The 144,179-nt window shown below is 45.4% G+C and overlaps 1 protein-coding gene across 1 annotated transcript; it reads right to left on the bottom strand.

Moving 5' to 3' along the window:
• Positions 1-25,247: 25,247 nt before the first annotated feature.
• LOC136573435 (vomeronasal type-2 receptor 26-like) lies at positions 25,248-127,869 on the bottom strand. Its single transcript, XM_066574725.1, has 4 exons — positions 127,333-127,869; positions 123,376-124,392; positions 123,122-123,245; positions 25,248-26,152 (listed from the first exon to the last, which is right to left on the bottom strand). Exons 1-4 carry the CDS (start codon positions 127,867-127,869, stop codon positions 25,248-25,250), a joined length of 2,583 nt encoding a protein of 860 aa, XP_066430822.1.
• Positions 127,870-144,179: the final 16,310 nt, after the last annotated feature.

The following is a 144,179-nucleotide window of genomic DNA, read 5'->3' as shown; positions in this document are numbered from 1 at the left end:
TACACTTATGGTACACCAATTTGTCAGGGGGTGGCCTATACTCTTGCTACAGAAATTTACTGGGGTCTGCCTATACTTCTGCAACAGAAATGTTACTTCGGTCTGCCTATACTTCTGCTACATAAATGTTACAGGGGTCTGCCGATAGTTCCGCCACATAAATGTTACAGGGGTCTGTCTATACTTCTGCAATAGAAATGTTACTTTGGTCTGCCTATACTTCTGCTACTGAAATGTTACAGGGGTCTGCCTATACTTCTGCCACGTAAATGTTGCAGGGGTCTGCGTATGCTTCTGCCACATGAATGTTACAGGGGTCTGCCTATACTGCTGCTACAGAAATTTTACAGGGGTCTGCGTATACTGCTGCTATAGAAATGTTACTGGGGTCTGCCTATACTTCTACTACAGAAATGGTACTGGGGTCTGCCAATACTTCTACTACAGAAATAGTACTGGGGTCTGCCTATACTGCAGCTACAAAAATGTTAAAGGGGTCTGCCTATACTGTTGCTACATAAATGTTACCGGGGTCTGCCGCTACCACTGCTACAGAAATGTTACAGGGGTCTGTCTATATTATGGGTGCACTAAGTCTTCCCATCGCGGTGTTTTACCTATGTGGCACAAACAATACAGTGACTGACTAGGCCAGAATTGCTGGCCGAGGGCAAGCTGCTCTGTTGGGCGAAACTCTCCCATGGTTGGGCACTCTGATTTCTACCAGTGTAATACCATCTTGGTGCACTTACAGCATAGGCTAGGCCAAGGAACTCAAAGACTGCCCCTTCCAGTGTTGAGCTATCTGTGTTGGGACACATGGATTTCCTATTGCTATGTAACTCAGGGCACCTTGGGTCACACAAGGTGAAAACTCGGAACCGAGCCTGACCCTGGGCCCGCTAACGTGCTTCCCACACAGACTATAGCGGGTCCTGGTCATGGTGTCTTGGGCTTGTAATGCCACCTCCTCTTCCTGCTTGGGGTCAGGGTATCAGCACTGGGCATCATGTATTTTCTCCCGTGTTACCACAGTTATCTGAGACAGTGGTTTGGGCCAAAGAAGAGGAGCGTTACTGCATTGATGAGACCACAGCTGTACGAGCATTGGAGTCCGCTCTATGCCCACGATTGCTGAGGGGGTGTGCAGAGGCCTATGTCCTCCGCACAGTAAAAGTCTGCCATGTTTGGGCACTATTTCTTCATGTTTATTACTGTCTATGGGTTCCTTCGACTCGCCTATGCTGTGGGTGCACACAGACTTCCCATAGCGGTGATTTGCCTGTCCGGCACAAAGTCACTGACTGACTTGGGTAGGGTGCATAGTGCAGATGCCTTTCCCCTTGCGGTGTCGCTAGAGCTATCCAACTTCTAGACGGAATGAATAGTGTGTGGGCACATGGACTTTCCATTGCTATGTCAGTCGTGGCACCTTGGGTCTCACACGGTGTTTGCTAGGACCGAGCCTGGCCAAGGGCCTGCTCACATCCTTCCCACGCAGGCTACAGCGGGTCCTGGTCATGGTTTCTTGGCCTTGTAGGGCACCTCCTCCTCCTGCTTGGGGCCAGGGGATCAGCAATGCGCATCATGTATTTTCTCTCATGTTACCACAGTTATCTGAGAAACTCGTTTGGGCCAAAGGAGAGGAGTGTTACTGCATTAATGAGACGCTCACTGCTGTACTAGCATCGAAGTCCGCTTCATGCCTACGATTGCTGAAGCTGTTGGCCAAGGCCTATGTCCTGGGGGAACCACAACTGCGCCAGGTTGGGCCTGTGGAACTGTTTCCTGGCTAATCCAGTCTTTGAAGCTGTGAAAGAAAACGTAACTGATTTAATGAGACCTTCACAGGTGTACTAGCATCAAAGTCCACTTCATGCCTACGATTGCTGAAGCTGTTGGCCGAGGCCTATGTCCTCGGCGCAATGTAAGCCTGCCATGTTTGGCCACTCCGATTTCTTTATTGTTCATGTCTTGGGTTGCCTAGGACCCACGTATGCTGTGGGTGCACACAGACTTCCCATCGTAGTGTTTGACCTGTCTGGCACAAAGACACTGACTGACTTGGGTAGGGGGCAAAGTGCAGATGGCTTTCCCCTTGCGGTGTCGATTGAGCTATCCGACACCTAGACAGAATGAATACTGTGTGGGCACATAGATTCCCCATAGCTATGTAACTCATGCCCACGTTTGCAGCTCCTGACAGAGGTTGGCACTTTATTGGAATGAAGATCGAACGTCAATTTCTCATTGATTCTCAACTGCATTGTGGGCTATCGTTGCCCCTTTTAAAGAGGGTCGCTGACTGGCCCTGCCAACCCTCTGCAGTGTGTGCCTCCGGTTCCTCCTCATGGCAGACGGACTTATAAATAGACATGAAGGTGGTGTGGCTATGAAGCGAGCTTGTGGCATGATGGCAGCTGAAGGCTGCGCAGGGACACTTTTGTGTGCGCTGTAGACGCGGGGTCGTGCGGGGGGTTGGGCAGCATGTAACCCAGGAGAAGAGGCAGTGGTGTGACCCGCAGGCAGTGATTGTGCTTGGTTGGAGGTAGTGTGGTGCTTAGCTAAGGTGTGCCTTGCTAATGAGGGTTTGTCCGAAGTAAAAATTGTTAGGGGGGGCACACTCTTGCCGCTATTGTGGCTTAATAGTGGGACCTGGGAGCCTGAGATGCAGCCCTGCATGCTGCCCTGCCTATCCGTTTCTGTGGCGTTTCCTTTACTTTAGTATGTTTTCCAGATTTTCACAAGTGAAAACCTAAGCAGAGCATCGGTCATATACAAAAATGTTCGACTCGCCGATTGATTTCAATGGGGTTCGTTACTCGAAACGAGCTCTCGAGCATCGCGGGAAGTTCGACTCGAGCAACAAGCACCCGAGTATTTTGGTGCTCACTCATCTCTATTCGCCACCCAAAAAAACAAGCCCTTATACGACCGCGTCCTCAACGTCTATTATAGCAATCATTACTCCGGCATATTTCTTTAATCTTGGGAGGTGAGGAAACCACAAAGTGGGTTCTTGTAGACACATTATATCAGCTCCGGATCTTAACTCGTGTTTCCATGCGGCCCTTATTCTAAAAGGGTCAGTTACATTATTTACGTTAAAAGATAATCTATAGTCCAACATTTAAAGTTAGAAGTGGTAGGTTATGATTAGGGAGCGAAAGAATAAAAATTTAAGTCGGCTTCTCATGAAAAAATAACATGCTTTTATTACTGTTTAGTGCTAACAGACATCAGAGCAAAAGGACCCAGTTCAACAAAGTGTGGGTCTTGGTCACCTTTGAAAAAACATATCACACACATAGACATTTAATGACACTTGGTTGCAAGCTTTCCCACAGTTCCAATATGTATGTAGTCTCATTCCACTGAGTGTTCCTGGAATTTTTTGTTTTTCAAATCTGTTTGTTTGTGCAATGACATTTCTTTGCTCTATATAATAGTATATGCAGTCTGTATTTGGGATACCCAGCTTTCCTTGAACCCCGAATGGTAAATGACAAAGCCTCTGCTGTAGAAATAGATATAACCACCAGTTACAAGTCTTAGCTTGCTATAGGAATAAACATCCCAATTTAGAGGCATATGGATTCCACATCATAAATATACCATGCAAACAGGCTTATTTTTCATATAGAACACCAGCGTTCCCATAGCCCTCAATGTCTAAATTGTCTGGTTGTACATAGACAATCAGAAGAACTTTTGGGAGATCTAGTGTCTCTAGAGCCCTCAATAGCAAAATCATTATCGGGGCATGGATTGATTTTTCACTGCATAGCCAGACAAAGTAGCCAGCCAATAACTATTTTTTTATATCTTGCTTGTAACGGACTACTGTAATTGGTTGGACTACTAAATAAAAATATCTGGACATGAATACTAACGTCCCTAGAAATAAATATACTGATATTCCAGCTAAGTTCTGTGACCACCCTGATAACATATTTTACATCTAGGGGGAGTTTCCCAAAAACTCTGAACATCAGGTATTTTTATTGAACCTATCACCGAAAGGACCACAAATTATAAAACTTAACTTTTATTAAACTTCAATATGTTAAAAGGCGAACCAGACAATTTCTATTGTGACTACAGTCACACTAAACTAAAAAACACACAGGCGTCCATCTAGTGCAAACGTGGTCCACAGTGGTCTATCACGATACTTGATATGACAGTATCCACTGCTGATACCACTGATAATTTAGATCAGCGATAATTCGCTATACCCCAAGATGAACAATGGTTATATCAATGACTTTAAATCTCAAGTCAAATACTACAAGTCTGATGTTCAGTTGTTTGCCTCCGCTGTTCTGCGCAGGCAGACTTTGATAATTCGGCTATTTGATAGTATTTAATAGGATCATGCATGTCACTCTGAGGACGGAGTCTATATAGTGTATCCCTATTTCTCAATCGTCACATTACTGCACACTTAAATGTCAGATGGAATGCCTTATGAGGGTATGTATCACTTTTAGGGACACAACTTCCTTTATTTCTGGTGTGCACCCTTGTCTCGGTACCACGCTATCCTCTTGATTATCCTAAGTGTCTACCCACACTGATGAGGATCAGTCCACATATTGATAGAGTAGGGACAGTGTGTCTAATCTCTCCCCATTCAGCCAAACGTCACACTCATACGAGCTTAAATATAAGATGGGATGCAATATAATGATATATCTCCCTTTTTTTTTATATTATCAAGCAAAATTCATCTATCTATAGTGTGTATTAAGTTTTTAGGTAACACAATGTCCTTTCTGTTGTTATAAGTGTCTACATGCACCCGTGGGGGTTAACCCACATATTGATATGATAGTCCTGTATGTGAACTCTCCTCCATGCAGTATTAGCGTGAGATGATCACCTTTATTTAAAGTGTCACAGTATACTGCCTGCTAAAGTCTTATTGCATCATTAGTCTCATGCTAATGCAATATCAGTTCACACACGACTTGTAGCCCACAGCTATCAGAATTATTTCTGCACGCTCATTATCTCCTATAAAGATCTTGAACGGGAGATAAGAGTTGTGTCGTTCTATCCCTAGTCTTATAACCATATGTCATCCACTAGGCTATCTTTTGTACTGATGCTCATTTAGATAATCTCTGTCACTAATAGCCCGAGTTGATACTGCTTGAACTCTATCGGCTACATAATCAATTTCATGAGAGGAATAAGGTCCATGGTACCCGTCCCCCCATCTCCATCAACGCGTTTCTACAATCTGATAGTATGATTGTTTCATCAGGATGGAGCACACCACACACAACCAACCACCTGGGCTGTCTTAGTAAACTGAACAGAGATGGTAAGTAACTCACGTTGTTAGGTTCTTATACCCAACGCTCCGCCTCTCTCCATCCCGAGCCTATACTGCTTGGACCAATCAAGCTGCAGCATACCGCCGCGCCTCTCTTCTCACGTGACCCTAGGGTTGAAGCATACATCAGATCCACTACCTGGGATGCCGAGTCACATGACCTTATGACGTATCACAGGGTAAGTATCGCGAGATTACGTCCCAGTTCACCAGTCACATGATCTTTCTTGCACCGGACTACTGATTCCATAGCAACTGTACGACGCGCCGTGGAGTAAGTATCGCGAGATTTTATCCCAGTACACCAGTCTATCTAGCTCCGGACCTGCGTTTCCATGACAGCTGTATCAACAAGCCCGCAACTGACTTTCTCGCGCGGCCCGGACCGGACCACGCAGACTCCACTAATAGCTTCTTGACTCATTGGGCTAATATCCTCGTCACAGTACAATGTTATCTACTGGAAGATACCAAGTCCCTGGCCGTCCGGTCACATGACCTCTGTCTTACCGGGCTGATGTTGTCATAACAACCCCTGTCATCAATTAGGGAACTCGGCAATTATGCAGCAGATTATAACAAGGCTCCATATGCAGTATTCAATACGCCCTCAGGACGGTTTGATATAAGAAGGACAAACATTAAATGTATTTTTCTGAATGTATCGCATTTCTTATCATACATATAAAAGGATCTTCAAAAGATTTCATTTTTATCTTTAATAATGGATGTTATGGCAGTATTCATAGAAGAAAAGGTTCCTGAATATATTTAAATTCTCAGTGGTGACCTATTAGGTGGAAAAATGCGGTCAAATCGAGTTCTCAGGCATTGTAGTATACAGTAATAGTCAAGTACCGACTTGCATCATAAATATTTATTGTATATCTCATAAACTACAATCAAAGATACAAGTTGTACTTAGTTCTAAATAAATGAAGCAAAAGAGAGGCATTCATTCATGCCTTTGGGGTGAATGGATTTAAGTCTATATATCCATCCGCTTTCTTTTTGAAGAAGCTTGCGATCTAGATTGCCTCTCCTTCCGTTAGGTCTGATTGTCTCAATGCCACAAAACGTAAGAGCGTCCGGATTGTTATCGTGCTTTTCCCTGATGTGGTTTGCCACACTTGTCTTGTCCCCTCGATTTATGTTCCCTATATGCAACCAAGTGTTTTTAAATGTCTATGTGCTTAATATGTTTTAAAGGTGACCAAGACCCATACTGGGTTTAAACGTTTCCTTTTGGTCTGATGTCTGTTAGCACTAAGCAGTAATAAAATCATGTTATTTTTTTCACGAGAAGCCAACTTCAATTTTTATCCTTTCTTGCCTGTAATACCGTTGGGACTAAGCAGTGAAGCCAGAGCTCTGTGAATGCATGCCTCTATAAAACGGACAGCATTTGGATGCAGTGAAGTTGAGCAATTCCTTTTTTGCTGCCTTATGATTAAGCGGCAACTGAGCTGTAGTTAATAAAGCAAATAATTACAAACTATAACTAAAGAATAGAGATGAGCGAACGTACTCGTCCGAGCTTGATACTCGTTCGAGTATTAGCGTGTTCAAGATGCTCGTTACTCGTAACGAGCACCACGCGATGTTCGGGTTACTTTCACTTTCATCTCTGAGACGTTAGCGCGCTTTTCTGGCCAATTGAAAGACAGGGAAGGCATTACAACTTCCCCCTGCGACGTTCAAGCCCTATACCACCCCCCTGCAGTGAGTGGCTGGCGAGATCAGGTGTCACCCGAGTATAAAAATCGGCCCCTCCCGTGGCTCGCCACAGATGCGTTGTTGTGACATAGCTGAGGGAAAGTGCTATCGTGTTGAAGCTGCTGTAGGGAGAGTGTTAGGAGTTATTGTAGGCTTCAAGAACCCCAACGGTCCTTCTTAGGGCCACATCTAACCGTGTGCAGTACTGTGGAGACTGCTTTTTGCAGTGTTGCACTTTTTGTTTTTTGGTATATCGGCCGTGCAGAGCATTGCTCCCTGCAGTAATACTCCAGGGACAGAAGTGCTTAGGCAGGGAGAGCGTTAGGAGTTATTGTAGGCTTCAAGAACCCCAACGGTCCTTCTTAGGGCCACATCTAACCGTGTGCAGTAGTGTGGAGGCTGCTTTTTGCAGTGTTGCCCATTTTTTTTTTGGGTATATCGGCCGTGCAGAGCATTGCGCCCTGCAGTAATACTCCAGGGACAGAAGTGTGGAGGCAGGGACAGAAGACATATATTATTGATTGAATATACGCAGTGGGCCTTTTCTAAAAAATATTGGGCAAAAAATCTATTTGGCCTGCCTGTCACTGTGCTCAGTGTTCTGGGTCCGTGTGTGCTGGGTGTAGTAGTTCTACAAAATCATACGCAGCCAGCTAAGTGTTACAGCAGGCTTGCGCCAAATTATTTCCTGGCTCTGTCTGGGCTCTGAAATCACCGCTGTGTTGCAGTTAATAACAGTGCAACACTCTGCAGTTCTGTGACACACTCCAGGGACAGAAGTGTGGAGGCAGGGACAGAAGACATATATTATTGATTGAATATACGCAGTGGGCCTTTTCTAAAAAATATTGGGCAAAAAAGCTATTTGGCCTGCCTGTCACTGTGTTCAGTGTTCTGGGTCCGTGTGTGCTGGGTGTAGTAGTTCTACAAAATCATACGCAGCCAGCTAAGTGTTACAGCAGGCTTGCGCCAAATTATTTCCTGGCGTTCCGTAAACGAAGTCAGCCTCCAACCACAGGCCAATAAGCGGCACATTTAATTACAGCGTTCTGTTTCTGCACTACTGGTAATACACCATGCTGAGGGGTAGGGGTAGGCCTATAGGACGTGGACGCGGGCGAGGACGCGGAGGCCCAAGTCAGGGTGTGGGCACAGGCCGAGCCAGTGCGGTGGCCAGGGGTAGAGGCAGGGCCAAACCGAATAATCCACCAACTGGTTCCCAAAGCGCCCCCTCGCGCCATGCCACCCTGCAGAGGTCAAGGTGCTCTACGGTGTGGCAGTTTTTCACAGACGCCTGACGACCGACGAACAGTGGTGTGCAACCTTTGTCGCACCAAGTTCAGCTGGGGAGGCACCACCACCAGCATGCGCAGGCATATGATGGCCAAGCACCCCACAAGGTAGGACGATGCCCGTTCACCGCCTCCGGTTTGCACCACTGCCTCTCCCCCTGTGCCCCAACCTGCCACTGAGATCCAACCCCCCTCTGAGGACACAGGCAGTACCGTCTCCTGGCCTGCACCCACACCCTCACCTCCGCTGTCCTCGGCCCCATCCAGCAATGTCTCTCAGCGTAGCGTCCAGACGTCGCTAGCGCCACTGTTTGAGCGCAAGCGCAAGTACGACGCCACGCACCCGCACGCTCAAGCGTTAAACGTGCACATTGCAAAATTGATCAGCCTAGAGATGCTGCCGTATAGGCTTGTGGAAACGGAGGCTTTCAAAAGCATGATGGCGGCGGTGGACCCGGTTCCCAGTCGCCACTACTTTTCCCGATGTGCCGTCCCAGGCCTGCACGACCACGTCTCCCGCAACATTGTACGCGCCCTCACCAACGTGGTTACTGCCAAGGTCCACTTAACAACAGACACGTGGACAAGCACAGGCGGGCAGGGCCACTATATCTCCCTGACGGCACATTGGGTGAATTTAGTGGAGGCTGGGACAGAGTCAGAGCCTGGGACCGCTCACGTCCTACCCACCCCCAGAATTGCGTGCCCCAGCTCGGTGGTGGTATCTGCGTCGGTGTATGCTTCCTCCACTAAACCACCCTCCTCCTCCTCCTACGCAACCTCTGTCTCGCAATCAAGATGTGTCAGCAGCAGCACGTCGCCAGCAGTCGGTGTCACGCGGCGTGGCAGCACAGCGGTGGGCAAGCGTCAGCAGGCCGTGCTGAAACTACTCAGCTTAGGAGAGAAGAGGCACACAGCCCACGAACTGCTGCAGGGTCTGACAGAGCAGACCGACCGCTGGCTTGCGCCGCTGAGCCTCCAACCGGGCATGGTCGTGTGTGACAACGGCCGTAACCTGGTGGCGGCTCTGCAGCCCGGCAGCCTCACGCCAGTGCCATGCCTGGCCCATGTCTTTAATTTGGTGGTTCAGCGCTTTCTGAAAAGCTACCCCCACTTGTCATACCTGCCCGGAAAGGTGCGCCAGCTCTGCGCACATTTCCGCAAATCCCACACGCACGCTGCCACCCTGCGGACACTGCAACATCGGTTTAATCTGCCAGTGCACCGACTGCTTTGCGACGTGCCCACATGGTGGAACTCTACGCTCCACATGTTGGCCAGACTCTATGAGCAGCGTAGAGCTATAGTGGAATACCAACTCCAACATGGGCGGCGCAGTGGGAGTCAGCCTTCTCAATTCTTTACAGAAGAGTGGGCCTGGTTGGCAGCCATCTGCCAGGTCCTTGGAAACTTTGAGGAGTCTACCGAGATGGTGAGCGGGGATGCTGCAATCATTAGCGTCACCATTCCTCTGCTATGCCTCTTGAGACGTTCCCTGCAGAGCATAAAGGCAGACACTTTGGAATCAGAAACGGAGGCAGGGGAAGACAGTATGTCGCTGGATAGTCAGAGCAACCTCATGTCTATATCTCAGCGCGTTGAGGAGGGGGGGGGGAGGAGCATGAGCAGGAGGGGGAAGAGACAGCTTGGCCCACTGCTGAGGGGACAGATGCTGCTTGCCTGTCATCCTTTCAGCGTGTATGGCCAGAGGAGGAGGAGGAGGAGGAGGGGGAGGAGCATGAGGAGGAGGGGGAAGAGACAGCTTGGCCCACTGCTGAGGGTACAGATGCAGCTTGCCTGTCATCCTTTCAGCGTGTATGGCCAGAGGAGGAGGAGGAGGAGGATCCTGAAAGTGATCTTTCTAGTGAGGACAGCCATGTGTTGCATACAGGTACCCTGGCACACATGGCTGACTTCATGGTAGGATGCCTTTCTCGTGACCCTCGCGTTACACGCATTCTGGCCACTACGGATTACTGGGTGTACACACTGCTCGACCCACGGTATAAGGAGAGCCTTTCCACTCTCATTCCCGAAGAGGAAAGGGGTTCAAAAATGATGCTATACCACAGGGCGCTGGTGGACAAACTGATGGTAAACTTCCCATCCGACAGCGCTAGTGGCCGAAGGCGCATTTCCGCGGCCCAGGTAGCAGGGGAGGCGCAGAGATCAGGCAGCATGTACAGCGCAGGCAGGGGAACACTCTCTAAGGCCTTTGACAGCTTTATGGCTCCCCAGCAAGACTGTGTCACCGGTCCCCAGTCAAGGCTGAGTTGGCGGGAGCACTGTAAAAGGATGGTGAGGGAGTACGTAGCCAATCGCACGACCGTCCTCGGTGACGCCTCTGCCCCCTACAACTACTGGGTGTTGAAGCTGGACACGTGGTCTGAACTCGCGCTGTATGCCCTGGAGGTGCTTGCTTGTCCTGCGGCTAGCATCTTGTCAGAGAATGTGTTTAGTGTGGCTGGGGGAATCATCACGGATAAGCGTACCCACCTGTCAACCGACAGTGCCGACAGGCTTACACTCATCAAGATGAACAAAGCCTGGATTTCCCCAGACTTCTCTTCTCCACCAGCGGACAGCAGCGATACATAAACAATACATAGGCTGCACCCGTGGATCGAAGCATCGTTCTCTATCACCATCCAAAACGGGGACCTTTTTGCTTCATCAATCTGTGTATAATATTCATCCTCCTCCTGAAACCTGACGTAATCACGCCGAACGGGCAATTTTTCTTAGGCCCACAAGGCTCAGTCATATAATTTTTCTAAACAATTTTTATACGTTTCAATGCTCATTAAAGCGTTGAAACTTTCACCTCAACCAATTTTTATTTTAACTGGGCTGCCTCCAGGCCTAGTTACCAATTAAGCCACATTAACCAAAGCGATTAATGGGTTTCACCTGCCCTCTCGGTTGGGCATGGGCAATTTTTCTGAGGTACATTAGTACTGTTGGTACAACAATTTTTGTGGGCCCTCGCCTACAGTGTAATTCTATTAATTTTTTGCCCACCTGCATTACAGCTGACGTAACATCAACTGTGATGGGCAATGCAATGGGATATTTTTATGTACCGCCGGTGGGTTCCAGGGAGCCACCCATGCTGTGGGTCCACAGGGAGTTGTAAATGCATCTGTGTCCACTTCTAAAGAACCCCAGTCTGACTGGGGCATGCAGTGTGGGCCGAAGCCCACCAGCATTAAACGTGACATTATTACCTCAGCTGTGATGGGCAATGCAATGGGATATATTTATGTACCGCCGGTGGCTTCCTGGCACCCACCCATGCTGTGGGTCCACAGGGAGTTGTAAATGCATCTGTGTCCACTTCTAAAGAACCCCAGTCTGACTGGGGCATGCAGTGTGGGCCGAAGCCCACCTGCATTAAACATGACATTACCTTAGCTGTGATGGGCAATGCAATGGGATATTTTTAGGTACCGCCGGTGGGTTCCAGGAAGCCAACCATGCTGTGGGTCCACAGGGAGTTGTAAATGCATCTGTGTCCACTTCTAAAGAACCCCAGTCTGACTGGGGCATGCAGTGTGGGCCGAAGCCCACCTGCATTAAACATGACATTACCTCAGCTGTGATGGGCAATGCAATGGGATATTTTTATGTGCCGCCGGTGGGTTCCAGGGAGCCACCCATGCTGTGGGTCCACAGGGAGTTGTAAATGCATCTGTTTCCACTTCTAAAGAACCCCAGTCTGACTGGGGCATGCAGTGTGGGCCGAAGCCCACCTGCATTTCATCTGACGTTAGCTCTGCTGTCCAGGGCACTGCAATGGGATACATTTATGTACAGCCGGTGGGTTCCAGGGAGCCACCCATGCTGTGGGTGCACACAGAATTCCCATTGCGGAGTTGTACCTGCCTGTGACTATTTATAAAAAAACGCGGTCTGACTGGGGCATGCAGACACCTTGACAGAATGAATAGTGTGTGGCACATAGGTTCCCCATTGCTATGCCCACGTGTCCAGCTCCAGATGGAGGTGGCACAGGATTGGATTTCTCATTGCTTCTGTACAGCATTGTGGACTATCGCCCCGCCCCTTTTAAAGAGGGTCACTGCCTAGCCGTGCCAACCCTCTGCAGTGTGTGCCTGCTTTTCCTCTGGCAGACGCACTTATAAATAGACATGAGGGTGGTGTGGCATGAGGGCAGCTGAAGGCTGCGCAGGGACAGTTTTGTGTGCGCTGTGGACACTGGGTCGTGCGGGGGGGGGGGGGGGGGGTGTTGGGCAGCATGTAACTAAGGAGAAGTGGCAGCGAAGTGTCATGCAGGCAGTGATTGTGCTTTGTTGGAGGTAGGGTGGTGCTTAGCTAAGGTATCTATTGCTAATGAGGGCTTTTCAGAAGTAAAGGTTGTTGGGAGGGGGGGGCACTCTTGCCGCTATTGTGGCTTAATAGTGGGACCTGTGAACTTGAGATGCAGCCCAACATGTAGCCCCTCGCCTGCCCTATCCGTTGCTGTGTCGTTCCCATCACTTTCTTGAATTGCCCAGATTTTCACAAATGAAAATCTTAGCGAGCATCGGCGATATACAAAAATGCTCGGGTCGCCCATTGACTTCAATGGGGTTCGTTATTCGAAACGAACCCTCGAGCATCGCGAAAAGTTCGTCTCGAGTAACGAGCACCCGAGCATTTTGGTGCTCGCTCATTTCTACTAAAGAATAATAATAAAAAGTTTCAATTAACAGTAAAACATTTAGTCTGAGATCCAGCCCATCTACCAGCAAGAGAACCCCTGAAAAGGCCCAGGCCTCTGGGTGGCAGGTGCGAGGGACCACATGCCCTTATGAATTTGGTATAATCTTGACAGGTATGACCTGTGGTAAAGTGGGGGTGGAATGTCAAGCAATGATGGCAATCACCAATTACATGTACCGAAAGACTTGAAATCAGCAAGTGTCCTTCTTGCTCTCTCTTGCCTTTGCTTTGTAGGATTAGTAGAGACTGGGTTTCTAGGTAGAGTGGATAAAGGTATTCCCCAAGATGTCTGAGTGAGGTGGTGATTGAAAAAAAAGGAGTGTCTCACTTGGATAGTAGCTTTATAGCAAGTTGCTGGCAGCACAAATAAATAAGCCCACACCTGTGGTTGGATCCTGGTAGGATATGCAACAGCCGTCCACGGATAAGACCAATTCTGTATCAAATGTCAATAATGAATAAAGGATGGCAGCATCAAGGTGTAGTAGAAAAATAGAGAACTGTTTATTCTCCCATGATGAACAGGCAACGTTCCAGCTTGACAAAGGCCCTATATTGGACCGAAACGTCGCCTGTTCATCATGGGAGTTCTCTATTTTTCTACTACACCTTGATGCTGCCATCCTTTATTCATTATTGGATAGTAGCTTGTGACAAGTCTGTGAATAATTTTATATCATAGAATGGTAGATTTGGAAGTAATCTCCATGGTCATCGGGTCCAACACTCTGCTCAAAGCAGGATTCATTAAATCTTCCCAGACAGGTATTTGTCCAACCTTTGTTTGAAGACTTCCATTGAAGGAGAACTAACCACCTCCCGTGGTAACCTGTTCCACTCATTGATCACCCTCACTGTCAGAAAGTTTTTCCTAATATCTAATCTGTGTGTCCTCTCTTTCAGTTCCATACTATTGTTTCTAGTCTTTCCTTGTGCAAATGAGAATAGGGCGGATCCCTCTGCACAGTGACAGCCCTTGAAATATTTGTAGACAGCTGTTAACCCTTTCGAATCTACTGTCTGACGTCTAAAGACACTACAATTTAAGACTGTACAGCTCTGATGTTGGAAGACGTCCATCTGGGTTCTCTTACTCTGTATTGCCAGCCTCTCTGCTGTCGGAGCCTATCGAACGTGTCACCTCATGTAGTACTGGCTTTAGCCAGCAGATAGTGCTGTTGTATAACAGCAGAAAAAGAGTAAGCCTTCTGGGAAAACCAGGATGCAAATTGGATTGGAAAGGGTTGTCTCCTCTCAGCCTTCTTTTTTGCAAGCTAAACATTCCCAGATCCTTTAACAGTTCCTCATAGGACATGATTTGCAGACCGCTCACTATCTTGGTAATTCTTCTCTGAGCTTGCAGTTTGTCTATGTCTTTTTTAAATTTGGGTGCCCAAAACTGGACACAGTATTCCAGATGAGGTCTGACTAAGGAAGAGTAGAGGGAGATAATTACCTCACACAATCTAGACTCTATCCTTCTCTTAATACATCCCAGAATTGTGTTTGCCTTTTTGGCTGCTGCATCACATTGTTGACTCATGTTCAGTCTATGATCTATTAGTATACCCAAATCTTTTTCAAATGTACTGCAACGTAGCCCAATTTCTCTGTTTCAGTATGTGCTTTTTCATTTTTCTTGCCCAGATGTAGGACTTTGCATTTCTCTTTGTTAATACCATTATGTTAGTAGCTGCCCTCTGTTCAAGCTTTTCTAGATCTTTTTGAATACTCTCTTTCTCTCTTCCCTAGTTTTAGCTATGCCTCCTAGCTTTGCGTCGTCTTTATATTTGATCAGTTTCCCACCAATTCCCTCCTCCAGATCATTTATAATAATGTTGAACAACACTGGGCCTAGGACAGAGCCTTGTGGTACCCCACTTGACACATTCTTCCAATTGAATGTGCAGCCATTTTTGGCCACTCTTTGGGTACAACCACTCAGCTAGATGTGAATTCACCTAACAGTTGCCTTGTCAATATCCATATAGGGGTTTGGAAGAAAGTCAAGCTTTCTTACTGCCAGCATAAGAGCATCTTTTAAGTGAAAAAAATGAATGTGTGCAATTATATCGCAAGGTATTCTGTCTGATAGGTAGTTTAGTCTAGGCAGTCTATGCTCTCTTTCGATAATTACTAGAGATGAGCGAACGTACTCGTCCGAGCTTGATATTCGTGCGAATATTAGGGTGTTCGGGATGCTCGTTACTCGTAACGAGTACCACGCGGTGTTCCGGTTACTTTGTTTCCTCTCTGAGATGTTAGCGCGCTTTTCTGGCCAATTGAAAGACAGGGAAGGCATTACAACTTCCCCCTGTGATGTTCAAGCCCTATACCACCCCCCTGCTGTGAGTGGCTGGGGCGATCAGATGTCACCCGAGTATAAAAGTCGGCCCCTCCCGCGGCTCGCCACACATGCCTTGTGAGTTAGCTGAGGGACAGTGCTGTTCTATTGGAGTTGCTGTAGGGAGAGTGTTTGTAGTGAGTGTAGGCTTCAAGAACCCCAACGGTCCTTCTTAGGGCCACATCTACGTGTGTGCAGGCTGCTGTTAGCAGTGGAGAAATTTTTTTTTTTCTCAAAATCGGCAGTGCAGAGCATTGCACCCGGCATTAGGGACAGAAGTGGTGCTTAGGCAGGGAGAGTGTTAGGAGTGAGTGTAGCCTTCAAGAACCTCAACGGTCCTTTCTAGGGCCACATTTAACTGTGTGGAGTACTGTGCAGGCTGCTGTTAGCTGTGTTGCTTTTTTTTTTTTTTCTCAAAATCGGCGGTGCAGAGCATTGCACCCTGCATTGATACTACAGGCACAGAATTGTGTAGGCAGGGCCACAACACAGTTATTAGTCATTGAATAGGCACAGTGGGCCTTTCCTTTTAAACAAAAGGGAAAAAAGTATATTTGCCCTGCCTCTGTCAGTCCTAAGGGCTCTGTGTACGTGTGTGTGCTGCGTGGAGAACGTAAAAAAATCAGACGCAACCAGCTGCGGTTGAGTGCAGCCTTGCGCCAATTTCTTTCCTGCCTGGGAAATACCTGCTCTGCCACAGTTAATAACTCTGCAACAGTAAAGTTCTGTGACACTTTTGCAGGGCCGCAACACAGTTATATTAGTCATTGAATAGGCACAGTGGGCCTTTCCTTTAAAACAAAAGGGAAAAAAGTATATTTGCCCTGCCTCTGACAGCCGTCAGGGCTCTGGGTACGTGTGTGCTGCGTGGAGAACGTAAAAAAATCAGACGCAACCAGCTACGGTTGAGTGCAGCCTTGCGCCAATTTCTTTCCTGCCTGGGAAATACCTGCTCTGCCACAGTTAATAACTCTGCAACAGTAAAGTTCTGTGACACTTTTGCAGGGCCGCAACACAGTTATTAAACTTATTATTCATTCACTAGAGGCAGTGGGCCTTTCCTTTTAAACAAAACGGAAAAAAGTATATTTGCCCTGCCTCTGACAGCCGTCAGGGCTCTGGGTACGTGTGTGCTGCGTGGAGAACGTAAAAAAATCAGACACAACCAGCTACGGTTGAGTGCAGCCTTGCGCCAATTTCTTTCCTGCCTGGGAAATACCTGCTCTGCCACAGTTAATAACTCTGCAACAGTAAAGTTCTGTGACACTTTTGCAGGGCCGCAAAACAGTTATTAAACTTATTATTCATTCACTAGAGGCAGTGGGCCTTTCCTTTTTAAAAAAAGTTAAAAAATTATATTTGGCCTGCAGGCTTGCGCCAATTTATTTCCTGCCTGTGAAATCAAATCACTGGTAATACAGCATGCTGAGGGGTAGGGGTAGGCCTAGAGGACGTGGACGCGGCCGAGGACGCGGAGGGCCAAGTGAGGGTGTGGGCACAGGCCGAGCTCCTGATCCAGGTGTGTCGCAGCCGACTGCTGCGCGATTAGGAGAGAGGCACGTTTCTGGCGTCCCCACATTCATCGCCCAATTAATGGGTCCACGCGGGAGACCTTTATTAGAAAATGAGCAGTGTGAGCAGGTCCTGTCCTGGATGGCAGAAAGTGCTTCGAGCAACCTATCGTCCAGCCACAGTTCTGCGCCGTCCACTGCTGCAAATCCGAATCCTCTGTCTGCTGCTCCTCCTTCCTCCCAGCCTCCTCACTCCACTACAATGACACATGCTCAGGAGCGGGAAGACTCCCAGGAACTGTTCTCGGGCCCCTGCTCAGATTGGGCAGCAGTGGTTCCTCTCCCATCAGAGGAGTTTATCGTCACTGATGCACAACCATTCGAAAGTTCCCGGGGTCCGGGGGATGAGGCTGGGGACTTCCGCCAACTGTCTCAAGAACTTTCTGTGGGTGAGGAGGACGATGACGATGAGACACAGTTGTCTTGCAGTGAGGTAGTAGTAAGGGCAGTAAGTCCGAGGGAGGAGCGCACAGAGGATTCGGAGGAAGAGCAGCAGGACGATGAGGTGACTGACCCCACCTGGTGTGCAACGCCTACACAGGACAGGTCTTCAGAGGGGGAGGCACGGGCAGCAGCAGGGCAGGTTGCAAGAGGCAGTGCAGTGGCCAGGGGTAGAGGCAGGGCCAGACCGAATAATCCACCAACTGTTTCCCAAAGCGCACCCTTGCGCCATGCCACCCTGCAGAGGCCGAGGTGCTCTAAGGTCTGGCAGTTTTTCACAGAGACGCCTGACGATCGACGAACAGTGCTGTGCAACCTTTGTCGCGCCAAGATCAGCCGGGGAGCCACCACCAACAGCCTCACCACCACCAGCATGCGCAGACATATGATGGCCAAGCACCCCACAGGGTGGGACGAAGGCCGTTCACCGCCTCCGGTTTGCACCGCTGCCTCTCCCCCTGTGCCCCAACCTGCCACTGAGATACAACCCCCCTCTCAGGACACAGGCACTACCGTCTCATGGCCTGCACCCACACCCTCACCTCCGCTGTCCTCGGCCCCATCCACCAGTGTAGTTTAGCGCACCGTCCAGCCGTCGCTAGCGCAACTGTTGGAGCGCAAGCGCAAGTACGCCGCCACGCACCCGCACGCTCAATCGTTAACCGTCCACATAGCCAAATTTATCAGCCTTGAGATGCTGCCGTATAGGGTTGTGGAAACGGAGGCTTTCAAAGCTATGATGGCGGCGGTGGCCCCGCGCTACTCAGTTCCCAGTCGCCACTACTTTTCCCGATGTGCCGTCCCAGCCCTGCACGACCACGTCTCCCGCAACATTGTACGCGCCCTCACCAATGCGGTTAGTGGCAAGGTCCACTTAACTACGGACACGTGGACAAGCACAGGCGAGCAGGGCCACTACATCTCCCTGACGGCACATTGGGTGAATTTAGTGGAGGCTGGGACAGAGTCAGAGCCTGGGACCGCTCACGTCCTACCCACCCCCAGAATTGCGGGCCACAGCTCGGTGGTGGTATGTTCGGCGGTGTATGCTTCCTCCACTAAAGCACCCTCCTCCTCCTCCTCCTCAACCTCTGTCTCGCAATCTAGATGTGTCAGCAGCAGCAGGACGTCGCCAGCAGTCGGTATCGCGCAGCGTGGCAGCACAGTGGTGGGCAAGCGTCAGCAGGCTGTGCTGAAACTACTCAGCTTAGGAGATAGGAGGCACACGGCCCACGAACTGCTGCAGGGTCTGACAGAGCAGACCGACCGCTGGCTTGCGCCGCTGAGCCTCCAACCGGGCATGGTCGTGTGTGACAGCGGCCGTAACCTGGTGGCGGCTCTGCAGCTCGGCAGCCTCACGCACGTGCCATGCCTGGCCCATGTCTTTAATTTGGTGGTTCAGCGCTTTCTGAAAAGCTACCCACGCTTGTCAGACCTGCTCGTAAAGGTGCGCCGGCTCTGCGCTTATTTCCGCAAGTCCCACATGGACGCTGCCACCCTGCGCACCCTGCAACATCGCTTTAATCTGCCAGTGCACCGACTGCTGTGCGACGTGCCCACACGGTGGAACTCTACGCTCCACATGTTGGCCAGGCTCTATGAGCAGCGTAGAGCTATCGTGGAATACCAACTCCAACATGGGCGGTGCAGTGGGAGTCAGCCTCCTCAATTCTTTTCAGAAGAGTGGGCCTGGTTGGCAGACATCTGCCAGGTCCTTGGAAACTTTGAGCAGTCTACCCAGGTGGTGAGCGGCGATGCTGCAATCATTAGCATCACCATTCCTCTGCTATGCATCTTGAGAAGTTCCCTGCAAACCATAAAGGCAGCCGCTTTGCGCTCGGAAACGGAGGCGGGGGAAGACAGTATGTCGCTGGATAGTCAGAGCACCCTCCTGTCTATATCTCAGCGCATTCAGGAGGAGGAGGAGGAGGAGCATGAGGAGGATGAGGAGGAGGGGGAAGAGACAGCTTGGCCCACTGCTGACGGTGCCCCTGCTGCTTGCCTGTCATCCTTTCAGCGTGTATGGCCTGAGGAGGATGAGGAGGAGGAGGAGGAGGAGGAGGAGGATCCTGAAAGTGATCTTCCTAGTGAAGACAGCCATGTGTTGCGTACGGGTACCCTGGCACACATGGCTGACTTCATGTTAGGATACCTTTCTCGTGACCCTCGCGTTGCACGCATTCTGGCCTCTACGGATTACTGGGTGTACACACTGCTCGACCCACGCTATAAGGAGAACCTTCCCACTCTCATTCCCGAAGAGGAAAGGGGTTCGAGAGTGTTGCTATACCACAGGACCCTGGCGGACAAGCAGATGGTAAAATTCCCATCCGACAGCACTAGTGGCAGAAGGCGCAGTTCCGAGGGCCAGGTAGCAGGGGAGGTGCGGAGATCGAGCAGCATGTACGGCCTAGGCAGTGCAACAGTCTTTAAGGGCCTGGACAGCTTTCTGGCTCCCCACCAAGACTGTGTCACCGCTCCCCAGTCAAGGCTGAGTCGGCGGGAGCACTGTAAAAGGATGGTGGGGGAGTACGTAGCGGATCGCACGACCGTCCTCCGTGACACCTCTGCCACCTACAACTACTGGGTGTCGAAGCTGGACACGTGGCCTGAACTAGCGCTGTATGCCCTGGAGGTGCTTGCTTGTCCTGCGGCTAGCGTCTTGTCGGAGAGGGTGTTTAGTGCGGCTGGGGGAATCATCACAGATAAGCGTACCCGCCTGTCAACCGACAGTGCCGACAGGCTAACACTCATCAAGATGAACAAAGCCTGGATTTCCCCAGACTTCTCTTCTCCACCAGCGGACAGCAGCGATACGTAAGCAATACGTAGGCTGCACCCGCGGATGGAAGCTACGTTCTCTCTCACCATCCAAAACGGGGACATTTCTGCTTCATCAATCTGTGTCTAATATTCCTCCTCCTCCTCCTGCTCCTCCTCCTGAAACCTCACGTAATCACGCTGAACGGGCAATTTTTCTTAGGGCCACAAGGCTCACTCATCTAATTTTTCTAAACAATTTTTATATGTTTCAATGCTCTTAAAAGCGTTGAAACTTTAACTTGAACCAATTTTTCGTTAAACTGGGCTGCCTCCAGGCCTAGTTACCACTTAAGCCACATTAACCAAAGCGATTAATGGGTTTCACCTGCCATCTTGGTTGGGCATGGCCAATTTTTACTGAGGTACATTAGTACTGTTGGTACACCAATTTTTTGAGGCCCTCACCTACAGTGTAATCATACCAATTTGTATGTTCTTCGCCTGCACTCATGGTACAGAAGTGTGTGTGGGGTTGGCCTACACTTTAGCTACATAAATGTAACTTGGGCCTTGGCTATACTGCAGCTACTGAAATGGAACTAAGACTGCGCTCCCACTATACTGCTGCTTCGGAATTGTTACTGGGGCCTGTCTTGAGTGCTACTATTACTGACATGGAACGAAGACTGCGCTCCCACTATACTGCTGCTTTGGAATTGTTACTGGGGCCTGTCTTGAGTGCTACTATTGCTGACATGGAACGAAGACTGCGCTCCCGCTATACTGCTGCTTCGGAATTGTTACTGAGGCCTGTCTTGAGTGCTACTATTGCTGACATGGAACGAAGACTGCGCTCCTCCTATAATGCTGCTAGTGATATGTTAGTGGGGCCTGTCCTAATGCTACGGCTGAAATGTTACGAATTATGGGCTCTGCCTATACCGCTGCTAATGGTATGTCTCTGGGGTGTGGAAACAGAGGCTTCCCAAAGACATGATGGCGGCGAGGCCATTTCCCACCAACGCGGTTACTGTTAAGGTGCATATAACCACGGACACGTGGAGAGGACACGTAGTGCCTCAAAAACATCCCCCTCCTCCTCCAACAGGGAAAACATTCTTGGCAAATGCCTTTGCATTGGTTCGTCTGGTGGCAGTCCAAGAATTTCACCTTTACCGACACTACAAGAGAGCCCCCCCACCATCCCCCCGCCACGGCCCACTTAATCCTGGCCACATTCCGAAAACCAACAAAATAAAACCGCGCTACTAGGTCCGCAGTCACCACCACATTACCACCAACGCGGTTACTGTTAAGGTACATATTACCAGTCTGACTGGGGCATGCAGACACCTTGACAGAATGAATAGTGTGTGGCACATAGGTTCCCCATTGCTATGCCCACGTGTGCAGCTCCTGATGGCGGTGGCACAGGATTCTATTTCTCATTGCTTCTGTACAGCATTGTGGGCTATCGCCCCACCACTTTTAAAGAGGGTCGTCATGGCAGACGCACTTATAAATAGACATGAGGGTGGTGTGGCATGAGGGCAGCTGAAGGCTGCGCAGGGACAGTTTGTTGTGCGCTGTGGACACTGCGTCATGCGGGGGGGGGGGGGTTGGGCAGCATGTAACCCAGGAGAAGTCGCAGCGGAGTGTCATCCAGGCAGTGATTGTGCTTTGTTGTAGCTAGTGTGGTGCTTAGCTAAGGTATGCCATGCTAATGAGGGCTTTTCAGAAGTAAAAGTTGTTGGGGGGGGGGGACTCTTGCCGGTATTGTGGCTTAATAGTGGGACCTGTGAACTTGAGATGCAGCCCAACATGTAGCCCCTCGCCTGCCCTATCCGTTGCTGTGTCGTTCCCATCACTTTCTTGAATTGCCCAGATTTTCACACATGAAAGCCTTAGCGAGCATCAGCGAAATACAAAAATGCTCGGGTCGCCCATTGACTTCAATGGGGTTCGTTATTCGAAACGAACCCTCGAGCATCGCGATAATTTCGTCCCGAATAACGAGCACCCGAGCATTTTGGTGCTCGCTCATCTCTAATAATTACATATTTGGAGGCAGTGTTGGGAGGAATTTTTACTATCAATTGTTTAACCCCTTAATGACGCGGCCCTTTTTTTTTCCAATTTTGTTTTTCCTCCCCCCTTTATCCATTGACGTCGCTGTATGAAGGCTTGTTTCCTGCTGGGCGAGTTGTATTTTTCAATGGTGCTATTTAATGTACCATATAATGTGCTGAAAAACTTTTTAAAAAAGTGGAGTGAAATGAAAAAAAAAAAGACATTCCGCCATCTTTCAGTGCGTCTTGTTTCTGCGACGCACAAACTGCAACAAAAATGACATGATATCGTTATTCTAGGGGTCAGTATGATTACTACAGTACCAAACTTGTATTTTTTTTTTTTTTACTGTACTACTCTTTTTTTTAAAGACATTTAATTTTTTCCAATTATTTTCTGCAGCTATCTTCCGTGCGCAATAACTTTTTTATTTTTCCGTCGACGTAGTTGTGCAAGGGCTCATTTTTTGTGGGATGTTCTACAGTTTATGTTACTGCCAAATTTAAATTTATACGACTTTTTGATCGCTTTTATTGGATTTTTTTCTGGGAGACAGGATGACTACAAAAAGTGCATTGCTGGCGTTCTTGATTTGCCCAAACGCTACTGCTAGATGTTTATGGTCTGCAAATAATTTGTAGGGACCAAACTCACAACTTTGAATGATGTCTGAGGTCGCAAACAGAGAACTGTTATATTCTGCACACCAAAGCTTACTTTGTTTTGCTGCTATATATATGACAGCAACAGAAAAATATCCTCTCTCAATGTACAAACACATTTCATATAAGCATATAAACATGATAAAGTTTATTTTTCTCCTCCCTCCAATAGAACCTTGTCTTAGTTATCTGCTGGTATGCAAGCTTTCACAGCCAGCAGCAATATATCCTTTGTAGAATATCTGTCCCTTTTAACAACAGACCATGTGTTATTTAGGCATATAAATGTGATGTGAATTCTCTGACCTGTGCTCAACTGTAAAATGGCTGCTGGTTACATTGTGCCTATATTATATTTATCTAGGTCATGTAATGCACGTGTCCAATGAAACTGCTGCCCATATACAAGATGAAGGACACATTTGGTTACATCAAAAAGGTGCTTTGGCTGATGATTGGCTACATGCTAACCTCTGCAGCAGGCATTATGGAAAATTCAATTTTCCAGTGATTTTCATCCAAAATTGGTACAGACCAACCGGATTTATTTTGCAAAGATGGGAACAATTGTTTCGCCAATCAAGATGAGCAACATTAGTAGTCCCTCTGATTGTTTATGCTATGTGCTCGAGAACCAATCACAGCCAGCACTTCCTAGAGGCGGAGAATTTGAGCATCCAATTCAGGAAGTGCTAGCAGAGGACTTCAAGCAAGCCTGCTGGAGAGCCTCAGGGGAGACGCGCCAGAGGGGTGATGTATTCCTTTTTTTTTTTTTTTTATTAAGCTAGGGCTTATTTTCAGGGCAAGGCCTATATTTCAAGCCACCACACTCCACCCAACCCCCCAAAAATCCTTGCACATAGTGCTACAAAGTTGCGTGAATTTGTAGCACCATGTGCGATACAAAATCGCGATGACCAGGAGAAAATGCAGTGATATCTCACATAGCACAAATGTGATATGGCTGCAATTTTCTTGCAGCAAAGTAGAAAATCCCCTTGTGGAATTAGCCTTACCACAATGTTTCCCCACAGATTGATTGGCTTATCATCCAATAACCCTTCTGACAAGTCAAAAGCAAAATGTCTCTTTGAGCAATGTACAAAATGTGTTTTTTCTATTCACTGTTACCAAGTAAACCAGCTACTGAGGTGTCCGCTCCACTGATTCACGGCTCTTACAGAAAAGAAGCCTGCTCATCTCTTCAGACTGACATTTTTTTTTGCAGCCGGGGGGCACCGACTTGTCTATTTAACTTGAACAGCTTTTCCCCGTACTTTACTGTTTATATACACTCTTTGCAAAAGAAAAATCAAGCAACTAAAAGTGTGAGGAGTTGTTCTTTTGCTGCAAAACTCATCATGCAGTGACATCTCAGGCAGATATGCAAATGATTAGAGTTATGGCACTATTACATAAACAGCCATGCCAACTGAGGCCTTGAAAGTTATACCCTTGGCCTATAAAAGAGCTCTCAGAGGTATTTATGTGTTGGACCTCTTTTTCCACTTTTGGGCATTACACATCCACATTTTTATGCTGGACGGCATCATACAAAATCCTCTATGAAATATTAGGCTTAACCAGCATTGAGCCAGAAAGGGTGCAAAGGGATGAGAGCATCGAAGGATATGGAGAACTTGTTATGGGGATGAAATCAGTGTTATATTACTGTATATCAACTTACCACACTGTTCCAAAAAAGGAGACTGCTGCAGAGCAGAAATATTACAACGTGGAATAATTAAAGCAGATTTATTTACAAGGGTGCTGTTGTTCCCAGATCTAACATGCTGGACTTGGTACATAATACAACTCAAAGCCATAGTCGGGACAAAATTATATATGAATATTATATGATGTTTGCCTATAAATTCTAGCCACTGTATTGCTCAAAAGATAACATGTCTTATTATGCACAGTTTCATGCGCTTTTATATGCCTGTTGTATACTTGTGATTGTTCAATGAAAACTTTAAACTTTTTAATAGTGTGATGTGGGAATCGTCATACTGCAGCTATTATACTAACAATTGAGGGTGGTGGAGAGAATAGGGACGACTCCAGTGTGGGAAATGAATAACTTATGTGTCAGGAGAATCTTGATTAGTCATTAATGGGGCCATCACTACTCCAGCAATGCGGGTGGGTTGATGAGCTGTACTTAAACATGGGGCCACCTCCACTACTACAGGAAGGGGGAGGTTGCTGATATATGACAAGTGGCTGGGCACATGACACTCTCCCAGAAGAAGGTGGTTTGACAAGACATGTACACGCTGTACTACTCTATTATTAGGGGTTAATATTTTGCTAACATTACTTCAATTTACCCAGCAGATCAGTTTTTCTATTCATTTCAGATTTGAACAAAATGATAAAACATTTTGGGAAAAACACACAACCTAAAAGTCCAGCATTGGACACCATTACTGCAAATATCTCCACCGCCACCATGGATTTCCCTCTGGTGCTCAGATAAGCTGGGATCATGGAGATCCAGACACTGCAGAACAGCAGCATGCTGAAGGTGATGTACTTGGCCTCATTAAAACGGTCCGGTAATGTTCTCACCATGAAAGCCAGAACAAAGCTAACCGCTGCCAGGAGCCCCATATATCCCAACAGGAAGTAGAACCAGATAGCTGATCCTCCATTACACTGAATGATGATCTTCCCAGGATAAGACTGAGTGTCAAAGTCCTGGAATGGGGGAGAAATAGACAGCCAGATAACACAGATGACAACTTGTATAAATGAACACAACAGCACTATGGTATAGGGCAGCTTCACACTCAACCATTTTCTCCATGGGCTTCCAGGCTTGGTGGACTTAAAAGCAACACAAACCATAATAGTCTTGGCGAGAAGTGAAGAGACGGCTGCTGAGAAAAAAATCCCAAAACTGGTCTCCCGTAATCTACAAGTTATGTCACTGGGACGACCAAGAAACAAGAAGACGGAGAGAAAGCTGAGGATGATGGAGACCAGGAGGAGATAACTCAGGTTCCGGTTATTAGCTTTAACAATAGGAGTGTCCCGGTAGAAGATAAATATTCCAAATATGAAGCCAGTCAAAAGACATCCGAAGACCGAGCCACTGGAAAATACAGAAGCCATTGTGTCATACTGGTAAGAGATGAACTCCAGGACTTTGGGCAGGCATCGGTCTCTCTTCTCATTTGGCCATTCATCACTTTGGCATTTAATACAGTTCTCAGCATCTGTAGGGATATTTCATAACATATTAAATGTTATATATATCTATCATATCCATCTAACAGTGCTGAAAATACCACTGAGTAAGAGTACAATTTCTTTGGGGTGCTGACTCCTTTGATAAGGGTGTGGACCCCATTAACGCTATCAGAACTTGTTTCTGCTGTTAGCTGCCTGCCCTTGAGTGGAAGCAGGCAGCTTATCAGCAGTGACAAGGGGCACCAACATATTCATGATACATAACAGGGGCCTAGCTAAAAGCTCAGGGGCCCTGATGTGAAAGTTCAGCTCGGGCCCCCTGTGCTCCTGTACCCATATCTACTGCACAACAAATTTAAATACATGATCTAATTCTTTGGCATACGCTCTCCCAACAGGACTCATTTATAGCAACGTTAAAAGTTATTTGTCGCCCTTTAGGCCTTAGTCACACAGGCGTTTTTTCGCGCGATTTGCGGATCGCATGACGGATGCGCATCCACAAATCGCGTGACCGGGGCCCAAAAATCGCCCGAAAATCTGCTCCTAGCCGCGTTTCATTAGAAACGGGCCGGAGCTGTCCAGCGCATTGCATTCAATGGAGCCGGCAATACAGCCGGCTCCATTGAAAGCAATGCGCTGCGGGCGTGCACGGGATGAATTGTCGGGAAGGGTTTAAATACATAAGCCCTTCCCTGCAATTCATCCAGAAATGTGTTAAAATAAAAAATATATATATACTCACCTTGTCCCGGCAGCCGGAGTTCAGCGCGGCCGGCCTGCAATGGGTGTGAAGGGGCTGTGACTCAAAGCTGCCCCCGCTCAAATGTGTGCGGATTTTTTATTTTTTTTTGTAAATCAGATATTATTAAGATATTTTAACAATACAAGGTTAACTCCCCTGATAGGGGGTAAAGTCTCATTAGACAATAAACACAATGTAATCTACATACATATTTGTAGATCTCCGACAGTCGGAAAGTTGGTTTGTAGAGATGAGCGAGCACCAAAATGCTCGGGTGCTCGTTACTCTGGACGAAAATTTTGCGATGCTCGAGGGTTCGTTTCGAGTAACGAACCCCATTGAAGTCAATGGGCGACCCGAGCATTTTTGTATATCGCCGATGCTCGCTAATTTTCATTTGTGAAAATCTGGGCAATTCAAGAAAGTGATGGGAACGACACAGCAACGGATAGGGCAGGCGAGGGGCTACATGTTGGGCTGCATCTCAAGTTCCCAGGTCCCACTATTAAGCCACAATAGCGGCAAGAGTGCCCCCCCTCCCAACAATTTTTACTTCTGAAAAGCCCTCATTAGCAATGCATACCTTAGCTAAGCACCACACTACCTCCAACAAAGCACAATCACTGCCTGCATGAAACTCCGCTGCCACTTCTCCTGGGTTACATGCTGCCCAACCCCCCCCCCCCCCCCCGCACGACCCAGTGTCCACAGCGCACACCAAATTGTCCCTGCGCAGCCTTCAGCTGCCCTCATGCCACACCACCCTCATGTCTATTTATAAGTGCGTCTGCCATGAGAAGGAACCGCAGGCACACACTGCAGAGGGTTGGCACGGCTAGGCAGCGACCCTCTTTAAAAGGGGTGGGGCGATAGCCCACAATGCTGTACAGAAGCAATGAGAAATTCAATCCTGTGCCACCTCCATCTGGAGCTGGACACGTGGGCATAGCAATGGGGAACCTATGTGCCACACACTATTCATTCTGTCAAGGTGTCTGCATGCCCCAGTCAGACCGCGTTTTTTTATAAATAGTCACAGGCAGGTACAACTCCGCAATGGGAATTCCGTGTGCACCCACAGCATGGGTGGCTCCCTGGAACCCACCGGCTGTACATAAATGTATCCCATTGCAGTGCCCTGGACAGCAGAGCTAACGTCAGATGAAATGCAGGTGGGCTTCGGCCCACACTGCATGCCCCAACCTGACCGGGCTTTTTAATTCATAGACACAGGCAGGTACAACTCCCTATTGTGAAGTCCCTAAGGACCGACAGCATGGGTGGGTGCCAAGAAGCCACCGGCGGTACATAAATATATCCCATTGCAGTGCCCATCACAGCTGAGGTAATGTGATGTTTAATGCAGGTGGGCTTCGGCCCACACTGCATGCCCCAGTCAGACTGGGTTTCTTTAGAAGTGGACACAAATGCATTTACAACTCCGTGTGGACCCACAGCATGGGTGGCTCCCTGGAACCCACCGGCGGTACATAAATATATCCCATTGCATTGCCCATCGCAGTTGAGGTAATGTGATGTTTAATGCAGGTGGGCTTCGGCCCACACTGCATGCCCCAGTCAGACTGGGGTTCTTTAGAAGTGGACACATGTAGTTACAACTCCATGTGGACCCACAGCATGGGTGGCTCCCTGGAACCCACCGGCGGTACATAAATATATCCCATTGTATTGCCCGTCACAGCTGAGGTAATGTGATGTTTAATGCAGGTGGGCTTCGGCCCACACTGCATGCTCCAGTCTGACTGGGGTTCTTTAGAAGTGGACACATGTAGTTACAACTCCGTGTGGACCGACAGCATGGATTGGTGCCAGGAAGCCACCGCCGGTACATAAATATATCCCATTGCAGTGCCCATCACAGCTGAGGCAATGTGATGTTTAATGCAGGTGGGCTTCGGCCCACACTGCATGCCCCAGTCAGACTGGGGTTCTTTAGAAGTGGACACATGTAGTTACAACTCCGTGTGGACCAACAGCATGGGTGGCTCCCTGGAACCCACCGGCGGTACATAAATATATCCCATTGCATTGCCCATCACAGCTGAGGTAATGTGATGTTTAATGCAGGTGGGCTTCGGCCCACACTGCATACCCCAGTCTGACTGGGGTTCTTTAGAAGTGGACACATGTAGTTAAAACTCCGTGTGGACCGACAGCATGGGTGGGTGCCAGGAAGCCACCGGCGGTACATAAATATATCCCATTGCAGTGCCCATCACAGCTGAGGTAATGTGATGTTTAATGCAGGTGGGCTTCGGCCCACACTGCATGCCCCAGTCAGACTGAGGTTCTTTAGAAGTGGACACATGTAGTTAAAACTCCGTGTGGACCCACAGCATGGGTGGCTCCCTGGAACCCACCGGCGGTACATTAATATATCCCATTGCATTGCCCATCACAGCTGAGGTAATGTGATGTTTAATGCAGGTGGGCTTCGGCCCACACTGCATGCCCCAGTCAGACTGGGGTTCTTTAGAAGTGGACACATGTAGTTACAACTCCATGTGGACCCACAGCATGGGTGGCTCCCTGGAACCCACCGGCGGTACATAAATATATCCCATTGCATTGCCCATCACAGCTGAGGTAATGTGATGTTTAATGCAGGTGGGCTTGGGCCCACACTGCATGCCCCAGTCTGACCGGGGTTCTTTAGAAGTGGACACTTGTAGTTACAACTCCGTGTGGACCGACAGCATGGGTGGGTGCCAGGAAGCCGCCGGCGGAACATAAATATATCCCATTGCAGTGCCCAGCACAGCTGAGGTACCGTCAGCTGTAATGCAGGTGGGCAAAAAATTAATTGGATTACACTGTAGGCGAGGGCCCCAAAAAATTGGTGTACCAACAGTACTAATGTACCTCAGAAAAATTGCCCATGCCCAACCAAGAGGGCAGGTGAAACCCATTAATCGCTTTGGTTAATGTGGCTTAATTTGTAACTTGGCCTGGAGGCAGCCCAGTTAAAATAAAAATTGGTTCAGGTGCAAGTTTCAACGCTTTAATGAGCATTGAAACGTATAAAAATTGTTTAGAAAAATTATATGACTGAGCCTTGTGGCCCTAAGAAAAATTGGCTGTTCGGCGTGATTACGTGAGGTTTCAGGAGGAGGAGCAGGAGGAGGAGGATGAATACTATACACAGATTGATGAAGCAAAAATGTCCCCGTTTTTGATGGTGCAAAGAGAACGATGCTTCCATCCGCGGGTGCGGCCTACGTATTGCTTAGGTATCGCTGCTGTCCGCTGGTGGAGAAGAGAAGTCTGGGGAAATCCAGGCTTTGTTCATCTTGATGAGTGTAAGCCTGTCGGCACTGTCGGTTGACAGGCGGGTACGCTTATCTGTGATGATTCCCCCAGCCGCACTAAACACCCTCTCTGACAAGACGCTAGCCGCAGGACAAGCAAGCACCTCCAGGGCATACAGCGCGAGTTCAGGCCACGTGTCCAGCTTCGACACCCAGTAGTTGTAGGGGGCAGAGGCGTCACGGAGGACGGTCGTGTGATCGGCTACGTACTCCCTCACCATCCTTTTACAGTGCTCCCGCCGATTCAGCCTTGACTGGGGAGCGGTGACACAGTCTTGCTGGGGAGCCAGAAAGCTGTCAAAGGCCTTAGAGAGTGTTCCCCTGCCTGTGCCGTACATGCTGCCTGATCTCCGCGCCTCCCCTGCTACCTGGCCCTCGGAACTGCGCCTTCTGCCACTAGCGCTGTCGGATGGGAATTTTACCATCAACTTGTCCGCCAGGGTCCTGTGGTATAGCATCACTCTCGAATCCCTTTCCTCTTCGGGTATCAGAGTGGAAAAGTTCTCCTTATACCGTGGGTCGAGCAATGTGTACACCCAGTAATCCGTAGTGGCCAGAATGCGTGTAACGCAAGGGTCACGAGAAAGGCATCCTAACATGACGTCCGCCATGTGTGCCAGAGTACCTGTACGCAACACATGTCTGTCCTCACTAGGAAGATCACTTTCAGGATCCTCCTCCTCCTCCCCAGGGCATACACGCTGAAAGGATGACAGGCAAGTAGCATGGGTACCCTCAGCAGTGGGCCAAGCTGTCTCTTCCCCTCCTCCTCATTCTCCTCATGCTCCTCTTCCTCCTCAACGCGCTGAGATATAGACAGGAGGGTGCTCTGACTATCCAGCGACATACTGTCTTCCCCCCGCTCTGTTTCCGAGCGCAAAGCGTCTGCCTTTATGCTTTGCAGGGAACTTCTCAAGAGGCATAGCAGAGGAATGGTGACGCTAATGATTGCAGCATCGCCGCACACCATCTGGGTAGACTCCTCAAAGTTTCCAAGGACCTGGCAGATGTCTGCCAACCAGGCCCACTCTTCTGTAAAGAATTGAGGAGGCTGACTCCCACTGCGCCGCCCATGTTGGAGTTGGTATTCCACTATAGCTCTACGCTGCTCATAGAGCCTGGCCAACATGTGGAGCGTAGAGTTCCACCGTGTGGGCACGTCGCACAGCAGTCGGTGCACTGGCAGCTTAAAGTGATGTTGCAGGGTGCGCAGGGTGGCAGCGTCCGTGTGGGACTTGCGGAAATGTGCGCAGAGCCAGAGCACCTTTCCGAGCAGGTCTGACAAGCGTGGGTAGCTTTTCAGAAAGCGCTGAACCACCAAATTAAAGACGTGGGCCAGGAATGGCAGAGCCGCCACCAGGTTACGGCCGTTGTCACACACGACCATGCCCGGTTGGAGGCTCAGCGGCGCAAGCCAGCGGTCGGTCTGCTCTGTCAGACCCTGCAGCAGTTCGTGGGCCGTGTGCCTCTTATCTCCTAAGCTGAGTAGTTTCAGCACGGCCTGCTGACGCTTGCCCACCGCTGTGCTGCCACGCCGCGCGACACCGACTGCTGCCGACGTGCTGCTGCTGACACATCTTGACTGCAAGACAGAGGTTGCGGAGGAGGAGGAGGGTGGTTTAGTGGAGGAAGCATACACCGCCGCAGATACCACCACCGAGCTGGGGCCCGCAATTCTGGGGGTGGGTAGGACGTGAGCGGTCCCAGGCTCTGACTCTGTCCCAGCCTCCACTAAATTCACCCAATGTGCCGTCAGGGAGATATAGTGGCCCTGCCCGCCTGTGCTTGTCCACGTGTCCGTTGTTAAGTGGACCTTGGCAGTAACCGCGTTGGTGAGGGCGCGTACAATGTTGCGGGAGACGTGGTCGTGCAGGGCTGGGACGGCACATCGGGAAAAGTAGTGGCGACTGGGAACTGAGTAGCACGGGGCCGCCGCCGCCATCATACTTTTGAAAGCCTCCGTTTCCACAACCCTATACGGCAGCATCTCCAGGCTGATAAATTTGGCTATGTGCACGTTTAACGTTTGAGCGTGCGGGTGTGTGGCGGCGTACTTGCGCTTGCGCTCCAACACTTGCGCTAGCGACGGCTAGATGGTGCGCTGACAGACATTGGTGGATGGGGCTGAGGACAGCGGAGGTGAGGGTGTGGGTGCAGGCCAGGAGACGGTAGTGCCTGTGTCCTGAGAGGGGGGTTGGATCTCAGTGGCAGGTTGGGGCACAGGGGGAGAGGCAGCGGTGCAAACCGGAGGCGGTGAACGGCCTTCGTCCCACCTTGTGGGCGTGCTTGGCCATCATACGTCTGCGCATGCTGGTGGTAGTGAGGCTGGTGGTGGTGGCTCCCCGGCTGATCTTGGCGCGACAAAGGTTGCACACCACTGTTCGTCGGTCGTCTGCACTCAGTGAAAAACTGCCAGACCTTTGAGCACCTCGGCCTCTGCAGGGTGGCATGGCACGAGGGGGCGCTTTGGGAAACAGTTGGTGGATTATTTGGTCTGGCCCTGCCTCTACCCCTGGCCACCGCACTGCCTCTTCCAACCTGTCCTGCTGCTGCCCTTGCCTTCCCCTCTGAAGACCTGTCCTCAGTAGGCGTAGCAAACCAGGTGGGGTCAGTCACCTCATCGTCCTGCTGCTCTTCCTCCGAATCCTCTGTGCGCTCCTCCCTCGGACTTACTGCCCTTATTACTACCTCACTGATAGACAACTGTGTCTCATCGTCATCGTCCTCCTCACCCACTGAAAGGTCTTGAGACAGTTGCCGGAAGTCCCCAGCCTCATCCCCCGGACCCCGGGAATTTTCAAAAGGTTGTGCATCGGTCACGACAAACTCCTCCAGTGGGAGAGGATTCGGAACCATTGCTGCCCATTCTGGGCAGGGGCCCGAGAACAGTTCCTGGGAGTCTGCCTGCTCCTCAGAATGTGTCATTGTAATGGAGTGAGGAGGCTGGGAGGAAGGAGGAGCAGCAGCCAGAGGATTCAGAGTTGCAGCAGTGGACAGCGCAGAGCTCTGGGTGTTCGATAGATTGCTGGATGCACTTTGTGCCATCCACGACAGGGCCTGCTCACACTGCTCATTTTCTAATAAAGGTCTACCGCGTGGACCCATTAATTGTGAGATGAATGCGGGGACGCCAGAAGCGTGCCTCTCTCCTAATCCCGCAGCAGTCGGCTGCGATACACCTGGATCAGGAGCTCGGCCTGTGCCCACACCCTGACTTGGGCCTCCGCGTCCTCGCCCGCATCCACGTCCTCTAGGCCTACCCCTACCCCTCAGCATGGTGTATTAGCAGTAGTGCAGAAACAGAACGCTGTAATTAAATGTGCCGCTTATTGGCCTGTGGGTGGAGGCAGACTTCGCTTACGGAACGCACAGCAGAGCCAGGAAATAATTTTGCGCAAGCCTGCTGTAACACTTAGCTGGCTGCGTATGAATTAGGAGGACAACTACCCCCAGCAGAGACCCAGTACACAGAGGACGGTCACAGGCAGCCCAAATAGATGTTTTTTCCCAAATGTTTTTGGAAAGGCCCACTGCCTATATTCTATAAATATGTCTTCTGTCCCTGCCTCACCACTACTGGCCCTGGAGTATGTCAAATAACTGCAGACTGTTGCACTGTGGACTGCAATACAGCGGTGATGTAACTGCCAACACAGAGCCAGGAAATAATTTTGCGCAAGCCTACTGCAACACTTAGCTGGCTGCGTATGAATTAAGAGGACAACTACCCCCAGCAGAGACCCAGTACACAGAGGACGGTCACAGGCAGCCCAAATAGATTTTTTTCCCAAATGTTTTTGGAAAGGCCCACTGCCTATATTCTATAAATATGTCTTCTGTCCCTGCCTCACCATTACTGGCCCTGGAGTATGTAAAATAACTGCAGACTGTTGCACTGTGGACTGCAATACAGCGGTGATGTAACTGCCAACTAAGAGCCAGGAAATAATTTTGCGCAAGCCTGCTGTAACACTTAGCTGGCTGCGTATGAATTAGGAGGACAACTACCCCCAGCAGAGACCCAGTACACAGAGGACGGTCACAGGCAGCCCAATTAGATGTTTTTTCCCAAATGTTTTTGGAAAGGCCCACTGCCTATATTCTATAAATATGTCTTCTGTCCCTGCCTCACCATTACTGGCCCTGGAGTATGTAAAATAGCTGCAAACTGTTGCACTGTGGACTGCAATACAGCGGTGATGTAACTGCCAACACAGAGCCAGGAAATAATTTTGCGCAAGCCTGCTGTAACACTTAGCTGGCTGCGTATGAATTAGGAGGACAACTACCCCCAGCAGAGACCCAGTACACAGAGGATGGTCACAGGCAGCCTAAATAGATGTTTTTTTCCCAAATGTTTTTGGAAAGGCCCACTGCCTATATTCTATAAATATGTCTTCTGTCCCTGTCTCACCATTACTGGCCCTGGAGTATGTAAAATAACTGCAAACTGTTGCACTGTGGACTGCAATACAGCGGTGATGTAACTGCCAACACAGAGCCAGGAAATAATTTTGCGCAAGCCTGCTGTAACACTTAGCTGGCTGCGTATGAATTAGGAGGACAACTACCCCCAGCAGAGACCCAGTACACAGAGGACGGTCACAGGCAGCCCAAATAGATGTTTTTTCCCAAATGTTTTTGGAAAGGCCCACTGCCTATATTCTATAAATATGTCTTCTGTCCCTGCCTCACCACTACTGGCCCTGGAGTATGTCAAATAACTGCAGACTGTTGCACTGTGGACTGCAATACAGCGGTGATGTAACTGCCAACACAGAGCCAGGAAATAATTTTGCGCAAGCCTACTGCAACACTTAGCTGGCTGCGTATGAATTAAGAGGACAACTACCCCCAGCAGAGACCCAGTACACAGAGGACGGTCACAGGCAGCCCAAATAGATTTTTTTCCCAAATGTTTTTGGAAAGGCCCACTGCCTATATACACTGTATATGTCTTCTCTCTCTGCGTCACCACTACTGGCCCTGGAGTATGTAAAATAGCTGCAAACTGTTGCACTGTGGACTGCAATACAGCGGTGATGTAACTGCCAACACAGAGCCAGGAAATAATTTTGCGCAAGCCTGCTGTAACACTTAGCTGGCTGCGTATGAATTAAGAGGACAACTACCCCCAGCAGAGACCCAGTACACAGAGGACGGTCACAGGCAGCCCAAATAGATTTTTTTCCCAAATGTTTTTGGAAAGGCCCACTGCCTATATTCTATAAATATGTCTTCTGTCCCTGCCTCACCATTACTGGCCCTGGAGTATGTAAAATAACTGCAGACTGTTGCACTGTGGACTGCAATACAGCGGTGATGTAACTGCCAACTAAGAGCCAGGAAATAATTTTGCGCAAGCCTGCTGTAACACTTAGCTGGCTGCGTATGAATTAGGAGGACAACTACCCCCAGCAGAGACCCAGTACACAGAGGACGGTCACAGGCAGCCCAATTAGATGTTTTTTCCCAAATGTTTTTGGAAAGGCCCACTGCCTATATTCTATAAATATGTCTTCTGTCCCTGCCTCACCATTACTGGCCCTGGAGTATGTAAAATAGCTGCAAACTGTTGCACTGTGGACTGCAATACAGCGGTGATGTAACTGCCAACACAGAGCCAGGAAATAATTTTGCGCAAGCCTGCTGTAACACTTAGCTGGCTGCGTATGAATTAGGAGGACAACTACCCCCAGCAGAGACCCAATACACAGAGGATGGTCACAGGCAGCCTAAATAGATGCTTTTTCCCAAATGTTTTTGGAAAGGCCCACTGCCTATATTCTATAAATATGTCTTCTGTCCCTGTCTCACCATTACTGGCCCTGGAGTATGTAAAATAGCTGCAAACTGTTGCACTGTGGACTACAATACAGCGTTGATGTAACTGCCAACACAGAGCCAGGAAATAATTTTGCGCAAGCCTGCTGTAACACTTAGCTGGCTGCGTATGAATTAGGAGGACAACTACCCCCAGCAGAGACCCAGTACACAGAGGACGGTCACAGGCAGCCCAAATAGATGTTTTTTCCCAAATGTTTTTGGAAAGGCCCACTGCCTATATTCTATAAATATGTCTTCTGTCCCTGCCTCACCACTACTGGCCCTGGAGTATGTCAAATAACTGCAGACTGTTGCACTGTGGACTGCAATACAGCGGTGATGTAACTGCCAACACAGAGCCAGGAAATAATTTTGCGCAAGCCTGCTGTAACACTTAGCTGGCTGCGTATGAATTAAGAGGACAACTACCCCCAGCAGAGACCCAGTACACAGAAGACGGTCACAGGCAGCCCAAATAGATGTTTTTTCCCAAATGTTTTTGGAAAGGCCCACTGCCTATATTCTATAAATATGTCTTCTGTCCCTGCCTCACCATTACTGGCCCTGGAGCATGTAAAATAACTGCAAACTGTTGCACTGTGGACTGCAATACAGCGGTGATGTAACTGCCAACACAGAGCCAGGAAATAATTTTGCGCAAGCCTGCTGTAACACTTAGCTGGCTGCGTATGAATTAGGAGGACAACTACCCCCAGCAGAGACCCAGTACACAGAGGACGGTCACAGGCAGCCCAAATTGATGTTTTTTCCCAAATGTTTTTGGAAAGGCCCACTGCCTATATTCTATAAATATGTCTTCTGTCCCTGCCTCACCATTACTGGCCCTGGAGCATGTAAAATAACTGCAAACTGTTGCACTGTGGACTGCAATACAGCGGTGATGTAACTGCCAACACAGAGCCAGGAAATAATTTTGTGCAAGCCTGCTCTAACAGTTAGCTGGCTGCGTATGAATTCGGAGGACAACTACCCCCTGGACTATGTATAATTACTGCAGGGCGCAATGCTCTGCACGGCCCATATACAAAAAAAAAAAAAGTGCAACACTGCAAAAAGCAGCCTCCACACTACTGCACACTGTTAGGTGTGGCCCTAAGAAGGACCGTTGGGGTTCTTGAAGCCTAAAATACTCCTAACACTCTCCCTACAGCAACTCCAGCATCAGCAGCACTTTCCCTAAGCTATGTCAGAACGCATCTGTGGCGAGCCGCGGGAGGGGCCGATTTATATACTCGGGTGACACCTGATCTCGCCAGCCACTCACAGCAGGGGGGTGGTATAGGGCTTGAACGTCGCAGGGGGAAGTTGTAATGCCTTCCCTGTCTTTCTATTGGCCAGAAAAGCGCTCTAACGTCTCAGAGATGAAAGTGAAAGTAACTCGAACATCGCGTGGTGCTCGTTTCGAATAACGAGCATCTCGAACACGCTAATACTCGAACGAGCATCAAGCTCAGACGAGTACGTTCGCTCATCTCTATTGGTTTGTTATAGCTAGGAGGTCTTTCCTTATGTCTAATCCTTATATTATTAACTGTTGAATTAATTTTTTTTTTTTTTTGAAAGGGTTAATAGTAGGTCACTAAGTCCAGGGAGTGGCAGTACTTAGACTGATAATGAAGCTACTTCTCTCCTCACTTATCTGGCCTGATATGCGGATATGTGTACCACTGATTTGTGATTACACCGTATTTCAATTGTAAGTACTTCCACAAAAAAGGCATAGGGTACTTAGTTTTTCAGATCGGACTTATCAGTCTCAGGGTGTTGACCCAATAGATATTAACACTTAGGTAGATCAGTCAGCGGTTGAAAATAACCCCATAATATAAGGGGTCCATCAGGTGTATCCACCGACCTGTTACGTCTTAATCTTAAGGCCACTGTATTTTGTAGTTATCGTGTAGGGCCCAGAGTCGTATTGCGATCCTGGGTTGTTGTCGCTAGATGATCTCATTCTTAGTCTAATGTACAGCTCAGATAGTTTTTCTAGCTTTTTTTAAACGGATCTATTATACAGATCTTATATACGGATCAGAGGCTTTCATAAAAGAAATGATGCTGGCCCTGAGAAGCACTATGAGGGAGGACCTACACACTTTCTCATCCTCATTCAACTCTACTATATCTGAAATTGAGGAGAGAACCTCTCACATAGAGAACAAAATGGGCAAACTGACTAAGTCTCACAATACACTTATTGACGCACACTATGCCCTAGAGGAGGAGGTAGATCAGATTAAAGTCAAGATGGCGGATCTGGAAGACCGCAATAGGTGTAATAACATCAAGTTCAGAGGCATTTCAGAAAAGATCAGTCCAGTAGATCTTAAGGACTTCCTAACGCAATTTATGAAAAAACTCCTCACCTCCACTCCAGCTCAAGAGCTTATTATTGATAGGGCTCATCGTCTGCAGAAACCAAAATTCCTCCATGAAAACATTCCACGCGATGTTATAGCACGGATACACTTTTTTCATGTCAAAGAGGCTCTAATGTTCGCATCCCGTATGGTGACCGACTTGCCTCCTCAGTATTCAAACATCAAATTATTTGTTTTTATCCGCTGCCACTATACAAGCAAGGAAGACATTTTCCCACATAACCACTCTCCTCAGAAAAGAGAAAATCCCCTATAGATGGGGCTTCCCCACTAAGCTTATCCTGCACAGAGAGGGCACCACTCATATCTTCAACAAACCAGAAGAGGGAGAGAAGTCTCTTAAAGCCTGGGGCCTCCAGATCTCTGACGACCCCCCAGAACAAATCAGCCACCCAGCGCTCTCGTGAGCCTTCTGGAGAAAACCTACAAGCCAATTCACCCCGCTAAGTTCATCACTCTTCATAAAGTTGGAGGCTGAAGTCTTGCACTTGCCAGGCGGACTCTTATTCCCCCCAATCTTCTGCAGGATACTATGCCTGCGAGAACAGCTCCACACAGACAGCTGTTCACAAAAACTTTCTGGAGCAATTCTACTAGAACCAGAAAAAATTTGTTTTCCGGCCTTACTGTTTGGTGTTTAAGGCCAGACAATTTTGTTCTAAATGTTTATGTTTCCTTCCCTTCCTCTACCTTGATAAGGGTCAGCAAAAAACTATGGTTCCACAAGTATAGCCTGTATCACCCTCCTGTAATATGTCGCTAAGAATTTGTTCCCTCAATGCAAAAGGGCTTAATTCCCCATATAAAAGGTCAGCAGCTTGGAAGGATGCGCTTCATGATAAGGTTGACATCCTATGCCTTCAAGAGTCACACTTTGCTCGTGCAGCGCAACCTCTTTTCTCACACAAAAAAATTCCCCAAAATTTTCCTATCCTGTGCCGAGAAGAAGAGAGCGGGGGTCATAATCGCAATTAAAGACACTATTGATTTGGCACTCGCCGAGCAAATTATTGATCCTGCTGGCAGGTTCATAATTTTAGTGGGCATGTTTAATGGCACTTTATTAACCCTAGTTAATCTCTATGCTCCAAACTCCTCATAAATTTCTTTCTTAAATAGAATCTCAAAGAAGATACGCAGAGTCCAAAAAGGCAAACTCATAGTTTGCGGAGACTTTAACATTGTCCCCGATAGAAAGCTTGATTCCTCCAGCTCAACAAACAGACTATCCCCCACGCTCGCGCCATGGCTCCACAATCAGTCTTTATTTGACACATAGGTGCCTCAACTCCTCATCTAGAGAGTATACCCATTACTCCCCTCGCCACAGATCCTTTTCAAGGATTGACCTTTTTCTAGTGGACAAATGGACCCTACAGGAGGTCAGACAAGCAGACATAGGTAAAACAACGTGGTCGGACCACTCGCCTATTTTTCTTACACTTGAGCCATCTAGATCTCCCCCGAACCATGGAAGCTGGAGAAATAATGTTTCTCTTATGAGAGTGCCAGAATATAGGAAGATGATTAAAGAATCTATTACTGAGTACTTCTCGCTCAATATGAATTCAGACGTGGATATCTTCTTCATATGGTGTGCCCACAAGGCATACATGAGGGTGATACTGATTAAAATTAGTTCCCTCCATAAGAAAAAGAAACTGCTCCAGATAAACAACATTCTTGCGCAAATCACTAGAGTGGAGCAAGATATTCAGGCCTCCTCTTCAATTAAGCTTCACAGGGAATTAATGTCCCTTCGCCACAAGCTCCACCAGGGGCTGATTGAGGATTATGTCAAAACTCTAAACTTCTCAAAAATGAATTACTACACTGCATATAATAAGCCCTCCAGACTAATGGCTAGAATAATAAAACAACGCCAGGCACCCTCCAGGATCCCGTTCTTGATCAAACAAGATGGAACGGGAGAAAAAATAATACACCCCCAAGCTATAGCAGACGAATTTAGTCTCTTCTATTCCAATTTATATAACTTAAACGGAGACGTCTCCACCCCTCAACCAGACACTCAACAAATCAACAACTATTACGAAGAAACAACTGGAATCGCTAAACTGCCCTATTTCCTGCGTGGAGGTCTTGGAGACAGTTAGGACATTGAAGGCACACAAGGCCCCAGGTCCGGATGGCTTCTCAAATGAATACTATAAAGATTTTGCCCCGGACCTGGCGCCTTGTCTAGCTGAAACATTCAATAAAGTGGCATCTACGGGCGCTCTCCCGAGGGAAATGCTGTGTGCCACTATAGTCACAATCCCTAAGCAAGGAAAGGCCCCGAGCTCCCCTGCAAACTTCCGCCCTATCTCTCTATTAAATAGCGATACAAAGCTCTACTCAAAACTATTAACCCAGCGCCTGTTAAAAATCCTCCCACAAATAGTCCATAATGACCAAGTGGGCTTCACTAGAGGAAGGCAGGCGTCGGACGGTACCAGAAGAGTATTGAACCTTGTAGGTATGGCGGAGGCGAACCATACCCCAACTATCCTACTGGCTTTAGATGCTGAAAAAGCCTTTGATAGGCTTCACTGGGGGTTCGCCTTCGCCATCCTGGAGAAGTTCAGCTTCCAAGGAAATATCCTCGGGGTCATTCGGGCTATCTATGGATCCCCATCAGCTAGGGTTTTAATTGAGGGAATTTTTTCTAAAACCTTCCAGATTACCAATGGCACCCGTGAGGGGTGTCCCCTATCTCCCTTACTATTCACGCTCGTCATGGAGCCCCTGGCGGAGGCGATTAGACTCAGCACAAGTGTCAAGGGATTTTCGGCTGGATCTAGACAGCATAAAATAAGTCTTTTTGCGGACGATGTCCTGCTTCTCCTTACAGACCCCATCTCATCTTTTTTTTTTAAACTCGTTTTATTAAACAGTATGCATCACATACAATAACATTTACATTAACTGTGTATACATCAGAAAGCTCTTTGGCATTGGTATTCAGTACTCAAATACGTTACATTACTTCTGTGCTCATTAGATATATATTAACACATACATTTATAGTATTAATGACAATATTGCTTGTTTTACATGTCTAGCCTGGGTGCAGTTCGTCTTAATAACTTTTGAAACATTTCCTGTGTGAAGTTTGTATTTGTTGACCCACACCAGATCCCCCAAACTTTGTCAAATTTTTCAGGATATTTTCTGTTTTTGTAGACTATTTTTTCATATGGTAGGATAGTATTAATAATGCTCTGCCATTTTGTAATTGTCGGGGGGCGTCTGTCCACCCATCGTAGCGCTATAACTTTACGGGCATAGAATAGTACTTTAGTAAGAAATATTTTATCATAGTGCTGCCACTGCTCCTCGTCCATGACCCCCAGCAGGCACATAGCTGGATCCAGTGGTACTGGTATTCCCATCAGTTCGGTTAGAAACTCCGTGACCTCTTCCCAGTACGTGTGCACCATCGGGCAGTTCCATATTAGATGGTTGAAATTTGCGTTTGGTGCGTGACAGCGATGGCACTGACTGGTAATTGATCTATTCATTTTATGGAGTCTACTCGGTGTTAAGTAGCATTGGTGCAGGATATATAATTGGGTTAATTTGTTATTCGCAGCTGGTGAGACCCCGGTGTATATAGCCATCGCGGTCTCCCAGTCTTCATTAGTCAGTGTTGGGATAAGTTCTTTCCATCTTTCCATCACCGTCATCTGTGTGCCGGGGGTCCTGGAGTGCAGCAGGTGAGTGTATAGTGCCGAAATTAGGCCTCTAGGGCCCTGTGTGCGCAGTATTCCTATTAACGGGTATGCTGAAAAGGGTCTCCTGGGCTCCGGGAATTAAGCTGTCAATGCGTGTCTAAGTTGTAGGTATCTAAAGAATCCCGTCCTAGGTACCTGGTATAATTGTTGCAGTTGCTCAAAGGAGGCTAGTATTCCGTCGATGTATAAGTGTTTCAGTGTGGTGATTCCTAAATTTGTCCAAAATTGTCTACCTGGTAGGCTCAGTAAGTGCGGCAGCGCCCTGTTGTTCCATAAAGGGGTCTCCAGGGGGGTGTCTTCCCGCCCAGTCAGTTGCCTGCATGCCTTCCAGACATTTGTTGCAAGTCTGTGAATGGGCAGCATTTGTTTTGTCAACAGTCCTGGTGCTTCCAGGAGGATCCAAAGCGATGCCTCCGCGAGGAAATACATCAGGTGGTGCTCGGAGTTCGGGAGAGGAGAGCCCGACAACCAGTGGCGTATGTATCTGACTTGCCCCGCTAGGTAATACATTTTAAAGTCCGGTAATGCCATTCCTGCTAATTCTTTAGGTTTTTGTAGGGTTTCCATATGGAGTTTGGCTCTGGATTTTCCCCAAATAAACGAGATTATTAATGAGTTAGTTTTTTTGAAGAATTTTTGTGTTATAGTCGTTTCTGCGTGCTCTAACCGGTATAGGTACTTGGGGAGTATTATCATTTTGATAAGGTTTATTCTACCTGCTACAGATAGTGGTAGAGGGCTCCAAGCTTTTAGTTTTAGTTGCAGGGTCGTCATTAGGGGTGCAATGTTTAGATCAAAGCTTTGGGTGTGGTCTCTGGTGATATAAATCCCTAGGTATTTAAATGCGGGAACAATTTGCAGATTATGATATACTTCTCCCGTCCTCCACTCCTCTCCCCTCAGCGGCATAAGGGTAGATTTCTGCCAGTTAATACGTAGGCCTGAGTAGTTCCCGAATTCATCTATTTGAGATATGGCCAGTGGTAGGGTGTGTTTGGGTTCTGACATATAGAGTATTATATCATCCGCATATAATCCTATCTTATCCTCTCTAGGTCCAATCTGGATTCCCTTGTATGATGCGTGCTGTCGAATCTTAAGAGCCAGGGGTTCTATGGCAATTGCAAATAAAAGAGGGGAAAGCGGGCAACCCTGTCGGGTCCCCCTGTGAAGTGGGAAGGAGGTGGAGACCAGGCCATTCGCCATTATCTTTGCCACCGGGGCACTATATAGGATAGAGACCCATTTAATAAACGGGTCTCCAAATCCGAATTTCCGCAAAACCTCTATCAGGTATGGCCATTCTACTGAATCGAATGCCTTGGCTGCGTCCAATGAGGCCAGGGCCCAATTTGCCCTCCACCTCCCCCCCACCTGCGTAATCACCTGTGTCCTTCTGATATTGTCTGATGTGGACATTCCCGGGATGAACCCGCATTGGTCTGGGTGTATGATATCTTTGATCACTTGGTTCAGCCTGGAGGCCAATACCTTGGTAAGGATTTTATAGTCCGTATTTAAGAGGGAGATGGGCCTATATGACCCACACTCCTCTGGGTTCTTATCAGGTTTTAATATGAGGACTATATTGGCCTCGAGCATCGAGTCTGGGAGATGTTCTTTTCCCAATATGTCTTCATATAGCATAAGTAGTTGTGGTGTTATTTCCTCCCTGTATTGTAGGTAAACTTCTATTGGTATGCCATCTGTGCCCGGGGTCTTGTTTTTTGCCATGTCCTCCATTGCTTTCTCTATCTCCTCCACTGCAATAGGGTCATCTAACATGGATTTATGTGTGTCTTGTATTACTGGAAATGTTATACTGGCTAGGTAGGTCTCTAGCTCTGTTGGAGTGTAGTTAGTTTGGGATTGGTATAGGTCGGAGTAGAATTGTTGGAATCTGCTTAATATACCTTTGGGGTCTGTGATTATTGTGCCCTCTGCTGATTTAATCCTAAGTATGGCCGGGGAGGTATTTTCTTGTCGGGCCATGTATGCTAATAATTTACTGGACTGATTACCCAATTCGAAGAAGGTCTGGCGGGTGAAGAATAATTTCCTTTGGGCCTTCTCCTTTAAATGTAACAGGTACTCTCTGCCCGCTTGTAACCATTTTTTTTTTTTTTTCATTTGAGGGATCAGATATGAATTCCTTTTCCAGCCGCTGGCATTGTTCCGCTAATTGTTCCCCTTCCTTTGCTGTGGTTTTTTTAATGAATGAGATTGAGGATTTGAAGCATCCTCTGAGGTATGGTTTGAAGGCTTCCCAAACCAACATCCTATCAGGGCTCGCTTCGTGTGCTTCGTAATAAATTTTAATTTGGTCTACTATTCGGTCGTTTGGGCCGAGTAGCGACAGCCAAAACGGGTGTATTCGTTGTTTCTTAATGACAGAGAAGCTTGGGTTTTTTATAGTCATGCGTATTGGTGAGTGGTCTGACACTGCTCTTGGGAGATGTTCTATGGATTCAACTTTTGGGAATAGTGAGGGAGATCCAAATATATAGTCTATTCGACTCAGCGCATGGTTGTGGGCTGCATGGCAGGAGAACTCCCGCTGGTATGGGTGGAATGTTCGCCACATATCCAACCATCCCGCTACCGAGATCATAGAGGCCAGTCGAGTCGGGCCCGTGTCCCCCGACCCCCGAGCACCACCCCCGAACCTATCCAGGAGCGGGTCCATGACCATATTCATGTCTCCCAAGCAGATGGTCGTTGTGTCTGGCGAAAATGAGGCAAATTGTATGCCTTCTGCTAGCAGGGTTGTTGAGGTTGATGGTGGGTTGTAGTAACATAAGAGTACATACAAATCATTATTTATTTTGGCTCTTACGAAAACAAACCTGCCCTCCGGGTCCTTCCTCAGTTGTTCCACCTCCCATCTAAGTGATCTTTCTATCAGCAGGGACACCCCCCTGGAGTATGGTGTATGGTATGAATGTGCCGACCACTGGACCCATGGCTTCGACAGACATTTAGAAGTTTCAGGCGTGAGGTGGGTCTCCTGCAGGCACAATATATGCGGTCGCCAGGAGCGTATCAGCGAGTTAATTGTAGTTCGCTTCCTGGGGGATCCCATACCTCTAACGTTCCAGGACACAAAAGTTATCTCAGCCATTGGCGGAGGTAGTTGAATTGGGTCCGGATAAAGTTTTTTATGGCATTCTTTCCCTCAGGAGACCCCCCGTCACGCCTCGTCACATTTTTGTTACTCATTATACAATCGCATTTCAGTACATTCTCATAACAGACATTAACATTGAGCATCCGATGCACACAACTTAAAAACATTGCGGTAGTGTAATACCAACTTGTAACTTCTGCAACTTGTGGTCTAACGGGTTTTAGTCACTGAATACTTTTTTCTATATCAGCATTCGTGGCTAACTTTTTACTCGGGGTAACCAGCTTAGCATAGCTTCAGTATTTGCTATACTCGCGGTTCTGTTAGTTTAGTAAAGCAGTAGTGCGAGCCGACCAAATCTCGTTTTATATTAATTAGGTGGGCTCCCTTTTGAGGAGAAGAGGGGGGAGGAGGAGGTGGGGGGGAAGGAGGGGGAAAGGGGGGAAGGAGGGGTGGGGGTAAGGGGGGGGGAGGGGTATTGTGCTGAGGGCGGCCCGAAGGGGGCGCCTCATCTTTGGTTTAGTAATTTACCATATCCTTAGGCAGTTTTAGTGACACCTTATATATCGTGTAGGAGTTCCGTCGCCTAGAGGGGAAATAAGAAGTGGTTAATTTTTATATACATTACAGTCTTTCTGGACGTCGTCTGGCGGTTAACCATTCTTCTGCTTCGGATGGTGAGGTGAAGAAGCGGGTACGTTCTCCGTCGGTCACTCGCAGTCGCGCCGGGTACATCATGGAGTACGGGAGCTGCAGCTCTCGAAGTTGTCTTTTAACGCTGAAGAATGACGCTCTCTGCTTTTGGAGGTCTGACGAAAAATCCGGGAAGATGGATACCGTGGCGTTGTCGTGGCGTAGGGGTCCTCCTTTTCTAGCAGCTTGTAGGATATTATCTCTATCCCGGGAGTTGAGTATTCTTGCTAGTAGGGGTCTGGGAGGGGCTCCAGGTATGGGCGGCTTCATCGGCACTCGGTGGGCTCGCTCAATAACGAAGATTTGTGACAAGTCAGCATTAGGAAGACGTTCACGGATCCATTTCTCTAGGAATTCTTCGGGTCTCTGCCCTTCGGTTCGTTCTGGCAGACCGACTATACGCAGATTATTGCGTCGTGAACGATTTTCAAGGTCGTCCGCTTTTTGTCTCCAATATTCAGCTTTTTGTGTTAGGTCTCTTATTGTAGCTGACATTGGGGAGACGGTATCATCAAGCGTGGATATTCTGTCTTCCGTGTTGGTGACTCTTTCCCTCAGGTTTTGGAGGTCTTGTCTAAGGAGGCTTACATCCATTTTTACTTCATCAATTTTACTGGTGAGGGTAGTTGTGGATGTTTGGATTGCCGCCAGCAGCTGCTCGGACAATTGTTGTAGAGTTTGAACTGTCCCTTCCGCTGGGCCTGGGCTGGCATTTTTTATCTGAGGTGATGAGCCCCTCGGGGCCGATGATGTAGAATCGGAGCCTGGGTCCCTGCGGGTTTCGCCTCTAGCAAATGCTTTCAGTTTATCCGCTGTTGCGTTTTGCCTGGTAGGCCCCATGCTGCTCTCTCAGGGGTACCTGGTGGTGTACTCTGCTGCCTTGTTTCTGCTAGGTGCTGTTGCGCTGCGTTAGTGGTAATTGTTTGCCTCCACTTGCAGGGGGGGGGGTCCTCTGCAGGGCCTGTGTCACCCTTTCCCTCTTTCAGGGGGTGTGCAGTGCTTGCCTCTATGGTCTCTTCTCTGGGTATGGTGGGAGGAGGGGGGGGGGTTCTGTCCCCGGGCTCAGGTTTATGTGGGGCACAATAGCTGCTGCCCTTTCCCCCTGATTGCTGTTTCCAGCGTTACCTTTCTCCTCTGGTATGAGGATCTCTGTGGGCCCCCTCCGCTCCGTTTGTCCCCTCTGGGTCTGCTGGCTCCGTTCCCCGATCGGCGGCTGTGTCAGCCGCAGCGCCGCGGGTCCGCCGCTGGTGTCACCTCAGTCGCCGCTACCACGGGCGCCTCACCAGGCGTCTTGTTGCTAAGCGCGGGGTGATGCGCGCCGGGCCCCGGCGGTTGTTCGCCGGCCGGTTATCTTCTCTGCAAGATGGCGGCGGTGGCCGTGGCTCCGCGCTTCCGCCGCCGGGGCGCCCCCGCTGTGGGTGCCGCACAGGCTCTACGATGCCCTGCGGTGTTGCCGGCGGTCTGGGTCTCTCCCACCCTTCTTCCTGACGTGTCCGGTACCGGATTTGGGGCTTTTCGGCTGGCTGGTGGGTACCTCGTGGCACAGAATGGCGGCTCCCTCCCCCTCACAGGTCTTTCGTCGGCGCCGCTGCCGTTGCGCTTTCCCTCTGGCATCGCTTCTCCGGGGTCTGTCCTCCTCCCCCTCTCCACCGGAGATGTTGTACCGGGGCTGGGGGTCCTCAGGATGGGTACAGGATTAGTTTTGGTCGATCAGAGCGGGAGCTCCTCTCACATACGGCCGGTCAGCTCGGCTGCTTGGCCACGCCCCCCCGACCCCATCTCATCTTTAAAAGCAGTATATAACATAATCCAAGATTTCAGCAAAATTTCCTACTATAAATTAAATATTAGTAAATCTCAAATCCTCGCCATAAACATAGACAGTTCCTTGAGGCTCAGTATCCAGGAGGAGTTCCCATTTCAATGGAGGGAAAACACTATTCCCTATCTAGGAATAAAAATTTGCATCCCTCTCCCCAATACTATTCCAGCGAATCTGTCGCCCCTACTATCTAACCTTCAGTCGGAGCTGGAATACCTAGCAAAGAAAGAACCGTCGTGGCTGGGCAGAGCCACACTTTATAAAATGTTGATCCTCCCCAAAATTCTTTATCTTTTTCGCACAATTTCCCTCCCAGTTCCCAGATGGAAAATCTCCAAGTTTCAAAAGCAACTATCGAACTTTATATGGGGGGAAAGAGGCCAAGGGTCGCAGCCTCTATTCTATTTCTTAATAGAAAACAGGGAGGTCTGGGGGTCCCAAATGTGTGGTCGTACCTACAGGCGTCTAACATCAACCAATCCAGACACTGGCTGAAATCAAGGCCTGGCCCAAGTTGGCTCCAAATAGAGACCCAGCTTAACAATGGCAGACCCACCCGCTCTCTTCTTCTGGCCTCCCTACTAATCCTCCCTCTCTCCGGCCGCACTTCCTATACATAAACCCTACTGTGTTTCCCCCTCCATGCAAGAGTCATTGGATTCATGGATCTGGCTGGCCCAGAATACAAACGTCCACATGGCTAATTCAATCGAACATATTCCAATCTCCATCCTTGAGTTCTTTATTCCCAATATCCAATTAGATGGTTGGATGGGGAGAGGAATTACAACTTTAGACAAGATATTACTGAATGACGGCATTCTCCCGTTCCAAACTCTGAGAGAGAGATTTGATCTTCCCCCCGGGGAGACTTTCAGATACCTCTAAATTTGCTCCTTCCTCCTATCTGCCAAAATTGAGAAGGTGAAGTTGCCGAGAGACCTCTTGAATGTCTTCAATAATCCCTCTCCGACGTCTCGCTCCCTGGTGAGAGTCTGTTACGATATGCTCTCAGGAGACATGAAGGAAACAAAACGCGCGCACATTCTCAACTGGGAGAAAGACCTGGGGAGGAAATTTACTATAGACAAATGGCTCTCGACCTTTACATGGGCCAATAAAGCAACTATTAATTCCAACACTCTTGAGGTACATATCAAGGTCCTGACCAGATGGTACCTTACCCCAGTGGCTCTGGCCAGAGCTTTTACTGAACTAGATAACCAGTGTTGGAGACAATGTGGCCATATAGGCAATATTTGCCATATATTCTGGAGTTGTCCGAAACTCTTTCTTTTCTGGGACGAGGTTTTCTTCGTCTTGAGGAAAATTACGAAAATATTTATTCCTAAATCCCCTGAACTGGCTATTTTGCTGATAGACAATAAACATATCCCTCACTCCATGAAAAAATTAATAGGCCACATCCTCCTCACCGCTAAACTATTGATCTCAAGAAAATGGAGAACCACTACTATCCCCACCATCTCAGAACTAAGACAAACATTATCTGACCACAACACCTATGAAAAAATGTATGCCCTTAAAAATGGAGACTACGAGAAATATCGAAATAAATGGAACCCTTGGTTACAAACCTATCTGTCCTAATTCTCAACAGCTGACCTCCTTCATTCCCTTACCCACCTCTATCCCCTTTTATCCCTGTATTCTCTATCTTAGGGTGAAGTCACACGAACATATATCGGCTCGGTTTTCACGCCGAGCCGATATACGTTGTCCTCGTGTGCAGGGGGGGTAGGATGGAAGAGCCAAGTGCAGGAACTGAGCTCCCGCCCCCTCTCTGCCTCCTCTCCGCCCCTCTGCACTATTTGCAATGAAAGGAGGTGGGGCGGGGCTAAGTTCCGAGAATTAGCCCCGCCCACCTCTCCCCATTGCAAATAGTGCAGAGGGGCGGAGAGGAGGCAGAGAGGGGGCCGGAGCTCAGTTCCTGCTCCTGGCGAACCATCCTCCCCCCCTGCACATGAGGACGACGTATATCGGCTCGGCATGAAAACCGAGCCTATATACATTCGTGTGAATGCACCCTAAGGGTGCGTTCACAAGAACGTATATCGGCTCGGCTTTCACGCCGAGCCAATATACGTCCTCCTCATCTGCAGGGGGGAGCCTGGAAGAGCCAGAAGCAGGAACTGAGGCTCCCGCCCCCTCTCTGCCTCCTCTCCGCCCCTCTGTACTATTTTCAATGAGAGGAGGCGGAACGGGGGCGGGGCTAAGGTCCGCGAATTAGCCCCGCCCGCCTCTCTTCATTGCAAATAGTGCAGAGGGGTGGAGAGGAGGCTGAGAGGGGGCGGGAGCTCAGTTCCTGCTCCTGGGCTCTTCCAGCCTCCCCCCCTGCACATGAGGACAACGTATATCGGCTCGGCGTGAAAACCGAGCCGATATACGTTCGTGTGAATGCACCCTTAATGTTATCTTGCTGTTTACCACCGATTTAAAGTGTAAGAAGCAAAAAATTCAAAAGCAATTATAATTTTTGTTCTAACCTAGACTAATCCATACATCGCTGCATAACTAACAATTTTTTCTTTAGCCAGGATTTGGTTATGGATTTTATAAGGACTCTATAAAGAAATTAGTTCTCCGTATATATTTAACCGATTACTAACACACTGCAAAGATTGTATGCCTGCTTGCATATACAAGTAAGACAGGTTTTGTTAGTTCCTATCTTAAAGGAAAAATGAGTCAATAAAGAACAAATTGAAAAAATAGGAAAACCTAATGGGCCCCAACTTAATTATTCAATTCTATGCACAAAAGAATTAGCGTCCAAATTTAATGTGTGGAATGTACTTTTCGCACTTTCCGGTGTCATAGAAACATGAAATTTGGCACGAGCATTGATTATGTCATAAATAGGAAAAGCTAATGGGTCCCAACTCGATTATTTAATTCTATGGGCAAAAGAGTTAGCGTCCAAATTTTACGTACGGAATGTAATTTAATCACTTTTCGATATCGTAGAAACATGAAATTTGGCAAAAGCATTGATTATGTGATTAATAGGAAAACCTAATGGGTCCCAACTCGATTATTCAATACTAAGCGCAATAGAATTAGCATCCAAATTTTACGTGCGGTATCTAATTCTCTCACTTCCAGGTGTCATAGAAACTTGAAATTTGGCACATGCATTGATTGTGTCATATATTGGAAAAGTTAATGGGTCCCAACTTGATTATTCAATTCAAGGCGCTAAAGAATTAGCGTCCAAATTTTACGTACGGAATCTAATTCTCTCACTTCCCGATGTCAGAGAAACTTGAAATTTGGCATGAGCATTGATTATGCTATAAATAGGAAGAGTTAATGGGTCCCAACTCGATTGTTCAATTCTAAGCGCAAAAGAATTAGCTTCCACATTTTACGTACAAAATCTAATTCTCTCACATCTTGGTGTAAAAGAAACTTGAAAATTGGCATGGGCATTGATTGTGTCATAAATATGAAAAGCTAATGGGTCCCAACTCGATTATTCAAATCAAAGCGCAAAATAATTAGCGTCCAAATTTTACGTACGGAATCTTATTCTTTCACTTCCCGTATGTCGTAGAAACATGAAATTTTCCATGAGCATTGATTATGTCATAAATAGGAAAAGGTAATTGGTCCCTACTCGATTATTTAATTCTAGCGCAAAAGAATTAGTGTCGAAATTTTACGTATATAATCTAAATCTCTCACTTCCCAATGTCATAGAAACATGAAATTTGCCATAAGCATTGAATATGTCATAAATAGGAAAAGTTAATGGGTTCCCACTCGATTATTCAATTCTAAGTGCAAAATAATTAGTGTCCAAATTTTACATATGGAATCTAATTCTCTAACTTCCTAATGTCATTTTATATAAAGGAAACGCAGAGAAATATGCAAAATGGTAAACATATTTTTTCCCCGGTATCTCTAAAGTAAGCACGACTTCATAAGATTTTCCGTGTGAACACCAGATAAACACCAGTACCAAAATAGCTCGGGCGAAGCCGGGTATATCAGCTAGTATATATATATATATATATATATATATATATATATACTAGCTGATATACCCGGCTTCGCCCGAGTTAATTTGGTACTTGTGTTTATCTGGTGTTCACACGGAAAAGTCGTGGTTACTTTAGAGATACTGAGGAAAAACATATGTTCACCATTTTGCATAGTTCTCTGCGTTACCCAGGAAACACCACGTGGAGGTAACCCTGCGACGTTTCCTTTATATAAAATGACATCAGGAAGTAAAAGAATTATATTACGTACATAAAATTTGGACACTAATTCTTTTGCGCTTAGAATTGAATAATCGAGTTGGGACCCATTAACTTTTCATATTTATGACACAATCAATGCTTGTGCCAAATTTCATGTTTCTATGAAATTGGGAAGTGAGAGATTTAGATTATGTACGTAAAATTTGGACGCAAATTCTTTTGCGCATAAAATTGAAAAAAGGAGTTGGGACCCATTAGCTTTTCCTATTTATGACATAATCAATGCTCGTGCCAAATTTCCCGTTTCTATGACACCGGAAAGTGAGAAAATTACATTCCGCACGTAAAATTTGGACGCTAATTCTTTTGTGCATAGAATTAAATAATGGAGTTGGGACCCATTAGCTTTTCCTATTTATGACATAATCAATGCTCGTGCCAAATTTCCCGTTTCTATGACACCGGAAAGTGAGAAAATTACATTCCGCACGTAAAATTTGGACGCTAATTCTTTTGCGCATAGAATTGAATAATGGAGTTGGGACCCATTAGCTTTTCCTATTTATGACATAATCAATGCTCCTGCCAAATTTCACGTTTCTATGACACCGGAAAGTGAAAAAAATTACATTCCGCACGTAAAATTTCAACGCCAATTCTCTTGCGCTAGAATTGAATAATCGAGTTGGGATCTATGAACTTTTCCTATTCATGACATAATCAATGCTCGTGCCAAATTTCACGTTTCTTTGACACCGGAAAGTGAGAAAATTAGATTCCGTACGTAAAATTTGGACGCTAATTCTTTTGCGCATAGAATTGAATAATCGAGTTGGGACCCATTAGCTTTTCCTATTTATGACATAATCAATACTCGTGCCAAATTTCCCGTTTCTATGACACCGGAAAGTGAGAAAATTACATTCCGCACGTAAAATTTGGACGCTAATTCTTTTGCGCATAGAATTGAATAATGGAGTTGGGACCCATTAGCTTTTCCTATTTATGACATAATCAATGCTCCTGCCAAATTTCCCGTTTCTATGACACCGAAAAGTTAAGAAATTACATTCCGCACATAAAATTTGGACGCTAATTCTTTTGCGCATAGAATTGAATAATGGAGTTGGGACCCATTAGCTTTTCCTATTTATGACATAATCAATGCTTGTGCCAAATTTCACGTTTCTATGACACCGGAAAGTGAGAAAATTAGATTCCGCACGTAAAATTTGGACGCCAATTCTTTTGCGCATAGAATTGAATAATGGAGTTGGGACCTATTAACTTTTCCTATTTATGACTTATTCAATGCGCGTGCCAAATTTTAAGTTTCTATGACATTGGGAAGTGAGAGATTTAGATAATCGAGTTGGGACCCACTTACTTTTCCTATTTTGGAGATAATCTATGCTTGCGCCAAAATTCATGTTTCTACGACATCGAGAAGTTGGAGAACTTTTGGCGAGTCAGTCAGTCAGTGAGTCAGTCAGTGAGTCAGTGAGGGCTTTCGTCTATATATATATATACACATACACATATACACACAGACAAAAAAAATATATATATATCCCTCACTCACTCACTTGCTGACTTACTGACTCGCCACTAATTCTCCAAATTCCTGGTGTCGTAGAAGCATGAAATTTGGCACAAGCATAGATTATCTCCAAAATAGGAAAAGAAAAGGGGTCCCAACTCAATTGTTCAATTCTAGCGCAAAAGAACTAGCGTCCAAATTTTATGTACGGAATCTAATTCTCTCACTTCCTGATGTCATAGAAACTTGAAATTTTGCACGGCTTTGATTATGTCATAACTAAGAAAAAATAATGGGTCCCAACTAGATTATTCAATTCTAGCACAAAAGAATTAGCGTCCAAATTTTACGTATGCAATCTAATTCTCTCACTTCCCGATGACATAGAAACTTGAAATTTGGCACGGGCATTGATTATGTCATGAATAGGAAAAGCTAATAGGTCCCAACTCGATTATTCAATTCTAGCGCGAAAAAATTAGCGTCCAATATTTACATACGTATTCTAATTCTCTCACTTGAAACTTGGCACGAGCATTGATTATTTCACAAATAGGAAAAGTAATGAAGTCCCAACTCAGTTATTCAATTCTAAGCGCAAACAATTTAGCGTCCAAATTTTACATACGTAATTTCATTCTCTCACTTCCTGATGTCATAGAAACTTGAAATTTGACACAAGCATAGAATATGGAGAAAAAAGGAAAAGTTAATGGGTCCCAACTTTTATGTACGTAATCTAATTCTCTCACTTGAAATTTGGCACGAGCATTGATTATTATGTCATATATTGGAAAAGCTAATGGGTCCCAACTCGATTATTCAATTCTAGTGGAAAAGAATTAGCGTAAAATTTGTATGTACGGAATCTAATTCTCTCACTTCCCGATGTCATAGAAATTTAAAATTTGGTACGGGCATTGATTATGTCATAAATAGAAAAAGCTAATGGGTCCCAACTCGATTATTCAATTCTAAGCGCAAAAGAATTAGAGTCCAAATTTTATGAACGGAATCTAATTCTCTCACTTCCTGGTGTCATAGAAACTTGAGATTTGGCACGACCATTGATTATGTCATAAATAGGAAAAGTAAAGGGGTCCCATTTCGATTATTCAATTATAAGTGCAAAACAATTAGCGTCCAAATTTTATGTATGTAATCTAATTCTCTCACTTCCCGATGTCATAGAAACTTGAAATTTGGCACAGGCATTGATGATGTCATAAATAGGATAAGTTAATGGGTTCCAACTCGATTATTCAATTCTTTTTTTTTTTTTAACATTAGGTTTTTTTGTATTGAGGATATAGTAGACATGTATAACATTTCCGTATATGTATTACAGACCATATACAACAATTTTTGTTAGGGCTCAGTCACACAGGTGATTTGTCGCGCGATTTGCAGATCGCATAACGGATGCGCTCCAAAAAAAATGTGTGACCGAGGCCAGCGTCACGGCTGAAAAAACCCGCTGCTAGCAGCGTTTACCAGCCGAAAGGGCTAGGTCACACGAGCGCTGCCTGCTTACCGCTCATTAAATTCAATGGAGCCGGCAATACAGCCGGCTCCATTGAAAGCAATGGGCTGCCAGCAAGCGCTGTATTAATTTTCGGGGAAGGGCTTCAAATATAAGCCCTTCCCTGAAAACCATCCTTAAAATGTGTAAAAAAAAAAGTTTTCTCACCTTTTTGCTGCAGTCGGAGTTCAGCCGCGTCTGTCCGGGAGTTCTCCTGAACTGCTTTCTGTAGTATTCAGCAGGTGGGGATTTAAAATCCCTGCTGAATGGGCTGCCTCTGATTGGTCCCAGCCCTCAGCCAATCAGAGGCAGCGCTCACTCACCCATTCATGAATTCAGTATTTCCTGTCATTAGAGCATGTCCTATTAAGTATCTGCATTTTGGTGGATAGCTATCTAATTCCACCAGCAACATAATTAATTTTGCTTATCTCCTTATTCGGATCTGTAGCATGTCATCTTTCAAATTTAGGATATTCGTCCAATATTCTTTTAGTTTCAGACATGTCCAAAGTATGTGTGAGAGAGAACCCCTCTGTCCACAGTTTCTACAACACAAACCATCTCCATTTTTAAATCTGCTAGCTAGCAGTGCTGGGGTAAAGTACCATCTCATGTTTATTTTCATTTTCACTTCTAGAATACCCAAACCTTTAGTGGGTCTTCCTGCTAGCCTCCAAGACTTTTCCCATGCCTCGATAGGAAAGACAATCCCTAGTTCTTTTTCCCAACTTATTATATGTGTTTTTTTTGTTAGTTTGTTATTTCCTGTCAAGGTATCGTAAAAAAAATCTAGCTTCTGATTTCCCTGAAATGGGTTCTGAGACTATTTTGTTAATAATTTTGGCGGGAATTTTGATTTTGTGTATCGGGAATTTTTTCAGGAAGAACTTATCTCTGGAATAATTCAATATGTCCCTTTGTAATAGATTATGTGTGACACTAAGTACCTCGAAAGGTTTAATTTTGTTTCCCAATAATAAGTCGTTCAGCCATTTCATACCCCTTTCCTTCCACCTTTTTAGCTCTAAATCTGGTATATATAGATTCAAAATTTCGAGAGGCAAGGAGGGTTTTTGGAGAGTATCATACATAGCCACCTTCTGCATAAACTCTTTCCAGACAGTGAGAGAGGCTAATGTGGGGGGAGATAGGTTTTCATTCAGTATCTTTAACTCCAGAAACTCTGTTATTGCTTCCAGCGAGGCTACGTATAGCAATATTTTACCTGTGGAAATTCTTGCAAAGCTATTTTCCATGCCCACCCAACCCAATTCACCTCCCTGCTTTGCCCAGTTTCTGGTTTGGTTCAGTAGAGTGGCTTTGAAGTATTTTTTTAGGTCAGGTATATCTGCGCCCCTATTTCTACGTGGCATGGCTATGATAGATAGAGCTAGTCGTGGTTTTTGCCTCCCCAAACATAGTCAGACAGTTGTTTTTGCAGTTTGGCCAAAGTAACCTTAGAAATTAAGATTGGCAGAACTCTGAAATAGTACAGAATTTTAGGTAAAATTTTAATTTTGTAGGTCATAATTCTGCCAAACCAAGTAAGATTTAGTTTAGATAGAAAATCTATTTCTTCTCGGGTCGAGTCCTACAAAGCTGCATAATTATCTTTTTCTATATTTTTGACATCAGGAGTTAGGGATCCCCAAATAAGGTATACTATTCTCACTCCATCTGAAAGGAAACTCCATCTGGATTACCTTTTTTTAGGCCCCTAAGAACATTCACCCCAAGAATCATTGGCTTGTCCACATTGAGTTTATATAAAGAAACCTTGCTAAAATGTTTCAAAATCTGGTAGGCTGCTCTCAAAGAGTCCAATGGATGGGATAAAGTTAGGATTATGTCGTCTGTGAAGAGACCTATTTTGTATTGGTGCAAATTCAGGGGGATTCCTTTTATATCAGAAGAGGATCTGATCATCTCCGCTAGTGGTTCCACCATGAGAACGTATAATATTGGGGAGAGCGGACAACCCTGTCTCGTGCCGTTCGATATCTCAAAGGGCTCTGATAACGTTCCATCTATTAGTATTCTAGCAGAGGGAGTTGAATATAGGGCCTGGACAGCACGAAACAACCCCTCACCAAATCCAAACTTTGTCAGAGTTTTGAATGCGTATCCCCAGTGGACTCTGTCAAAAGCTTTTTCTGCATCTAAAGCTAGCATGACCGCCGGGGATTGCAAGATTTTCAGCGAATAAAGTAGGTTTAGGATTTTCCTCATGCCATCCAAAGCCTGCCTCCCTTTAACAAAGCCAACCTGGTCAGAGTGAATTATGCCAGGAAGAATCTTGAGTAGCCTGCCTGCTAGTATTTTAGCATAAATTTTTATATCTGTGTTCAGCAACGAGATAGGTCTAAAGTTTGCCGGATCATTTGATTCTTTTTCGGGTTTAGGCAGGACCACAATTGTAGCTTGGAGCATCTCCTCAGGGAAGGAACCTTTTTGCATAGCTATGTTAAAAGTTTTAACTACGTATGGAGATAGTGACCCCAGAAACATCTTATAGTATTCGACTGAGAACCCATCCGGGCCTGGGGCTTTTTGGTTTTTCATAGATGGTATTATTTCCATGACCTCAGAGAGTGCTATTTTTTGGTCTAATGCATTGGTTTGTAGGTTATTTATCTTTGGAAGGTTTACTCTGCCTAGAAAATCATCTTTTGTGGTACTATTTGGCTGTAGTAAATGGGGGTCGTCTTTTAAGTTATATAATTTGCTGTAATGTGTACGGAATGCATTGACAATTTGTTTTGGGTGAATTAGCTTAAAATCTTTTTTTTGGAATTCTACACATAGGGAATATTAGCTTTGATTAGCTAGTTTTCTTTTTTACCAAATTAGCCATCTATTTTGAGGGTTAATTAAAAATGAATATATTTGCACGATGTGCATTTATTTCTCTGTCATAGTCCCCCTGCAACACTCTGCGAAGCTCCAATATTGTTTTAAATAATTCATCATGTGTCTTTGAGGATAGAGTGTTTTGTAATTCACTCTCCAGGATCTGGATTTTAGCCAGGAGAGTCTCAGTTTTTTTGAGTTTATCTTTTTTGTATCTAGCTCCTAGCTTTATGAGGACGCCTCTCATGTAAGCTTTGTGCGCATTCCAGAGTATCACAGGGTCAATATCTGGGGTATTGTTTAGGGTGAAGCATCCGTCCAATGCTAATTGTATTTCTTTTTTGTATTCGGGAAGTTTCATCAGATACGTGTTATTTCTCCATGGTTTATTCATTTGACAGTGGCTGCCAAATGCTATTGTTGTTATCACTGGAGCATGATCCGACCATGTAGCTGTACCTATTTCAGCTTTAATTACTGAGGTTATGAGATGTTTATTCACCAAACATAAGTCAATACGGGAGAATGTTCTGTGCCGTGGGGAATAAAAGGAATATTCTTTTGCTGACGCGTTGAGACAGCGAAAGGTATCATATAATGCTTCCCTCCGTATCCACTCTCCCAGGAAAGCCCTTCCCCTTGTACCTTGATGTGTGGTATCACTAGTTCTTTCTGGCACTAAATTAAAATCTCCACATAGAATCACAGAACCTTTTGCCACCCGGTTTATTTTCTTTGTAAGTTTGTTTAAAAATTTGATTTGTTTTTGATTCGGGACATAAGCATTGACCACTGTGACTTGTGTATTTCTTAAGGTACCAACAAAAATTATGTAGCGGCCTCTAGGGTCACATATTTGCTTATCAATATTAAAGGTTGCTGTATCTCTGAACGCTATCATTACCCCTGCATGTCTCTTTGGTGCGCACGCAAAGATAGTTTGGGGGTATTTTTTGTGTGACAATCTAATACAATCTGCTGCTATCAAATGGGTTTCTTGAATACATACAATATCTGCGTTGTATTGTATTGCTTTTTTCCAGACAGAGTTCCTCTTGTATGGAGAGTTCAGGCCGTTAGCGTTCAGGGACAGTAATCTAGTAGCCATTCTTGTGGTATCACCAGTTGAGTCCAGGAAGCAGGAGAGCAGGAATATCCGCCGATGCCTATAAAAACACAACAACAACAGAAACGTACACAGACCACGTTTGATGGCTCAAACGTATGTTGCGGTGAACCAAGATCATACAACGTGCTAGAAAAGAAGAAAACAACAGAAACTGTTATGGCTGCTGGGAGCAGTTTTGCTACTTTTTTTTTTTTTTTAATATCGGGCGTGCAGGCTATAGCGTTCTCAGACTGCAGTCTGTAATACGTAGAATAGGGGCAGTATTGGTCAGGCAGGGACAGTGGGTAGTGTACAAGAACCCCAACAGTGCTTCTTAGGGCAACATCTTACCTTGTGAATTACAGTTGTTGCTGCTAGGAGCAGCTTTGCACCAATTTTTTTCTTTCATCTTGGGCTCTGCAGGTTATTGCGCTCTTAGTCTGCAGCCAATTCTCCAGAGTATAGGGGCAGTATTGGTGAGGCAGGGACAGTGCTACTGTAGAATCCTGTCAACAAGTACCCCCAAAAAGCACCTGTTTAGGGCTATCTGTGACCGTCTGCATTTAACTCCGTGGCTGCTGGTAGTTGTAGTACCTCATTATTGCACAGCTAGGCGTGCTTGCAGTCTTCCAAATAATTTTTTTATGGGGTGCAGTTTGCGCTGTCTCACTCCAACTGCAGGCCAATAGGAATTCAAAAATTTTTTACACCACTGTATGTCTGCTGTAAATTGCACGCACGGGGACAGACCCCCATGCAGGGAAACTCACATTGGCGCAATCTAGCCTGCATTGCATTGCACAAAAATTACCAAAAAAAGGAAAATCATTACGGCTAGCTGTGAGTTCTCTGCATTTCACTGCGTGGCTGGTGTGAGCTCAGAAGTATGAGTATTGCATATTGCACAGCTAGGCGTGCTTGCAGTCTTCTGAATTTTTATTTTCCTGGCTACAGTTTGCGTTACATAAGCGCTGTCTCACTCCAACTGCACGCCAATAAGAATTTAAACATTTTTTACACTGCTGTATGTGTGCTGTAAATTGCACACACTATGGGGACCTTTACCTTTGTCAATCTGTGTATGATATTCGTTCTCCTCCTCCTGCTCCTCCTCCTGAAACCTCACGTAATCACCCCGAACGCGCAATTTTTCTGTGGCCCAAAAGGCTCATATAACTTTTGTAAACAATATTTATACGTTTCAATTCTCATTAAAGCATTGAAACTTCCACCTGAACCAATTTTTATTTTAACTGGGCTGCCTCCAGGCCTAGGTACAAATTAAGCCACAGTAAGTTAAGTGATTAATGGGTTTCACCTGCCCTCTGGGTTGGGCATGGGCAATTTTTCTGGGGTACATTTGTACTGTCGGTACACCAATTTTTTGGGCCCTCGCCTAGAATGTAATCCAAGTAATTTTTATGGGCTTCGCCTGCACGCATGGTACACCAATGTGTCTGGGGTTGGCCTACACTTTTGCTACAGAAATGTAACTCTGTTCTGCCTACCTATACTTCTGCCACAGTAATGCTAGAGGGGTCTGACTCTGCCGATCCTTCTGCTCCAGAAATGTTACCTTGGTTTGTGTATACTGTTACTACTGTAATGTTACTAATACTGGGCTCTGCCCATACTGCTTCTACGGAAATGTTACTGGGGCCTGTCTATACTGCTACTACTGAAATGTAACTAATACTGGGCTCTGCCCATACCGCTTCTACAGAAATTTTACTGGGGCCTGTCTATACTACTACTAATGGAATGTTAAAAATACTGTGCTTCCCAACAAGAGATGTACCAACATAGTGAAGCATTACAAAACAATTTCTTGGCTCAACAAGATCACCTAAATCAAGCCCTCCTTCTGATAGAGGATCAGGAAAATAGGAGTAGGAGGAAAAATATCAGAATTAGAGGCCTCCCAGAATCCACAGCAGCGGAAGCCCTTAAGCCAGCGGCCGTACAAATATTCAAAACTCTGCTAGGAGATGAGAGAGTGGGAAATATCACCATTGAACGTATACACAGAGCTCTTCGCCCTAGACCTGCCCCCTTGGCCCCCTCACGGGATGTTATATGCGGGCTACTCAGTTACGTAGATACTGCAGCTATCCTTCAGAAAACACGCGAAGTCCAGGAAATTCTATTTGAAAACAACAAATTACTGCTTTTCCAAGATATAGCACCAAGCACACTAGCTAAAAGGCGCATATTGAAGCCTCTCACAGATGCCATGAGGGCAAAAAGACTCCCAGTTAAATGGCTGTTCCCCTTCGGCCTGGCTACATTTAAAGAGGGAAAACAAATCACCATTAGAACCCCGGAAGACCTGAAGGGGGCATGGAAAAAGATGGACATTCCTCCAATGGACATCCCCTCTTGGCTGCCAGTCCAGAGTCATCAACCAATGCCCCAACTCTCAAAACTTGAGAACTGGAAGATTAGCTCCAAGTTTAGACCATCTAGAAACAATAAACACCTGAACAACTAGCATAATGTCTCCATATTTAATGGACAGGACATCCCGTCAAGATGGCTCTTTTCCATGGACAATGCTTTTTTCCCCTCCCCCCTCTTCTCTTTCCTCTCCCAATATCTAGGAGGAAAGAGTTGGCCTACATTCATGGAAAGGATCTTACAGAAGAGGGAACAATGGTGAACAGTGTCGCTGGATGTATCAGAGCCTACCTCTTACAGCAACACTACAGGCTCGGGAAAAAGCAGGACATTAAACAAGACAAACATCTACTTGCCCTCCCGCTGGTTTGTGGCCCCCAGTTTAACTTGCATACCCCCCAACCCTTTGTAGAGTGGCGGGATGGATGGGGCCCCCAGCCAGTGGGACAAAATGTTTCAAAGAGACCGTGCCTGCCCCAAAAGGGGGAATATGAGGACATATGCTTTGGTCTGTGTTTGATAAAGTTTGGAAATGTTTAAAAATTGTTACATACTTTAACAACTTACCTTCTACAAAGCCCATAATAGATACAAACTTTCTATTATAAAAGTCTCGGTGGTCTACTCAAAACTCATGGAGTGCATCCGACCACCCCCCAAACACACAGGTGGAGAGTGTCGCCATGGGCAAACCTTTGGCTTTCCCAGATTACCTCGGGTGCCAGGGGGTTTGTCTAATATTCACTGGCACACTCCCCATCTGGGTTTCCTTAAGATGTTAATCTCGGCACAATTGTAAATAGTTACCTTTTGGTCAATGAGATGAGCTGTCAAATATTAGAAGCCTCACAAGTGGGACTCAGATCCTTAAAAAACTTATAACATATATGCCATGGCTAATATTAGATATACATCCTTCAATGAAAGGGATATTCACTGGGTATATCCCTTAAAATATAACTTTTATTGACAAATATATATATAAAATGTTTGGGCCTCACAAAAAACAGACAAAACAAAACAAAACAGAAACAGAGCAGGAGATAGAACCCTGGAAAAGAACCGAGAAAAAATCTACGAAGCTGATCCCTCCAAGGTAGTACGGGAGTGTACTGATGGATAAGACACTACCGACTCACTATATCAACCGCTCCAAAATCAATTCAAATCTAATTAGAGGACCATATCGAGGTCTACCCTTATAGAAAAGATGGAAGCGGAAAAAAATTCCACCAAGTGGGTGGTTTACAGTCAGCTTCTAGTGGTGGCGAGCCCCTGGGTTCGCCCTATGTCCCATAAGCTAGACCAGGAGCAAAAATGAGCAAGTGACCCAGTAGAAGCCCCAGAGCTCTGAAAATGACGTCCCGGTAAGAGACAAGTGCGGTTCTATCCAGAGGAATGCCCTGTTTAAGTAATAGTAGCGGGCAAGAAATAATCCCAGAACGAGAAACCAGCAGAAGTCTATGAAAATTAGTTCTGAATACAAGGACACCAATCAATGCTTCCGCTGAGTACCTCCGAGAGATAAACACAAGTGGCTGATAGACTATAAGCCACAGGTTATCAATCCAGAAATACAATAGTTTCTAATGAAACAGCAGGAGAACCCCATTCAAAGATAAGATGGGTTCTCATGCAACGTGTGGTTTCAAAGACCAATAAAAGACAAGTTCAGAACACCAGTGGACAATCAGACTGGGTTCTCCTAGCAAAAAAAAAATTTGAATTGATTTTGGAGTGGTTGATATAGTGAGTCGGTAGTGTCTTATCCATCAGTACACTCCCGTACTACCTTGGAGGGATCAGCTTCGTAGATTTTTTCTCGGTTCTTTTCCAGGGTTCTATCTCCTGCTCTGTTTCTGTTTTGTTTTGTCTGTTTTTTGTGAGGCCCAAACATTTTATATATATATTTGTCAATAAAAGTTATATTTTAAGGGATATACCCAGTGAATATTTGTTTAAAGAGCCTTTCCTTTGTATCCCTCTGCCTCTGTGAATTATACTTCAATGAAAGGGGGATGAATACTCCCCAAAAAAGATGTCAAATATTTTGCCTTTTAAAAAAACTAAAATCTGAACTGGTGTTCCTACAAGAGACTCACATAAGGCACAACCACATACCCAAGCTCCCCTCCTATATATACAATCAATGGTTCCATAGTACTTATTCTTCTGCTTCAAGAGCAGTGTCTATTGCTATAGGGAAAAATATTCCATTTGTCCCAACACTTCAAGAAATAGACCCTGATGGCAGATACATTTTCATCAAGGGCACGATCGCTAACAGTAAAGTGTCTCTCGACAATCTATATGCCCCCAACAGAAATCAGGTCCCGTGGCTCATCCGCATTTTAACAAGATTCGTAGACTTTGCGGAGGGACTGGTAGTAGTGGGGGGGGAGATTTTAATATAAGGGTATTGGACCCTTCCAAAGACACTACATCAACTTTGCCTTCGATTCCATATAAGCAGACCCGTAGACTTAAGAGCGCTCTATCTGAGCTGAATTTACAAGACACATGGAGAGTATTACACTCTGAAAACAGGGAATATATGTACTTTTCCCACATGCACAAGGCCTTTCATAGAATTGATTACATCCTAGTGTCTGGTAAGCACATCCAGTGCATAAATGAAGCAGATATAGGCCCGATCACAATTTCAGATCATGCACCAATCTCGGTTTCAATCACTCTGCACAATCTCCCCATTAGAGAATGGACTTGGCGTCTAAACTGCACTTTGATAAGCGACAAAGAGCATTGCTCTGTATTATCAGACAAATTAACAGAATTCTTTAAGATAAATGATACACCAGACATCTCCACACCAATCCTTTGGGAAGCTCATAAAGCTTTTATCAGAGGGGAACTTATAGCTTTAGGCTCGAGGGTAATGAAACAAAGAGAGAAGGAGGTTGATTCACTGCTAGCACAGATCTCTAGCCTAGAAAAAATTCATAAATGCTTATTAAAGAACGAGACCCTTCAGGAATTGAAGAACCTTAGAGACAAACTCAAAAATGTTCTTAACATAAGAGCAGCAAAGACCCTCCTTTTTGCCAAGTATAAAATATATATGCACGCTGACAAAGGATCAAAAACTATGTCAAACCTCATTAAGAAGCAAAAAGAAAAAGCATTCATGCACAAAATAAAAACGTCATCGGGGGCGACACTGTAGAATCCACAACCAAAATTGCTGTAGAGTTTGAAAAATTTTATAAAAACCTATACAACCTTACTAATAACACCCAAAATGAGAGAAACAAGCAATCTAACAATATAACGCAAGCCTTCATGGAGACCCTTAAATTACCTAACCTAGCTGAGGATGACAAATCCAACTTACTAAATCCGTTTACCACCTCTGAGGTTGAAAAAATTCTCACATCTATTCCCAACGGGAAAAGCCCGGGACCAGATGGTTTGCCAATTTTATACTATAAGACCTTTTCTAAACAACTCCTTCCAGCCCTCACAAATTGGTGCAACTCACTTCTGTCAGGCGCAAATCTCCCCAAACAAGCTCTTGAAGCATTCATCACTTTGATTCCGAAAGAAGGGAAAGACTCAGAACAATGTAGCAACTATAGACCTATATCCCTGCTAAACGTGGACCTTAAAATCTGGGCAAAACTTCTGGCCCAACGTATATCACCTCTACTCACTAAATTAATTCACCCAGACCAGGTGGGATTTGTGACAGGCAGGGAGGGGAAGCTCAACACATCTCGCATTATCAACGCTATTCACTACGCTAAACATAACAAAATACCACTGGTCCTACTAGGAACAGATGCCGAAAAGGCTTTTAACAGAGTGAGTTGGGATTTTATGGAAGACGCTCTGATGAAGTTTGGCTTCCCTACCCAATTTATAACCGCAATATTCACACTGTATTCAAAACCCTCTGCCAGAATCCATGTAAATGGAACCCTCTCAGACCCCTTCCTTATTACAAATGGGACCAGACAGGGTTGCCCACTCTCTCCCACCCTTTTTGTTTTATTCATGGAGACACTACTACAAAAAATCAGACAACACCCAGATATAAAGGGGCTAAGGATTGGGAATCTTACACATACTACAGCAGCATTCGCGGACGACCTCCTAATACTCATGACCAACCCAGGCAAGGCCTTCTCTGCAATACTGGAGATCTTTGAACAATTTGGCAAAATTTCAAACTTTAAAGTTAATTACGAGAAATCCGAAGCATTAAATATCTCAACTCCAATTCACACAGTCAAGCACATTAAAAAAGAATACCCCTTTAAATGGCCGGCATCTAGCATTAAATACTTAGGCGTCACCTTAACTTCTGACCCTTCTCTTCTTTTCAAAGCAAATTATTGCCCTCTTCTCCAAAAAGTGCAAAACCAATTACAACATATAAAGACACCCTTCATATCTTGGCTGGGAAGGAAAAATTTGATTTCCACCTATATTTTACCATACATCTTATACACTTTACAAACAGTCCCAATAGAAGTACCTGGCCAGTTCTTTTCTAGCCTACATCAGATTTTCAGGAAATTCATTTGGAACAAACAAAAGCCACGGATAGCATTCTCCTATTTAACACAAAAAAAGCCACAGGGAGGCTTTGGTCTCCCAAATATCCTTTTATATTACAAGGCAATACATATATCCAGATGGATTTTCTTAGTGGACCACAGGGTGGAATCACCCTCCTTTAACCTAGAAAGGACCTTAATAGATCAAGTAGGGCAATACCTCCTATGGACAAGTAACAACTCCTTATGTAGAACACAAGCACTAAGTCCAACTACAAGGGGCACAATCAAAGTTATATGCTCTCTTAGATCGGGTAGTAGGGACCACCACAGTTTAGCACCAATGACACCTGCATCTTTAGTTCCCTCTATTTTAGCCAACAAGATACAAAAAACAGTGAACCCATGGACAAACCTCAGTTCACTGACAGTTCATGATATTATTAAAGGAGCCAAAATTGACAACCCTTCTCACATTGAGTCATTGCTGCCAGGCAATTCTTTGAATTTTCTGGAAACCCTGAACATATACTCCACACTCAAAAAATTTCAAGTGAGATACAGAACCGATCTGAGAGATCCTCTGTGGTTTGAAACTTACCTCTCCCTTCCTGAGAAGCCACGAAAGCTTATGACTAGAGATAAGCGAACGTACTCGTCCGAGCTTGATACTCGTTCGAGTATTAGCGTGTTCGAGATGCTCGTTACTCGTAACGAGTACCACGCGATGTTCGGGTTACTTTCACTTTCATCTCTGAGACGTTAGCGCGCTTTTCTGGCCAATTGAAAGACAGGGAAGGCATTACAACTTCCCCCTGTGACGTTCAAGCCCTATACCACCCCCCTGCAGTGAGTGGCTGGCGAGATCAGGTGTCACCCGAGTATAAAAATCGGCCCCTCCCGTGGCTCGCCTCAGATGCGTTGTGACATAGCTGAGGGACAGTGCTGTTGGTGCCGGAGCTGCTATAGGGAGAGTGTTAGGAGTTAGTGTAGGCTTCAAGAACCCCAACGGTCCTTCTTAGGGCCACATCTAACCGTGTGCAGTACTGTGGAGGCTGCTTTTTGCAGTGTTGCACTTTTTTTTTTTTTGGTATATCGGCCGTGCAGAGCATTGCGCCCTGCAGTAATACTCCAGGGACAGAATTGTGTAGGCAGGGCCAGAAGACATATATTATTGACTGAATATACGCAGTGGTCCTTTTCAAAAAAATATTGGGCAAAAAATCTATTTGGACTGCCTGTCACTGTGCTCAGTGTTCTGGGTCCGTGTGTGCTGGGTGTAGTAGTTCTACAAATAAATACGCAGGCAGCTAAGTGTTACAGCAGGCGTGCGCCAAATTATTTCCTGGCTCAGAAATCACCGCTCTGTTGCAGTTAATAACAGTGCAACACTCTTTAGTTCTGTCACACACTCCAGGGCCAGAAGACATATATTATTGACTGAATATACGCAGTTGGCCTTTTCAAAAAAATATTGGTCAAAAAATCTATTTGGCCTGCCTCTCACTGTGCTCAGCGTTGTGGGTCCGTGTGTGCTGGGTGTAGTAGTTCTACAAATAAATACGCAGGCAGCTAAGTGTTACAGCAGGCGTGCGCCAAATTATTTCCTGGCGTTCCGTAAACGAAGTCAGCCTCCAACCACAGACCAATAAGCGGCACATTTAATTACAGCGTTCTGTTTCTGCACTACTGCTAATACACCATGCTGAGGGGTAGGGGTAGGCCTATAGGACGTGGACGCGGGCGAGGACGCAGAGGCCCAAGTCAGGGTGTGGGCACAGGCCGAGCCACTGCGGTGGCCAGGGGTAGAGGCAGGGCCAGACCGAATAATCCACCAACTGGTTCCCAAAGCGCCCCCTCGCGCCATGCCACCCTGCAGAGGTCAAGGTGCTCTACGGTGTGGCAGTTTTTCACAGAGACGCCTGACGACCGGCGAACAGTGGTGTGCAACCTTTGTCGCGCCAAGATCAGCTGGGGAGGCACCACCACCAGCATGCGCAGGCATATGATGGCCAAGCACCCCACAAGGTGGGACGATGCCCGTTCACCGCCTCCGGTTTGCACCACTACCTCTCCCCCTGTGCCCCAACCTGCCACTGAGATCCAACCCCCCTCTGAGGACACAGGCACTACCGTCTCCTGGCCTGCACCCACACCCTCACCTCCGCTGTCCTCGGCCCCATCCAGCAATGTCTCTCAGCGTAGCGTCCAGACGTCGCTAGCGCCACTGTTTGAGCGCAAGCGCAAGTACGACGCCGCGCACCCGCACGCTCAAGCATTAAACGTGCACATTGCAAAATTGATCAGCCTAGAGATGCTGCCGTATAGGCTTGTGGAAACGGAGGCTTTCAAAAGCATGATGGCGGCGGCGGCCCCACGCTACTCGGTTCCCAGTCGGCACTACTTTTCCCGATCTGCCGTCCCAGGCCTGCACGACCACGTCTCCCGCAACATTGTACGCGCCCTCACCAACGTGGTTACTGCCAAGGTCCACTTAACAACAGACACGTGGACAAGCACAGGCGGGCAGGGCCACTGTATCTCCCTGACGGCACATTGGGTGAATTTAGTGGAGGCTGGGACAGAGTCAGAGCCTGGGACCGCTCACGTCCTACCCACCCCCAGAATTGCGGGCCCCAGCTCGGTGGTGGTATCTGCGGGGGAGTATGCTTCCTCCACTAAACCACCCTCCTCCTCCTCCTACGCAACCTCTGTCTCGCAATCAAGATGTGTCAGTAGCAGCAGCACGTCGCCAGCAGTCGGTGTCACGCGGCGTGGCAGCACAGCGGTGGGCAAGCGTCAGCAGGCCGTGCTGAAACTACTCAGCTTAGGAGAGAAGAGCCACACGGCCCACGAACTGCTGCAGGGTCTGACAGAGCAGACCGACCGCTGGCTTGCGCCGCTAAGCCTCCAACCGGGCATGGTCGTGTGTGACAACGGCCATAACCTGGTGGCGGCTCTGCAGCTCGGCAGCCTCACGCGCGTGCCATGCCTGGCCCATGCCTTTAATTTGGTGGTTCAGCGCTTTCTGAAAAGCTACCCCCACTTGTCATACCTGCTCGGAAAGGTGCGCCAGCTCTGCGCACATATCCGCAAATCCCACACGCACGCTGCCACCCTGCGGACACTGCAACATCGGTTTAATCTGCCAGTGCACCGACTGCTGTGCGACGTGCCCACACAGTGGAACTCTACGCTCCACATGTTGGCCAGACTCTATGAGCAGCGTAGAGCTATAGTGGAATACCAACTCCAACATGGGCGGCGCAGTGGAAGTCAGCCTCCTCAATTATTTACAGAAGAGTGGGCCTGGTTGGCAGCCATCTGCCAGGTCCTTGGAAACTTTGAGGAGTCTACCCAGATGGTGAGCGGGGATGCTGCAATCATTAGCGTCACCATTCCTCTGCTATGCCTCTTGAGAAGTTCCCTGCAAAGCATAAAGGCAGACGCTTTGGAATCAGAAACGGAGGCGGGGGAAGACAGTATGTCGCTGGATAGTCAGAGCAACCTCATGTCTATATCTCAGCGCGTTGAGGAGGAGGGGGAGGAGCATGAGGAGGCGGGGGAAGAGACAGCTTGGCCCACTGCTGAGGGGACAGATGCTGCTTGCCTGTCATCCTTTCAGCGTGTATGGCCAGAGGAGGAGGAGGAGGAGGAGGGGGAGGAGCATGAGGAGGAGGGGGAAGAGACAGCTTGGCCCACTGCTGAGGGTACAGATGCAGCTTGGCTGTCATCCTTTCAGCGTGTATGGCCAGAGGAGGAGGAGGAGGAGGAGGAGGAGCCTGAAAGTGATCTTCCTAGTGAGGACAGCCATGTGTTGCGTACAGGTACCCTGGCACACATGGCTGACTTCATGTTAGGATGCCTTTCTCGTTACCCTCGCGTTACACGCATTCTGGCCACTACGGATTACTGGGTGTACACACTGCTCGACCCACGGTATAAGGAGAGCCTTTCCACTCTCATTCCCGAAGAGGAAAGGGGTTCGAGAATGATGCTATACCACAGTGCATGCAGTGTGGGCCGAAGCCCACCTGCATTAAACATGACATTACTACCTCAGCTGTGATGGGCAATGCAATGGGATATATTTATGTACCGCCGGTGGGTTCCAGGGAGCCACCCATGCTGTGGGTCCACAGGGAGTTGTAAATGCATCTGTTTCCACTTCTAAAGAACCCCAGTCTGTGGAGCCTCCTTTTCATTTTCTCCCGAGGAGGTTCTGCTCTGGAAACCTTCAAAACAGTTTAAGCCCTCAAAAAAATGCCTCCCTACCACTTTGATCGCAGCAGCAAAACTCCTTATTCCTCGTTTTGGAAAGAAAAACAAATACTTACAGTGTCGATTTGGAGAGACAAGGTATCACAAATATATAGATTTGAAGAATTGGCTGCATGGGAAGCTGGATCCAGAACCACTTTTCTTGAAACCTGGACACCATGGCTGACACATATAAGGGTACACACCACATAAATTAGCCCATTTCACTTTCACCACTGTGATACTTCAAACTCACACAATAAGATTTTTTCCGATGACCCTCTCGTTGACCTAGTTTTTGTTCTAACTTTTATTGACCTAGTTTCTTTTAAATTTTTACTTTTTCTCAGCCAGCATTTTTGCATAGACAGTACATTGCTGTGAAGCAAGCCACGGACGGTTTGGGACAGGGGACCTACAACAAACCCTACATATTTGATGTAAGAGTTGATAGCCCCGACGTGGGCAACTAACACTGAGCTTCACGGCCCATTAATGTTTCAACATTCTTATTTAGATACACAGTGTCGACTTACAAGTCATAAGGTTCTGAGACTCAACGGTTCAGTTTTTAAGAACTCTAGACATTATAAAATTCAAGACAGTAATTGGATGAGCGCTTAACCCTCTTCAAAGCTCCAATAAGATTAAACTCCTGGTCTAAGTCTTATATATAAAAAAAAAAAAAATGAAGGCCTTTTGCTCCAATTGCTACTATGTTCTAAGAGATGTTCCTTAACCATGTAATTACACACGGCCCCTACTACTCACAAGAGGTTGAGATGGCCAACGTGAAATGTACCCTTCAGCGAAATCTGCTAGGAATGTCAATTTTTTTTTTGAATTGATAGTCGTTGTCTCACAGCTGTATCTAATGTCTAAAGACACTAATTGTACATGTTTACTTGTATAGTACAACTCAGAAATGTTTGAAATGTAATCAACACCAATGGCTTTCTATGTAAGATTCTCATTCTCAAATTTGATATGCGAATAAAAAGAGATTGTTAAAAAAAAAAAATACTGTGCTCTCCCTATACTGCTGCAACGGAAATGGTAATCTGCTGCTTTGCCTATACTGCTTCTACGGAAATGTTACTGGGGCCTGTCTATACTGCTACTACTGAAATGTAACTAATACTGGGCTCTCCCTATACTGCTTCTACGTAAATGTTACTGGGGTCTGTCTATACTGCTACTACTGAAATGTTACTAATACCGGGCACTCCCAATACTGCTTCTACGTAAATGTTACTGGGGTCTGTCTATACTGCAAGTACTGAAATGTTACAAATACTGTGCTCTCCCTATACTGCTGCAACGGAAATGTTAATCTGCTGCTTTGCCCATACTGCTTCTACGGAAATGTTACTGGGGCCTGTCTATACTGCTACTACTGAAATGTTACTAATACTGGGCTCTCCCTATACTGCTTATACGTAAAATTTACTGGGGTCTCTCCCTACTGTTAGTACTGAAATGTTAAAAATACTGTGCTCTCCCTATACTGCTGCAACGGAAATGTTAATCTGCTGCTTTGCCTATACTGCTTCTACGGAAATGTTTCTGGGGCCTGTCTGTACTGCTACTACTGAAATGTTAAAAATGCTGTGCTCTCCCTATACTGCTGCAACAGAAATGTTACAGGGGTCTGTCTATTCTGTTGCTACTGAAATGTTACTGGGGTCTGTCCCTACTGCTGCCAATGAAATGTTACTGGGGTCTCTCCCTACTGTTAGTACTGAACTATTACTGGGGTCTGTCTATACTTATACTACTGAAATGTTACTGGGGTCTGTCTATACAGCTGCAAATGAAATGTTACTGGGGTCTGTCTATACTGCTGCAAAAGAAATGTTACTGGGGTCTGTCTGCACTGCTGGAACTGAAATGTTACTGTGGCCTGTCGCAACTGATACTACTGAAATGTTACTGGGGTCTGTCCTACTGCTGCCAATGAAATGTTACTGGGGTCTGTCCCTACTGTTAGTACTGAACTATTACTGGGGTCTGTCTACACTGCTGGAACTGAAATGCTACTGGGGCCTGTCGCAACTGATACTACTGAAATGTTACAGGGGTCTGTTCCTACTGATACAACTGAAATGTTACAGGGGTCTGTCTATACTGTTGCTACTGAAATGTTACGGGGGTCTGTCCCTACTGCTGCCAATGAAATGTTACTGGGGTCTGTCTACACTGCTGGAACTGAAAGGTTACTGGGGCCTGTCGCAACTGATACTACTGAAATGTTACTGGGGTCTGTCCCTACTGCTGCCAATGAAATGTTACTGGGGTCTGTCCCTACTGCTGCCAATGAAATGTTACTGAGGTATCTCCCTACTGTTAGTACTGAACTATTACTGGGGTCTGTCTATACTTAGACCCCTGTAACATTTCAGTAGTATGTCTATACAGCTGCAACTGAAATGTTACAGGGGCCTGTCACAACTGATACTACTGAAATTTTACTGGGGTCTGTCCCTACTGCTGCCAATGAAATGTTACTGGGGTCTGTCTGCACTGCTGGAACTGAAATGTTACTGGGGCCTGTTGCAACTGATATTACTGAACTGTTACTGCGGTCTGTCTTTACTTATACTACTGAAATGTTACTGGGGTCTGTCTATACTGCTACAAATGAAATGCTACTGGGGTCTGTCTCTACTGCTGCCAATGAAATGTTACTGGGGTCTGTCCATACTCTTACCACTGAAATGTTACTAATTCTGGGCTAAATAAAACTGCGGTAGTAGTCCGTTATCCCTAGCTGAAGCTTTCAGCAGACTGGTAGAGCAATGGTGGCTTCCAACTTGTTGGTACTGCTAAGTCCAGTATAAGCGTACAGCTGAGGTTGGAATACAGGTGACTATAGAACACAGCATCCCTGCAGGGCAAGGGACAGAGTTGCAGCAGGCACCGATCCTTGGTGGAAGCAGGCCAGCTGAAAACCACATACTCCTTGAATGATTTAGGACTGACCTCTGATGAGGCCTTTACTTTTGATCATCTTTGGTAATTCCTAAGAAAGATCCGTGGTAGTAGCTGGAAACTTGGAGTGCTATTTGCTAACACTTTGAAATGGACAACAGAAAACATATGAATGAAGCCTTTCCATATTTCAGCTTGAGATGAGGAGGAGAGCAGACTTTCAGTACCTTGAATATACTTTTCATTGCAATCAAATGCCCCTCTTGTCTCAGAAAATACTAGCCTTTCCACATAGGTGTTGTCTATCTGTCTATACTCTTACTACTGAAATCCCACTAATACTGGGCTCTGCCTATCCTGCTGTTACGGAAATGTTACAGGGGTCCGTCTATACTATTACTACAGAAGTGTTAATAGGGTCTCCCCAGACTTCTGCAACATAACTGTTAGTGGGGTCAGCTTATACCTTTGCTACAGGAGTATTACAGGGGTCTGTGCATACTATGGGTTGCACCAAGTGTTCCTATTGCGGTGTTCAACGTATATGGCCCCAAAAAAACTAACCCAGACTGACTAGGGCAAGCAGAGTGGGCCGAAGCCCACCTGTATTTAATGTGACGTTAGCTCTGCTGTCCAGGGCACTGCAATGTGATTTATTTATGTACCGCCGGTGGGTTCCAGGGAGCCACCCATGCTGTGGGTCCACACGGACTTCACATAGGGGAGTTGTACCTGCCTGTGTCTATTTATAAAAAAAAACAGTCTGACTGGGGCATGCAGTGTGGGCCGAAGCCCACCTGTATTTTATCTGACGTTAGCTCTGCTGTCCGGGGCACTGCAATGGGATTTATTTACGTACCGCCGGTGGCTTCCTGGGACCCACCCATGCTGTGGGTGAACACGCAATTCACATAGGGGAGTTGTACCTGCCTGTGTATATTTATAAAAAAAAAACAATCTGACTGGGGCATGCAGTGTGGGCCAAAGGCCACCTGTATTTAATCTGACGTTAGCTCAGCTACGCAGGGCACTGCAATGGGATTTATTTATGTACAGCCGGTGGCTTCCTGGGACCCACCCATGCTGTGGGTGCACTCGCAATTCACATAGGGGAGATGTACCTGCCTGTGTCTACTTATAAAGAACCCCAGTCTGACTGGGGCATGCAGTGTGGGCCACTTTATCTGACGTTAGCTCAACTATCCAGGGCACTGCATTGGGACAAACTACAGGAGCAATACAGCGCTAATGAGACGTGCACAGTTACGCTAGCATTGGAGTCCACTCTAGGCCCACGATTGCTGAGGGTTTGTGCAGAGGCCTATGTCCTGGGTGCAGTGAAAGTCCGCTTCCTGCCTACGATTGCTGAAGCTGTGGTCCGAGGCCTATGTCGTGGACGCGGTGCAAGTCTGCCATGTTTGGCCGCTCAGATTTATTAATTGTTCATGTCTTGGGTTGCCTAGGACCCACCTATGCTGTTGGTGCCCACTTAGTTCCCATCCCGGTGTTTGACCTGTCTAGCACAAAGACACTGACTGACTTGGGTAGGGGGCAGAGTGCAGATGGCTTTCCCCTTGCGGTGTCGATTGAGCTATGCGACACCTTGACAGAATGAATACTGTGTGCGCACATGGATTCCCCATTGCTATGCCCACGTTTGCAGCTCCTGACGGAGGTGGCAAAGGATTGGATTTCTCATTGCTTCTGTACAGCATTGTGGGCTATCGCCCCGCCCCTTTTATAGAGGGTCGCTGCCTGGCCCTGCCAACCCTCTGCAGTGTGTGCCTCCGGTTCCTCCTCATGGCAGACACACTTATAAATAGACATGAGGGTGGTGTGGCTATGCAGCCAGCGTGTGGCATGAGGGCAGCTGAAGGCTGCGCAGGGACACTTTTGTGTGCGCTGCGGACGCAGGGTCGTGTGGGGGGGGGTTGGGCAGCGTGTAACCCAGGTGAAGCGGCAGCGGTGTGTCCCGCAGGCAGTGATTGTGCTTATTTGGAGGTAGTGTGGTACTTAGCTAAGGTGTGCCTTGCTAATAAGGGTTTGTCCAAAATAAAAAATTGTCAGGGGGGGGGGGCACTCTTGCCGCTATTGTGGCTTAATAGTGGGACCTGGGAACCTGAGATGCAGCCCAGCATGTTGCCCCTCGCCTGCCCTATCTGTTTCTGTGTCGTTTCCATCACTTTCTTGGGTTTTCCAGATTTTCACAACTGAAAACCTTAGCGGAGCATGGGTCATATACAAAAATGTTCGAGTCGCCCATTGACTTCAATGGGGTTCGTTACTCGAAACGAACTCTCGATCATCGCGGAAAGTTCGACTCGAGCAACGAGCACCCGAGCATTTTGGTGCTCGCTCATCTCTAGATTACACCTTTTATTCGCATGTCCACCAGAGATTGGACTACATTTTCATCTCCACAAAATATTAAATGTCATACAAAAAACACAAATTGATAATATTACAATATCAGATTATGCCCCAGTACATACTGGATTAAACATTCTATCAAATAATCCAGGCGAGTGGAGATGGCGCCTAAATGAGACATTACTGAGAGAAGAATATACTAGACAGGAGGCGAGTAAAGGCCTTTCAGAATTTTTTGAAATAAATTGAAGAGAAAATACAAACTTTCCTATCATTTGGGCAACGCATAAAGCATATATGAGAGGGCTTTTCATCTCCATAGGTTCTAAACTTAAAAGAACAAAAACAAAAGGAAATCGATGATATATTAACTAAGATCATGTCCCTGGAACAGAAGAAAAAACTGTCAGCTTTGGAAAGAGTACAATCTGAACTCGGTTCCCTCAGAGACCAACTCAAAGGTCTGCTAGATAAGAAATTTGCCAGATTGCATATGATATATAAACATAAGATCTACGCACATGGAGACAAGGGAGACAAACCAATGTCCTCCCTCATAAAGAAGGTGAGAGAAAAAACCTCTATCAAGGAAATTAAGAAAGAAAATGGGGAAAAAAACAAATCCACACAAGATATCAGTTGGGACCTGAGAAGTCATGTTTCAGTTCTTGAGAGAGGCCTGTCCTTCGTCCCGGCTTGCTGTTTTGATAGGTTTGCCTGGATGAAGGACATAGCTCTCTTTCTTCGTAAGATTCGGTGGAAGAAATTATTTGCAGTACAAAACAGGACCAAAGCGAATGAATTAGGATTAGAAGTGGGAGATATACCAGGTCTCGATGCCCTTAAAGCTCTTGAAAGGGAGACTGGTAGAAATGAAGGTGAAGGTCCTTTCACTGAGCTAAGGAAAAGGAGTACTAAAAATCCACCTCCTAATCTACACATATCGACATCTTTGAAAAAATCATTAATAAAACATCTGAAGGGAAACTACAGTCCACCCTCTTTAGAAAACCCACCGCCTCCAATAGTCTCTTATCATGGGAGAGTGCCCACCCATATTCCCTGAGGAATGGTATTCAGAAGGGTCAGTTTTTGTGTCTTAGACGTAACTGCTCTGAACTCAATGATTTTGAACAGAAGAGTATAGACCTTAGGAACAGATTTGCTTGTAGAGGTTACCCGAATTATCCTATTGAGAAGGCGTACCAATATTCAGTGAAACAAGATAGATCGGCTTTATTTATCCCAAAGAAGAAAGATCCGGATAACCAGTTGCGCATAATCTCCACTTTTGCTAATGGGGTCCCATATATGCGGAATCTACTTACCAAATACTGGGGGATCCTCCAGGAAGACCCTGACTTGAACGCCATCTTACCACCCAACCCACTTCTGACTTTCAGAAGAGGCAGGAACATCAGGGATAGGGTGGTAAAAAGTCATCTGAGGACCCAACAACCAGATACTTGGCTCAACAGACTTAGACCTAAAGACTATTAATGGCACTAATCGGTATACGACTGTCTCTATGTTCCTTTTCTTTATTAAATCCCTGTTGCAGAGTATATGGTATATCTCTTAACTATCTTTTATTTCCTGCGTGGACATTTAATCGACCTGTCCATGTGTACTATTCTGGAATGCTATTCTCCTAATAGGTTACTTAGCCCTGACCTACCATCCAGGCCGGAGGCTATGCTTCTCTGACTCTGTCTTAGTCTAGCTATTTGATCCATTGGGATATCTCTATCAGATGTTAATACACTAATGACATCATCTATACTAGAGAGTAGTGCTCGGCAGTTCAGAATAGTGCTATTTCATTGAGGCATGTACTATAGCTTAGAGGGTGTGCTTCAATAAGTGCTAAGAAATGCATTATCATCTATGCATTTTCTGCCTCTGTTGAGAGTTCACAGCCTGTTGCACTATTTGCGGTAATCAGTGCCATATAACGCTTGCACTGTTTTACTGTTACAAAATATATCTCAACAGTTATTCAGTAAAGAATATTTTTCTCCACTTTGAACCAACCGCTAAGGCACATTAGTGCCAATAAAGGTCTACTAAACTGCCCTATTACAATATCAGAATTTAATGAGCATTAAAGTACATATACCCTGACGAGTGGAGCTCTATATTGTACATATACATATATAATATGCACATATACCCTGACAAGTGGAGCTCTATATTGTACATATACATATATAATATGCACATATACCCTGACAAGTGGAGCTCTATATTGTTTAAGCACGCTCTTTTTCTGTTAATTTATACTACGACTATTGCCTCATCACGGCAATTATGTCATTGAAAATTACTCAGTGTATTTGCTAACATCTATCACTGAGCACCGATTAAGTGTATTAATGACATAATTACATGCACTTTCAGGTTACAATGGCAACCATTACTGATATTATGATATAATAGAGCGGTTATCATCAGCCCCTCGCTTATTGTTTCTTCTTGCCATTGACCTGTAAAGTTTACGAGTTCATCTACTATCAATAGCTAAACTTTTTTCGTCTGGCCTGGACATACATATAATGTTCACAACATCTGGCCCAACCTCATGGAACATGACCATACCTACTGTCTAATAAATACGTTGTAAACCCTATATACTCCTGATGAACCGCTACGCATCAGCGGAGAAACGCGTCGAGTAACAAATAAATGACTGGGGGAATATGAATATTTCAGAAATAATAAATAAAGGAAGTGTGTAGTATGAATGGAAACATTCCATACAACCATCATATAAGATCTTCCAGGCCATTGTTTCAATTCATTGACATACAATTTGATTGTAACTTCAGAGAAATTTTTTTTTTTATTATAGTGCATTTGTTATATTAAGATATGTAAAATAATCATGTTGCTTGGACACTATTGACAGCAAATACCTCCTGGTTCTTCATAACCAATACCAGCACGTCATTTTTCTACTGCCCAGTAAAAGTATAGTAGTTACATCTATGAACTAAACTCTGGACAGTCTGTTTGTCGATATATACAAACAGCTCAGCAGTACATGTATGCACTATAATAGTTATCTTACTATCAAGGGCTGAGTATCCATAGCCTTGTACTTACCTGGATTAGGTGTCTATTTGATACCTCTAGATATTACTGTCTGTCTCTTCAGTGCTCTATTTATTAGGGATTACTGTGTTATTTGTTTGTGCCCCCACGCTATATGTTTTTAAACTATTTCTAATAAAAATTGGAAGTTTTAATTTTAGTCCCAACTGTGAAGGGCTTCATTCTAAATTTATTGTGGACTTTCTGCTCTCTGTGACATATAATAGGTTACTTACCATTATTCGCACGTTCAGATTATGATAGTAATAGCACTAATCGGGGTATTTCTGATCCATTTCTTGATTGCCTCTTACTAGAGATGAGCGAGCCTACTCGGCCACGCCCCTTTTTCGCCCGAGTACCGCGATTTTCAAGTACTTCCGTACTCGGGCAAAAAGATTCGGGGGGCGCCGTGGGTGAGTGGGGGTTGCAGCGGGGAGTGGGGGGGGGGGAGGGAGAGAGAGAGGGCTCCCCCCTGTTCCCCGCTGCTACCCCCCGTGCCGCCACGCCTCCCCCCACCCCCCGGCGCCCCCCGAATCTTTTCACCCGAGTACTGAAGTACTCGAAAATCGCGGTGCTCGATCGAGTAATTACTCGAAACGAGTAGGTTCGCTCATCTCTACCTCTTACCTATTAGGTTTTAATATCTATATAGTGTATCTTAATCTCTAGATACTTCTTTATATGGATATTTTTCTTATATATACCTCTTCCCCAATAACCTCCTTTGCAGAGTATTTAGTATATTTTCTAATACTTTATCTCCTGTAGGAAAAATAATCTCCTCCATCCGAGCCTCTGGGATACGCAATACATACATTGGTTCTGCTGTAATAATAGGGATAGCGCCGACCATTCTACCACATAGTGGGCCTGGTTTCAGTTCCTATAGGCCCCTCCCATACGGGCGTATACCGGAGCGTCCCCTCCTGGCCTCGCGCACTTGGGACACGTCACGACGTCTGGATCACGTGGTTACGCTGAACATGTGACCGCATCATGACGTCACACGTCCTGCGACGTCTCCCAGCAACCATGTATACACGAGCGGTGAATAAGCTATGTGAAACCTCCAGGTTCTAACTATTAGCAAACGTGGGATATTCTTCCAGGTACTCTTACGTTTAGATCAAAATTTTCTCTTTTGGTGGCTCTGATTGCTGGTTTAGGCATCTCTACATGTGCAGCCTCTGTTTACATACCGCCCCTTGAGGTGGAGTTTACCTGTTCTATGATGTCATTGGCTCACGGGCGCCTTACCCCCACTATGGGGAGGGTCCATTACACTGTATAAACCCGAGTGAGACACTGAGCTGGTCATTAGCCGCCAGCTTACCATAAGGGCTGGTGCTGCTGCTTTTTTATTTTCTGTTCCTGCTGCTACTGGGGTGGGGATTTCTCGGGACTTAGATTTAAAACCTAAGATGATAGGATCATCTATCCCTCACCTAAAGGACTTTATTAGTGTGGCTGCACCAATTTAGGATCTTTCTAAGCATTCTTTGCTATGATATTAGATCCAGTATAGAGGATTTAAGTTGTCTCTGATTCTTCATCAAGATTCAACGCGGGTACTGAGACTCTGTATTTTTGAGCCATACAGACCCTAATCTGGTTCCTGATGATGCTACATCACTAGTAGCGGAAACGCGTCGAACCGCTATTGTAGATCTTTTTCCTATTAAGCTATACTTGAACCGCCATTTTTTGATCTTTTTACATCTGATTGAGCTATACTACTTGGAGCCTTGACCCGGGACCCTTCAGTTGGTTCTTTCATCTGAACTCCTGCGGGGTACTCAATTTTTCTTCCTCATTGGCTCCTCAGCCCTCAGTCAGACCTGAATTATTGAGCCACCTTTTTGTTACTTCAAAGACTGGCTCTGGTCCGGTTATGGACTTTACTTCTATTGCTGTAACTACAATCAATAGGTAGTCATCAATTGATCCACTCTTTTGACTAAGAGAGAAACGCCTGTTTATGTATAAAGCTGACTTCTTACGTATACCCAGGCGATGTAACGACTATACGTCGCTGGTGCTTTCATTGTAGAGAACTTGGCTACATTTTTAGAGAAACTTGTACTAATAGTTGTTTCTCATCTCCAGTTCAGTTCCCCATACTATTATCAGGGGTCTTGGCCTAGGAGTAATTTTTTTGTCTTTGTTTCTCTTCGTGTGTGTCTCATCTAAGACTTGCGTGACAAGCCTTTTTTATCAATATATTTATTAAAAGTTATGTTTTAGAGTTTAGTTGAACTCTCACAGTGAAATTTAATTTAGTCATCTAGGTGTTCCTCCTGCTTCTGTGAAACAGATATTAAGAGTTACTGTTAATAAAATATAGGACAACATACTGTCTTCTCTCTTATAAACAGTTATGAAAAATGATATGCTTTCAAAATGCATGAAGACATCAAAGTCTGTAACAAATGCCTGTATATTTAAAAATCTTTTCAATAGAAAGTGATTCAATAAAAAAAAATAAAAATCAATACTTACCTCCCGCGGTGCTGCTGCAGGCTGTCACTCCCTCCTCCATGCCGACAGGGCATTGCTTTCTGCATGCGGGACTTGAATGACATCATTGAATGGCTGTGATTGGTTAACGCAGCGCCTGCTTTCATTGGCTGATGCTTCGCTGAGTTAGGCAATCAGAGCATTCGCTTTCTGGAGGCAGAGCATTCAAGCCCTGCATCCAGCAAACAGTGCTCTATTGGTGTGAAGGAGGGAGCGACAGCCTACAGCAGCGCTGCGGGAGGGGAGTATAGTATTGATTTTTTTTTATCTACACCGTATGCCCGGCATATAAGTTGACAGGTGGGGGTCGTCTTATACGTCGAAAAATACGGTATTTCTAAAAAGCTGTACTTCTGATTTTGGTTGTATGAGTTGTGATAAAAGTTTTGCCTGTGATCTTCAAAAAAATTAAAGTCCAATTGCAAATGTTTTCCAGGAAAAAATTCAATTGAACCTACATCACATTCAGAATCAGAAATTAATTTTATGACAATTATTGCTTCTGACAAATTATCATGTGCATCATGTGTAAACAAAACCCGTAAAGACATCGAGAACTGTATGAACTGTGCAATTATATTATCATAAGAAACATTTTGTATATTATGGGAGAAGGACTATGAGAGGTTTGCCATTTTGTGTATTTTCTGTTGTCAGCTTTGAAGATTCTAAAATGGGGATGATATTTGTGTCTCTAATCTAAACCTCTAGGGGAAGGGAACATCGCGCCCCCACCTCCACAAGATTTGAAGGAGCAGTGAATTGTGTCCAAAAACAGGTCTGACTGGTTTCTTGACCAGTGGAAAACTTATAAAAGGCTCAAGTTACATACACATGGCAAAAAGGAATGTCTGCGTTAAAGGGCAGGAAATGGCTAGAGAGAAACAGGAAGTATCTCCTTTGGACAACAAGTCAAGAATGGATAAAGCATGATCAAGAGAAGCTCCTCCCCGGTGAATGATCTCACAGCTACCTCACAAATACCTCCCATGGAGAATGACCTATCAGCACACAAAACGCTGTAACTGGACCCTGAATGACACAACTTACTGTATTTGAAACCTTAAATAAAACTTTTACCCACCTAAATAAAGTAGAACTTTTTTGGTGCACATGATGTAAGTGTGTGGTCCTTTAAAGGGTCTCCAGGCCTGTTCATTATTCCTATCTAATATGGCACCCACAGTATATGGAATAGAGAAAATTACGCTAACAAATTAATGGACTATTATTCAGATTATTATTTTTATCACATGTACTAATTGACATATATTAACTAATTCTATGTAATCTTATATTGAATGCACAGGTTAGCACACTATTACTAGAGATGAGCGAACGTACTCGTCCGAGCTTGATGCTCGATCGAGTAATAGGGTACTCGAGATGCTTGTTACTCGAGACGAGCACCACACGGTACTCGAGTCAATTCCATTTCCTTCCCTGCATGCTTTGCGCCATTTTCTGGCCAATAGACATGCAGGGAAGGCATTACAACTTCCTCCTGTGATGTTCCAGCCCTATCTCACCCCCCTGCAGTGAGTGGCTGGCGAGATCAAGTGACCGCTGAGTATATAAAGCACTCCCGCCCGCTGGTCGCCTCAGACACACGTTGGCAGTGATTAGGGAGAGTGCTGTTCCTGCTATAGGGAGAGTGTTAGGCTACTGTCAGCGTCTTCAAGAACCCCAACGGTCCTTCTTAGGGCCACATCTTACCGTGTGCATTACTGTTGTGGCTGCTAGGAGCAGTTTTGCACCATTTTTTTTTTTCATCTTGGGTTCTGCAGACTATTGCGTTCTCAGCCTGCAGCCAATTATACAGAGTATAGGGGCAGTACTGGTGAGGCAGGGACAGTGCTAGTGTAGAATCCTGTCAACAAGTACCCCAAAAAAGCTCCTGCTTAGGGTTACCTGCTAGGAGTTGTAGTGGCTCACTATTAGCCAGCTAGGCCTTTCTGCAGCCTAGCGTATAATTTTTTTGGCCTACAGTGTGTGTAACATAACCGCTGTCAGCCTCCAAGTGCAGGCAAATAATTGCCTAATTTTTTACACCGCTCTGTGCGTCCCGTCAACTTCACGCACAGCGTACGGCCACAGCCCCTGATAGAGGGAAAGACATATACACACTTTCTAGGCTGCTGTTTTTTTCAAAAACATCTGAAAAAAAAAAACTCCTTAGGGCTAGCTGTGAGCGTGTGCAGTTTACTGCGTGGCTGCTGGGAGTTGTAGTGGCTCACTATTAGCCAGCTAGGCCTTTCTGCAGCCTACATTGTGCGTAACATAACCGCTGTCAGCCTCCAAGTGCAGGCAAATAATTGCCTAATTTTTTACACCGCTCTGTGCGTCCCGTCAACTTCACGCATAGCATACGGCCACAGCCCCTGATAGAGGGAAAGACATATACACGCTTTCTAGGCTGCTGTTTTTTTCAAAAACATCTGAAAAAAAAGCTCCTTAGGGCTAGCTGTGAGCGTGTGCAGTTTACTGCGTGCCTGCTAGGAGTTGTAGTGGCTCAGTTACAAATTAAGCAACAGTGAGCTGTACTTTAAAAAAAAATGTTTATGGGGGGGCGTGACCTGACTGCAGCCAGGACGGTAGCAAAACTTTAAGCTCCGTCAAGCAAGTGCCTAAAAGCGACTAAAAAAGTGTCCCAGAGATTAGAAAATTACACCTACCATCGGAACAATACTAAATGTTGAGAGTCATGACATAAAGGAAGCCTCCCAAGCCTCAGCCACAGCGGGTGAGAGACTTCTTCTCAGTACGGAGCGCTGACTGCGATCCCACAGTGCAGAGCCGCGGGTACCACTCTCCTGCATCCTCGGATGAGAAGCGCTCTGAGCATCCCGACTCCCCTCGTCTTCCTGAAAACGCTGCAGACATCGTTGAGAGTGCCGGGGAATGCACACCCAATCAGCCATCCAGAAGGGGGTAAGTCACTTTACTAGTGAAGCAGACCCCAGCCCCGCCGCTCCCATCAAAATGGCGTCGGCTCACAAACAACCTGCATGCAACAGCACATCCCCCTCTGCAAGTCCGGAGAAACAAAGACAAAAGATGTCTCCCCAGTCCCCAGTAATAAAACAAGTAAAGCAGGTGAAGGACCTCTTCTCAGCACGGAGCGCTGACCGCGATCTCACAGTGCAGAACCGTGGGTACCACTCTCCTGCATCCTCGGATGAGAGGCTCTACGAACATCCCGACTTCCCTCATCTCTCTGAAAGCGCCGCAAGCACCGCTGAGAGTATGGAGGGAATGCACACCCGACCAGCCATCCAGGAGGGGGTAAGTCATTTTTCTATGGATGCAGACCCCGGCCCTGCTACTCCCATCAAAATGGTGTCGGCTCACAAGCAGCCTGCATCCAGCAGCACATCCCCCTCTGCTAGCCCAGAGAAACAAAGACCAAGGATGTCTCCCCAGTCCCCAGTAACAAAGCACACACAATTTAAGCAATGTAATCACACATTTGAGGAAGATGATCCTATTCTCAGTGTTCCAACCTCTAAACAACCGGCTTCTGAGGAGTTTATTAAAAACATGATTCTTGCTCTGAGAGGCTCACTTCAGAGCGACATCTCCGCCATGTCTGCAACATTTAACTCCTCCATACAAAAATTAGGAGACCGCACAGACCACGTAGAAAACAAGATTAAAGAACTTACTACATCGCATAACTCCCTGATAGACGCACATTATGCCCTAACAGAGGAAGTTACAGCTATGAAAAACAAGATGGCAGACTTAGAGGATAGGAACAGACGCAATAATATAAAGCTGAGAGGAATCCCCGAAAGCGTCAGTCAGAATGAATTGAAAGAATTCCTATCAAATCTTATTGTTGCCTTGCTTCCAAACATTCCTCAACAAGAACTCACAATTGACAGAATCCATAGACTGCCTAAGCCTAGTCACGTGCCAGAAAAATTACCAAGAGACACTATCGCAAGAATTCATTTTTTTCACGTGAAGGAAGCCGTGATGCAGGCCGCACGTAAAGCAAATCCGCTGCCCGAACCATAAGCTAATATCCACCTATTTGCTGACCTTTCCCCTGCCACAATGCAGGCAAGGAGAGCCTTTCTGCCCATTACACTCACCCTGCGTACAAAGAAAATTCCATATAAATGGGGTTTTCCCACCAAACTCCTGATCCACAGAGACGGCATCCTACATATAATTACCTCCCCTGAGGAGGGGAAAAAAGCTCATGTCTAAATGGGGACTGCCAGTTGATAACAAACAAAATGACACTTCGCTGCAGAGGTCAAAAAAGGTCATTAATGAGTGGTCTTAATTTACTTCCTTATAAATCTGGATCATACCTAATCTCATTGGAACCCAACAAAGAAACAAACTACCCTGAATAAAACAGGACATGTCAAATAAATTACCTACTACAAAAGGCGGACGCTGTCAGGTGGACTATTATATCGCCTTCCAAACAATGCAGGCAATAATTCCTGCTCTAACATTTGTTTTGTTAAACTGTTTCTTTTTCCAGTTCGTCGCCCAGAGATTCTACAAGACCCTGAAGAAGCTTCCCGCAGGCGACTGTTCAGACTTTTCTGTTGATGTTCTTATTATGATTCTCGATATGCAAAATCCAGGCGCAGTAAGTCCACAAACTTCCACTCCTATACATCTAATACCTAACTATTATGTCGGTTAAAATACTGTCTCAGAATGCTAGAGGGCTGAATTCCCCCTTTAAGAGATCTCTTGTATGGAGAGACGCCAACCGTACTAAAGCTGATATAGTGTGTATTCAGGAAACACATTTTTTGCATAATTCAACCACAAATTTCTCTAACAAAAATTTCCCCCAGATATTTACAGCAAATGCAGTAGAAAAAAGACACGCAGGGGTGCTGATAGCGTTTAGAGCAAACATAAATTTTACGCTAACAAAACAATATGTAGACACAAGGGGGAGATGCCTTGTCTTGGTAGGCACTCTTAATGAGAAAAACATTACTTTGGCAAACATATACGCACCCAACAAAGGTCAGATTTCCTTCCTAAACAAAATTATCAAAAAAATCAAAAACGGTGACTTGGTCATATGTGGGGACTTTAATCTAATCTCAGACAAATCAATAGATACTACTGCTAAGCATAGAACTGCCCCAACATTACTCCCCTGGCTACATAAAGAGTTGTTATACGACTCTTTTAGATGCCTCGACTCCTCCTCGAGAGAATACACTTTCTTCTCACCACGCCACAAGTCTTTCTCTAGAATTGATATGTTCTTGGTAGACAGATGGACACTTCAGAAAATCACTGCCTCTGAGATAGGACTGACCACTTGGTCAGATCACGCCCCGATAACACTTACCTTTGCTTTGGGAGAAGCCCTAGGCAATGCCAGAATGTGGCGAAATAATGTGACACTCCTTAAATCTCCCTACAATACCTCCACAATTAACAACCACCTAAAAGAATATTTCAATTTAAATGCAAATTCTGATGCAACCATCTTCTCAATTGGGAACGCCCACAAAGCCTTCACCAGAGGTATTTTAATAAAAATGAGTGCCCAACACAAGAAACGTAAACAACAACAAATAAACAATCTCCTAATCCAAATACAAAACCAGGAAAAACTACTGCAAAACCACCAAATAATAAGCGACCAGAGAACCTTGTTGTCCCTGAGGAGAGAATTGAGATCACTTCTACTAGCAGAACACAATAAAAACACAGATTTCATGCGAGCGAATTACTACTCCTCATTTGATAATCCCTCAAAACTTATGGCGAACAAAGCTAAGAAAAGACAAATCAGAACCAAAATCCCATTCGTAGTCAAAGCAGAAGATCCCAAAACAAAACTCTCCCACCCACAAGATATAGCAGAAGAATTTGCAAAATTTTATACTAAACTCTACAACTTAAAAGACGACACTTCTATATTCCAGCCAAATATGAACATAATTAATACATTTTTAAGCAAAATGAACCTTCCCAAAATAGAAAACGAGTTACAAGAACTCAATAGACCCATATCCATAGAAGAAATCCAAAAAATCATCAAAACTTTGAAAAACTTTAAGTCACCTGGCCCAGACGGATTTTCCAACGAGTACTACAAAATATTTTCAAATATACTCTCCCCTTACCTAGCTTCAACATTCAATGAAGCCATATCCATAGGCGAGTTCCCAAAAGAAATGCTACAAGCAATTATTGTAGCAATTCCCAAACCAGGAAAGCCAACTGACTCCACAGCGAATTACAGGCCAATCTCACTACTAAATGTAGATATAAAAATTTACGCACAAATTCTGGCTACAAGGCTCTCACAAGTCTTACCTAACATCGTACATAGTGACCAGGTAGGTTTTGTTAAAGGAAGACAGGCAGCAGATGGCACCAGGAGAGCGCTAAATTTGGCAGCAGATATGGGGAGGAGTCGGACGCCTTCTCTCCTCCTTGCACTAGATGTGGAGAAGGCGTTTGACAGGCTTCATTGGGAATACACCTTTGCTACACTAAGAAAATTTGGAATAACGGAAAACTTCCTCACAGCAATCCGGGCGCTTTACTCTGCCCCGTCGGCCAGAGTTTTGGTAGACGGAGCCCTGTCATCTCCCTTTTGTATAACTAACGGAACCCGACAGGGCTGTCCTTTGTCTCCTTTACTGTTTATACTAATAATGGAACCATTTGCTGAATTAATTAGAGTATCTCCAGATATAAGAGGAATTCCCATAGGAAACAGATCACACAAAATAGGGCTCTTTGCAGACGACGTGCTTCTGACCCTGTCGGATCCCCTAAATTCACTAAGGGAAGTAATCAAAATTATAGATATGTTTGGGAAGTCCTCATACTACAGCCCAAATATAAGTAAATCCCAAATACTAGGCATAAATGTAAATACGGGCTTGAGAAGAGACATACAAGGGGAATTCTCATTTCAGTGGCCATCCTCAATTCCATATTTAGGCGTAAAAATCTGCCATCCACTAAAAGATATCATCTCCTTAAACTTTGATCCTCTCTTTTCCTCCATCCAATCAGTTAGACACGTTGAGAGGGAAAGATCCATCTTGATTTGGTAGAATTGTATGGTATAAAATGCTCATATTACCAAAAATTCTATACTTATTCCGAACTCTGGCATATCCAATACCATACAACACTATAGATAAGTTTCAAAAACAACTACTGAACTTTGTGTGGGGAGGAAGGAGGCCTAGAGTGGCAGCCGGTATTTTGTACCTTAACCGCAAACAAGGTGGACTGTGAGTACCCAACCTATGGTCGTATTACCAAGCAATAAATGTAAATCAATCGACCCTATGGCTTGAAAACTCCAGGTCAATACCGTGGCCACACATGGAAAAACACATAAACAGAAATAGATCCCTATTATCTCTACTACAAGCCTCAATCCTTAGTATCATTTACCCAGACCTCCATCCATACCTAGATATGCAATCCTTATCGCCCCCTATGCTCACGTCTCTTCAGGCCTGGAACATTTACACATACAAACTCATACAATCTCCCAAAAAGAAACTCTCGACAATTTCATTAGAACTGCTTACCTATTATATCCCTAACATTTTGATTGGGGGTTGGACCAGGAAGGGCATTAAGCTTATTACCGATCTTGTAAAAGACCATAAGATGATCCCATTTCAATCCCTTATGGAAGAATTTGATCTGTCTACAAAAGACCTCTATACATACTATCAAATCCAATCCTTTATTGAAAAAAAACAACTAGGAAGACTTATGTTACCAGCTGATCTAGTCCAGGTTTTTTCCGAAGCCCATATATCTCAACAAAGCACTACAAGGAGGTAGTATAGTGCCCTTTCTGGGGACATGGGAGAAACAAAAAAGGTTCATTTGATCAACTGGGAAAGAGATTTGGGAGAAAGCATTGCAACATCGCAGTGGTTGAGCTCTTTTGGGAGGGTAAATAAGGCCACATTGAACGCAAATGTTAAACAAGTACATTATAAATTACTTACAAGGTGGTACTATACCCCATCCAGATTAGCAAGATGCTTCCCCGCAGTAAACAACCAATGCTGGAGGGAGTGCGGAGGAGATGGTAATATATTCCACATATTTTGGGAGTGCCCTCTGGTCCAACCCTACTGGAATAAGGTTTTCTCAGTGTTACATGAAGTGATCGGCCTTAGGATCCCTCGATCCCCAAAAATCGCCCTACTACTGCTGGAATGCAACCTCATACGGCCTGAATACAGGAAATGGGTATGCCACTATCTACTCGTGGCTAAACTAATAATCACAAGAAAATGGAAGTCAAAATCCACCCCTAGCATTAAAGAATTAATCGATACAATTACAGACCACTATTCATTTGAGAAAATTATTGCCAATAATAACAACGACCGACATAAATTTGATCTCAGGTGGAATTTGTGGCTGCGCTTTATATCAAAACAACAAACGTTTTAATTATAGTTTTTACTGTTTTGTCGTTCTTCACTTCTAAATAAATTCATGTCAATTATTATCACCTAAGTGAATGTTAAACATGACACCACAATGTATATTACTCATTGATTGTCTATACAAATATGCATAATTTGTATGAAAAGAAATAACCCAATAAAAAACTATTTGGATATAAAAAAAAAATGTTTATGGGTTTCACCTGCCCTCTCGGTTGATGCATTTTTCAGAGGTACACTTGTACTCTTGGTACACTAATTTTTGGGGCCCACGCCTGCACTCTTATCCAACTAATTTTTCCGGCCTTCGCCTACGCTCATGGTATCCCAATGTTTCAGAGGTTGGCCCATACTATTACTACAGAAATTTTACTGGGGTTTGCCTACCTGCCTTACTTCTGCTACAAGAAAGTTACAGGGGTCTGCCTATACTGCTGCCACTTACATGTTACAGGTGTCTGCCCATACTGCTTCCACTTGAATGTTACAGGGCTCTGCCTATACTTCTGCAAAGTAAATCTTACAGGGGTCTTCCTATACTGCTGCCACAAGGATGTTACTGGGGTCTGCTAATACTGCTGCCACGTTAATGTTACAGGGGTCTGCCTATGCTTCTGCTACTTAAATGTTACAGGGGTCTGCTTATACTGCTGCAACAGAAATGTTACTGGGGTCTGCCTATACGTCTACTGCAGACATGTTACAGGGGTCTGCCTATGCTTCTGCTACATAAATGTTACAGGGGTCTGCATATACTGCTGCTACAGAAATGTTACAGGGGTCTGCCTATACTTCTGCTACATAACTGTTACTGGGGTCTGTTTATACTTCTGCCACATAAATGTTACAGGGGTCTGCCTATACTTTTGCTACAAGAATGTTACTGGGGTCTGTCTATACTTCTGCCACATAAATGTTACAGGGGGTCTGCATATACTGCTGCTACACAAATGTTACAGGGGTCTGGCAATACTGCAGCTACATAAATATTACAGGGGTCTGCCTATACTTCTGCTAATGAAATGTTACTGGGGTCTGTAATACTGTTACTACAGAAATGTTAATGGGGTCTGCCTAGACTTCTGCAACTTAACTGTTACTGGGGTCAGCTTATACCTTTGCTACAGGAACATTACAGGGGTCTGTGTATACTATGGGTGCACTAAGTCTTCCCATCGCTGTGTTCTACCTATATGGCCCCCCAAAAACCCAGACTGACTAGGGCATGGCGTGTGGGCCGCGGACAACATGTATTTCCTCTCACGTAACATCAGCTATCCGGGGCACTGCAATGGGATTTCTATATGTACCGTCTGTGTGTTCCTGCTAGCCACCCATGCTGTGGGTGCACATAGACTTGCCATACCGGAGTTGTACCTGTCTGTCCCCAAAACACTGACAGACTTGGCTAGGGTGCAGAGTGCAGATGTTTTACCCCTTGCGTTGTCAATGAGGTATCTAACACCCAAACAGAATGAGTAGTGTGTGGACACATGGAGTCCCCATTGGTATGTCACGTGCAGCACCTTGGGCCACACAAGGTGTTTGCTGGGACAGAGGCTGACCCAGGGCCCGCTCACATACTTCCCACACCGAGTATTGCTGCATTGTGGAGATGTGTAAAAGTGCCGGGCTGGCAGCGGAGTCCCCTTTATGCCCATGTTTGCAGCTCCTGACGGAGGTGGCAAAGGATTAGAATGAAGATGCAACGTCAATCTATTATCAATTCTCAACAGCATTGTGGGCTATCGCCCCCCCCCCCCCCTTTCAAAGAGGGTCGCTGCCTGGCCCTGCCAACCCTCTGCAGTGTGTGCCTCCGGTTTCTCCTCATGGCGACGCACTTATAAATAGACATGATGGTGGTGTGGCTATGAGGCCAGCGTGTGGCATGAGGGCAGCTGAAGGCTGCGCAGGGACAATTTTGTGTGCGCTGCGGACGCAGGGTCATGCGGGGGGGGGGTTGGGCAGCATGTAACCCTGGAGAAGAGGCAGCGGTGTGTCCCACAGGCAGTAATTGTGCTTGTTTAGAGGTAGTGTGGTGCTTAGCTAAGGTGTGCCTTGCTAATGAGGGTTTGTCCAAAGAAAAAATTGGTGGGGGGCGCACTCTTGCCGCTATTGTAGCTTAATAGTGAGACCTGGGAACCTGAGATGCAGCCCTGCATGTTGCCCCTCGCCTGCCCTATCCGTATTGTGAGCAGAATAAAAAGTTCCATGCTATTATTATATATATATATATATATATATATATATATTCATGTATATATATATATATATATATATATATGTTTTTCTATTTTTGACGGATTAAACGAATATAAAATATATACTCAATAGTAGGTTCCTTAACTCAGGAAGTAGATATAAGGATGAATCAGCTTATGTAGCAGCAGCATCACCAGGGGTCCAATTGAAAACACATGACACAGGAATGTCTTTGTCCTTGACAAACAGAGAGGAGAAACAGGATGTTCTTCTCATGAGGCTAAATTCAAGAATGAACTGAGCGCGCTCACCGAAGTTCCTCCCAGATGGATGACATCATAATCTACCTCACGAATAACTTCCGGAGAAATGGACGTATCAGCACAAGAGATTTTGAACTGAATTTGAATAACTGATTTCCTTTGTTAGAAAGCAATAAATACCCCTGCTTTGGCAAGAGGCCAGGAGAGATCGCTGATGGATACATAGCACACACATGTGTCCTGGTGTTTCTTTTGTATGAGCTCATACTCAATCTTACATTTCCAATTTGTTTACCCAAAAACATATAAGTAGCGAAATTTCGCTAACAAAATTGGAGGCACTGCTGAGATCTGGTGTTTAATTTCCGAAAGTAGCTATCCGAGATGGAATGTCCTTCTTTCCGAGATTGGTGAATTGTGAGCGCTCCAAAATGAGGTAAGAAATTTTTATCTTACAAAAATCGTATTCACCTCTCTCTGAATCTATTGATATTCTGCGATAGCTGCAGAAGGAAGATCACTTCTGTCGTGATTAATATCCAGATCCAACGATCAGACAGACATATATGTTTTTTGGGTAAGGAGTCTGTATGAATATACAAAACTGGTGATTAGAGAGTGTGTGTGTAGTGTAATTTGTCACAGAAGGCATAAGTTGAAGTTGGTGAAGGGAAGTTTGGAGGAAGGTTAAAAGAGAAGTGTGACCAGGTGGAAAAAGATTGATGAGGTTGCCTTTTGTTTTGAGAGAAGCAAGGGTGGCGCGATAGATGTAAGTTTCCGTACATTATCTCAGAGCATTTGGCTTGGGCAAATAAGGTTGTGCCGACAGAGAGTTTTTTCTTTCCGATTGTAGTGGGCCGACAGGTTCTTTTGAGAAAAGGAATCTGTACTACGAGGTGCGGGAAAGAATCTCAATGATAATTTGAAGGTTTTTCCAATTACGACAAGATGGGCAGGGGTGAAATTGTAAGTGCTTATTAGTGAGATAAGCCAGACCTGTGTCGTGAGGTGTGGGAAAAACCAAATAAAATGGGAAATTTGCCAGGAAATGAGAGGCATAATGACCGGAAGACTGCTATACAGATTGTTGAGGAACGTGAAGGAAAAGAGGCTGTAAAAGGATGTGGAAAGATGTTGAAAAGAGCTGGAATGGGAGCTAAGGGTTGTTTGGATGTGGATAGATGGAAGAGATTTTGTAATGAGCAGAGAGGATGGCTGCGTGATCATGGATTTACTGAGATGGCTAGCCAGTGGAAGAAAGTTGCAGAGGAAGTGACTAGAAGCGGATATAAGGAATATGAGTGTGAAAAGGTTATGATGTATGAATGTTATGATGAACAACCAACAGACGATTTGAATGAAATGACTAAATCAAAAATCTTGACTGCTCCAGCAATGGAGATACACCCTCCCCCACAATACCATCCTGAAACGAGAGGAGGGTGGACATGTAGATTTTGTGTCCAACAGAACTTAAATTCCCGCCAAACCTGTATTTCCTGTGGGGAGGGGAGGTTCCACCAGGAGCCTTTAGGGCTGTATCCTGTAGTTACTAGAAGTCATGTGCTGGCCACATCTCCCACTCCTGCAGCCCCTGCTCCACAGGACAGTGTTACTGTTGAAGTGGAGGGAGCAGGGGGAGGGGATTTTGCAACCCCTTTTTTGGAAGCATCAGGGGGGGGAAGACTTCCCAGACGCCTTTTTCAAGCCCAAAGCAGGCAGCCTAGCCCACAGATACATTACTTCACAGAATATACCCCCTGGAAGCCCAGTGATCAATTGGCAATGTGTAAGCAATTGCCAGACCCAGAACAGCGTCCTGTTCCATTTGCCAGACAGATGCAGACTATCCAAACCACCTATAATTGTACATGGAGAGATTTACAGAATTTGACAGAGGCGAAAGCAGGTCCTGTAATGTCCAGAATAATTGAAACAGCATTAGCATCCCGACACATAGCTCCCCCTCATATGACATTAGAACAGTACGACAAGACCATCTCTTCTGGGGAACTCTTTGTAGCAGTACTTGCGGAATGGGCAAAGGCAAAATTACTTGAGCAATCTATAACTTTAACAGATATGACACAGGGAAAAGACGAAACTGTTGAGAAGTTTTATGCTCGGGTGCATACACAGTGGCAGGATATGGGCTATAACACCCAAAGTGCTCTTGACATGAGGTTGCTAGCTTCTTCTTTTGTTGAGGGATTGAGGAAGCCATTGAGAGAGGGGTTAGTGAAAGCACGACCAGAATGGCGTAAGTTAGAACCCACTCTCCTCCTGGATATAGCAAAAGGGGCAGAGCAGGAATTAAACGCTAAACCCCGGGGTATAATGAATTTCCAACCTGGGAGGAGAAATGATGGACAACAAGGGGGACGGGGTGCTGGGGCATGTTATAATTGTGGGGAACAGGGGCATCATTATCGCAGGTGTCGCAGTCCTCATCACTCTTATAATAGCCCACCTATCAACTCACCACCTGCAAATGCTCCATAGGACATAGGCAACCCAGTATCTAGCGTGTACCCACTTGTTGTTCCTTCTGCTGCTGGACCAGCACCGATGGTAAAAATTACCTTGCCGGGGGACAGGGTCATTGACTTTTTGGTAGATACTGGAGCAGCCAAATCAGTGGTACACGCAGATAATATTTTCCCCTATGAAATCACTGATGACTTCATCACTTGCACTGGAGTTGATGGGAATCCAGTGGAGACCCCTCTCACCAAGCCACTCACAGTTTCCATAAAGCCCAACTACCCCATTATCACTCAATTCTTAGTCAGTGATACTGCCCCGGTTAACTTACTGGGAGCGGATGTTTTGCAAGCATTACAAGCAAATCTTTCTTTCCATCCGGATGGAACAATGACATTGCATACAGGGGTGACTGAACAACAATTATGCTTACTAAATGCTTTTGTATTTCTACAGAAGGTAGAGTCTTTTCCTGAAGATCAGCCTCATCCAGCACTGGCTGATGTCCCTGACTACCTGTGGGCTACCAGCAAGACCGATATTGGACATCTACCAGTGGCTCCAGTCATGATAATACTTAAACCTGGGGCCATATACCCGAGAATTGTGCAGTATCCTCTGAGCCCTGCACAAGAGGCAGCTACAGAGGAGATTGTACAAGCATTATTGCAGGCAAAAGCTATCAAAGAGACTACATCACCCTGTAATACCCCGTTGTATCCAATCAAAAAGAAGGGTGAGAAAGGTCAACCACCTACCTACTGTATGGTCCAGGATCTACGGGCGGTAAATGCAATTACAGAACTGATGACACCCAAACCCACACACTTTACTGGCGCGAATCCCAGCCACATCCACCCATTTTACAGTGATAGATTTGACAAATGCTTTTTTTAGTGTCCCATTGCATGAAGATTGCCAATTTTTGTTTGCTTTTACTTTTAAAGGCAAACAATATACTTGGTTAGTCTTGCCCCTGGGGGCCCAAAACTCCCCAACACAGTACTCTACAGCCTTAGCATCGGTGCTACAGCATTGGGTTCCACCAGATACTCAAGTTGTATTACTGCAGTATGTGGATGACCTACTCCTTTGTGCCCCCTCAGAAGTTGTGTGTTGGAAAGCTTCTGTTTCCCTACTCTGTTTCCTGGCAGAGAACAGATGTAAGGTATCAAAAACAAAATTGCAATGCATGAAGACCCAAGTCATCTTTTTGGGTCATTGTATCTCAGAAGGGGCCCGTCATCTCACTGAAACGAGGAAAGAAGCGGTAAAGAATATTCCCATACCTACAAATCTTGGGAAGCTTCGGACATTCCTGGGTCTTGTGTCATACTGCAGGCCTTGGATTCGTTCAGCTTCCCAGATGATGCAACCGCTCTATGAGTGTCTATCATCAAAGCCTTTCCAACTTACACAAGACGCAGTAGACAATTTTCATTCCTTGAAGTTGGCCATTGTCTCAGCACCAGCATTAGGTACCCCAAACTACGGAAAACCCTTTTTCCTGTATTGTACAGAGATTGCTGGACATGGTACGGCAGTTTTAACGCAGCATCATGGTTAGCAAAAGCGTCCAGTTGCCTACTATTCTGCAAGGCTTGATCCAGTAGCGAAGGGGGCTCCTTCCTGTGTCAGAGTCATAGCGGCAGTACAATTGCTGCTTAATAAAGCATCTGAGATTGTACTTACCTATGACATCATTGTTTACACTGCCCATGATGTACATGCCATCCTGAACCAAGTTCAACCACGTCACATATCAATGGCCAGGCAGTTGCGTTTACAATGTGCTTTATTGCTTCCGCCAAATGTCACCTTAAAAGGATGTACCACTCTGAATCCAGCTACATTACTTCCGTTGGATTCAGGGGGGGGGGGGGGGGGGAGAATATAGAGAACACCCTCTTTTTTAAATCTTTGGATGAGGACAGGCAGGATGACATCTTACATCCTCATGATTGTATAGCATTAATGGCACAAGAAACTGTTGGGTTTGAACATGTGAAAGATGAACCAATTGATAATCCTACCTTTGAGTTTTTTGTAGATGGCTCCAGGTACCAGGAAAATGGCAAATTTTACACCGGCTATGCTGTGGTCACACAGAATGAGGTAATAAAAGCTGAACCACTCTGGCCACATCTGTCGGCACAGGAGGCGGAGTTGAGGGCCCTAACGGAAGGATGTAGAGCGGCTGGAGGTAAAACAGCAAACATCTACACGGATTCCAGATACGCTTTTGGCATAGCTCATGACTATGGACCCATTTGGAGAGCAAGGGAATTTCTGACGTCAGGGGGAAAACCCATCAAGAATGCAGAGAGTGTCAGGCAGCTGATGGAAGCTCTTATGTTACCCGTAGAGCTAGGTATAGTGAAGTTAAAAGCCCATTCTGGAACAGGCAGTCCAGAGGCCAAAGGAAAAGCAGCTGCGAGAAGATACGGATCAGAGGAGCAGGCCCATCTTCAAGCTGTGACCCCAGCCGCTCCAGTTCATCTGGAACTGCTCCGGTCTCTTCAGAATCAGGTTTTACCATCTGAGCTGAAGAGCTGGGCAGGGGCTGGAGCCATTCAAAAAGATGATGGTCTATGGGGAAAAGGACGACAGCTGTGTCTTCCCCGCGCCCTCTATCCCATGATGGCACAGTGTGTTCATGGGAAAACACACCAGTCGAAAACGGAGATGTGTAATATAGTGGCCCAACATTGGATTGCTCCAGGATTCAGTACTGTAGCTGCCCACTTCACACAAGCATGTATGGTCTGTGCTCTGCATAACCCCGGTAAGGTAATAAAAGTCCCTCAGAAACACCTCCCACGGCCGCTCTACCCCTTCCAAAGGTTGCAAATTGACTACATACAGTTGCCAAAGGTTGGCATATATGAGTATGCCCTTGTCTGTGTTGATGTTTTCTCCAGCTGGCCCGAATGCTATCCGGTACCAAACGCCACTGCAAAGGCAACAGCCAAGAAACTAATTAATGAAGTAGTTTGTAGATATGGAGTACCAGAAACCATAGAGAGTGACAGGGGTACTCATTTTACTGCAGACCTAATGAAGGAAATAATGGAGGCTCTAGGAATAGAGCAGGCTTTTCATACTCCCTATCACCCACAAAGTAGTGGGAAGGTAGAGAGAATGAATGGTACTCTAAAGCTAAAAATCCAAAAAGCCATGGAAGAGTCAGGCAAACCTTGGACTGAGTGCCTACCTTTGGCCCTCTTTTCTGTGAGGTTTACCCCCAACAGAAGGACAGGATTGTCCCCTTTTGAGATCCTTTTTGGATCAGTCCCCAGAACGGGGTTGTACTTCCCTCAGGTGTTACAGATGCATCATAATGCCCTTACAGGACATGTCCAGGCCCTGCAAAAACGTCTTAATCAGGTGCATAAACAAGTTTTTGATTCTCTTCCAGATCCAAATTCTGAATCTAGTACACAGTCATTGGAGCCCGGAGAGTGGGTTGTTCTTAAAAGACACGTAAGAAAGAGCCTGGAGCCACGATACGATGGGCCATATCAAGTACTACTAACCACCACTACCTCAGTAAAGTTGGAGGGAAAGCCTAACTGGGTTCACGCTAGCCATTGCAAGAGGGTCAACATCGAAGGAGTCGAATGAAGCCTATATCCTTCATAGCATGTGGGGCCTTTGGGGTCATTGCATTATCATTCTTTTTCTTTTTCCGAATAGGGGAAGAAGACAATCTCCACCATGAAAAGAGGTGGTTACAATGGGCAGAGGGCCATGCAAATTAGTGGGAATATTTGGCCAGAGATGTATTAAATATCACCAATATGTGTATGGCAAATCTAAAAATGGGGAAGATATATTACGGACTTGTCTGTTAGCCGTGCCCACTTCTACTTCAGTACTGGAGGCTATATTTTCAATAGTCCATAATGATACAGAGGTAGAAGAAGGAGATGTCCAGAACATTATTAATGTATATGAGTATTGCCCAGGGTGTTTGCAGGTGGAAAACACCCTATGGACAAATATGACCAAGTTTCAAGTATGGCAGGTGGCCGCAGCAGAGGTTTGTTATCAGTTTACATGTGATAGTTCAGAGATTGGAAAATGTCAACAAGTACAACATGATAGTAGCAAGTCTACCAATGATACAATGAGATTGTGTAAATGAACAGAATGCCAACAGGTGACAAATAATATGATTTGTAATCACACCATGATAAGCCCTAGTCATATCAGACATATAAAGTTACCTACAGGATGGGTTTTCTCTTGCGGGAACACTACATATACATACATCCCTGCCAATATTACTGGAGGCCCTTGTGCTTTGGCTCGCTTGAGTGTTTTTATGTACCAGAAGCCTGATTATAGTATTAGAAGTAAGCGGGAGACAAAAGGGTAGATGAAAATTGTGAGGGTCCACCTGCACTTCTGAGTAAAACTGAAGTAATAGCCCTAGGAGCATCGATAGTGGGAGTTTGGGGCTTGGCAGTATACAACGGTCGAGTAATAAATGGAATAGCATGTGACATGGCCAAGGCCCTAAATGCTATCTCCCAAGCCCTTGATTCACTACTTTTAGATGTAAAAGAAATACGGAAAGCCACCTTGCAAAATAGAGCCACTATTGACTACATGTTGTTAGCATTAAATCATCATTGTGAAGAGTTTGAAGGTATGTGCTGCTTTAACCTGACAGATAATTCAGAGTCTATACATAAAAACATCCAGGATATTCGAAAAATTGTGCAAACCCTTAAGCAAGACAAGGACAAAGGTTGGTTTGATTGGCTTTTTGGCTCATGGTTTAGCATGTCCTGGATCCGACATTTCTTGGGAATTATATGTAGTTTAACAATTTTTTGTATTTCAGTATGCTGCTGCCTTCAATGTGTGCCCACTTTGTTTGCTCTATGTACCGGTTGGGCTACTCAAATCAACAGAAATATCAGGGGGGAGGTACACCTTCTAAGAACTGTCCATCCGCAATATTGATAAATAGAGAGGATGAAAAATGTTGTGAGATATTTACCTTGTCATGGATTATCACTAGCTGCAGGAAGGAATAATATTAGGAGACAGGGAAAGGGCCCAGGCGTGAGGTGTCACCCTTGCGGGAGGCAGCCTCATGGCGAAGGTGACAGCTAGGGTCCCCTGTAGGTGGTAGGGAAAGGCCCGAGAACACAAATAGGAAGAGAAAAACCATCCATGACAATGAAAATATTCACAAAAAAAAAGAGGGAATTGTGAGCGGAATAAAAAGTTCCATGCTATTATTATTATTTTTATATATATATATATATATATATATATGCATGTATTTCTATTTTTGACGGATTAAACGAATATAAAATATATACTCAATAGTAGGTTCCTTAACTCAGGAAGTAGATATAAGGATGAATCAGCTTATGTAGCAGCAGCATCACCAGGGGTCCAATTGAAAACACATGACACAGGAATGTCTTTGTCCTTGACAAACAGAGAGGAGAAACAGGATGTTCTTCTCATGAGGCTAAATTCAAGAATGAACTGAGCGCGCTCACCGAAGTTCCTCCCAGATGGATGACATCATAATCTACCTCACGAATAACTTCCGGAGAAATGGACGTATCAGCACAAGAGATTTTGAACTGAATTTGAATAACTGATTTCCTTTGTTAGAAAGCAATAAATACCCCTGCTTTGGCAAGAGGCCAGGAGAGATCACTGATGGATACATAGCACACACATGTGTCCTGGTGTTTCTTTTGTATGAGCTCATACTCAATCTTACATTTCCAATTTGGTTACCCAAAAACATATAAGTAGCGAAATTTCGCTAACAAAATCTGTGTAGTTTCCATCACTTTCTTAGGTTTTGAAGATTTGCACAAATGAAAACCTTATCAAGCATTGGTGATATACAAAAATGCGCGAGTCGCCTATTGACTTCAATGGGGTTCGTTACACGAAACGGACTCTCGAGCATCGCGGAAAGCTCGACTCAAGCAACGAGCACCCGAGAATTTTGGTGCTCGTAATCTCTAACTATTACTATTCTTTAGCCTAGTTTATAGTTTAGGAAAGGAAAAGACCTGAACCAGTATGGTGTTCTGAGTAGATCCAGCATTCTGGATCTTGTGATGTAGAATGGACAGCCTAGTACTTTACAATGCAGGTTCATCTTGGGGCAGGCATTGATGTAGGCAGGGAGAGGACAGGTATCTTGGAGATCAAGCTCCTATGCTTCTGAGATGATAAAAATATGGGAAATGAGAGAAATGAGGTAGCCTTTAAGAATACTGAGGACTTTAAGATTCCATGAATTCGGTCACGGAGACCTTTCCTCTAGTTTGCGATTGAGTGCTATGTGGCTAAAGTTGGGAGATATACTTGGAAACAGGAGGATGTTGTCTTCACTTATCTCCTAAGTATGTGGGAAACTACAGCAGTAGTAGTAGTATGTCCGAGGTTGAACGTTTAATAATATGTGACATTTAGCAATGGTATTATAATATGCCAAGTTTGTAATTTCCCAAGAACTATACATGAGAAAATTACATTTATGCCAAAGTCTTGCCAAATCCTTGATTTATCACTTTGTCTGTGATGCATCAGATGTCTAAATGAATTTTGGTGTATAATACACCAAATAAGAGGATGACGCAGTTCAAACTCTTATCAAGAAGCCATTTTGAAGTACCTGGTGTTAAATTTTTTTAACAGGAGAAAAGTCAAAATTGTTGGCGGCGTAGCCTGACTGCAGTCCGGGACGGAAGCTTTAAACTAAGCTCTGCTGGGCCATAGCCTTTATATCAACAAAAAAGCAGGTGTCCCAGCGTTAAAGAAAGGATATTACCAGTGTGAAATTTCCTGAGAAAGATCATGTCTCAGAGGAGACCTCTAAAGCCCAGTCACATCGGGTGGAGGATTTCTTTGCAGCGCAGGGAGCTGGCCGTGGCCATGTTGTGAGAAGCTGCAAACTTCCTTCTCCTACAGGCTCAGCATGAATAAAACAACGGCATCTGAACTATCTGGCGCAGCAGATGGCCCTGCAAACACTGCTGACAGCAGAGACTCACAACACAGTCACAGAAAGGAGGATTCTCACCCCCCCATCCACTCCATTCTACTACTTCCTTTTCGAATAACATGTCACCTCAAAAAATACAAGCAACTTCCCAAATAGAGAGAACAGCCCTCTCTTCCTTTAATGCAAAAGGTTTAAATTCACCTAATAAACGTCACCACGTGTTCTGGTTAATGAGAAAGTCTGGCACCAAAGTGGGGTTTTTCCAGGAAACACACTTCAAAAATAAAATTGCTAACCTTCCAAAAAACTACTTCTCACAATGGTACCATAGCTGTAGTCATACCTCAACTTCTAAAGGGGTATCCATTGCCATACACAAGAACTTCCCTTTCCGCTTTGAACAACAACACACAGACTCAGAGGGCTGGTTCATTTTTATTAGAGGCACAATCCACGGTATACACTATACACTAGCGAATATATACGCTCTCAACACACATCAAACTAAATGGCTGATTGATACGATTAATAGGCTGAAATCCTTTGCTGTAGGACATATAATACCAGAAGAAGATTTTAATGTTACCCTAAACCCGCTGTTGGACTCCTCACGAGGCAGGTCCCAGGTCTCGTAGAAAGCTTTAAAAAGGATACATATAGCTTTTCAAAAGTTGAACCTAATTGACTCATTGAGCTACAAAAACCCAGCAAAGAAGGACTATACCTTTTACTCACAAGTCCACTCTTCATACCAGAGACTAGACTATCTCCTCATATCAACGAAATTGTTGAACACAGTGATACAAACACAAATCCATAATATCACAATGTCAGACCATGCCCCAGTACATATCCAATTAAATATCCTACCAAATAATTTAGGAGTGTGGACATGGTGTCTAAATGAGTCCTTATTGAGGAGAGAAGAGACCCGTCAGGAAATAATAAAGGGATTAAGTGAGTTCTTTGAAATTAATTCTAAGGACAATACAAATTTTCCCACTATATGGGAAACACATAAAGCGTACGTGAGAGACCTATTTATATTGTTAGGTTCTAAACTCAAAAAACAAAAACAAAAAGAAATTGATTTCTTACCAGCAAAGATAGCAACTTTGGAGCAGAAGAGAAAGCTCTCCACATTAGTTAAAGTCCAACCTGAGCTCAATTCTCTTACAGATCAACTCAAAAGTATGCTAGATAAGAAATGTACCAGATCCCACATGATATATAAACATAACATATATGCACAAGGTGATAAGGTTGGTAAGCTAATGTCCTCGCTGATAAAAAAGAAGGCAAGAGAAAAAACATGTATTAAAGAAATTAGGAAGGCAACAGGTGAAAAAAAAATCACAAACATGCAGGGGATAGCAGAAGTCTTTCAAGCCTATTATACTAATCTCTATAATCTTAAAGAGGGAATGACACAACCAGAGTTACATAATAAATATAGGAAAATGGATACATTTTTAAAAGAGCTAACCCTCCCCTCATTAAGCACAGAGGAGGCAACAAATCTGCTGACACCTATCAGCCAAGAGGAACTTTGCAATGTTATAAATAGCTTCCCAAATGGCAAGAGCCCGGGACCTGATGGCCTAACAATATGTTATTATAAGACTTTACAGCAGACAATACTACCTCATCTTATGCTTACCCTGAATGTGATTCTTAAAGGAGCCTCCTTCACTAAACAATCACAAGAAACGCATATAACTCTAATAGATAAAGAAGGTACAGATCCCACCCAATGCAAAAATTACAGACCAATTTCTTTATTGAATTTGGCTGTGAAAATTTGGGCAAAGCTACTGGCCCTTAGGATCAGCAAAATTGTCCCTGACCTAATAAGGGATGAACAGACAGATTTTGTGAAGGGTAGAGAGGGGAAGGACAACTCTGCAATACTCCTTCATTCTATATACTACGCTAAGAAAAATAATATATTGTTGGTTTTTTGGGGGAATTGATGCTGAAAAAGCATTTCACAGAGTGGATTGGTCCCTTACGAGAGCAATACTGCACAAATTTAAACCCTCCCCCCAACTAATCGATGCAATTTTCTCTCTGTACGCACAACCACATGCTAGATGAAAAATAAATGATACCTTATCCCAACCATTCAATATTACGAATGGTACCCGCCAGGGTTGTCCCCTATCCCTATACACTTTTTATACTCACGCTCGAAGCCCTACTAAAAGCAGTCTGACAAAACCCAGAGATAAGAGGACTAGAGATAGGGGGGGATTGTATACAAACAGCTGCTTTTGCCGATGATGTGCTTTTCCTCATCTCGAATCCTCAGCAAGGCCTAGCTAAACTAAACTGCTTATTAGATCTATACTGCAGCTTCTCCAATTTTAAAGTTAACAAAAATAAATCAATGATATTAAATATCTCTTTACCCCCACATACAGCAGCAGAAATCAAGACCAACACTACATATGTTTGGGCGGAGCACTCCATTGACTGTTTAGGTATCAAATTAACAAACAATCTCGTGAAATGATTTGAAATCAATTTATTACCGCTACTGTCAGAAATAACAACTCTATTAGCTACTTACAACCTTCCCATTACTTCTTGGTTTTGGAGGAAGAACCTTATTAAGACATATATTCTACCCACGATTCTTTATAAACTACAAATGCTCCCAATCCACATATCACAATCCTTCTAAAAAAAACTCTACACATTATTTTCAGGCTTTTTCTGGAAATGCAAACAACCTAGGCTCGCATACTCGCTAATGACTAGGGCAAAACAACATGGAGGAGTGGGACTACCCGATGTCTCAGAATACTACAAAGCAATTCATTTAAACAGATGGTTAGATCTGACGTTCCTATTAAAAAGCCATAAATTGAAAAGAATAGTACAGACTGCACAGGGAAAAAGCTTCTTAGGAGAAATATGGTTCCCAACCCTGGCACCTATAGATCTAAGGACTTCAATGTCCTGCTGAGGGGCATCTGCGAGACCTGGGACTACCTCAATCACCAACTGGCACCCATGCCCAAACCCTGTACTCCTCTAAACTTACTTCCACTTACAATTAAGCAATCAGCAGCCTCGACACCAGACAACCTATGGAACATATTTACAGATTTGACAATTCGAGACTTGCAAGGAGACTTACACAAACACCCTCTTGATATATTACAGACTTTGGCGCCACATAGGAAGATCCAGGTGTTGCATCTAGTGCATCTCTCTGCCTTGATATCAAACTTCAAAATCCAACATATGTCATCTAGACCGTTAAGAGAATTTGAAAAATTAATGAACAACCATAGTAAAACTGCTAGAAAAATTTCACATCTGGCTAAAAATTTTACAGTGTATTGTGCCTCAAATAGACTGACTTTTGTAGCATCTTGGGCAAAGTAACTAAACATAAGACTAACGGACGCGGAAATCAGGACGATGTTTAAAACCACATATGGGATCTCACCCTGTGTCCGCCTCCAGGAGAGTCATTATAAACTGCTCTCTAGATGGTACAAATCCCCTGAGTGGTTACACGCGTACAAACTAGCAGAGACAGACAAATGTTGGAGATGTCAAGAACACACAGGATCATATCTCCACATTTGGTGGAGCTGCAACAAGATCAGAGTATTCTGGATAGAAGTGGAAAGGGAAATGAAAGTGATACTCAAAAACACAATACGGCTATCCCCTGACACAATAATTCTCAGCAGACCACATGAGTCATATAATCCGATAAAAGACAAGCGAGCATCTTATATGATGGCGGCGGCTAAAGCATCAATTCCACTTTATTGGGGAAAAACAACCTCTCCTTCTATAGAGATGTGGAGGGATAAGATTAATCAAATTTATAGATTTGAAGAACTACTTAGTTGGTCAAACTTATCACATGCCTCCTTTCTTAAAATATGGATGCCAGGGAAAGCCTACTCCACACATGCCTCGGGAGATTAGTGGGCTGGCCAAAAATGTTACTTAAAAATGTTACCCTCATAGAATCACAAGACAGGATACCCCATCTCTTACAAGAAATTGATATAAGGGAGCCTCTATCCACAAAAATGTGTGTTGATTAATCCACTTTGCATTGTTTCTCAAATAAATTTAAAAAAATTATTAAGTTCTTTATTTGGGAGTCCCCCCCCCTCTCCCCCTTCTCCCTCTCGTCCCCCCTCCTTTTAGGTTTATTCTTCTGGATAGTCCCTCTTTCTTCTTTCCATTAGGGAACATTTTGCCGCGGTGGTTGGGCTTCGCAGCATCCACCCCTCAGTTGACGGAGGTGAGTGAATGACGGGAGCCTAATGCTAGCGGACAGAACAGAGTTTGGTATGAAACAGATGAGTAGAGGGGAGATTGTTCTTTGGCCTTTTTTACTTCAACGTTTTGGCGTTGGATTTCGGGCTTGGATCCAGTTCGGGTAAGATAGCCTCAAGTGATTATGAACTGGGAGCCCAAGCCTAATTTGATAGCTAGGACAGAAGTCACTTCATGCCCAAACTATTGTGATATTTGTTTATAGCAAGTTATGTCAGCTTTGTATCCTTTTTATGGAAATGAATGGACATGACAGTTTATATGTTGTTAAAGCACAAAATGACATTTAAGAATCTGTTTCATATGCTCTGTAAATGAAAACTTTTCAATAAAAAGTGATTTAATAAAAAAGGAAGGGGGGATTTTCTTTAGAAGGGGGTGCTGCAGCACACACAGCAGTTCTCTGCCCCACCTCTCCCTCTGCAAGTCCTGAGAAGCAGAGACCTAGGTTATCTCCTCAGCCTCTATTACAAAACTACCTGCATTCTACAAATAGCAGTCCCAACCCAGAGGAAGACCTCCTCTTAAATGTTCCCACATCAGACCAGCCAGCCTTTGAAGAGTTTATTAAAAACACGATTCTGGTACTGAGGGGATCATTAGAATGTGATATCACAACATTTCATTCCTCCTTGCAATCCCTGGGCGAACATACTGACCATATAGAGAACACAATAAACGCACACTACACCTTAGAGGAAGAAGTTATGGCAATCAAGCACAAAATTGCAGACCTAGAAGATAGAAACAGACATAATAACCTAAAATTAAGAGGAGTCCCAGAGAGCATAAACTAAACTGAATTAAAGGAATTCTTTATCAAAATTTATGTTTATACTATTACCAAGTACCCCACCCCAAGAGCTGGTTATAGACAGAATCCACAGGCTATCTAAACCCAGCTTCCTCCCGGAGAAGACCCCATGGGACGTTATTGCAAGAATACATTTATTTCATATAAAAGAGGCCACGATGTACGCTTTCCGTAAAATGGACTCTCTCCCTGCACCATACTCCACTATCCACCTTTATGCAGATCTATCCCCTGCCACCATGCAAGCCAGAAGGGCCTTTTCGCCAATAACATTGCAACTGGGAATCGTCAAAATGCCCTATAAATGGGGATTTCCTATGAAGCTACTCATTCACAGGGACCATACCATGCACGTAGTAACATCCCCTGAGGAAGGAGAGAAGCTCCTATCGTCATGGGAAATACCAATTGAAAAAACTCAACGGGTCACACACATACCAAGATCTAGGAAGATCCCAAATGACTGGACCCCTGCCTCTTCCATGTGAAGAGAAACATCTGGTCATTCCATTTCACCCTGAATTCTAGTATGCTACATACAGCTGGGCATACTAATAAGAGCACTTAACAATGAAGGCGGATGTTGTCAGGTGGACTATTGTTGCTGCTCCCCAAGACATGCAGGCAACAATTCCTGCTTTAATAGTTGTTTTCTTTACTTGTGTTCCTTTTCAGGACTTTGCCATCTTTGATCAAGAATCACTAGATACAGGTGTTCAGGACGATAGCTCAGGACATTCTCATTAATGTTTTTGTTACAAAGTTAACCGGTTTACTTACATGCACAGTAAGATACCAGATCCCCACAGTACTATGCTATTACTCTAGGTGTTATGTCGCTTAAAATTTTGTCACAAAATGCTAGAAGGTTAAACTCTCCCTTTAATAGGTCTCAAATTTGGAAAGATGCTAATCAGTATAAAGTTGATGTGCTATGCATACAGGAGACACATTTTCTACATAATGCGTGCCCAAACTTCTCCAACAAACAATACCCCCAGATATACATGGCAAATGCTCAAAAAAACACATGGGGGTTTTGATTGCTTTTAGAGCAAACATTAGCTTTGCAATGACTGAACAAATCATAGATGCTAAAGGTAGATACCTAGTGTTGGTAGGTAGCTTAGATGGGAACCCCATCACCCTATCAAATATTTATGCCTCCAACAAAGGCCAGATCTCCTTCTTAAATAAAATCATTAAAAAAGTAAAAAGAGTACAAAAGGGCAATCTGGTTATTTGTGGAGACTTTAACTTAATTTAAGATAGAACAATTGACTCCACAATCAAGCATAGAACAGCTCCCATCTTATTTCTGTGGCTTCATTAGGAGTCGTTATATGACTCTTTTAGATGTCTTAACTCCTCTTCTAGACAATACACTTTGTTCTCCCCTCGCCATAATTCATTTTCACGTATAGATATGTTCTTGGTTGACAGATTGACACTCCCTAAGATTTTTACCTCAGAGACAGGACGGACTACCTGGTCAGATCACTCCCCAATCTACTAAACATTAAACTGGGAGAAAGCCCGGGGAATGCAAGGGTTTGGCGAATTAATGTAGCTCTGCTAAAATCTCCAACATATAAGTCTTTAATTACCAACTCTTTGAGGGAATACTTTGAACTAAATCTAAATCCAGAAACCAATATCTTCTCAACATGCAATATATTCACAAGGCCTTGATAAAAGGCCCACAAGGTCTTCAAAATTAAACAAGCACAAGTAAATGATCTCTTACCCCAATCACAATAACACGAAAAAAACCTTACAAAGTCACCCCACAGCTGATGGCCGAACAACACTAATGTCAGTAAGAAGAGAATTAAAAACTATTTTATTAGAAGAATATAATAGAAGCACAGATGATTATGATAAATTATTACTCTTCTTTCAACAAGCCCTCAAAATTGATGGCTAGCATAGCAAAGAAAAGACAGAATATATACGGTATTTAAGTTTGACTAACATCGGATAGCCGCAAAATACTTTCCCACCCTAAACCTGGTAAAACAACAGATTCCCTGGCAAATTTCAGACTAATTTTGCTACTAAACACAGACACTAAAATATACTCAAAAATGTTTGCACACAAGACTATTGGGGGTCTTACCTACTATTATACACAGTGACAAGGTGGAGTTCATCGGTGGAAGACAGGCTGCAGACGGACTAGATGAGCATTAAATTTGATTGCAGAGAAGGGGTCGGGTCAAACGCCTTCTCTCGCCATCTACCCTGGATGCGGAGAAGGCGTTCGACAGACTCCACAGCGAGTTTTCTTTTGCCACTCTTCAAAAATTTTCTATAAAGGGATGTTTCCTTAAAGCAATCCAGGCACTGTACACAACCCTATCTGCTAGAGTCTTGATTTATAGAGCCTTATGGTCATCTTTTCATATAACCAATGGCACCTGTCAAGATTGTCCTCTCTCCCCATTGATATTTACATTAATCATGGAACCCTTGGCGGAGTTTATAGGAATATCTCCAGAGATTAGAGGTTTTCAAACGGGAGACAGACAGCACAAAATTAGACTATTCGCAGATGATGTGCTCCTGACCTTGACGAGCCCCCTGGGATCCTTGAGAGCAGTGGAAAACATTGTGTCCTCATTTGGTAAAGCTTCATACTGTAATTCAAATATAAGCAAATCCCTGATTTTGGGCATAAATATTGGTACATCCCTAAAGACAGACATACAGAGATAGTTTTTTTTCAATGGCCTCCCATGATTCCCTACCTAGGTATAAAGCTTTGTCATCCACTAAAAGACATTATTTACCTAAATTTTAACCCACTATTTTCTTCAATCCAACTAGAATTGGGGTCCCTTGAGAAAAAGGAACCATCGTGGTTTGGCAGAATAATTTGGTATGAAATGCTAATACTACCAAAGAATCTATACCTCTTCCGTACCATGGTTTTCCCGATACCTCATAATACAGTAGACAAATTTCAAAAACAATTGCTACAGTTTGTGTGGGCGTGAAAGAGACCTAGAGTCACAAAAGATATCCTATATCACCACCGTAAACAGAGTGGACTTGGAGTACCCAATCTGTGGTTCTATTACAAAGCAATAATTGTAAATCAATAGACACTATGCACTCAAGGATAGTTCGCAAACAGCACAGCTCCGTAGAACCAGTAAGGTGGGACCCAATGGTGAAATGCAGGCCACAGAGAGAGTCGGGATCAAAAGACTCCAAAATAGCAGCAAGCAAAAATAAATCTAGAGCAGCATGTAAAGATGCAAGTAAAACAGAAGTGTTTATTCTTCCACAACATACATAGCTGCAACGTTTCGATCTCAGTTGAGATCTTTGTCAAGCAAAGATGCTTGACAAAGATCTCAATTGACACTATGGTTAGAGTGTCCTCAGAAGCCATCATGGAGTTATATGGAAAGACAACTAAATGAGACTAAATCATTGGACTCCCTTCTGAAGGCCTCAATTCTCAGTATCATGTATTCAAACCTCCCTATGTCCATAAACATGCATACCATGTCACCTCACATGCTGATATCCCTTCAGACTTGGAATCTTTTTGCCTACAAATACAAAAATGCCCCTGAAAGAAAACCCTTAGTACTACCCATAGAGACACTCTTGTATGTTATTCCTAACCTGCCTATTAAGAATTGGGCTAAGCAGGGTATTAAACTAATTTCCAACTTTGCAAATGATAAAAAAGAATATCCCTTTTGAAACCATTAGAGACAAATTCAACCTCTCCACAAAAGATGTCCACCCATGGTGTTAGATTCAGTCCTTTTTGAACAAATCTCAAATATTGGAATGCCCAGTCCCAATTTAACTGATGCCTTTCTTTAATAGAGCTCCTACAACCAGAAATCTCTCACAAGAAAATGCTATAATGTCTTCTCATGGGGCATGGGGAAAACAAAGAAGGTCAACCTGCTCAACTGGGAGAAAGACCTGAGAGAAAGTATACCAATAGCACAATGGTTAACCTTATTTGAGTGGGCAAATAAATCTACCTTGAGTGCAAATTCTTTGCAGACTCGCTATAAAGTTCTAACAAGATGGTACTTGTGAGGAAGGGTAATTCAAGGAGCCATAGACCCAGTTCTTCCAAAGCATATTGGCGTTTATTTAAAGCAGTCCATCTTTACATGGCAAAGAGAAAAGTCCATTGACATGTTTTTCACACAGTCCTGGCTCAACTAAAAAAAGAACTGCACTGAACTCCACACTAATTGCTCAGGTGAGCCTTTATAGCAGTGAATCCTCCCACAATCCTTTTGAAGTCATTAATTTGCTGCTGGTGTGCCTCTATATCCTCAGAGCAGATACCCTGCTGCAGCTCCATCAGTGCAAGTAAGTAGAAACAAAACATAATACATTTTAATCTGAACATTTCCCTTTGCTGTAGTACATGGTTCCCCGGAAAAAAAGGGATAGATGAGCATTAGGTGGCCAGCCTAATAAGAGAAGCAAAGAAGCATTCACACAAAAGTGTTGCATAGGTAAAGGAGCGCATGCATCACAACTAAGGTTACACATGTAATGCTAATAACAAAACAAAGAAAACCTGATACATCTTCACAGTACTACACCCCATTCAGATCAGCTAAGTGTTTTCATAATATAGATAGCCAATGTTGGAGAGACTGTGGAGAGGTGGGAGCAATCTTTCATATTTTCTGGGAGTGTCCTTTGATTCAGACATACTGGGAAGAGGTCTTTCAAATTATATACGATGTAACAGGTCTCAGAATATCCAAAGAACCTAAAACAGCTCTTTTACTACTAGAATGTAGAGATGAGTAAGCACCGAAATGCTCGGGTGCTCGTTGCTCGAGTCGATCTTTTCATAATGCTCAAGAGCTCGTTTCGAGTAACAAACCCCATTGAAGTCAATGGGCGACTCGAGCATTTTTGTATGGGACCGATGCTCCGCATAGGTGATGACTTGTCAAACACCAGAAAACATTAGAAAGTCATGGAAACACCACAGAAACTGATAGGGAAGGGCATGGGCAGCATGCATGGCTGCATCTGAGGCTCCCAGGTACCACTATTAAGCCAAAATGAGGGCAAGAGTCTGTCGTCACCCCCCCTAACAATTTACTTAGGACAAATGCTCATTAGCTAGGCACACGCGCTGACACATCTTAGCTAAGCACCACACTACCTGCAACCATTGACAATCACTGCCTGTGGGTGATACCGCTGTCCAATCCCCCACACGACACTGCGTCCACAGCACACACAAAATTGTCCCTTCGCAGCGTTCAGTTGCCATCATGCCACACGCTCACTTCATAGCCACACCACACTCATGTCTATTTATAAGTGCATACTGGATGAGGAGAAACCCGAGGCACACACTGCAGAGGGTGGGCAGGGCCAGGCAGCGACCCTCTCTGAAAGTGTGGGCGATAGCCCACAATGCTGTTGAGAATTGATGATAAATTGACGTACGATTATCATTCCAATCCCGTGCCACCTCCGTCACAAAATTGTCAGGAGTCGCAAATGTGGGCATAAAGGGGACTCAGGTGCCAGCACTTTTACACATCTCCACAATGCAGCAATACTCTGTGTGGGAAGCACGTGAGCGGGCCCAGGGTCAGGCTCAATCCCAGCCTCCACCTTGTGTGACCCAAGGTGCCGCGAGTTACATAGCAATGGGAAATCCATGTGTCCCCACACAATTCATTCTGTGTAGGTGTCAGATAGCTCAACACCGCAATGGGAAGTCTTTGAGTTCCTTGGGCTCGCCTACCCTAGTCAGTCAGTATATTTGTGTCAGACAGGTAAAACTGTGGGAAGTTTTTGTGCACCCACAGCATAGGCGAGCCCCAGGAACCCAAGGAAAGTATTACACAAAGAAATCAGAGCTCCCAAACATTGCAGTTTCACCCTGCCAAGTACGTCGGCCTCGGCTCGCACCCTCATTAATCATGGGCATAAAGCAAACTCGGATGCTGGTGCAGCTGTGAACGTCTCATTAATGCAGTAACGCTCCTTTTGGCCCAAACCACCGTCTCAGATAACTGTGGTAACGTGGGAGAAAATACATGTTACCCAGCACTGATCCCTAGACCCCAAACAGGAGGAGGGGGTGGCATAATAAGGGCGAGAAACCATGACCGAGGTAGGAACCGTGTGGGTAGTACGTGAGCGGGCCCTAGGTCAGGCTCGGTCACAGCATGCACCTTGTGTGACCCAAGGTGCCGTGAGTTAAAGAGCTATGTGAAATCCATGGGTCTCTACACACTTCATTCTGCGTAGGTTTCAGATAGCTCAACACCGCAATGGGAAGGCTTAGAGTTCCTTGGGCTCGCCTAGGCTGTGAGTGCACAAAGATGGTATTACACAGGAAGAAATCAAAATGCCCGAACATAGCATAGTTTCACCCCACCAAGGACCTCGGCCTTGGTTCATATTTCTGCCCAAGTCAGTCAGTGAATTTGTGCCTGATAGGTAAAACACTGTGATGGGAAGTCTTTGTACACCCACAGCATAGGCAGACCCCTGTAACATTTCTATAGCAAAAGTATAGGGAGACCCCAGTAATATTTCTGTAGCAAAAGTGTAGGCAGACCCCTGTAACATTTCTGTAGCAAACGTATAGGCAGGCCCCAGTAAAATTTATGTAGCAAGAGCATAGGCGGACCCCAGTAAAATTTCTATAGCAAGAGTATAGACGGACCCCAGTAACATTTCTGCAGCAAGAGTATTGGCAGACCCCTGTAACATTTCTGTAGCAAGAGAATAGACGGACCCCTCAAACCATTCAGTAGAAACTGCATAGGCGGACCCCAGTAACATTTTTATAGCAAGAGTATAGGCAAACCCCTCACATTTCCGTAGAAAAGGTATAGGCGAACCCCTCAAACCATTCAGTAGAAAAGGTATAGGCAGACCACTGTAACATTACTATAGCAAAAGTATAGAAAGACCCCAGTAACATTTCTGTAGCAAAAATATAGGCAGACCTCTGTAACATTTATGTAGCAAAAGTATAGGCAGACCCCAGTAACATTTATGTAGCTAGAGTATAGGCGGACCCCAGTAACATTTTTATAGCAAGAGTATAGGCAAACCCCTCACATTTCCGTAAAAAAGGTATAGGCGAACCCCTCAAACCATTCAGTAGAAAAGGTATAGGCAGACCACTGTAACATTACTATAGCAAAAGTATAGAAAGACCCCAGTAACATTTCTGTAGCAAAAATATAGGCAGACCTCTGTAACATTTATGTAGCAAAAGTATAGGCAGACCCCAGTAACATTTATGTAGCTAGAGTATAGGCGGACCACAGTAACATTTCTATAGCAAGAGTATAGGCAGACCCCAGTAACATTTATGTAGCCAGAGTATAGGGGGTACTGCAGTAACATTTCTGTAGCAAAAGTATGGGCGAATCCCTCAAACCATTCAGTAGAAACTGCATAGGCAGACCCCAGTAATATTTCTAAAGCTAGAGTATAGGCGGACCGGAGTAACATTTCCATAGCAAACGTATACGACAGACCCCTGTAACATTTCTGTACCAATAGTATAGGCAGACCCCTGTAACATTTCTGTAGCAAAAGTATAGGCAGACCCCTGTAACATTTCTGTAGCAAAAGTATAGGCGGACCCCAGTAACATTTCTGTAGCAATAGCATAGGCAGAACCCTGTAACATTTGTGAAGCAAAAGAATAGTGAGACCCCAGTAACATTTCTGTAGCAAAAGTATACGCAGACACATGTAACATTTCTGTAGCAATAGTATAGGCAGACCCCTGTAACATTTCTGTAGCAAAAGTATAGGCAGACCCCTGTAACATTTCTGTAGCAAAAGTATAGGCGGACCCCAGTAACATTTCTGTAGCAATAGCATAGGCAGAACCCTGTAACATTTGTGAAGCAAAAGAATAGTGAGACCCCAGTAACATTTCTTTAGCAAAAGCATAGGCAGACCTCAGTAACATTTCAAAAGCAAAGGTACAGGCAAACCCCTCAAACCATTCAGTAGAAAAGGTATAGGCAGACCCCAGTAACATTTCTGTAGCAAGTGTATAGGCGGAACCCAGTAACATTTATGTAGCAACGGTATAGGCAGAACCATGTAACATTTCTTTAGCAAAAGCATAGGCAGACCTCAGTAACATTTCAAAAGCAAAGGTACAGGCAAACCCCTCAAACCATTCAGTAGAAAAGGTATAGGCAGACCCCAGTAACATTTCTGTAGCAAGTGTATAGGCGGAACCCAGTAACATTTATGTAGCAACGGTATAGGCAGACCCCTGTAACATTTCTGTAGCAAAAGTGTTGGCAGACCCCTGTAACATTTCTGTAGCAAAAGTATAGGCAGGCCCCTGTAACATTTCTGTAGCAAGATTATAGGCGGACCCCAGTGACATTTATGTAGTAAAAGTATAGGCAAACCCTTCAAACCATTCAGTAGAAACTGCATAGAAGGACCCCAGTAACATTTCTTTAGCAAGAGTATAGGTGGACCCCAGTAACATTTCTGTAGCAAAAGTATAGGCAAACCCCTCAAACCATTCAGTAGAAACTGCATAGGCGGACCCCAGTAAGATTTTTATAACAAGAGTATAGGTGGACCCCCAGTAACATATCTGTAGGAAAAGTATAGGCAGACCCCTGTAACATTTCTGTAGCAAGAATATAGGTGGACCCCAGTAACATTTCTGTAGCAAAAGTATAGGCAAACCCCTCAAACCATTCACTAGAAACTGCATAGATGGACCCCAATAACATTTCTGTAGCAAAAGTATAGGCAGACTCCCGGAGCACTTCTGTAGCAGGAGTAAAGGCAAACCCCTGTAACATTTCTGTAGCAAAAGTATAGGCAGACCCCAGTAACATTTCTGCAGCAAGCGTATAGGCGGAACCCAGTAACATTTATGTAGCAAAAGTATAGGCAGACCCCAGTGACATTTATGTAGTAAAAGTATAGGCAAACCCCTCAAACCATTCAGTAGAAACTGCATAGGCGGACCCCAGTAACATTTCTTTAGCAAGAGTATAGTCGGACCCCAGTAACATTTCTGTAGAAAAAGTATAGGCAAACCCCTCAAACCATTCAGTAGAAACTGCAGAGGCGGACCCCAGTAAGATTTCTATAACAAGAGTATAGGCAGACCCCTGTAACATTTCTGTAGCAAGAGTATAGGCGGACCCCAGTAACATTTCTGTAGCAAAAGTATAGGCAGACTCCTGGAATATTTCTGTAGCAAGAGTATAGACAAACCCCTGTAACATTTCTGTAGCAAATGTATAGGCGGACCCCAGTAACATTTCTGTAGCAAAAGTATAGGCAGACCCCTGTAACATTTCTATAGCAAGAGCATAGGCGGACCCCAGTAACATTTCTGCAGCAAAAGTCTAGGCAGACCACAGTAACATTTCTGTAGTAATAGTATAGGCGAACCCCTCAAACCATTCAGTAGAAACTGCATAGACGGGCCCCTGTAACATTTCTGTAGCAAGAGTATAGACGAACCCCTCAAACCATTCAGTAGAAAAAGTATTGGCAGACCCTAGTAACATTTCAGTAGCAAGAGTATAGGCGAACCCAAGTAACAATTCTGTAGCAAAAGTATAGGCAGACCCCTGTAACATTTCTGTAGCAAGAGTAAAGACGGACCACAGCAAAGTTTCTGTAGCAAGAGTATAGGCGGACCCCAGTAACATTTCTGTAGCAAGAGTAAAGACGGACCCCAGCAAAGTTTCTGTAGCAAGAGCATAGGCAGATCCCAGTAACATTTCTGTAGCAAAAGTATAGGCAGACCCCTGTAACATTTCTGTAGCAAAAGTGTAGGGTACCAAGAGTAAAGGCGAACCCCTGAAAAAATTGGGCTACCAAGAGTGTAGGCGAAGGCCGGAAAAATTAGTTAGATAACAGTATAGGCAAGGGCAAGAAAAATAGCTTACCAAGAGTATAAGTGCACCCCTGAAAAATTGCTCAACCACGAGGGCAGGTGAAACCCATAAACATTTTTAAATATGCAGCTCGCTGTTGCTTAATTTGTAACAGAGCCTGGAGGCAGTCCTGTGAAAAAAATGGTGTCTGTTAAAGTATTAATACTTTTGAAACGTTGAAATATTTGTAAAAAATCTTAAATAGCCTTTTGGGACGTAGAAAAATTGGCAGTCAGCGTGATGACATGCTGTTTTAGGGGGAGGAGTAGGAGAAGGAGGAGTAATAATATCCGAGAGTGATTGACAAAGTTAATTCCCCCTTTTTTGTGGTGATAGAGGATGCATTTTTCTCCTGTTGCAGCGAAAAGAATCATTAGGTACCGCTGCTTTCTGCCTGTGGAGAAGAAAATCCAGGCTTTGTTCATCTTTATAAGTGTAAGCATGTCTGCACTGGCAGTTGACAGGCGGGTATGCTTATTCGTGATGATATCCCCATCTGAACTAAACACCCTCTCTGACAAGACACTAGCGGCAGGGCAGGCCAGCACTTCAGGGTGTACGGTGCAAGTTCGTGCCACGTGTGCAGCTTTGACACCCAATAGTTGTATGGAGCAGAGGCATCACGGAGGACGGTTGTACAATCGGCTACGTACTCACTCACCATCTTTTTACAGTGCTTCCTCCAACTGAGCCTTGACTGGGGAGTGGTGACACAGTCTTGCTGGGGAGCCATAAAGCTAGCAAAGGCCTTGGAGAGTGTTCCCCTGCCTGCGCTGGACATGCTGCCTGAACCTCGCTCCCTCCTGCTACTTGGCTCTCTGAACTGCGTCTTCTGTTACTAGCACTGTCAGATTGGAACTTCAGCATCACTTTTTCCACCAGGGCCCTCTGGTATTGCATCACTTTTGTACCCCTTTCCTCTTCAGGAATGAGAGTGGAAAGGTTCTCCTTATACAGTGACTCGAGAAGGGTGTACACCCAGTTATCCTTGTTGGCCAGAATGCATCTAAAGCTTGGGTCACGGGAAAGGCAGCCTAACATGAAGTCAGCCATGTGTGCCAGGGTACCAGTACGCAACACATCGCTGTCCTCGCTAGGAAGATGACTTTCAGGATCCTCCTCCTCTTCCTCTTCAGCTCATAGACGCTGAACAGAGGAGAGGCAAACAACATGGGTACCCTCTGCAGTGTGGCCAGCTGTCTCTTCCTCTCCCTCCTCCTCCTCCCCCTCCCCTCCTCTTCCTCCAAAATGCGCTGAGATATAGACATGAGGGTGGTCTGGCTATCAAGCGACATACTGTCATCCCCCGTCTCCTGTTACAACCACAAAGCCTCCTTGGATACCACAACCGCAAAGTGTCGGACTTTATGCTTAGCAGCAAACTTCTCAGCAGGCAAAGCAGCGGGATGGTAACGCTAATGATTGCCGCATCGCCGCTGACTACTACTCCGCTGCCCATGTTGCAGCTGGTATCCCACTATTGCTCTACGCTGCTCATACAGCCTGGCCACCATGGGCACGTCGCACAGCAGTTGGTGCTCTGGCAGCTGAAACAGACGTTGCAGGGTCCTCAGGGTGGCAGTGCCTGTGGTGAGCTTGCGGAAATGTGCGTAGATGCAGCGCACCTTGCCGAGCAGGTCAGACAAGTGGGGGTAGTTTTTCAGAAACCGCTGAACCACCAGATTGAAGATGTGGGCCAGGCATGGCACGTGTGTGAGGCTGCCGAGCTGCAGAGCCACCACTAGGTTACGGCCTTTGTCACACATGACCATGCCCGGTTGGAGGCTCAGCTGCGAAAGCCAGAGATCGATCTGCTCTGTCAGACCCTGCAGCAGCTCGGGGGCCATGTGCCTCTTGTCACCTAAGCTGATTAGTTTTAGCACGGCTTGCTGACACTTGCCCACCGCTGTGCTGCCGTGCGCTACCGACTGCTGGCGACTGCTCACACTACTTAATTGAGAGGTAGAGGAGGAGGAGGCGGAGGATTTGGAGAAGGTGGCATAAAACGCCGCAGATACCAGCACCGAGGTAGGATCCGCTATTCTGGGTGTAGGTAGGACGGGGTCTGTCCCAGGCTCTGACTGGGTACCAAGTAGTGCGGGACCGCTGCCGCCTTCATGTTTTTGAAAAAATCCATTTCCATAAGCCTGTACGGAAGCATCTCCAGGCTGATTCATTTGGCAATCAGCATGTTTAAAGCTTGTGCATGCTGGTGGGTGGCGGTGTATTTGCGCTTTCGCTTCAACGCTTGTGTTAGCGACAGCTGAACGCTGCGCTGAGAGACATTGCTGGATGGAGTGGAGGACGGTGGAGGTAAGGGTTTGGGTGCAGGGTGGGAGGCGCTCGTGCCTGTGTCCTGGGAGGGAGATTGGATCTGCGTGGCAGGTTAGGGCACAGGGGGAGAGGCAGTGGTATGACCCGAAGGCGGTGAATGGCCTTCATCCCACCTTGTGGGATGCTTGGCCATCATTTGCCTGCGCATGCTGGTGGTGGTGAGGCTGGTAGTGGTGGCTCCCTAGCCGATCTTGGTGCGACACAGGTTGCACACCACTGTTCATCGGTCGTCCACACTCTCACTAAAAAAAACATCCACACCTTTGAACACCTAGCCCTCTGCACGGAGGCTTGTCACGAGGGGGTGCTTTGGGAAACAGTTGGGGGATTATTCGCTCTGGCCCTGCCTCTACCCCTGGCCACTCCACTGCCTCGTCCAACCTGTACTGTTGCTGCACTTGCCTCCCCCTCTGAAGCCCTGTCCTCAGTAGACTTAGCAAACCAGGTGGGGTCAGTCACCTCATCGTCCAGCTGCTCTTCCTCCAAATCCTCTGTGCGCTCCTCCCTCAGATATTCTTCTCTTACTACTACCTCACTGACAGACAACTGTGTCTCATCATCCTCATCCACAAAAAGCTCTTGAGACAGTTGCCGGAAGTCCCCAGCCTCATCACCCGGACCTCGGGAACTTTCCAAAGGTTGGGAATCGGTCACGACAAACTCCTCAGGTGAGAGAGGAACCATTTTTTCCCACTCACGGCAGGGACCTGAGAACAGTTCCTGGGAGTCTGCCTGGTCAGAATATGTCATTTTCATGGCATGAGGAGTCTGGGAGGAAGGAGGAGCAGCAGCCAGAGGATTCAGAGTTGCAGTCCGTAGGCAGGGAGTAGTGGATTGCGTAGAAGACTGGGTGGTCGATACATTGCTGGACGTGTTTTCTGCCATCCACGACAGGACCTGCTCGCACTGCTCTGTTTGTAATAAACTTCTACCACGCGGACGTATAATTTGTGATATGAAGCTGGGGAGCCCAGAAACTTGCCTCTCTCCTAATCCCGAAGCAGCCGGCTGTGATTCACCACGCCCCTGAATTCGGCCTGTGCCCACACCCTCACTCGGACGTCCACGTCCTCGACCCTTACCCCTACTCCTCATCGTGGCGGATTAAGAATAGAGCAGGGCCCAAATAAATTACCCCACTGTGCAGCACTGACAACTGTGGCTTAATGCACTGCACACAGAGGCTTGTAGATAGTGGAGGCTCTATGCTGTGACTTGAAAAAATGAACCCGCTATCTTGCGCTGATACCTAGGGGTAATTTACCGCCTGCAGTGGATAGTGCTGGTAACTGCAGCTATCTAAACCCCACCAAGGAAAGGGTATTGTGAGCTGCTCTGCACAGCGGCAAAGCTGAAATACTTTGCAGTGGCCCAGGAAATATTACAGTACTGTTTAGCGGTGAGACCTCTGTCTAATGCACTGCAGACACAGAACGGTATAACTGAATTAGTTTGCAGTAGGCTAGGAAATGTTAGAGTGCAGTTTCACGGTGAGAGCTGGTTATACGGCACTGTAGCCTGAGAACGCTATTACTGAAAGGCTGGGAACAGGCCTAGATGCGTAATACAAAAAATGATGCACTACTGCTCCCAGCTAGCCACAACTATAATGCACTCTGTGAGATGTAGCCCTAAGAAGGAGTGTTGGGGTTCTTGTACAGAGGATCAGGAGAACTGTATAACTTTTTCCTATATAAGTAGCTGTGTCCCTACACTCTGCCTTATGCACTGCACACACAGAACAGTATAGCTGAAATGGCCTGCACAACCCGAGATGCTTAAAAAAATTGGTGCACTACTGCTCCCAACCAGCCACAACAGTAATGCAAACTATGAAGAGTAGCCTTAAGAAGGACCCTTGAGGTTCTTGACGACAGGATCCTACTCTAACACTATCCCTATATCAGCAGCAGCACTATCCCTAACCTCTGCCAGCATGCGTCTGAGGCGAGCCGCGGGCGGGACGAGTTTGAGTATTCGGCGGTCACTTGATCGGCCCAGCCACTCACTACTGTGTGTGTGGGGGGGGGGGGGGGGGGGGGGGGGCTTGCACGTCACAGCAGGAAGTGGTAATGCCTTCCCCGCATGTCCATTGGCTAGAAAATGGCGCTAAACATGCGGGTAAGGAAATACAATTGACTTAAGTACCGCATGGTGTTCGTCTCCAGTAACGAGCATCTCGAGTACCCTAATACTCGAACAAGCATCAAGCTCGGACGAGTGTGCTCGCTCATCTCTACTAGAATGCAATCTAATTCCACTAAGATATAGAAAATGCACATGTCACTGCCTATTGGTGGCTAAATTATCTATCAACAGAAAATGGAAATCTAAGCACCCTCCCAGCATCAAAGACATACTTGACATAATTACGGTCATTACACCTATTAAAAAATCATTGCTAACACCAATGGAAACCAAAAGAAATGTAGAGCTATGCAGCGTCCTTGGCTGTGCTATTTGTTAAAGTAATGTTTTATTAGTTTTCTATTTCTATTACTATTTGTTGCAAAAAATGTGATACACAAATGGATGGCTCAACAGTTTATGCATAGAAAACGCAATAACTATTTCTTGTATATGCACTTAACAGCGAAACAATTGTCAAAATAATAAGATCATGCTTTGTGTATGTTTCTCAAAACTCTACATGCAGACTGTACAATGTACGTAATTACAAAAAATGCTAATAAAAAATATTTGAAAAGAAAAATAAAAGTCAAAATTGCTGTTATTTCACTCTTTGAGCACATCAGGCAACACCTGAAGAAGCTGAGAAACAACTTGTAATGTGCTGTGAAATATGCTGGTGCTATATTAATAAAGATTATGAATACCTACAGGAGGATCTGCAAGCTTCAGTAACCTCTGTTTATGTGCCATGTGTTAGAGACAGACAGAGGAACAATGGTGTTCATGGAAGGATACCACAAAGGAAGCCACTGCAGTCCAAAAGAACATTGCAGTCCATCTCCACTTTGTCCGAGACACCTGGATGCTCCACAATGCTTCTAGAAAAATGTTATTTGCACAAGAGATAAAAGTGAAACTTTTGAGCAAAAATGTACAACACTGTTTGGGAGAAACCAACACGAAAACCTCATCCAAAGCCTGGTGGAGGCAGCATCATGGTTTGTGGCTGCTCTGCTCCTCAGGGAATGGACACCTTGTAATCATTAAGGGAACAATGAATTCTAGGGCAGATCAGAACATCTTATAGGAGAATGTAAGGATCGCTGTCAGTGACCTCAAGCTGGGTGATGTAACAAGACCATGAAATAAAGCACACAAGTAAAACAGCTGAAGAATGCTAAATAATAAGATTTATGTTTGGAAATTGCCAAATCAGAATCATGATTTCAACCCCTTGTAGATAATGTGGCATCACCTGGAGAGCGCTGTGCATGCTGGACATCTCAGGCATAGTAATGAACCTAAATCTATTTACAAGAATGATCCAAAGTTCCAGCTCAGTGATGTACAAATGTTATTAGTGGCTCAGGGACATGTTTCGTGGTGACTGCTGCTATAGGAGCATCTATATGTTTTTAAAGGGAACCTGTCACCTCCCTACAACACTATGTAGTAAGTTAAGTTGCTGTAAGGGGATGTGACAGGGAGCCGGGTGAAATATTGTTATACACACCCTGGTTCCTATACGCTCCCTGGTTCCTGCCACTGGCGTCCATGCGCCGCACAGAAATCAGACTCTTTTCAGATTGCTGTCCGCGTGCTCTCCCATAGATGTCTATACGAGAGCACGCACACGGCAGTCTGAAAAGAGATTTCAGGTCACTGTATGACTTCAGTGGCGAGCAAAGCAGGAACCCGGGAGCATGTGAGTATAAAAATATATCACCCAGCTCCCCGTCACCTTCCCAACAGGACCAGGATTTACTTTATGGTGTTGTAGGGAGGTGACAGATTTACTTTAAATTTGTAGCTTCTCAAACTTTTTCTCCATGCATTCTGGATGATTATTTAATTCAATTAAAATATATGAATGGTATCAATTCTTTGTCTTTTAGTTTAGTTTGACTATGTTTGTCTATTTCTCTATAATTGTGATGGACCTGACACATTTTATTGGTGATGATTGCTGAAATAACGGTCATTCCAAAGGGTTCACTTATTTTTTCTTTCATATATATCCTTTTAGTACATCATTTTCATCATCACCTACTGCTCATACTACCATATACCGGTTATATTGGATATCTCCCCTTCTGCACACGGGATGCAGTCATAGCAGCAGGCATGGATTGTTTCTCCTGTCTTTTTCCTGCTTCCAGGTGAACATTGGTCGGAGCAGCGGGATACTGGGATCTGTAGGAAAAGAAAAGAACCTCTACTATAAAGATAAATTACATGTATGATAAGAGGATGTAAACTATATAATGATGTTATAGAGTGGACAAGATTTACATAATCACCTACATAATATAACTCTTCTCACCTCCTTTCTGTGTTTCCATGTTATAGACTGCCGATTTATGTGAAGCTTTTCACCACTGACGGCCCACGGAGTAAAATTCCCTACTTCAACCTCATGTACGGCGTCTTCTATATGTAACCAGTTTATGATTGTATAAGGATGCATGGCTTCCCCCTGTTCATTAAAGTAATATGAAGGTCTCATTGGATCCGGTGAGGACTCCATCATTTGTATGTAGCGCTGTAACTTCCGTCTGTAGTGTAAAAATACAGTTATTGAGTTTTCTTTATATTTGTCTTTTATAAATAAGAACATTTCATGTAGAGCTTTTGCCAGAACTTCTACTGCAGAATACAAACTTGAGGCGACCCCCGATGAGAGGACTTCCCTCAGATTATCTGCAGCATTGTCCCGAGTGTAGTTGTGTTCTTTAATGATGTCATAGTCTGATATGAAGGAATCTATATCATCATGCTTGTACATATCAAATAACAATCTCCAGTAAGAATGTTTTTGGTTCATATCATCATGTTTCGTGTATATTTTTATAAAATCCTCCAGATCTGGAAAAGGTAAAGAAAACTTCACTGCTAGACTTCCTGTATATAGCGAATAAATTTCATTTAACGGTTTGCCTGTAGTAGTGATCCAGGATGGTGAAAGGATGAAGGTGTTGTCTAAAAGTATGAATTCATATTCCTCTAATAAAAGAAGCATAAAAAGAGAGAGGGTCCCACACATTATAATGATGGAGACTTGTGGATTGTTTAGAGCTTGTAAAATCTTATTATTTTCCTCTCTTAGTTTTATGGTGAAGGCGGCACAGATCCCGCGCTCTCTCATGTACTTTGTTAGTGTAAGCATCTCATTCTCTCCAGTTTCATCATCCGATACTAAAATCCCAACCCAGGTCCAGCCAAAGTGCTCCAGCAGTTCGGTGATCGCCATATTGTGGATGTGGTAATTTTGAACCATTCGGAAAACATGAGGATAGAGGAGTCTATCAGATAATGAGGGGTCGGAGGCGCCATAGCTGATCTGCAAAACACAGAAGAAAACTAAGATGATTTTGTACAGACTGTTCTCAGTTAGTTAGTTAGTAGGACGTCCTCAGTAATCCAAAACGCCACATGCAAAACCCATTCCGTTAGGCTGTATTTAGATGGCTACAGAAGGTTGTGCCCGAGAGTCTCAGACATATATTGCATTATGCAGCACATGGGCACCGCGTGTGTGCCACACATTACATGTCCCATTGTCTAGCGAGATTCACATGAAAATAGGACATGCAGCGATTTTGCAACTGAGACTCTTGATCTGAGCAAAAAAAATTGAATGAGTAGAGTCAGAGGATTGGGTTCATTTTCCTTGTGAGATCTGTCCATATGGGACATGGGCAGAACTTGTATTTATGTAGGAAATTTTTGTGCGAGCAATACACAGCAAAAAGAACTCATAGATAACATTGGACTCATTCTCATGGTTGTTGTTTGCAAATACATTTTGTGCACACAAATAACCAAACATGACTATTTTGGTGCGCATTTGCACCTCAAAGGTCCCCATAGGAGCCCGTGGGGGTGGGCAAATGTGCAGATTTTTTAAGGCTGGATTAGACACAATGTTTCTGTCTCAAAAATCACTCAAAGACATCTTTTGAGCGAAAATCATTGGTTCTAACTACACTGACATCGTGCAGTTTTTGTTAATGAGTTGCTGATAGTTCTCTTTCAGTATGCTGAAAAAGAAGGATCAGCCTTATCAGGAGTTCACAGCGGGATGCAGCTGATACTATTGTTTCAGCTGGTATCCCGCTCCAAGAACACAGCCGGGTATGAAGAACACAGCAGTCCAGCATTAACATTATCTATTCAAATCTACTAAAAGCAACCAACTTCCTTACATGTCTTATTCCTAACTATCTACAACCATCCATACATGCATTAAGCATATTACAATACAAATTTAATATAACTGTATTATTACAAATGCTTTTAATATTGTGATGCCCGCCTCCCATTCTCTTCTTTGAGTGTCCTGGTAGCCAGGGACAGCAGTATTACTCATCCAGGAGACATCACGTGACTTGAGTCATATGATGCAATCATGTTGTTGCCCACAATATGGTCCTCACTCGAAGCACAAGTCGCATACTCCAGATTAAACATCACCGTCCGTGGGCACTTTTGATGTGGTGCAGCAGCAGTCACGTGGTCATGATGCCGGGTCAGGTACATGATTATGTGATTACGCTGCCACTAGGGACTGGGGGGGGGGCAATAAAAGAAACAGGAGGGCAGACAGTGTAGATAACGACCTGCGACCAAGTAATGGGAATGGGGGTCGAGCAGGGGGTGGGGTTAGAACAGTTAGAACTGGCAGAAGAGCCAATGGTGCCATTAGTAGCACAATGAAGTTAAAGAATAACAACAACCATATAAATTGTATGGCAATGAATGTAAGAAGTCTTTTTTTTTTGAAAATCAAGTTTTATTGACATTTTTGTTATTCATTAACAGGTAGGACATAGACAGTCATAAAGAATTCTTTAACAAATATCTGCATCACAGTAAAATAAGACCATGAGAGGGAGAGGTCGGGAGGTAGGAGGCTTCTAATCGTATACTGATATCGAGTCTTCTTCCATTGTCTGTTGATAAGGCTCATCTTCTGGTTCTGCGGTAGGCAGAATGATAAGGTCTTGTTTCCTTTTGATAGTCAGCGGCGGCAGGATTAGAGTGACTGTCTAATTAACATTGACTGAAAGAATATAAAGTAATAATTGGGTAGTCAGGGGGAGGGGTAGAGGGGGGATAGGACAGACAGAAGGGGAAAGGGTAGTGGGGCGAATGGGGTGCTGTGGGGTAGATATACTGTTGGGTTATAACTCGCAGGTTTGAAAATGGACTCAATGTGTGTATAGAAAGTCTTCCCTATAATCAGGGGGGTTGTCAGCTATCTTAATGTTGATCTAAGGTGATGTGACAGGATCGAGCATGGCTACTTGAGGGGTTTGAGGCCTAGTAGAGGTGTATTTTTTTAAGAAATTGTTAAGTGATCAGAAATGATCTCCCCTCTGAGGCCTCTGCTCGAGAGGGTAGAATTTTATCTCTGGTTGGGAGTATCAGGTCCATCCAGTATCCCAATTGGGATGCGCAATAAAAGTCAGACACATTGGGGAGATCTATGCCGCCTTCTGTGCCTCTTTTAATCATAAGGCTGTAGGCCAGTCTAGGCCTTTTATTCCTCCACACAAACCCAGAGAAGGTTGTTCGTATTGTTTTTAAGAAGCTTTTTGGGAGGTGGATTCGACGCATTCTGATTTTGTATAAAATTATAGGGAGAATCTAGGTCTTTAGGATATTTTTCCTCCCAAACCACAATATAAAAGGAATATGGTAGTTTCGTAGGAGATTTTTAATTTGGCCGATGGGGGGGGGGGGGGGAATTGGCTTGGTAGAGATCCTCTATTTTTTTGGTTAGCTTAATTCCTAAGAAATCCATTAATTTCTCGGCCCAGTTGAAAGGGGAGTTTTTCTTAATGACTTTGCAGCGAGTTTCTAGAATTGAGACATTTAGAACAGTGGATTTTGAAAAGTTGATTTTAAAGTTAGAAAACAACCCAAAGTTATTAAGTGCAGTTTCTAGTTTGGTCAGGCCTCTCTCAGGGTTTGTTATTAGAAATACTATGTCATCTGCAAAAGCAGCTGAAGAGAGTGAATGTTTCTCCCATTCAAGGCCTTGGATTTCCGGATCTTGTCTGATCGTCTGGAGAAAGGGCTCTAATGCTAGTACGAATAGGGATGGAGATAGGGGGCAGCCCTGGCGGGTGCCATTTTTAATGTCAAAGGCTGGGGAGAGAATCTCATTGATTTTGAGCCTAGCATTTGGAGATGAGCATAGGGAGAGGATGGCAGAGACGAAAGCCTAAGGAATATTAAAATGAAGTAAAGTTTTCTTCATGTATCCCCAGTCTACCCGGTCAAAAGCCTTTTCGGCGTCTGTTCCTACCAGGAGTAAGGGTATTTTGAATTTGTGGGTGTACCGTATCGTATGGAGGATTCTTCTGCTGTTGTCTCTGCCCTCCCTCCCCTTCACAAACCCCGTCTGTTCTTCGTTGATCAGAGATGGCAGGAAGCCTTCTAATCTTTTGGCTAGGAGTTTGGCCCATAATTTTAAATCAAAGTTTAGAAGAGAAATTGGGCGATAACTGCCACATAATTCCGGGTTTTTATTGTCTTTATGCAGTAAGGTTATGTGAGCTTCGAGGGACTGTTTGGGGAAGGGGGCACCTTGCAGGAGGGCGTTAAATAGTTCTGTGATTCTGGGCACTAGGGTTTGCTTAAAGGAGTTGTAGTACAATAAGTTTAAGCCATCTGGGCCTGGGCTTTTGCCATGCGGGAAAGATTTTAAGAGGAGGTCGACCTCCTCCCGGGAGACTGGGACCATTAGGGATTCCACCTGTTCATTATTAAGTTTAGGGAGGTGGGTTTGAAACAGAAAGGAGTCAGTCATTCTTTCTATTTCCTTTTCTTCTTCCGAGGAGAGGGGGTTTTGTTGTCTTATATTATAAAGTTTAGAATAGAATTGATGGAAGGCTTTTGCGATCTCTTCCGAGGAGGTTACGTGGGATCCGTTAAAAAATTTTAATGGAATGAATGTGGTTTTTGGCTCGTGCTTTTTTGATCAGGGCAGACATAAATTTACTACCTCTATTGCCCTGTGCATAAACTACATGCTTAAGGTATAGATGTTTTTTTGTTGTAGCGGGAATCTAAGCGTTGTTTAAGATCTCTTCTTAGGTCCTCCAATTCTTCTAAGGCTAATTTTGATTGGGACAGTTTCGTTATCTGTTCCAATTTTGCAATTTTGCTCAGTCTGTCGTCTATGTCTTTTTGGAGGAGTTTTTTTGTCTTAGTGCCCAGGGCTATCAGTAATCCTTGCATGAAAGCCTTGTGGGCTTCCCAGACCACGGGAACCTCCGCGTCCCCATTTGTATGGATGGAGAAGTATTCCTCTAAGAGGGTTGAAAGACATTCCCTTTCCTCCGGGGAGTCAAGCAAGCATGCATTGAGCCTCCATCTCCATTCTTTGGGTTTAGGTTGGGGAGGGCGGAGGTCCACATGGACAGGAGCATGATCTGAAATTGTAGTTACATCAATTTTAGCTCTCTCAAGGTGTGTAAGGAGCTCCAAGGAAAGGAATATATAGTCCAGTCTCTGATGGGATTGGTGTACTTTTGAGAAAAAGGTATAATCTTTTGTAGAAGGGTTCAGGAGGCACCATGCATCTGTCAAATTTAATTCATGAAGACTACAAATGAGCCTCCTGATTTTCATTTGTGAGGTATGGGAGCGGCCTGTTGAGGAGTCGCTTAACGGGTGTAGGGTGATATTTAGATCTCCTCCCAAGATTATTTGGCCTTCCGTGAAGTGTTTCAGTATTGATAGGTTTTTGATCAGCCAAGGGACTTGATCGATATTGGGGGCATAAAGGTTGGCTATAGTTGTTTTAATGTTGTTGCATGTTCCCTTCAAAAACAGGGCCCTACCCTCCCCATCTTCAAAACTGGCCTGACATTTAAAATTTACAGATTTATGAAGGAAGATCGAGACCCCATTCGAGGCAGAGGTGGAGTGAGCGCTATGGAAGATCTGATCAAAGTATCTGCCTGGTAACGATAGGCATTTACTCTTTTTATAATGAGTTTCCTGTAGAAGAAGAACACTCGTGCCATAACTTTTGGCTAGTAGAGATACATTATATCTTTTTGAAGGTGAGTTGAGGCCTCTCACGTTAAAGGATGTAACCCGTAGACTCTTCATCGTAGGGTGTTTGTCGTATGATCAGTCTCTGACGACAGAAATTTGGACTTCAGCTATTGGTAGGATATAAACACAATGAGATAATGCAAGCAGTATTCTCCCACAGGGGAGAGAGTAGGGGGTGGGGTAGAGATATGGGAATAAGACAAAGACACGAAAGGAAAAGGAGGAAAAAGGAGGGTTATAAGTGAAAAGTGACCCCAAGTCACCTCCAGCCGGATTGGAGGAACATTCTTATAAGAAGAAACAGATAACATAGGAACGGTAAACTCTGCTCAGTGAGGTAGGAAATCTTACTACACCACCCGTCTCCCTCCCCACAGTTCCACCACATGGAATATGTGGCTGCGGAGTCATGGCGCAGGTGGGGTGCAGTCCATTAGGTTTTCTCATAAACTTGGGAAAGGGGGGGAAGCCCCCTGGGCAACGTCGGCCTTCAGGTCTCGAAGCCAATGACCTCTTCTTGGGGTTTCTTCCTTTTTTTCCTTGGGCGACTTTGTGTTTCCTGACAGTTGCCATCTCTCAGGAAGATCTAGAGTCGTGAAGTTAGGCAAGTATGGGATCGGCTGCCAGCAAGGTAGCTCAATTGGGTCTAAGTCCAGTATCTGCCAAAATTTTTCCAGGTCGTCTGGTATACGTATGTTTAGTCTGCGACCCTTGTGCGTTATGCCCAGCCCAAAGGGAAATAGCCACGCATAGCGAATGTCCCTCTCCCTCAAAGCGTCCAGTAAGGGTCGCAGAAGGCAGCGTTTAGCCAAGGTGGAGGGCGCCAAATCTTGAAAGATTTGTAGAGGTGTTCCTCCATATCTGAGGTCGTTGTGGTTCCTTGCAGCCTTGAGAATTGAGGCTGCATCTGGGAACGAAAGCATCTTACAGATGATGTCCCTTGGCAGGTCAGATGCGGAAGGGGGTGGCCTCAATGCCCTGTGCACTCTTTCAATTGCAATGGATGACGCTCTGTCTTCACCCAAAAGCAAAATAAAGAATTCTTTTACCACTTTATCCAGCACTTCAGTTGCCCAGGATTCTGGGAGGCCCTTTATGCGCACGTTATTGCGCCTGCTCCTATTCTCAATATCTTCCTGCATTAGGATGGCCTTGTTGATCTGCGCATGTTGTTCTTTTAGGGCTTTCTCTACCTCTAGAGCATGTGATGAGATGGCAGCTGTAAAGGTTTCAAGGTCCTCTGTTCTCCTTCCCAGATGCTTCATTTCCTCTTTTATTTTGGTGAGTTTAAGGAGTATGGGTTTCATGGTGCGCATCAGGAGATCTTTCATGAACCCTTTAGATATGCGCTCATTCTCTTCCCCTTCTGAGGAGACTTCATCCTCTCCCTCTCTTCCTCCTGCTCCGCTCGGCTCATGGGCGGGCGCCATCTTGGCTGCATCATGCAGAGGACGAGCGCTCCTGTCTTTCAGGTAGCGCTGCATATCTACTTGCCCTTTATTCTTCCTAGGTGTTCCTTGGGGTTCACTGCTCCTGTCCCTTCCGATCTTTCCCATGTTGAGGCTGTCTGATAGCTGCAGAAGGTCCCGGTATGTGCCGCTGTCACGGAGCTCCTCTCTCAGGACTCCATTCCGCTCAGCAGTTAGGCTCTGCCCCGAATGTAAGAAGTCTGATCGCTAAAGTGGGTGAGCTTGAAGCGAGAATGAATGATAAAAAATAACGACGTTTTGGTCAGCAATTAGACCTTTGCTTGCTATGGGAGAATAAAATGTATTATGTTTTAATGCACCTATGGATGCTGCCATATTATTTCTGGAAGGGTGATAAGTTCTTGCGAACAATTAAAGACAACTACCTTGACCAATTTGTGTGGGAGTCAACTAGAGGGATGGCCACTCTGGACTTATTATTAACTAACAAACCGTACCAAATAATGGGAGTGCAGGTTGAGGGACATTTTGGGAAATAGTGACCACAATATAATTAATTTCCAGTTATCATTCAATAAGAAGGCCTATCACTAGAGATGAGCGAGCACCAAAATGCTCGGGTGCTCGTTGCTCGAGAGCTCATTTCGAGTAATGAACCCCATTGAAGTCAATGGGGGACTCGAGCATTTTTGTATATGACAGATGCTCCGGATAAGTCTTCACTTGTGAAAAACCAGAAAACATCCGAAAGTCATGGAAACACCACAGAAACGGATGGAGCAGGGCTGGGGCAGCATGCAGGGCTGCATCTCAGGCTCCCAGGTCCCACTATTAAGCCACAATAGGGGCAAGAGTCTGCCCTTCCCCCTAACAATTTTTACTTCGGACAAACCCTCTTTAGCAAGGCACACCTTAGCAAACCACCACACTACCTGCAACCAAGAACAATCACTGCCTGTGGGTCACACCTCTGCCTCTTCTCTTGGGTTACATGCTGCCCAACCCTTCGCACGACCCTGCGTCCACAGCGCTCACAAAAGTTTCCCTGCACAGCCTTCAGCTGCCCTCATGCCACACGCTCGCTTCATAGCTACACCACCCTCATGTCTATTTCCAAGTGCGTCTGCGATGAGAAGGAACCGGAGGCACACACTGCAGAGGGTTGGCAGGGCCAGGCATCGACCCTCTTTGAAAGGGCGGGGGAAGGGAGGGTGATAGCCCACAATGCTGTTGAGAATCAATGATAAATTGACGTACGATCATCATTCCAATCCCATGCCACCTCCGTCGCGAAATAGTCAGGAGCCGCAAACGTGGGCATAAGGGGACTTAGGTGCCAGCACTTCCACACATCTCCCCAATGCAGCAATATTCTGTGTGGGAAGCACATAAGCGGGCCCAGCGTCAGGCTCGGTCCCAGCCTCCATCTTGTGTGACCCAAGGTGCCGCGAGTTGCAGAGCTATGGGAAATCTATGTGTCCCCACACAATGCATTCTGTGTAGGTGTTAAATAGCTCAACACCGCAATGGAAAGTCTTCGAGTTCCTGGGGCTTGTCTATGCTGTCGGTGCACAAAGATGGTATTACACAAGAAGAAATCAGAGCACCCAAACATGGCAGACTTTCACCCCACCCAGGACCTCGGCCCACATTTCTACCTTAGTCAGTCAGTGTATTTTTGCCAGACAGGTAAAGCAACGCAAAGGGAACTCATTGTGCACTCACAGCATAGGATAGTCCAAGAAACTCAAGCATGGTATTACACATGAGGATATCAGTGGCCAAACATGGCAGAGTTTCACCATGCGAAGGGCCTCGGCCTACTTTTCTGCCCTAGTCAATCAGTGGGTTTGTGTCAGACAGGTAAAACACCGCAATGGGAAGTCTTTGTGCACCCACAGCATAGGCGAGCCCCAGGAACTTAAAGATGGTATTACGCATAAAGAAATCACAGCGCCTGAACATGGCAAAGTTACACTCCGCCAAGGACCTCGGCCCACACCCTCAGCAATCAGGGGCATAAAGCGGACTTTGATGCTAGAACAGCTGTGAACGTCTCATTAAATTAGTTGCGGTTGCTTTCACCGCTCCAAAGACTGGATTAACCAGTAACAAGTTCCACAGGCCCAACCTGGCGCAGTTGCAGTTCCCCCAGGACATAGGACTCAGCCCACACCCTCAGCAATCGCGGGCATGAAGTGGACTCCGATGCTAGTACAGCAGTGAACTTCTCATTAATGCAGCAATGCTCATCTTCTTTGGCCCAAACCAGTGTCTCAGATAACTGTGGTAACACGAGAGAAAATACATGATGCCCAGTGCTGAAACCCTGACCCCAAGCAGGAGGAGGAGGTGGCCTTACAAGGCCAAGAAAACATGACCAGGACCCGCTGTAGCCTGTGTGGGAAGTATGTGAGCGGGCCCTTGGCCAGGCTCAGTCCCAGCAAACACCTTATGTGACCCAAGGTGCCGTGAGTTACATAGCAATAGGAAAATCCATGTGCCCACACACTATTCATTTTGTGTAGGTGTCAAATGGCTGAACAATGCAATGGGAAAGCCATCTGCACTCTGCACCCTACCCAAGTCAGTCAGTGTATTAGTGTCAGACAGGTCAAACACCGCTATGGGAAGTTTTTGTGCACCCACAGCATAGGCGAGCTGAAGAACCGAAAGACAGTAATAAACATGTAGAAATGACAGTGCCCAAACATGGCAGACTTGCACTGAGCCAAGGACATAGGCCTCTGCACACACCCTCAGCAATCGTGGGCATAGAGCGGACTCCGATGCTAGTACAGCTGTGAAGGTCTCATTAATGCAATAACGCTCATTTTATTTGGCCCAAACCAGTGTCTCAGATAACTGTGGTAACTTGGGAGAAAATACATGATGCCCAGTGCAGATCCCCTGACCCCAAGCAGGAGGAGGAGGTGGCATTACAAGGCCAAGACACCATGACCAGGACCCGCTATAGTCTGTGTGGGAAGCACGTTAGTGGGCCCAGGGTCCACCTTGTGTGACCCAAGGTGCCCTGAGTTACATAGCAATGGTAAATCCATGTGTCCCAACACAGATAGCTCAACACTGCAATGGGAAGTCTTTGAGTTCCTTGATCTCGCCTATGCTGTAGGTGTACAAAAATGGTATTACACAGAAAGAAATCAGAGTGCCCAACCATAGGAGAGTTTCTCCCCGCCTAGCAACTTGGTCTTGGCCCACAATTCTGGCCTAGTCAGTCACTGTATATGTGTCAGATAGGTATAACACACCGATGGGAAGACTTAGTGCAACCATAGTATTGACAGACCCCTGTAACATCCCTGTAGCAAAGGTATAAACAGACCCCAGTAACATTTCTGTAGCACAAGTATATGCAGACCCCTGTAGCATTTCTGTAGTAACAGTATAGACAGACCCCAGTAACATTTCTGTAGCAGAAGTATAGGCAGACCCCTGTAACATTTATGTGGCAGAAGTATAGCCAGACCACAGTAACATTTCTGTAGTAACAGTATAGACAGACCTCAGTAACATTTCTGTAGCAGAAGTATAGGCAGACCCCTGTAACATTTATGTTGCAGAAGTATAGGCAGATCCCTGTAGCATTTCTGTAGTAAACGTATAGACAGATCCCAGTAGCATTTCTGTAGCAGAAGTATAGGCAGACCCCAGTAACAATTCTGTAGTAACAGTATAGACAGGCCCCAATAACATTTCTGTAGCAGAAGTATAGGCAGACCCCTGTAACATTTAAGTGGCAGTAGTATGGGCAGACCCCTGTAACATTTCTGTAGCAGAAGTATAGGCAGACCCCAGTAACATTTCTGTAGTAACAGTATAGACAGACCCCAATAACATTTATGTGGCAGAAGTATAGGCAGACCCCTGTAACATTTATGTGGCTGAATTATAGGCAGACTCCTGTAACATTTATGTGGCAGAAGTATAGGCAGACCCCTGTAGCTTTTCTGTAGTAGAAGTATAGGCAGACCCCAGTAACATTTCTGTACTAACAGTTTAGACAGACCCCAGTAACATTTCTGTAGCAGAAGTATAGGCAGAACCTTGTAACATTTTTGTAGCAGCAGTATAGGCAGACCCTTGTAACATTTTTGTAGCAGCAGTATAGGCAGACCCCTGTAACATTTTTGTAGCAGCAGTATAGGCAGACCCCTATAACATTTCTGTAGCAGCAGTATAGGCAGACCCCTGTAACATTTATGTAGTCAAAGTTTAGGCAGACCCTAATAACATGTATGTAGCAGACGTTTAGGCAGACCCCAGTAACATTTGTGTAGCAAGAGTATAGGCGAACGCCTGAAAATTGTGGTACCATGACTGTAGGCGAAGGCCAGAAAAATGACTTAGTTAACAGTATAGGCGAGGGCCAGAAAAATTAGTGCACCAAGAGTACCAATGTACCACTGAAAAATTGCTCAACCAAGAGGGCAGGTGAAACCCATAAATATTTTTCTAAAGATACAGCTCGCTGTTTCTTAATTTGTAACACAGCCTGGAGGCAGCCGTGTTCAGAAAAATTGGTTCATGTTAAAGTATACTTTTAAAACTGTGAATATTTGGGAAAAAAATTGTTAGATGAGCCTTTTGGGCCGCAAAAAAATTGGCAGTTAGCGTGATGACAAGATGTTTCAGGAGGAGGAGTAGGAGGAGGAGGACTAATATTAGAGACAATCCAATCACCAACGATGAGGCGTTAAAAATTGGAATTTTTAACATTTCAGATTATGAGCTAAAGTTGGGAGAGGCTGAAATCTTATCGAGAGGGCTTCCGTTTAGTCCTTCTTGTGAGTCGGACATGTTTGAAATCTTTATAGATCTTAATAGTTTTATTCGGAAACTTACCCTTAAAAGATTTTTTTCTTTAAATCAAAATCAGAGCAATCAGGAAACCACTATGAATCATCAAGAACTCTTTATGTCTGGAGCTTTAGATGAGAGTGAAGAAAAAAGACCGATCACTACCGAATTAAAAATAGCTAGTATGTTCTATCCAACCGAAGCTAAAGGACCATATATGATCTATTTTTATAACGAAGTCCTAAACGACTTCAAAAAGATAACAAGTATTAAGAATAAGAATAACTATTTAGGCCCACATAACAACTTAAGACCATATCAAAGGAAGCTAATCAAACAATTAGCTGAGAATAATCTGAATCATCTAATAGAAAAAACCTATACAGATGGTGTCATCACTAAGGATGAAAAATATTTCTTATATCCACAACAACCTGAAACAGCCTATTTTTATTTTCTCCCAAAAATCCACAAATCCATAAACAATCCTCCTGGAAGGCCTATGATAGCCAGAATTGGTTCCCTTACAAGCTTTTTGTCAGAATACTTAGACAAACAGCTGCAAAGGCTAGTTATCCATTTACCAGCATATCTGTGAGACACCTCACATTTATTATCCCTTTTACAATCTGTCACATGGAAAATACATTCTTATGGGTTAGCCTCGATGTAACATCACTTTATTCAAATATCCCACATGCACAGAGAATACAAGTCATGAAGACATTTTTAGATCGTGATACAATAATGACAGAGAGGCAAAAACAGTTCATTTTAGATGGACTTTCTTTTGTCTTACAAAATTACTACTTTAAATTTAATAACCAATACTATTTACAGACGAGAGGAACCGCAATGGGGACCAAATATGCCCCATGTTATGCAAACTTGTACATGGGGGCATATGAAGAAGGCCTAAAGGATCCCCATATACGATTTTATAGAAGATTCATTCTTATTCAGACATCATATTTATATGGGAGGGTTCTTTAGAAGAAGTAAACCGATTCATTTCAACTATGAACCAAAAAACATGGGGGTTGAAATTCACCAGTACTATAGACCCACTAAAAATTACTTTTCTCGACCTTGACATTTATATTGAAGAAAATTATATTCATGCAAACCCCATTTTAAGAAGATCGATTCTACAGCCTTTTGGATTTTAGAAGTTGCCATCTGAAAAAAATCTAAACTGAATGTACCATACGGACAATTCAAACGCCTTAGACGTAATTGTTCCACAATTGAAAAGTATAAAGAACAGGCCAGCGTTCTATCCCATCGCTTTCGAAACAAAAAATACCCAGAAAATTTAATACAGACCTCTTGTATGAGGGCTTTACAGGAAGAGAGGCCTATTAAACAAAATGCCTCCAAAAAAGAACCTAAAATTAATCAAGACAAATTTGAGCAAGACAAATCAAGACAAATGTTTCATCACTAGATTTAACTCAAAACAAAAGGACCTTAGGAATATCATTCAAAATAGGTGGGAAATCTTGAAAAATGATCCCCACTTAATAGAATTATCATCCTCCCGTCCCAATAATATATTTAGGAGAAGCAAAACTATAGGAAATTTTTTGGCACCATCACGCCCACGTACGCCCACGTATAACAAATTCAAACCAAAAAGTCTCAATCTCTTCCCAAATGGGTGTTTACAAGTGTGGCAAAACCAATTGTAAGTGTTGCCCCAATATTTGTCATAGAAGAAAGTCCATAGAAACAACTACTGGTAGTAGCGACTATGCCATTAAACAATATTTAAATTGTAGTACTGAATACTTGATTTATATGATAAAATGCCCCTGTGGACATCGATATACAATTAATTCTTGGCAAAATCGCATAAACCATCACGGACATAACATCAAATGAGGCTTCCTTAAATACAGTCTGTCTAGACATTTTTCTCTTAACCACAACTCAGACCCAACTTACATGAAAATAACCCCAGTTAAAAAAAATTACCGCAGGCAAATTCACAAAATTGAAAACAAAAGAAATGTATTATATTTTTTATTTTAATACACTTACACCGCATGGATTAAATGAAGTATTAGAAAAAATTTAACCCACTGTTAAAATTATGAATGTATTTTTAAGAAATACTTCAATATTAATTCAAATTATTTATTAATATTTTATATAGTTATTCATTGATTTTTTTACATTTGAACCAATATGTGTTTTAACCTTGTGACACACAGAGATCTACTTATATGTATATGCATTTTATTTTATTTAATCTAATTTAATACCTCCTCTAATCTACTGATCATGAAGTAGTAGGTATTTTATCTAAATATCTACAATTTTACATTAGGTATTAGGACTAGAGATGAGCGAACGTACTCGTCCGAGCTTGATACTCGTTCGAGTATTAGCGTGTTCGAGATGCTCGTTACTCGTAACGAGTACCACGCGATGTTCGGGTTACTTTCACTTTCATCTCTGAGACGTTAGCGCGCTTTTCTGACCAATTGAAAGACAGGGAAAGCATTACAACTTCCCCCTGCGACGTTCAAGCCCTATACCACCCCCCTGCAGTGAGTGGCTGGCGAGATCAGGTGTCACCCGAGTATACAAAAAGGCCCCTCCCGTGGCTCGCTACAGATGCGCTCTGACATAGAGGAGGGAAAGTGCTATCTTGGTGGAGCTGCTATAGGGAGAGAGTTAGGAGTATTTTAGGCTTCAAGAACCCCAACGGTCCTTCTTAGGGCCACATCTAACCGTGTGCAGTGCTGTGGAGGCTGCTTTGTGCAGTGTTGCACATTTTTTTTTTTTGGTATATCGGCCGTGCAGAGCATTGCGCCCTGCAGTAATACTCCAGGGACAGAAGTGCGTAGGCAGGGACAGAAGACATATTGATTGAATATAGGCAGTGGGCCTTTGCTAAAAAATTTGGGGCAAAAAATCTATTTGGCCTGCCTGTGACTGTGCTCAGTGTTCTGGGTCTGTCTGTGCTGGGTGTAGTAGTTCTACAAAATCATATGCAGCCAGCTAAGTGTTACATCAGGCTTGCACCAAATTATTTCCTGGCATTCCGTAAGCGAAGTCAGCCTCCAACCACAGGCCAATAAGCGGCACATTTAATTACAGCGTTCTGTTTCTGCATTACTGGTAATACAGCATGCTGAGGGGTAGGGGTAGGCCTAGAGGACGTGGACGCGGCCGAGGACGCGGAGGCCCAAGTCAGGGTGTGGGCACAGGCCGAGCCAGTGCGGTGGCCAGGGGTAGAGGCAGGGCCAGACCGAATAATCCACCAACTGTTTCCCAAAGCGCCCCCTCGCGCCATGCCACCCTGCAGAGGTCAAGGTGCTCTACAGTGTGGCAGTTTTTCACAGAGACGCCTGACGACCGACGAACAGTGGTGTACAACCTTTGTCGCGCCAAGATCAGCTGGGGAGGCACCACCACCAGCATGCGCAGACATATGATGGCCAAGCACCCCACAAGGTGGGACGAAGGCCGTTCACCACCTCCGATTTGCACCGCTGCCTCTCCCCCTGTGCCCCAACCTGCCACTGAGATCCAACCCCCCTCTCAGGGCACAGGCACTACCGTCTCCTGGCCTGCACCCACACCCTCACCTCCGCTGTCCTCGGCCCCATCCAGCAATGTCTCTCAGCGCAGCGTCCAGACGTCGCTAGCACCACTGTTTGAGCGTGAGCGCAAGTACGCCGCCACGCACCCGCACGCTTAAGCGTTAAACGTGCACATTGCCAAATTGATCAGCCTGGAGATGCTGCCTTATTGACTTGTGGAAAAGGAGGCTTTCAAAAGCATGATGGCGGCGGCAGCCCGGCGCTACTCAGTTCCCAGTCGCCACTACTTTTCCCGATGTGCCGTCCCAGGCCTGCACGACCACGTCTCCCGCAACATTGTACGCGCCCTCACCAACGCGGTTACTGCCAAGGTCCACTTAACTACAGACACGTGGACAAGCACAGGCGGGCAGGGCCACTATATCTCCCTGACGGCACATTGGGTGAATTTAGTGGAGGCTGGGACAGAGTCAGAGCCTGGGACCGCTCACGTCCTACCCACCCCCCGAACTGCGTGCCCCAGCTCGGTGGTGGTATCTGTGGCGGTGTATGCTTCCTCCACTAAACCACCCTCCTCCTCCTCCTCCTTCTCCTATGCAACCTCTGTCTCGCAATCAAGATGTGTCAGCAGCAGCACGTCGCCAGCAGTCGGTGTTGCGGCATGGCAGCTCAGCGGTGGGCAAGCGTCAGCAGGCCGTGCTGAAGCTACTCAGCTTAGGAGATAAGAGGCACACGGCCCACGAACTGCTGCAGGGTCTGACAGAGCAGACCGACCGCTGGCTTGCGCCGCTGAGCCTCCAACCAGGCATCCTCGTGTGTGACAACTGCCGTAACCTGGTGGCGGCTCTGCAGCTCGGCAGCCTCACGCACGTGCCATGCCTGGCCCATGTCTTTAATTTGGTGGTTCAGCGCTTTCTGAAAAGCTTCCCACACTTGTCATACCTGCTCGGAAAGGTGCACCGGCTCTGCGCACATTTCCACAAGTCCCACACGCACGCTGCCACCCTGCGGACACTGCAACATCGGTTTAATCTGCCAGTGCACCGACTGCTGTGCGACGTGCCCACACAGTGGAACTCTATGCTCCACATGTTGGCCAGACTCTATGAGCAGCGTAGAGCTATAGTGGAATACCAACTCCAACATGGGCGGCGTAGTGGGAGTCAGCCTCCTCAATACTTTACAGAAGAGTGGGCCTGGTTGGCAGCCATCTGCCAGGTCCTTGGAAACATTGAGGAGTCTGCCCAGATGCTGAGCGGGGATGCTGCAATCATTAGCGTCACCATTCCTCTGCTATGCCTCTTGAGAAGTTCCCTGCAAAGCATAAAGGCGGACGCTTTGGAATCGGAAACGGAGGCGGGGGAAGACAGTATGTCGCTGGATAGTCAGAGCACCCTCATGTCTATATCTCAGCGCGTTGAGGAGGAGGGGGAGGAGCATGAGGAGGAGGGGGAAGAGACAGCTTGGCCCACTGCTGAGGGGACAGATGCTGCTTGCCTGTCATCCTTTCAGCGTGTATGGCCAGAGGAGGAGGAGGAGGAGGAGGGGGAGGAGCATGAGGAGGAGGGGGAAGAGACAGCTTGGCCCACTGCTGAGGGTACAGATGCAGCTTGCCTGTCATCCTTTCAGCGTGTATGGCCAGAGGAGGAGGAGGAGGATCCTGAAAGTGATCTTCCAAGTGAGGACAGCCATGTGTTGCGTACAGGTACCCTGGCACACATGGCAGACTTCATGTTAGGATGCCTTTCTCGTGACCCTCGCGTTACACGCATTCTGGCCACTACGGATTACTGGGTGTACACACTGCTCGACCCACGGTATAAGGAGAGCCTTTCCACTCTCATTCCCGAAGAGGAAAGGGGTTCGAGAATGATGCTATACCACAGGGCGCTGGTGGACAAACTGATGGTAAACTTCCCATCCGACAGCGCTAGTGGCCGAAGGCGCATTTCCACGGCCCAGGTAGCAGGGGAGGCGCAGAGATCAGGCAGCATGTACAGCGCAGGCAGGGGAACACTCTCTAAGGCCTTTGCCAGCTTTATGGCTCCCCAGCAAGACTGTGTCACCGGTCCCCAGTCAAGGCTGAGTTGGCGGGAGCACTGTAAAAGGATGGTGAGGGAGTACGTAGCCGATCGCACGACCATCCTCGGTGACGCCTCTGCCCCCTACAACTACTGGGTGTCGAAGCTGGACACGTGGCCTGAACTCGCGCTGTATGCACTGGAGGTGCTTGCTTGTCCTGCGGCTAGCGTCTTGTCAGAGAGTGTGTTTAGTGTGGCTGGGGGAATCATCACGGATAAGCGTACCCACCTGTCAACCGACAGTGCCGACAGGCTTACACTCATCAAGATGAACAAAGCCTGGATTTCCCCAGACTTCTCTTCTCCACCAGCGGACAGCAGCGATACCTAAACAATACGTAGGCTGCACCCGCGGATGGAAGCATCGTTCTCTATCACCATCCAAAACGGGGACCTTTTTGCTTCATCTATCTGTGTATAATATTCATCCTCCTCCGCCTGCTCCTCCTCCTGAAACCTCACATAATCACGCCGAACGGGCAATTTTTCTTAGGCCCACAAGGCTCAGTCATATAATTTTTCTAAACAATTTTTATACGTTTCAATGCTCATTAAAGCGTTGAAACTTTCACCTCAACCAATTTTTATTTTTACTGGGCTGCCTCCAGGCCTAGTTACCAATTAAGCCACATTAACCAAAGCGATTAATGGGGTTCACCTGCCCTCTTGCTTGGGCATGGGCAATTTTTCTCAGGTACATTAGTACTGTTGGTACACCAATTTTTGGGGGCCCTCGCCTACAGTGTAATCCAATTAATTTTTTGCCCACCTGCATTACAGCTGACGTAACATCAGCTGTGTTGGGCACTGCAATGGGATATATTTATGTACCGCCGGTGGGTTCCAGGGAGCCACCCATGCTGTGGGTCCACAGGGAGTTGTAAATGCATCTGTCCACTTCTAAAGAACCCTGGTCTGACTGGGGCATGCAGTGTGGGCCGAAGCCCACCTGCATTAAACATGACATTATTACCTCAGCTGTGATGGGCAATGCAATGGGATATATTAATGTACCGCCGGTGGCTTCCTGGCACCCACCCATGCTGTGGGTCCACAGGGAGTTGTAACTGCATGTGTCCACTTCTAAAGAACCCCGGTCTGACTGGGGGATGCAGTGTGGGCCGAAGCCCACCTGCATTAAGCACGACATTACATCAGCTGTGTTGGGCACTGCAATGGGATATATTTATGTACCGCCGGTGGGTTCCAGGGAGCCACCCATGCCGTGGGTCCACAGGGAGTTGTAACTGCATGTGTCCACTTCTAAAGAACCCCGGTCTGACTGGGGCATGCAGTGTGGGCCGAAGCCCACCTGCATTAAACATGACATTACCTCAGCTGTGATGGGCAATGCAATGGGATATATTAATGTACCGCCGGTGGCTTCCTGGCACCCACCCATGCTGTGAGTCCACAGGGAGTTGTAACTGCATGTGTCCACTTCTAAAGAACCCCGGTCTGCCTGGGGGATGCAGTGTGGGCCGAAGCCCACCTGCATTAAGCACGACATTACATCAGCTGTGTTGGGCACTGCAATGGGATATATTCATGTACCGCCGGTGGGTTCCAGGGAGCCACCCATGCCGTGGGTCCACAGGGAGTTGTAACTGCATGTGTCCACTTCTAAAGAACCCCGGTCTGACTGGGGCATGCAGTGTGGGCCGAAGCCCACCTGCATTAAACATGACATTACCTCAGCTGTGATGGGCACTGCAATGGGATATTTTTATGTACCGCCGGTGGCTTCCTGGCACCCACCCATGCTGTGGGTCCACACGGAGTTGTAACTGCATGTGTCCACTTCTAAAGAACCCCAGTCTGACTGGGGCATGCAGTGTGGGCCGAAGCCCACCTGCATTAAGCACGACATTAACTCAGCTGTGATGGGCAATGCAATGGGATACATTTATGTACCGCCGGTGGGTTCCAGGGAGCCACCCATGCTGTGGGTGCACACGGAATTCCCATTGCGGAGTTGTACCTGCCTGTGACTATTTATAAAAAACCGCGGTCTTACTGGGGCATGCAGACACCTTGACAGAATGAATAGTGTGTGGCACATAGGTTCCCCATTGCTATGCCCACGTGTGCAGCTCCAGATGGAGGTGGCACAGGATTGGATTTCTCATTGCTTCTGTACAGCATTGTGGACTATCGCCCCGCCCCTTTTAAAGAGGGTCGCTGCCTAGCCGTGCCAACCCTCTGCAGTGTGTGCCTGCGGTTCCTCTGGCAGACGCACTTATAAATAGACATGAGGGTGGCGTGGCATGAGGGCAGCTGAAGGCTGGGCAGGGACAGTTTGGTGTGCGCTGTGGACACTGGGTCGTGGGGGGGGGTTGGGCAGCATGTTACCCAGGAGAAGTGGCAGCGGAGTGTCATGCAGGCAGTGATTGTGCTTTGTTGGAGGTAGTGTGGTGCTTAGCAAAGTTATGCATTGCTAATGAGGGCTTTTCAGAAGTAAAAGTTGTTGGGAGGGGGGGCGGCCCACTCTTGCCGCTATTGTGGCTTGATAGTGTGACCTGTGAACTTAAGATGCAGCCCAACATGTAGCCCCTCGCCTGCCCTATCCGTTGCTGTGTCGTTCCCATCACTTTCTTGAATTGCCCAGATTTTCACAAACGAAAACCTTAGCGAGCATCGGCGATATACAAAAATGCTCGGGTCGCCCATTGACTTCAATGGGGTTCGTTACTCGAAACGAACCCTCGAGCATCGCGAAAAGTTCGTCTCGAGTGACGAGCACCCAAGCATTTTGGTGCTCGCTCATCTCTAATTAGGACCCAACCCATGTGTGTATATAAAATTGTTTACCGAAGCTGTTATATGCAGCTTATTTTATACATTCTTTCTGATTTATAGCAGATTGACTCATTTTTATGTCAGTCAGGAAGCTTGAGCGCTGTTACGTGATAACCACTTATGGAGCGCATCGCTGCGCTCCATTGCCACGTACCTACGCTATAAACGCCATTCATTAAGACATTCTTGTCACCTGACCCCGTAACACTACGTCATTAGTGACGATTCATCCCATCCCGGTCATGTGATGCCGCTGCGTAGCGCAGCGTCTATCACGGCGCATTAACGTGATCCTCTAATGCCGCGTTATTGATGACATGGCCGCGATCACGTGATGCCGCCGCGTCCATCACAGTGCATTAACACAAT

This window comes from Eleutherodactylus coqui, chromosome 7 (genome assembly GCF_035609145.1).
Source record: "Eleutherodactylus coqui strain aEleCoq1 chromosome 7, aEleCoq1.hap1, whole genome shotgun sequence".
In the NCBI taxonomy this organism is placed as follows: domain Eukaryota; kingdom Metazoa; phylum Chordata; class Amphibia; order Anura; family Eleutherodactylidae; genus Eleutherodactylus; species Eleutherodactylus coqui.
This window is presented reverse-complemented; position numbering and strand designations above follow the sequence as displayed.

Coding starts and splice junctions, on each gene's coding strand:
- LOC136573435 (XM_066574725.1), bottom strand. CDS start 127,869: ATGACTGACTCCTTTCTGTTTCAAACCCACCTCCCTAAACTTAATAAT. Junction 124,393..127,332: donor CCGAAAAGGCTTTTGACCGG/GTAGACTGGGGA, acceptor TGTGTTTTGCAG/ATCAGCTATGGCGCCTCCGA. Junction 123,246..123,375: donor CATGGAAACACAGAAAGGAG/GTGAGAAGAGTT, acceptor CTTTTCCTACAG/ATCCCAGTATCCCGCTGCTC.